Source organism: Ylistrum balloti, unplaced genomic scaffold, assembly GCF_031769215.1.
Source record: "Ylistrum balloti isolate Yb309-2 unplaced genomic scaffold, AGI_CSIRO_Ybal_v1 Utg369850, whole genome shotgun sequence".
In the NCBI taxonomy this organism is placed as follows: Eukaryota; Metazoa; Mollusca; class Bivalvia; order Pectinida; family Pectinidae; genus Ylistrum; species Ylistrum balloti.
Genome location: NW_026782003.1, coordinates 1,355,771 through 1,481,001, shown reverse-complemented (window position 1 = coordinate 1,481,001; position 125,231 = coordinate 1,355,771). Strand labels below are relative to the sequence as shown.

Sequence of the window (125,231 nt, the reverse complement as noted above, 5' to 3'; positions counted from 1 at the left end):
TACTCTCCATTTAACCTAATTTGTATAACATTCTTTCATATTTGTGCCACATTATGTATTTATGTGTTTGTTATTTAAACTACGAGTCGGATGGCTCACGGAAAAATAAAATGAAATGAAAGTACCGCTACCAGGTTTAAAACCAAACATGCGATATTACAATCACAAGTGACATTACAATATGACTTGTCAATACAATATCCCTGTGGTTATTTACATATTTTTTATCGCTATTCTAATGTAAACATATAAGGACCTCTTCCGACAAAGTTTTAGGAAGATAACCAACTTGTTATATAGGATGTAAAACATTTTTTGGTAAAACTTGTGCAAAAGCTTCCTTGTATTCATTTAATACCCAGCCGTCCAATGACTTACCCCTAGATGATAACAGCTTGTCGAGACTAACATCGTTACCTAACTTGGAGAAAATGCATTCGCTATCCATAACATGTTTCTTATTTCCAGAATTATAAACGGACATATTAAAAAATCATTTGACATATTCGTAAAACTGATGAAAAGCTAAATATCCAACGCCCAGAGTCTTACGTCTCGAAAAAGGTTGATAAAATTGTTTTAAATCGTTATTTCCTAAAATGTTTAACATAGCACCTTCCATCTGAAGTTTTTACGTCCAAACAGACGTGAGCTGGTTACTGCGGAGGATTTAGTTCATCGTCATATCAATATATGATCTACCTGTTTCATCACCTTGTCTGATATCTGGTGTGTCCTGGGGCATACTGTCAACTCCTATGCTGGCAGGTGGTTGGTTGGATGACATTTTTCGTCCGCTTTCACTGCTGTAATCAGTGTTCAACAGGTGCGAGGTGTGTACGTATAGGTTAGTGTATGGGTTTCGTGCACGAGATTGATTACACCTGAGCGTGTAGTAAGTCACAGATCTACTGCAAACTTCTTACATCGAAAAAAAAAATCATACGGAGTGAAAAAAAACTCTCAAAACCAGCCATATTCTAACTCGGTTTTATTTCCTGTATAATCTACCTGTACTTGTATGAGTTAATATTTCCAGAAACTTTTCGGCTCAATATTGATGTCAGTCTGTCATTATTCTTTATATTGGACGAAAGGATTATTTTCTAATTAAGGTGATTTCTGAATTGTTTTTTTGAAAATCAGTTAAATTTGAATATTATGGATATTTCAACAAAGAATTTTCTAGGAGAACGAGGAAATTTTGAAAGTTTATATATGAAGCTTGGATTTAAACTTGAATAACTCAAGCTCCGGTGTCAGAAAAGGGGAAAAATACAATATATTGGGCACAAGTGGGAAATCTGTTGCGTGCATTATTTATTTAGAGAAACATGGGGATAATTACAGTCTGAAGGAAATAGTTTAAGATGCAGAATAATAAACTCATTTTCTGTGTTATATTTTCACTCTCTGTCGGTAATTTGACTATCAATTTTTTCATATCTTTCAAGAAATTATATATTTTAATCTGTCATTTGTTGAATAAGGAAACAGCTTCTCGACATTACATACTTCTCCTCAAAAAAGAGGAAGTCTTATATTGTGTGACAAGGAAATATATGAAAAATTCAACTGTGCGAAAAATGTAGAAAAAATTAAGAAATCATAATGGCGTTGTTATGGATGTACATGTATATAGGGTGTAATTAAAATTTATCTTCTCATTCTGAATAAATTACTTAATTATTACTGAGTTATTATCTCCCCTTTTCTTACATGTGTGTTACCTTAGTCCACTAGTGCACACGACACCATTTCATTGTCATGTAATCATGATTACCTATGAAAGGGGATTTGGTGTGCAGTGGGTTGTAGTAACAAATGGTTTATTATCTACGCTTTTCCATTGTGTGTAAAGTATGGTTACATTGCCAGGCCTTTAAGTTCACCGAGTTCTACTGAATGGTGATAGAAAGTTTCAACTAAACGTGATTACAATTAAACAGTAAATTTCTAATGAAGTCGGTTACGATTGGAAATTGGAAAGTCGTGAATTACTGATAATTAAAAAATTGTAATTGATTACTATCGATTACGATGACACGACTACAATGACCACGTGCCTGACTTGGTGTTAAAGAACTTCGACAAATGAAAATTGATTGTTTTTATACAAAGCTTGGAGTATTTTGTTAAACATATCAGACAAGGTTTTGACTCATTCAGATGGGTTAATTTTGGAGGGAATTTTTCCGGGACGACGATACAAGTTGGCAGGGTTAAGTTTTAGCTGTTAAGTGGAGCTGGACATACAATAATTCGTTGAATTGTAATGTCAGCACAAATTCCTGAACGGAACGGAAACAAATATCTATAGAGATACCGGATAAAGTCATTGACGAGTCGGTTAAAGTATAGACCACAGTTATAAAATGTACAAGTAGAAGCGATCAATATCCAGCCATGATTATTTGACTTCAGAGACACGAAAAATTTTAAAAATCACTCATAGTCGATTGATATATTTTAAAATTAATCAATTTTCACACTAGGACTAAGGACAATACATATTATTGTGCCGGGTTATTAAAGCGGTGAAACGTGTTTCGTCATATATATATATACAGTGTACTATATATATACATACAGTGTACTGTAATTATCAATTACCGTTTTATTTTTCTATTCATACACTTGGTCAAAGAAGTTAAACTGTCATATCAGAGTTTATTACTGTGAATATCAAAAGTAGAAAAGTCCTTGGTCACTTACAATTGTGTAACATACAATTGCTGATCAATTATTTTTAATCAATTTTTACTCTGGGGCTAATAGGTGAAATATCATAAATGTAGCCATGATATTTAAAAAAATTTCCCCGATCATGATTAATCCTGATGTATAACTTGGTCACCATTCGCAATCTCAAAAACATTTACCTGTACTAGTTTGGGGTGAGATTACTAATTACAACATGTACTAGTACGGGGTAAGATTACTAATTACAACATGTACTAGTACGGGGTAAGATTGCTAATTACAACATGTACTAGTACGGGGTGAGATTACTAATTACAACATGTACTAGTACGGGGTAAGATTACTAATTACAACATGTACTATTACGGGGTGAGATTACTATTACAACATGGACTATTACGGGGTGAGATTACTATTACAACATGGACTATTACGGGGTGAGATTACTAATTACATCATGGACAATTACGGGGTAAGATTACTAATAACAACATGTACTAGTACGGGGTAAGATTACTAATTACATGTACTAGTTGCTTCATAGGAACGATACTTATCAACTAAATGCATAATAGTAACCTCGCTAGAATGATTTATCACTGTTAAACATGTCACCATCTCGTTATAACTATTACTAATTACTACGTGTACCAGTGACCTCGCTATAACTAATTACTAATTACTACGTGTACCAGTGACCTCGCTATAACTATTACTAATTACTACGTGTACCAGTGACTTCGCTATAACTAATTACTAATTACCAAGTGTACCAGTGACCTCGCTATAACTATTACTACGTGTACCAGTGACCTCGCTATAACTATTACTACGTGTACCAGTGACCTCGCTATAACTATTACTAAGTGTACCAGTGACCTCGCTATAACTATTACTAATTACTACGTGTATCAGTGACCTCGCTATAACTATTACTAATTACTACGTGTATCAGTGACCTCGCTATAACTATTACTAAGTACTATGTCTACCAGTGACCTCGATATAACTAATTACTAATTACTACGTGTACCAGTGACTTCGCTATAACTAATTACTAATTACTAAGTGTACAAGTGACCTCGCTATAACTATTACTAATTTCTACGTGTATCAGTGACCTCGCTATAACTATTACTAATTACTACAAGTACTAGTGACCTCGCTATAACTATTACTAATTACTACGTGTACCAGTGACCTTGCTATAACTAATTACTACATGTACCAGTGACCTCGCTATAACTATTACTAATTACTACGTGTACCACTGACCTCACTATAACTATTACTAATTACTACGTGTACCAGTGACCTCGCTATAACGTGTACCAGTGACCTCGCTATAACTAATTACTAATTACTACGTGTACCAGCGACCTCGCTATAACTATTACTAATTACTACGTGTACCACTGACCTCACTATAACTATTACTATTTACTACGTGTACCACTGACCTCACTATAACTATTACTAATTACTACGTGTACTAATGACCTCGCTATAACTATTACTAATCAATACGTGTACTTGTGACCGCCTTTCAATTCTTCCCGCCATTGTGTAGTCTGTACTCCATCCATGGAAAAATACCCGCTCACCACGTGGTTCGCGCCGGCGATCGATCAGTTCCACTCTCAGTGAATGTGTTACCGAAGTAGGACGTACATGATGAGTAAGTCCGTGGTTCCAGTTGAGAACGAAGTCGTGATGACAAAATTTCTCACAGAAAAGGAGGTAAGCTGATACTAGTTCTCACACATCATCATAAGATGTAATTGACAAACAGTTAACATTTCTGAGTCATGTTATATCGCTCCTTTGGATCAAAGAACTTTAGATGATCAGACTATTTGTATCTAATTCACTAATTTTGTATTATTCTAAACAGCAATACTTTATAAACCCAATCATGTATTACTGTTGAAATAGGATTTGTAATGAACCAGTAATTGGGACGGTAGGCGCTGCTAATGCCTCATATCATTAATGTGAATTTATGTTGATTTATGAAACATAAATTAAGTTTTAATTAAAAAAAAAAAGAAACGGAAATAAAGTTACATTATTTCCAAAAGGGGATTCCTCATACTTCTTGATCATATGTAGTGTGTACATATGTATATTTGATTCTGTGACAATTAACAAATGTATTAGCGTTCAGGTCTTTTCAGTTCTAACCAAATCTGCTGGATCTAGACATTATCTGACGAACAACATATTGTTTACCAAAGCATGTATACAACTCCAGATCTTCTGTCAAAGGAAAATGATGTTTTAATTTTTTTTTTTCAAAATGTGTGTAAATTTCTGGTCTGAAGAAGATGATGATTAAAAAATTGAATTGTCTATTTCAATATGTACTCATTCTATGTTGGCCTCTTCTACATTCTTCTACCTAAAACCATCTTTGTAAATAGACTTTTTTACTACATTCACAGTGTTGAATAGTTCTAGAGATAATTGAATTCAACTTTCTGCTGAAAAGGAAATATTTGTAAACACAGGTTTTGAGGTAGAAAAATCTAGCACAGCTAGTAACTACGATAACATCTGTTACATGCCTGCCAATTATTATCGGCCTCTTGACTGCCAGATCGAATTTGTATTCAAATCAATACCTTAACAGCTGCTGTTGAAATGAAACATCTTTGAATGTAAATTTACATTAGGGAGATCCTGAGGGGGCACCTTGACCCATACCCCTTCCACTCCTCCCCCCCCCCCATCCACTACCTCCAAAGCCACTGTCTAGTCTTACAAGGTAGATATAATCTTGAGTTATTTATCCGAGAACTGACATGTGTGTACACCAACTATGAATTTCCCCAATCCCTTTAATCCCTGTGGAGTTGAGTGGCATCTTCTATGCATACTCTCAGCAGGTTTTGTGATCAGTGTGTGTAATTACAAGATCAGGAAGGCTGGGGTTGAGTTTGTTTAATCTGAGACATAGACTATATTTATTTAGCAATAAGCCCATGACTGATAATAAATCCACCTATTGCTAAATGTTAAAATGTTATTTCATTGTCCAGAAGACTTAAGCAGTGTAAATGCGACATTATGAAGGTAGCACTATTCATAAAGAGTTCTATTTTTCACTGCTTTGAAGGATGATATTGTAATAAAGAAAACGTAGAAAATTTATTCAGCGACATAATTTCTGCAAAAATATTCATCTTGATTACTTCAAACATTTAGTTAAATCGTAAAAATTGTTAGTCTATCAGCTTTTATATCCGTTTCTGATAATTTTTTTGTCCTGCAATACATTTAGACTAGAGAAACCAATAAAAAAAAAATTAAAAAAAGCAATCAGGCGATTGTTTATAAAACATGCATGTACGTCATACAGGGAAGCATGTTGGTTTTATCATAACATGTACGTCATACAGGGAAGCCTGTTGGTTTTATCCTCAAGTGTACATTATATAAGGAAGCCTGTTGGTTTTATCCTCAAGTGTACATTATATAAGGAAGCCTGTTGGTTTTATCCTCAAGTGTACATTATATAAGGAAGCCTGTTGGTTTTATCCTCAAGTGTACATTATATAAGGAAGCCTGTTGGTTTTATCCTTATGTGTACATTATATAAGGAAGCCTGTTGGTTTTATCCTTACTGTACATTATATAAGGAAGCCTGTTGGTTTTATCCTTACTGTACATTATATAAGGAAGCCTGTTGGTTTTATCCTTACTGTACATTATATAAGGAAGCCTGTTGGTTTTATCCTTTTGTGTACATTATATAAGGAAGCCTGTTGGTTTTATCCTTACTGTACATTATATAAGGAAGCCTGTTGGTTTTATCCTTACTGTACATTATATAAGGAAGCCTGTTGGTTTTATCCTTTTGTGTACATTATATAAGGAAGCCTGTTGGTTGTATCCTTTTGTGTACATTATATAAGGAAGCCTGTTGGTTTTATCCTTACTGTACATTATATAAGGAAGCCTGTTGGTTTTGACCTTGTAATACAAACATGTACATCATACAGGGAAGCCTGCAATCCCAGAAATCTCAAACAGTTATAACTTTCATGATTTAATTGCTTAATGACAATTTTGGAGAAAAAAAAGAAAAGGTGAAACTTAATGCAATGAGTAGAAAACTGAGTACTATATATACATGTACATAATGCTTATAGGAATAATTCATTTGTAGGGACATCTAGCTTGTGTAGGATCATCAACAGATAGCTTGTTGTAGGGTCATCAACAGATAGCTTGTTGTAGGGTCATCAACAGATAGCTTGTTGTAGGATCATCAACAGACAGCTTGTTGTAGGGACATCAACAGATAGCTTGTTGTAGGGTCATCAACAGATAGCTTGTTGTAGGGTCATCAACAGATAGCTTGTTGTAGGGACATCAACAGATAGCTTGTTGTATAGTCATCAACAGATATCTTGTTGTAGGGTCATCAACAGATAGCTTGTTGTAGGGACATCAACAGATAGCTTGTTGTAGGGTCATCAACAGATATCTTGTGGTAGTGTCATCAACAGATAGCTTGCTGCAGTGTCATCAACAGATAGCTTGTTGTAGGGACATCAACAGATAGCTGTAGTGTCATCAATAGATAGCTTGTTGTAGGGTCATCAACAGATAGCTTGTTGTAGGGACATCAACAGATAGCTTGTTGTAGGGTCATCAACAGATAGCTTGTTGTAGGGACATCAACAGATAGCTTGTTGTAGGGACATCAACAGATAGCTTGTTGTAGGGTCATCAACAGATAGCTTGTTGTAGGGACATCAACAGATAGCTTGTTGTAGAATTACATAAGTTAGAAACTTGATTTAGTACAGAGTCTGATCATGAGGAATTGTACTCTCTATATGATGGCATACTGCTAGACATTTTCATCAATGATTAAATGTCAGAAATAAATCATACATATATTAATTGAAATACATGTATGTGCGTCATCACGGTGTAGGATTGATGTCGTCTACAAAACATTAAGTATTAATACAACAAAGGATTAGACTTCATACGTAACAGGAGGAGTGTAACTAAAATAGTTTACATATATTTTTTATACTTATTACTAGTGAAAAAATTATCTGGCAGCCTGAAGATGCATTACAAGTAAATGAGATGACAGTCATTCATCTCAATACATAGGGGAAAGGCATGTTCTGTTTACAAGGATGAAATAGTCACTTAAAACTGTCAGGTAAAAGTGGTCTGGGGGACGGACCCTGCAGTTTAATATAGTTTGTTTCTGGTCTCAATATAAGACGGTAAATAATTTATTTAAAGAAGTACTTGATCATGTCTTTGAAGGACATTATGATGTCACAATTGAAATATTTATAAAAAATATTAGTATTTTAAAGATCAATATCACGAGATGTATATAAAATGTCTTATTGACTAGAAATACTTTAAATACATATTGCATCCTAAAAATACCTTGTTATACTGTTTTAACTTTTTTTTTGTATATAAAACTGCAATATGAATTAGCTGTTTGAAATTTATCTACAATAAACTACAAATACAATTTAGAAATTATCATCTATTTATTAATAGTATCTGTCTAGTTATGTTTTCTACATGTGCTAATTTGATGAGACCCATAATTGTTATTTTTTAATAAAATGTAAATGTTAAAATATGAAAATAAAATTTAAAGTAAGTAAGAAATACTTTATGTTACCCAAGGAAAGGTGATACACTTTTATTGATACTGTACCGAATACAATCATAGGAAAGTGCGTTAACAGAAAAATAGCCATTGAAATAATAATGCAGTTATGAAATGAGGGTTGTTCTACAGAAATACGACACTATAATTCTCTATCAGTAGTGAGGGTTGTTCTACAGCAATACAACACCATTACTTTCTATCAGTAGTGAGGGTTGTTCTACAGAAATACAACACTATAACTCTATCGGTAGTGAGGGTTGTTCTACAGAAATACAACACCATTACTTTCTATCAGTAGTGAGGGTTGTTCTACAGAAATACAACACTATAACTCTATCGGTAGTGAGGGTTGTTCTACAGAAATACAACACTATAACTCTCTATCAGTAGTGAGGGTTGTTCTACAGAAATACAACACTATAACTCTCTATCAGTAGTGAGGGTTGTTCTACAGAAATACAACACTATAATTCTCTATCAGTAGTGAGGGTTGTTCTACAGAAATACAACACTATAACTCTATCGGTAGTGAGGGTTGTTCTACAGAAATACAACACCATTACTTTCTATCAGTAGTGAGGGTTGTTCTACAGAAATACAACACTATAATTCTCTATCAGTAGTGAGGGTTGTTCTACAGAAATACAACACCATTACTTTCTATCAGTAGTGAGGGTTGTTCTACAGAAATACAACACTATAATTCTCTATCAGTAGTGAGGTAGTGAGGGTTGTTCTACAGAAATACAACACCATTACTTTCTATCAGTAGTGAGGGTTGTTCTACAGAAATACAACACCATTACTCTCTATCAGCAGTGAGGGTTGTTCTACAGAAATACGACACTATTACTCTCTGTCAGTAGTGAGGGTTGTTCTACAGAAATACAACACTATAATTCTCTATCAGTAGTGAGGGTTGTTCTACAGAAATACAACACCATTACTTTCTATCAGTAGTGAGGGTTGTTCTACAGAAATACAACACCATTACTCTCTGTCAGTAGTGAGGGTTGTTCTACAGAAATACAACACTATAACTCTCTTTCAGTAGCGAGGGTTGTTCTACAGAAATACAACACCATTATTCTCTATCAGTAGTGAGGGTTGTTCTACAGAAATACAACACTATAACTCTCTATCAGCAGTGAGGGTTGTTCTACAGAAATACAACACTATTACTTTCTATCAGTAGTGAGGGTTGTTCTACAGAAATACAACACTATAACTCTCTATCAGTAGTGAGGGTTGTTCTACAGAAATACAACACCATTACTTTCTATCAGTAGTGAGGGTTGTTCTACAGAAATACAACACTATAACTCTCTATCAGTAGTGAGGGTTGTTCTACAGAAATACAACACTATAACTCTCTATCAGTAGTGAGGGTTGTTCTACAGAAGTACAACACCATTACTCTCTATCAGCAGTGAGGGTTGTTCTACAGAAATACAACACTATAACTCTCTATCAGTAGTGAGGGTTGTTCTACAGAAATACAACACCATTACTTTCTATCAGTAGTGAGGGTTGTTCTACAGAAATACAACACTATAACTCTATCGGTAGTGAGGGTTGTTCTACAGAAATACAACACCATTACTTTCTATCAGTAGTGAGGGTTGTTCTACAGAAATACGACACTATTACTCTCTATCAGTAGTGAGGGTTGTTCTACAGAAATACGACACTATAACTCTCTATCAGTAGTGAGGGTTGTTCTACAGAAATACAACACTATAACTCTCTATCAGTAGTGAGGGTTGTTCTACAGAAATACAACACTATAACTCTCTATCAGTAGTGAGGGTTGTTCTACAGAAATACAACACTATAATTCTCTATCAGCAGTGAGGGTTGTTCTACAGAAATACAACACTATAACTCTCTATCAGTAGTGAGGGTTGTTCTACAGAAATACAACACCATTACTCTCTATCAGCAGTGAGGATTGTTCTACAGAAATACAACACTATAACTCTCTATCAGTAGTGAGGGTTGTTCTACAGAAATACAACACTATAATTCTCTATCAGTAGTGAGGGTTGTTCTACAGAAATACAACACTATAACTCTCTATCAGTAGTGAGGATTGTTCTACAGAAATACAACACTATAACTCTCTATCAGCAGCGAGGGTTGTTCTACAGAAATACAACACTATAACTCTCTATCAGCAGCGAGGGTTGTTCTACAGAAATACAACACTATAATTCTCTATCAGCAGTGAGGGTTGTTCTACAGAAATACAACACTATAACTCTCTATCAGTAGTGAGGATTGTTCTACAGAAATACAACACTATAACTCTCTATCAGCAGCGAGGGTTGTTCTACAGAAATACAACACTATAATTCTCTATCAGCAGTGAGGGTTGTTCTACAGAAATACAACACTATAACTCTCTATCAGTAGTGAGGGTTGTTCTACAGAAATACAACACCATTACTCTCTATCAGCAGTGAGGATTGTTCTACAGAAATACAACACTATAACTCTCTATCAGTAGTGAGGGTTGTTCTACAGAAATACAACACTATAACTCTCTATCAGTAGTGAGGGTTGTTCTACAGAAATACAACACCATTACTCTCTGTCAGTAGTGAGGGTTGTTCTACAGAAATACAACACTATAATTCTCTATCAGTAGTGAGGGTTGTTCTACAGAAATACGACACTATAATTCTCTATCAGCAGCGAGGGTTGTTCTACAGAAATACAACACTATAACTCTTTATCAGTAGTGAGGGTTGTTCTACAGAAATACAACACTATAATTCTCTATCAGCAGCGAGGGTTGTTCTACAGAAACACAACACTATAACTCTCTATCAGTAGTGAGGGTTGTTCTACAGAAATACAACACTATAATTCTCTATCAGCAGCGAGGGTTGTTCTACAGAAACACAACACTATAACTCTCTATCAGCAGTGAGGGTTGTTCTACAGAAATACACCACTATAACTCTCTATCGGTAGTGAGGGTTGTTCTACAGAAATACAACACTATAACTCTCTATCAGTAGTGAGGGTTGTTCTACAGAAATACAACACCATTACTCTCTATCAGTAGTGAGGGTTGTTCTACAGAAATACAACACTATAACTCTCTATCAGTAGTGAGGGTTGTTCTACAGAAATACGACACCATTACTTTCTATCAGTAGTGAGGGTTGTTCTACAGAAATACGACACTATTACTCTCTATCAGTAGTGAGGGTTGTTCTACAGAAATACGACACTATAACTCTCTATCAGTAGTGAGGGTTGTTCTACAGAAATACAACACTATAACTCTCTATCAGTAGTGAGGGTTGTTCTACAGAAATACAACACTATAACTCTATCAGTAGTGAGGGTTGTTCTACAGAAATACAACACCATTACTTTCTATCAGTAGTGAGGGTTGTTCTACAGAAATACGACACTATTACTCTCTGTCAGTAGTGAGGGTTGTTCTACAGAAATACAACACTATAACTCTCTATCAGTAGTGAGGGTTGTTCTACAGAAGTACAACACCATTACTTTCTATCAGTAGTGAGGGTTGTTCTACAGAAATACAACACCATTACTTTCTATCAGTAGTGAGGGTTGTTCTACAGAAATACAACACTATAACTCTCTATCAGTAGTGAGGATTGTTTTACAGAAATACAACACCATCACTGAGGATATTTATAACTAGAGATGTTCTCATAAAATGACTACCAGGTAATTGTGCTATTTCTATACTGTAGTATGTCTGGAAACTAGTACCTTGAATTTGAGATACATTTTAATCAATGACGATGTCGTCGGTCTTTATTTTTCAGAGGAGCGTATAATCACTGCCTTGTTTGTCGATGTCCTGAACGTAACTTTGCTTTCATTTAAGCTAGGATAATGAAAATTGATGTATACATTGGTCATACTAAGTGGATGAACAACATACTAACTGCTGTGCCTAAAACCATTTAATTAGAGAGTTATGGCCCTTTGTTAAAATTTTATGTTCAGAGCACAACTTTAAATTGCTTGGATTTAAACTAGGGTAATGAAACTTGATGGAAACATTAATCATACCAAGACAATATACAGTGTACCAATGTTAGGGCATGCACCAGCTCAATTATAGAGGTATTTCCCTGTGATAAAAAGATTCGTGTCTGGAAGATATCTTTGTTTGCATTGAAACTAGGATAATGAAACTGGGTGTACACATTGGTCATTCTAAGATGATATGCAGTGTACCAAATTCAAGGTCTGCAACCCCTTTGTGGTACAGTTATTGCCTTTTGTTTGAATTTTATGTCTGTAGCATAGCTTCGCCTTCATTAAGACTAGGATAATAAATTGTGGTGTTACATTGGTCATAATAACAGAATGTTCATTGTACAGAGTTATTGCCCTTTTTAAAATTTTGTGTCAAATAAAGTTGTTTTTGAGAATTTGTCAATTTCACTGATAATCTTGTTAACTTGGATTTTATTTTATTAAGCACTTTATATCTGTGATCTTTCAGAAAGCATTGGAAACACCCATCAACTCCTCTGTGGTTAGTAGCAGTTCTTCTGTATATAGTGGAGATGAGACATCTCGTGGTAACTGGTCCGGACGGATGGATTTCTTGCTGTCCTGTATTGGCTATGCTGTGGGACTGGGCAATATTTGGAGATTTCCTTATCTGTGCTACAAAAGTGGAGGAGGTTAGCCGAAATTTATTCCTTTTTTTCATGAACAAATATTTACTGTAAATGTTTTTTCAGGAGGATGTATTTTTTCAATATTTTTGGAGATGAAATAAAATCATAAACCGTTAAATTTAAAAATGAGTACAGAAAAGGGTCTGTTTCATCATTTCTGAAAAACACATCCTATAGGTAAAACTGAAAATTTGAACCACTGAAAAAAATATCACTTACAATACTTTGATTATCGAGTTAGAAAGGAGGTACATCAAAAGTTAATCACAAGCAAGAAAATGAATGTTTATTTTTGCTTTTTATCTTTAGTGTTCATTAGATGTGAGACCATGAATTGATTTATTATTTGCCTCTAAAAAGTCTACCCATCAATTTTCATGGTGTAGATATGAATTTACCCACAGAAAAAGAGAGAAAGAAATGTTGTGAAAGGTCAACATTTATGATTTTGGAGACAGTATATATTTTTTCTGTACAGATGTTTTTCTTAAGGTATTATGGGTGTAATTATGAACTTCCGAAGGGGCAGGATATTTGCTAAATTACAACAACAGACCATGTTATTCGTTCCGTTTAATTGAAAATTCAGCCTTCCAACATAGAAACAATAAAAAACTTTGTAAGTATGGATATATCAGTTCTGTTGTCTGCCCCAATGCTGGGACTGATGGACAGGTTTTGAAACTGTTCAACGACCTGAAGACGTCAGGCGACAACCTGAAGACCTCATGTGACGTTTAAGCCCTATGAGCCTGTTGTTTTAGTAAAAAATCAAGGATATGCAGGAACAGCCATTCATATATCTATATTTTTTCAATCCTGAGAACAGAAATTCTTAAAACTGTGAAAAGGTGCCTCAAAGTTAAAGAATCTCAAATATTCCTGTTTTGTTTATGTTTATGTTTCTTCCCATTAAATCCCTAATATGTTAGTCATGTAACATGTTTCTGATTGCTGCAGGTGCTTTCCTGATACCATATGTGATATTTTTGGCACTGTGTGGGATTCCTCTGTTCTTCCTCGAGGTGTCTTATGGACAATTTGCCAGTCTCAGCCCCATCACAATATGGAGAATGTGTCCTTTGTTTAAAGGTAGGTGAGATATGGAAAATGTGTCCCTTGTTGAAAGGTAGGTGAGATATGGAGAATGTGTCCCTTGTTTAAAGGAAGGCAAGATATGGTGCCTGTTCCCTGACTCAAAAAGAGTCAGATTTATTAGAACTACTTTTTCTTTGGAATTTAAGAAATAAATATCACGACAAATGGAGGGGCTGATCTCCATGGAAGCTGAGGGGTGGGGCCCAACAATTTCTTAAAATCCTTTTTCTGTGGGAATGACGCGATTTTTGGATTTGGATGAAGGGGACCCAATTTTGTTTAAACAGAGGGCCAAGAGGCTGCATCCAATATTGCAAATAGAGGATTTGCATTAAAATGCTTTCATTGGGATGAAAAGGTATTTTGACCAGATTAGGTTTGGAGAGTTTGGTTGAAGAGGTACCAATTTTGTAAAAAGAAATGCTAGGCCTGAGAGGTTTGGTCTAATTCTATGTAAATCACAGATCTGCAGAAGCATGCTCCATTATGGCAAATAGTGGTAAGAATTTAAAAACATTTTTTTTTCAAAATCTTGTTTAAAATATTAAAATTTTAATAATATGATTAAGAACAAAAATGTTTTAAAATAACCAGGTTAGTGGTTTAGGTTCCATAGGCCTCTTGTTAGAAGTCAGTACAGTATCTATGAGTGATAGCAATACTGTAAATGTCACTTATGGCTTTGGTAATTTTCCACAACAGTGTATGACTGTGTTCTGTACATGTCTATATATGGCTGGACTAATCCTGGACACTGTTGCAGAAAAATCAATACGACTGTTTTTCATTGTCTTGACAGAACATTATCATGTTGAGCCTTGACCAGTGGGCAGAGGGTGACCAAACCGAGATAAATCATCACCACTAGACTGGTCAACTTCCTCTAATTGGGAGTTAGCTAATTAAACAATTGGTTCGCTGCATGTTTTCACAGATCTTGACATGATGAATTCATGTGCATGTTCTTTCTCTGTAAAGATACAATGTAAATGAAAAAAAGGTGTGAATTGGGGAGGACTATCTTTTCAGGTAAAGGAAGATGGTATATCTGTTATAATTTACCTACGTTAAGGGAGATGTTGTGTCTGTTATAATTTACCTAGGTTAAGGGAGATGTTGTGTCTGTTATAATTTACCTAGGTTAAGGGAGATGTATCTGTTATAATTTACCTAGGTTAAGGGAGATGTTGTATCTGTTATAATTTACCTAGGTTAAGGGAGATGTTGTATCTGTTTTAATTTACCTAGGTTAAGGGAGATGTTGTATCTGTTATAATTTACCTAGGTTAAGGGAGATGTTGTGTCTGTTTTAATTTACCTAGGTTTAAGGAAATGTTGTATCTGTTATAATTTACCTTGGTTAAGGGAGATGTTGTGTCTGTTATAATTTACCTAGGTTAAGGGAGATGTTGTGTCTGTTATAATTTACCTAGGTTAAGGGAGATGTTGTATCTGTTATAATTTACCTAGGTTAAGGGAGATGTTGTGTCTGTTATAATTTAACTAGGTTAAGGGAGATGTTTATCTGTTATAATTTACCTAGGTAGAGAAGGATGGAATATCTGTTATAACTGACACAGATTTAACAAACAAATGTTTCAATCAGTATTGGGTGGATGTTATAGTATCTGTGCTGCCAGCATTAAAGTGATGTGCTACCATTTGAAAATTATTGTGGTTGGAAATACTTAAAACACAACATTATTCATAACTTTACTTGAAACACAACATTATTCATAACTTTACTTGAAGCACAACATTATTCATAACTTTACTTGAAGCACAACATTATTCATAACTTTACTTGAAACACAACATTATTCATAGCTTTACTTGAAACACAACATTATTCATAACTTTACTTGAAACACAACGTTATTCATAGCTTTACTTGAAACACAACATTATTCATAACTTTACTTGAAACACAACATTATTCATAACTTTACTTGAAACACAACATTATTCATAACTTTACTTGAAACACAACATTATTCATAACTTTACTTGAAACACAACATTATTCATAACTTTACTTGAAGCACAACATTATTCATAACTTTTACATGTGAACATACATGCTAATCTTTTAAAGTTGAAATCAATGACATCAGTGGTATGTTTGTATATCAGTAATGTACATATTGTAGGTGTGGGTTACGGGATGGTGATTATCTCTGGTATTGTATGTATATACTACAATATCATCATCACCTGGACAATTTACTACCTGTACTACTCGTTCCGTGCCGTCCTACCTTGGAGTACATGTAATAATTGGTGGAACACTGAGAAATGTTTTTTGAGAACGAAAGATTCCCTTAACAGCACTTTCACGGTGACACCGAACCAAACCATCAATTCCAGTGTTTTCTACAATGTTTCCATGACAACAGTATCACCTGCAGGCAATGATTCAGACCTGAAAACAGCTAGTGAGGAATTCTGGCAGTAAGTTGGTTTCCTTAATAACCCTGCATGTATTCAACATAACCATATGTGCATGATGCATTTAAGCTTTTTTTAATAACTTACCCAGCACGAACTTAAGTTCTGTGTTGAAACCTTTCCTGTCTGTCAATCAGCTTTATTACATTTCACTTCTTTCTGACAATCATGATGCTTATTTTTGATTAAATTTTTTTTTTATATCAGTTAAGTGTTTCCAATACTTATGAATGACATTTTACTTTTTTTTTGATGCTAAGTGCCTTGATGAAAAAAAATCTTCATTTGAAAAGGTGTAATAGAATAGTAATAGTAATCATATCTAGTTATTCTTGGTTGGATGAAGAATATCAGGTTTGTAAAAATGAATGACTGAAATTCAAGTACAGGTGCACTAAAACTACAAGTAAAGCATAGTTCAAAAGACATTACAAAGGTTTTGTTCTCTCATGCGTTTCAACAATTTCTTGTTTTCACCAATTAAATGTATCTTTAAGTGTTTAGTCAGTAAATATAAAGATATATATCAAATGTAAATTCTTCACCATATGTTTAGTATTTGTACCAGTTGACTCCTATAAATGATATTACTTTTTTTATTTTTCCTTGTACAGACGTGGAGTTTTACAGCTGTCTGACGGTATAGAGGATATGGGGGCTCTCCGCTGGGAGCTCCTCATCTGTCTCTTTGTTGCCTGGGTTGTGGTGTTCTTGTGTCTGTTTAAAGGTGTCAAGTCATCTGGAAAGGTAAGCAAGTGCAAATACGTAAATCAAAACTTAAGCAGAAAACAGGCAAATCAATTGTAAATTTATACTACTGTACACAATAGAGAATGGATTGGATTTCCGGCATCTAGAAAATTTCATAATGTAGGTGTGGAGAATAAAATATTTGCACTTTCAAAGTTTTACAGAAGGTGTCATTATTATCAAGGAAGACATTTATATAAAAACTGGAGTCTCCATATTAAAAAAAGTCTTTTTCATACAATGTCAGAATCAACTAATATCCTATATACATAGTAAGAGAGGCAAAATTATGTCCAAAAAGTCATTTATAAATAACATGGAAGTGAATTTGTTAAGGTCAGTTAATCAGAGAGAGATTCACGGACTGACCAATAGAAAAGAAATCTAGTCAAATGTAGAACTATAACTGTCCAATTGGTTTGGATACAGCTGGTCTCTAATCCAGGATTATGTACTGGATATGTCAGCAAACCTTTAATGTGAAAAATAAAAATGCAGCTTTTGAGGCAGCTAAAAAAACAGGCATGCTTTCTACAAGATACTAAGATATCTAAACAGGTGTGAAAGATGAGTGTTTTGGATGAAGTGGAAGGATATAGGCACATGCCATCTGATGAAGAGCATGTCAGACTGTTGGGTTCAAAGATGAAACCACAGACATCACTTTAAAAACTCTCAGGTTTAACTCTATGGAGAGTCTGTCCCAATTTGAGCTTGACAATATCCCACTTTCCAGACATCATGCCTACTTTTTTTATTCTGCAGAAAATCTTAACCTTTTTCTACTTCTCTAACTCATCATCCTGCACTTGGGCATTTACGGTACTAGACTGTCTGTAAGTTTTACCCCTGATGGTGCGGTCGTTTCTGTCAACTGAAAGAAGACCATATTATATCAAGGGCATAGTCTAAATATTTCTTTACTTGCATCACGGGGTCGCCCCTCTGCCTAGAACAGACACTGCTCTTGTCACCCCCCTCTGTACTCTAGTGTCAGAACAATTGTAACAAAACTATTACCATTTCTTAGGCTGGTATATGTGATTGCTATTTTACTATTTATGTGATTTAGTTAGTGAACATAATTGCTATTTTACTATTTATGTGTTTTAGGTAGTGAACATAATTGCTATTTTACTATTTATGTGATTTAGTTAGTGAACATAATTGCTATTTTACTATTTATGTGTTTTAGGTAGTGAACATAATTGCTATTTTACTATTTATGTGTTTTAGGTAGTGAACATAATTGCTATTTTACTATTTATGTGATTTAGTTAGTGAACATAATTGCTATTTTACTATTTATGTGTTTTAGGTAGTGAACATAATTGCTATTTTACTATTTATGTGTTTTTGTTAGTGAACATAATTGCTATTTTACTATTTATGTGATTTAGTTAGTGAACATAATTGCTATTTTACTATTTATGTGTTTTAGGTAGTGAACATAATTGCTATTTTACTTTTGATGTGTTTCAGGTAGTGAACATAATTGCTATTTTACTTTTGATGTGTTTTAGGTAGTGAACATAATTGCTATTTTACTTTTGATGTGTTTCAGGTAGTGAACATAATTGCTATTTTACTTTTGATGTGTTTCAGGTAGTGAACATAATTGCTATTTTACTTTTGATGTGTTTCAGGTAGTGAACATAATTGCTATTTTACTTTTGATGTGTTTCAGGTAGTGAACATAATTGCTATTTTACTTTTGATGTGTTTCAGGTTGTGTATGTGACTGCAACGTTTCCATATCTCGTGCTGCTGATTTTATTTATTCGTGGAGTTACCTTACCAGGAGCAGGAGCTGGTATTGCTTTCTATCTGGTACCAGACTGGAACAAACTGGCTACATTTGAGGTACAGTAAACGTTATAGGTTTGGGCAGATGTGACCACAGATGTGATATTGTATCTCTGTGTTGTAGGTTTGGGGAGATGTGACCACAGTTAGATGTGATATTGTGTCTCTGTGTTGTAGGTTTGGGGAGATGTGACCACAGATGTGATATTGTGTCTCTGTGTTGTAGGTTTGGGGAGATGTGACCACAGTTAGATGTGATATTGTATCTCTGTGTTGTAGGTTTGGGGAGATGTGACCACAGTTAGATGTGGTGTTGTAGGTTTGGGGAGATGTGACCACAGTTAGATGTGATATTGTATCTCTGTATTGAAGGTTTGGGGAGATGTGACCACAGTTAGATGTGATATTGTATCTCTGTGTTGTAGGTTTGGGGAGATGTGACCACAGTTAGATGTGATATTGTGTCTCTGTGTTGTAGGTTTGGGGAGATGTGACCACAGTTAGATGTGATATTGTATCTCTGTGTTGTAGGTTTGGGGAGATGTGACCACAGTTAGATGTGATATTGTGTCTCTTTGTTGTAGGTTTGGGGAGATGTGACCACAGTTAGATGTGATATGTGATGTTGTATTGTGTCTTAGATGTGTGTTGTAGGTTTGGGGAGATGTGACCACAGTTAAATGGGATATTGTATGTCTGTGTTGTAGGTTTGGGGAGATGTGACCACAGTTAGATGTGATATTGTGTCTCTTTGTTGTAGGTTTGGGGAGATGTGACCACAGATGTGATATTGTGTCTCTGTGTTGTAGGTTTGGGGAGATGTGACCACAGTTAGATGTGGTGTTGTAGGTTTGGGGAGATGTGACCACAGTTAGATGTGATATTGTGTCTCTGTGTTGTAGGTTTGGGGAGATGTGACCACAGTTAGATGTGATATTGTATCTCTGTGTTGTAGGTTTGGGGAGATGTGACCACAGTTAGATGTGATATTGTGTCTCTGTGTTGTAGGTTTGGGGAGACGCGGCTGTACAGATATTTTATTCAGTAGGTATGGCGTGGGGAGGTCTCATCACCATGGCGAGTTACAACAAGTTCCATAACAACGTGTACAGGTATTTATGTACTTCACACAATCATATATAGATCTATAAATTCCAGGGCATGAAGTCTCAGTTCAAAATGAGGTATTGATTTTGTTTCACCTTACTCACAAAATATATTACAGGGGAAATGCCATGGTTTTATTTAGAGACATCTCTTACAGTTAACTGGAACTGTATTTTGACACATTACAGTTGGTGAGGACCACATTTAGACATATAACAGCTGTCAGGGAGCACATTTAGACATGTTACAGCTGGTGGGGACCACATTTAGACACCTTACAGCTGGTGGGGAGCACATTTAGACATATTACAGCTGGTGGGGACCACATTTAGACACCTTACAGCAGATTGGGACCACGTTTAGACATCTTACAGCTGGTTGGGACCACATTTAGACATCTTACAGCTGGTTGGGACCACATTTAGACATCTTACAGCTGGTGGGGACCACATTTAGACACCTTACAGCTGGTGGGGACCACATTTAGACATTATAAAACTGATGGGGAACAAAGAAAGATACTTACAGCTGGTGGAGAACACAGACAGATACTTCAGCTGGTGGGGAACACATATAGATACTTACAGCTGGTAGGGAACACATAGATACTTACAGCTCTCAGGGAACACATATATACTTACAGTTGTCGGGGAACACATATAGATACTTACAGCTGGTGGGGAACACATATAGATACTTACAGCCAGTGGGGAACACATATATACTTACAGCTTTTGGGGAACACATATATACTTATAGCTGGTGGGGAACACATATATACTTACAGCTGGTGGGAAACACAGATATACTTACAGCTGGTCGGGAACACATATATACTTACAGCTGGTGGGGAACACATATATACTTACAGCTGGTAGGGAACACATATATACTTACAGCTGTCGAGGAACACATATAGATACTTACAGCTGGTGGGGAACACATATATACTTACAGCTGTCAGGGAACACATATATACTTACAGCTGGTGGGGAACACATATAGATACTTACAGCTGGTGGGGAACGCATATATAGTTACAGCTGGTGGGAAACACACATATACATACAGATGATGGGAAGTACATAAATACTTACAGCTGGTGGGAAACAGATATATACTTACAGCTGATGGGAAGTACATATATACTTACAGCTGGTGGGAAACACATATAAACTTATAGCTGGTGAGGAACACATATTTACTTAGAGCTGGTTGGGAACACATATATACTTACAGCTGTCAGGGAACACATATATACTTACAGCTTTTGGGGAACACATATATACTTGCAGCTGGTGGGGAACACATGGATACTTATAGCTGTTGGAGTCCATGCATTTATAGTGTGTTTGGTTACTTTGATACAATTGAATGGAGAAATTGATTGTATTGATTTGCAGAGGAAGTTTACATACAACTCGAAGTTTAGAAAAAGAAAATTTATTTGATCAGTTGGCTGGGTATGAAAAAATGTATAATACACTTGTCTAGTTTGTACTACCCATTACTTTTCAATGATCTAGAGATTGAGCACTAGTAAAAAAACAGGATGTAAGGTCACTACACTATGGTAAACATTATTCATGTCGATAGTTTGCCAACAATTCTCTTTGTTTGCTTTAACACTGCTATATCATGATCTGGTAACATTGTGTTCCCATCCCCTCATTCTCAAGTGTCTGTTTACCTCCTGGCTGAGGTAGATAAGAGTTCTGACGTTACAACCATACACAATGACGTAGCTTAACATTTAATTGACATTTTGTTACAATTGAATAGGGGATGTAGAAGTTTATCAGCATTTTAACAACTTCAGTTTCAGCTGAATGGCCATACTGTGCCTTTTGTTTTACTTGTCTCCACTTTCTGGTGGAAAGTTAACCACACAGTTACATCATGGGATGATGAAAAAAGGGTCAAATAGTATACTGCACTTATAAACTTTCATGATAAACTGTTTCATTTTAGTATAAAGTGTCATATTTTACAGTATTTAATCTTTTAAATCACAATAATGGATAATGTTTTACTAGGGCAAGAGATGTTCCTAGAGGATTCACAAACAGGATTTGTACCAATACTTTTGTAAGAGGCTATTTAACAAGTGTTTTAGGAAAGGAAAAATTGTAATTGTTAAAGACGATGTATAATAATCCTGGTAATTATCAATTTTGTTTTTGGCATCCAAATAAGCTTTACTTCCTTCACAGGTACATAAAACAATAGCAGTGTAGATGTTTTAATATACAATAAATGCTGTGAAATTCTTAATTTTTGTGGGTCATTTATTTTTGGTGATTTAAAGGTCCTCTTAATTCAAGAATTCATATGTCAGCAAACTTTTAGAATTAATATAAGTAGATTGATTGAGTGATATTTATCACGTGTTAAAGAAATAGTTATTATTTGATAAAAAAACCAACAGGAAAATTAAGCCCCCATGAAAATGTGTTTTTACAGTATTTGATGAATAGAGATTCTTAACAGTAAACTTCGCATAATCCTTTATTAAAACAGCCTAGGATTTACATAAAAGGAAGTTTTATAATTATCTCTGCTAATAGGGTAAATGTGTTCACACTTATCTCAGTGGAAGAAATGTTCACTGTGATCCTAGTGTAAGGAATGCCCCAGTCAAGTAGTCTCCTTTATCCTGTTGAGGTTAGAATCCCCATTTAAGTGTGCTGACTGGCGAAATGAAATTAAAACCAATGTATGTTTATTTTATACAGAGACGCCATGGTTGTGCCCCTTATAAACTGTGGTACAAGTGTGTTTGCTGGTCTGGTCATTTTCTCAGTGTTGGGATTTATGGCTCATGAAACTGGAGTTGACATCGAAAAAGTTGTAACACAAGGTTTGTATTAAAATTCTCTGAAATTCAGGATTAGGATCATTTATCATTGATTTATGGATGTAACATAATGAGATTTCATCATGGTTTAACCAAAAATGACTTGAAAATCAACCTGTCTAGTATGACTGTATTGAGTGCCCAATAATTATAGGTCTTGTAAGACAACATGGAGTGTCAAATAATGACCTGTCTATTAAGACCACATTTGATGTCTAATAGTAATCTTGTCTATTAATACTTCATTGGATGGCTAATGATTACCTTTCAAGTAAGATTATGTTTGATTGTAATGATTACCTGTCAATTAAGACCACATTGAGTGTCTAATGATTTCCTGTCTATGAAGACCACATTGATTGTCTAATAGTTACTTGTTTATTTAGACCAAATTTATCATCTATTAAAGACCTGTCTATTAAGACCACATTGGATTGCTAATGATAACCTGTCAATTAAGACCACATTGAGTATCTAATGATTTCCTGTCTATTAAGACCACATTGAGTGTCTAATGATTTCCTGTCTATTAAGACCACATTGAGTATCTAATGATTACCTGTCTATAAAGACCACATTGAGTATCTAATAATTACCTGTCTATTAAGACCACATTGAGTATCTAATGATTACCTGTCTATAAAGACCACATTGAGTATCTAATAATTACCTGTCTATTAAGACCACATTGAGTATCTAATGATTACCTGTCTATAAAGACCACATTGAGTATCTAATGATTACCTGTCTATTAAGACCACATTGAGTGTCTAATTATTTCCTGTCTATTAAGACCACATTGAGTATCTAATGATTACCTGTCTATTAAGACCACATTGAGTATCTAATGATTACCTGTCTATTAAGACCACATTGAGTATCTAATGATTACTTGTCTATTAAGGCATTCTCTCTTTCAGACCAACACACCTTTATGTGCAGATACATCTGTATCATTACGTTTTATCATGTTGCCATTTTGGTATTAAAAATGAAGTTCTCTGGTAAAAAATAACAACAAAGATTCTTTAAAAAATTGAATTTATTATATTGAATATTTCAGTATAATGAATCATTTAAAATACTGGAAAAGTCTCCTGGAGATTGATATCACATGTATATGTGATTACCAAGGTCAATAAATCATGGTATTTGCAATCAAGTTTTATCTGTTAATAGCAGCAGAAACAGTAGAATAAATATGAGAAAATTTTGACATTATAAGAGCAATAATTATTAAAATTTGACAGGACCAGGACTAACATTTGTGGCTTACCCAGAGGCCGTGGCTAAGTTACCAATCTCTCCACTGTGGGCGGTGCTGTTTTTCCTGATGCTGTTTACAATTGGTTTGGATAGTCAGGTAATATATTCTACCTTTGCTTACAGATTTTGCACTGATTTTTCCTCTTGTTCTGTGAACACTGTTATATAGTCTCATTGTGGTAATCTAGAACAGCCCTCATTAGCTCATCGTCTGATTGGTGGGTTGATTATCAAATTGTTTTTCATCATATGATCTGCCGGTCTAGTCAAGGTCATCAGGTCAAAGGCAAAGGTTAAATGTTGTATTTGTTTTTTGTTACAAAATAAAGCCGAGCTAAGTTAGCAGAAAATCATCAAAGAGTCAGCTGACATAAAGTGAACTTTTCAGGAATATAGTGCACTAAATCAGCTCAAGCTCACTGTCAGTGTCAGACAAGGGCCTGGAAAGTCCATTTTTGACCCATGTCAGTATTCTAATAATGATTCTGGTATATCACAGATTCTGGCTTGACTGATTGTGATTACTGTGGGGTTAATCAGGGTTGCTGTGTTATGGAGGCCCATGAGACTATACCACAGTATATGTTTGTATGAGGATGCCCTCTCTCTAATGATAGCCCTGGATGCTCCATATACTGTACAAAGAATCTAGGTAAACTTAGTGCAGATTGTATACACTAGAAGAGATTATGAAATATTATCACATAATCCTGGTGATGACATTGCATTTAAAGTTCAGGTGATAAATGGGGATTGGATTCCGTAACACTGGTACAACTCCTATTACCAGCCTTTGATACTCAAATACATGTGAAAATTCATTTAGGCTGGGTCTTACACGGGATTCATGTACTACCTAGTTTCTTTGTATGCAAATGATTAATCATCAGTTCTTATTTAATATCTGCAGCGACAACACAAATGACAAATCATATTTTGTAAATATCAAGTGAAAAATTATAACAATAAAAAAAAGCAGTGTCTTACGTAATATGATATTATTTGACAGAAATATAACAATGGTATGAAAAATATAAAGAAATGAATTTTTATTAAACCACAATCAATTTTAAAGCTGTATATTTCTGAAGAAAAATGAAAATCATGCACTTTTTTAACAATTGTCATGTAGCATCCATGGTACAGTAATCCTATGTGAAATGATTACCCCTTGTTCATTGTTATACTGACCTGTCGCTCCAAATTGTTGTAAAATTCATAAATGGATTCAGTTAATGCTATGTAAACTATAGCATGGAGATCATTTTTCTGATGATGATAAAAATATAAATGTATGTACATTAAGTTATTTTGGTTCTACAATTTTCATGTTTCAAATATGGTTATCTAAAAATTCTTGCTCAGTATATCAAACAATTTGTCAGAGTCTGCATGACCGAGAATTTAAATGTGTGAAATTCTCACTGTTTTTACTGACAATCAAACACCTGCAGCATTATGTGTTATTAATCCAAACCTTGGTAACAGCTTACCATAGAAAATATTGGTGAGAGGATGTTACAAAGGATTAAATGATTTTCTGGGAGGATTTTTGACACATTTTTTTTAATGCTGAGATTAAAACTAATGTCATTTTAATATGGAATGTTATTTTTTTTTCTGTAAATACAGCATCTCTCCTTTAAATGGAGGCCATACACAGGTAAAATGGAAATATGTTTAATATGTGTGTATTACATTGTATAATATTCCTACACATGTATGATAGATGTTTAATAACAAAAAAATTCACTAGTAATTGATGCTAAGATATAGAAAACATTTCCGTGCTCTAGTTTTTTCAATTTTTAGTAATATACTTATATGTGGAAATGCTAACCTCAGTTGACTAGTCATCATCTAGAAATCTCAATGTGAAGTTTTAGAAGATAATGTTCTGTCTAGCAGTTCTAAAAAAATACATATGTATTTACCGGGATCTGTTTGAGTTGAAGACCATTCATAGAAAATTTAGACCTGGCCCCACTTGTATAAAACATCTCAACTTGAGATTTCCTTAAGCCCAGATTTTCCTCAGCTAATATCTCCTTGAAAATATCTTGTATGAAAATTCCTCAAGGAATTTCAGGACATCCTAGCTGATGACTTCCTCCTGTTCCTTGAGAAAATTTTATACAAGCCGTTTTTGAGGAGATGTCAGCTGAGGAAAATCTCGACTTAAGGAAATCTCAAGTTGAGATGTTTTATACAAGTGGGGCCTGTTTATGTTAAAAGGAAAAAGTATTTATATACATCTTGGTAGATTGGGTTGAGGTTAGGGTCGAGGATGGGTGTAGGGATAAAGAAGAGGGTTAGAGGGCTTGGAATTGGGATAAGGATGAGGTTAGTGGGGGTACAGGAAACACAAAATTTTTTTAATTTGATGAAAGTTTGTTGTTGTGATTTTCATCTGCAATCAGTGATAACATAGGTAACTTTGTTGTTTTTTTGACTTTTGTTTCTCTCAAGGCCCTTGATCACTGTGTCCAGCGGGGAAGGTCCACCAGTCCCAGTGTGACTTCGCCAGGTTGACCTACACAGTATGCCTCACAAACATCATAAGTCTAAGACATACATATTAAAAGAGTCCCCTAGCTGGCACCATGTGATCCCTAAAGGAGCTTTACATGTTTCTTTGATGGGTACCACATGGTCCAGCTATGGGCAGTGCACGGTCAATTGACCACACTACACGGTCTATTGACCCCAACTTTTCTCCACATACCCTGTTGGTTTACACTTTGTATTGTATACTTCCAATGACAGATATGGATAAGGAAGGCTGAAGTCTTCAGTATATGGGAGTTTTATCAATGGTAGGAACATCCAGAAATTGAATATCAGCCCAACTCTTGACTGTCATGCTTCAGTTATACTGAGCGAATACAATAAAGGGCAATAACTCTAGTTGACCTGAATATCATAAACTGCACCATCAAGTTTATCATACTACAAACCACTGAAAGGATATATTGATAGCTTTTGTATTTTTGGAGAATTGGGAAGCTCAATGATGAACTCTTCAATAGAATGCAACTTTTAGATAAATCATGATCTGTGTAGTAAATGTACATATATAACATGATATCATGATAATAAGATATGGCTCCATACCCGTTCTTAAGGGTTATCTTTTGAAGGGTAAGGCCCCTTAATTGGCTTACTGGAGGATAAATAGGACAAATTTGGTGTAATTGTTCTGTTACCACAGGGGTTAGGTACATGGTAATTGAAATGATAATGTTTATGGAATGTGTATATAGACAATATTTTTGGATCAGAATGTGTAACATTTTATTGAGTACCAGTATGCCTGGCCCCTGTGGCAAGAATATTTTTCAGAACCAAAATTGGACAACACTTTCTTATCCATATTTGGTAATTGAAGTAATTACAATGTTATCCTTATTTGGTCATTAGAATAATTACAATGCAAGCCATATTTGGTCATGGATTAAATTTGAAATTTGAAGAAATGTGTTCAACCATGACTGAATTTAGAAGTATTTTTGTCAATACTTCTGCTTTGCAAATGTGTTATTGTTACTCTTTAAGAACAATTAATAAACAATATTGGTATTTGGAGAAAATGTGAAATTTCTTAACTTTTTTCAGAGCATTAATTTTTATTTGGTTTTTCATATACAGGAAAAATAATCACGTTCACAAGTTCTGTTATATTGCTTCCTGCTTTTGAATTCTCAGAAATTTTTATTATCAATAAACAGTAACTATAAAAAAAGTCATGTTAAATTATTTTATTATTACATTTCATTTAAGAAAAGAAAATTTATTTGTATCCATGTTTTTCAATATATTTTTGAACTTGTGAACAAAGTCACTTTGATTTGATTTAAGCTTGCAATAATATGGAAAACATTTTATATATACATGTGTTCAGGCATATTTAGGAGCTGATAGAAAATTTCAGAAACATACAAACAAGCATTATTACTTTATCTATTGAATCAGTGTGAAATGAAATTTAAGCTATTGTCAATTTCAAATGTTTAAAATTATTGCAAGTGAAGATTTTGGAATAACAGGAAATGAAATGGTTGGCACTGGATGGGTACATATTGATTTTAGAAATATTTTTTCCTAAAATTTGACAAAAAATTATTGTGTAGATTTATGCATTTATAACAGAAACTAGAAGTCTGGATTCCATCATTGAGCTTGAAATATAAAAATGGATTTTAGATCCATTTAATAAAGAAATATTTTTTAATAAAAAATTCTGTTTAAAAAAAATTGTGTGAAATACTCAAAACCTTGAGTAGAATTACAGAAAACAATTTTCATTTAGTGTAAACTGTATGTTGTACCTTTGTGAAATTAAAATCTTGAAATGTTTCAGAAGAGCAGACTTCGTTACTATATATAGGGTTATCTGTTGAGACCTTAATTTCCTGTCATTTCTTTGTTTATTTCTTTCAATCTGTCTTTTCTGACACAGCATTACCCTGTACCAGCAGCTATTTCAACATCTCTCTTTCTTTCTTTTAGTTTGGAATGTTTGAAACAATGACAAGTGCTTTCGTAGATGAGTTTCCCGATCTACTGAAAAACAGGAAGGAAATGTTCACTGCATTCATGTGTTTCCTGGAGTTCTTATTAGGGATCCCCTGTGTCATGCAGGTCAGTGTTATCACCAATTCAAAATTCCTGTAAAAATGAAATTGTAGGAAATAGTTTTCTAGATAACATTGATATTGCATGTGTATAACCTCTATATAACCTTGACATAATAGGGAGGTGTATGACCTCTATTTTACCTTGACATTATAGGGAGGTATATGAATTCTATCTAACCTTGACATTATAGGGAGGTGTATGACCTCTATCTAACCTTGACATTATAGGGAGGTGTATGACTTATATTTTACCTTAACATTGTAAGGAGGTATATGACCTCTATCTAACCTTGGCATCATAGGGAGGTGTATGACCTCTATTTTACCTTGACATTATAGGGAGGTGTATAACCCCTATCTAACCTTGATATTATAGGGAGGTGTATGACCTCTATTTTACCTTGACATTATAGGGAGGTGTATAACCCCTATCTAACCTTGACATTATAGGGAGGTGTATGACCTCTATTTTACCTTGACATTATAGGGAGATGTATGACCTATATTTAGCCTTGACATTGTAGGGAGTTGTATTACCTCTATATAAGCTTGACATGATAGGGAGGTGTACAGTCTCTATCTAACCTTGACATTGTAGGGAGGTGTATGACCTATATTTAGCCTTAACATAATAGGGAGGTGAACAGTCTCTATCTAACCTTGACATTGTAGGGAGGCGTATGACCTCTATCTAACCTTGACATTGTAGGGAGGTGTATGACCTTTATCTAACCTTGACATTGTAGGAAGGTGTATGACCTCTATCTAAACTTGACATTGTAGGGAGGTGTGTACGTGCTACAGATCATGGATTGGTATTGCTCCACCTTTTCATTGATGATCCTCTCTCTCACCGAGTGTATTGTCATCGGCTGGATCTATGGTAAGTTAAAACGTTACTTATCTGTTATCTGCTCAATATTTTATTAATGTATTTGTGTTTATTTCTATCGCAAATCTTCAACATTTTCAGATTAGTGGATGTTTTAATTGGTTCAGATACTTTTATGAAATTTTGTTATTGCTGTATCACAACATGGCTTGTGAAATGTCTGACATCTTGACTGTACTAGACAAACTTTTATTAGGTCATCTGACCCGAAGGGTCCGATGACCTATAGTCATCATGCTTCGTCCGTCGTCATCCGCCGTGCGCCGTGCGCCGTCCGTAAACTTTTCATTCAAACGACTTCTTCTCAAATACTAGAAGGTCTAGGGGGCTAATACTTGGCACAGAGGATACTGGCATGGAGCTCTACCAAGTTTGTTCAAATGAATGACCTTGACCCACTTTAAAGGTCACAGGGGTCAAATATGTTAAAATCTTTAAACAACTTCTTCTCATTAACCAAAAGGCTCAGATTGCTGATATTGTGCCTGTGGCATGCTGGGATGAAGGGCTATCAAGTTTGTTTAAATGAAGGTCAATCTTGTAAAATCTTTAAATAACTTCTTCTCAAATACTAGAAGGCCTAGGGGGCATAGCATGCTGGCAAGGTTTGTTCCCTTGGCCCACTTTCAAGGTCACACGGGTAAAATATACAAAGGACCTTGAACAACTTTCAAGGTCACAGGGGTCAAATATGTCAAAATCTTTAAATAACTTCTTCTCAAATACTAGAAGGCCTAGGGGGCTAATACTTGGCCCATAGCATGCTGGCATGGAGCCCTACAAAGTTTGTTCAAATGAATGACCTTGGCCCACTTTCAAGGTCACAGGGGTCAAATATGTTAAAATATACAAAGGACTTCATCTCAATAAGCAAAAGTCTATGAGTGCCGATATTGGGTCTGTAGCATGCTGGGAGGAAAGGCTACCAAGTTTATTTAAATGAATGACCTTGAACAACTTTCAAGGTCGCAGGGGTCAAATATGTCAAAATCTTTAAATAACTTCTTCTCAAATACTAGAAGGCCTAGGGGGCTAATACTTGGCCCATAGCATGCTGGCATGGAGCCCTACAAAGTTTGTTCAAATGAATGACCTTGGCCCACTTTCAAGGTCACAGGGGTCAAATATGTTAAAATATACAAAGGACTTCATCTCAATAAGCAAAAGTCTATGAGTGCCGATATTGGGTCTGTAGCATGCTGGGAGGAAAGGCTACCAAGTTTATTCAAATGAATGACCTCAACCCACTTTAAAGGTCACAGGGGTCAAATATGTTAAAATATACAAACGACTTCTTCTCAACAAGCAAAAGTCCATGAGTGCTGATATTGGGCCTGTAAGATGCTTGGAGGAGAGGCTACCAAGTTTGTTCAAATGAATGACCTCAACCCACTTTCTAGGTTTGGTTTGCTTTTTGTCAGATGACCGTTAAGGCCCATGGGCCTCTTGTTTACCTAGGTAGGTAGATAAAAGGGAGGTGGTAGTAATTTGATAAAAATGTTGAAGTACTGTATTCATTAGTAACATTAAATGTGAAATTTAATCCATTACTTCAAAACAATCAAACACTTTAAATTTATAGAAGATGAATTTTTAAAAATTTGTTTAATTTCCATTGGAAACTTTTCAAACTTGGTTAAATTATGAACCAATGATGATGGTTTGATGGTATGCCCATGTTGTTCCTATCTGACCCCTGATGGGTGGATCAATAGAGGTCAAATTGATGGCTTAGAATAAATGTCAGTGATCTCATAATAATTTGCATTCCCACACACTGTTCTGTTGTCATCTTGTGAAACAAAGAGGAATGAACAATTGAAATGAAATTTTAAAATGGCATTGTTCAGCAAGTATTCAAGGTGCTCACTGTTTCAACCAGGACACCGAGTTGACAATTAATATGTGCCTTTGTACTCCAGGTGCTGACCGTTTCTACCGAGACATAGAGCTGATGATTGGCTACCAGCCTTGTGCCTGGTGGAAGATCTGCTGGTGTTTTATCACTCCAGTCCTCATACTGGTGAGTTTAGAAATCACTGTGTGAACAGAAGGGGACTTCCTGTACCTCTTTATGTGGACATGTAAACATTTATTCAACTCTCATCTTCCATGTTAACATATTTGAAGGAATATTTGGATAATAGATTCTTTTATACATGCAGAAAAGATATTTCATTTTCAGTGAAGATTGAGTCTGAGCACTCTTGTATCTCCATTACAGAAGAGTTCAGATTGCTGTTGCCTTTTTAAATTTGGCGGTGTGTGCCAATTAACAATTAATAGAGAGTTATTTGTACAAGAGTAACATAAAGCTTCATATCAATTGTCATTATTTCATATATTTTCCATTTGATATTATTTAACATTTTCTCACATCATTACTAAGAAAAACTTAAAAAATATTTACATTCCTTAACATAGCAATCTTTATTTGTTTTTATATGTAACAGATGCCTTTCAAGTTAGTCTGAAATTTTGTTAGTCCTAACTACTTTGGTCTATGACAAACATATGTTTAGTCCATGGAACATACTAAATTGAAGATTACTGAAGTATTTTTACATGTAAAATATGATTTCAGGTTACTCTTTATAGACATCTTGTGACAATTGTTATGTTTTAAACACATGTGACAGGGTGATAACAGAATTTTGACTGGATTAACCTCTGATATGATGGAATATGTGGTAATGGTCAGTTGCACAGACTGGAAATGCCTAGATCAATACCTTATATGGACAAATATATAGATCAATACCTTATATGGACAAATATATAGATCAATACCTTATATGGACAAATATATAGATCAATACCTTATATGGACAAATATATAGATCAATACCTTATATGGACAAATATATAGATCAATACCTTATATGGACAAATATATAGATGATTTTATCTGAGAATCCATTTTATACGTGATTGATATAAGGAGGTTAAGAAATTTCACTTGACCAAGTCTGTGGCGAGGTGAAATAAAAAATTGTGACGAGTTCATAAATCTCATATAAAATGAAAACTCATATAAGATTCTGTTTATCACATAGTTGAGGTACTTTTGCAAGCATTTGTAAATACTACATTTTATTATACTGATGCAAAATTTAATTGTTATATTCCCACTGTATACATGTTTTATATCTCTCTTTGGTGATGTCACAATGCATATGATGTCATGAAATTATGACGTCAGAATGGAAACAACAGCCGCCCACTAATGTGTAAAAACAAACATTAATTGTTGTGGCCCTGTACTAACATTGGTTTGTTGTCCACAGTTCATATGGCTGTTCAGTGTGACCCAGCTGAGTCCTGTGACCTATGGAGACTATCACTACCCACAGTGGGCCATTAACCTAGGCTGGTTCCTCGGACTTATCTCCCTTGTACCAGTTCCTGTCTGTGCTGGTATAGCTATATTTAAGGAGACTGGACCTGTTGTGTCGGTAAGAATATAAATTTATGATATAATGCCTTCACAGTTAACTGATTAACAAACTGCAATGATGTTTTTTGACAATTAATTGACACACTTAACATGCAGACATATATAGATTTATTTAGAATTTACAGTCATCAATCACGGTTTCTAAATGTGATTGATGTATAAAACAAGTAATATTTAACAGTACATGAAATGCTGATCACTATACCTTTTGTTCCTGAAAATGATAGTTTATCAGTTTAAGGTATAAACAGGCATAGAACAAGAAAATTTATGTCATCCAATGAATTTTCAGAGAGTGAAGAAACTATTAAAGCCAGCAGAGGATTTTGGACCTGCAGCTCCAAAATATAGACAAGAATATATAGAGACCATGCAAGAAAGAAAGTCATACTTTCCAACCATTGACCTTAGATGGCGACACACTGGTACAGCAGGAATCAATCAGACACGAGAGGCACAAAGTTTTTTAAGTTGATGACGGATAACACTTACTATACCAACAAGTCAACAGCCTTATATTACTTAATATGCCAGTAGAAATCTGCACTTTAATAGTTAATTTCATCAAATTTAAAAAAAGATATTTAGTTAGATGTTATAGAGATTTTTTAATAGTAATTTATAGTACATGTATATTTGCTTTAAGATTCCTATCCATTTACATCGCAAATTTTTTAAAATTTGAATTGAATTATTCGATAAAATTTCAACCATTTTATTTTATGATAGATTTTTTAATGTTTGCCATATTTGGTTCACTTAGACAATCTTGATACTTCAGTATTAAATGTATCGATGCTGAATGACTAGCTTATGTTTTTGTTAAAATTTGCTTTAATGTTCAACTTATTTACCAAATATACCACATTTTAGATTTAAAAGTACATTTATTTCAACAAAAATACTTTCATTTTGCTTTGTTTCATTGAATACTTCTCACGAAGAAAAAGCAATTTGCAAGGGATCTATTGCTTTTGGAAATGTTATTTAAATTGTCAACAAGACGCGAGAGCGTTCATATACATGTACTGTGATTTTAGACTTGGAACATTGTCTGTTAATAGATTTGTAAGTATTATGATATAAAATTCTTGACACTGGATCACTCTGTTTCGTTAGTTTAAGTGATTACCGCGGGTTCGTACATCTTTAAATTGATTAACAAGGTTACAATTAAATCTCATATTTCTTGTTCTCTTTTTGAAATCCAAAATTTCACCATCTTGACGTTGAAGATATTTTTTTCATTCATTGTGATATCAAAAATTTTAAAAGTCTTTGTCATTTCTTTTTATCATTTCATGACATCAAAACAGTTTATGTCCTTTATATACTGAAGGACGTGGTCAACATGTGATATCACATTATCCTCTATTGGTGATATGTGTGGTATTTCACAAGAAAAATATTTTTAGTTTTTTCTGTTTTCATGTGTTTTTACATTCAAGCACTTCCAGAGTTTTGAATGAGAATATTGATAGACATTTCAATCTCTTGTCCTTGATTATCTTTTTAAAGATCGAGATACAAATGAAGTAGATATTTAAAAAAGAAAAATTGATTTATAAATCTACATGTGTAAATGTAGTAGTTAGGCCACAAAAGTTATAAGTTTTTGTGTAGTGTATTAGATTACAAGTATATGTGTAGTGGTACTGCCACCCAGATCTTGAGTATATGTGTAGTAGTACTGCCACCCAGATCTTGAGTATATGTGTAGTAGTACTGCCAACCAGATCTTGAGTATATGTGTTCAGTTTATGTGTAGTAGTACTGCCATACAGATCTGAGTATATGTGTAGTAGTACTGCCATACAGATCTGAGTATATGTGTAGTAGTACTGCCAACCAGATCTTGAGTATATGTGTTCAGTATATGTGTAGTAGTACTGCCATACAGATCTGAGTATATGTGTTCAGTATATGTGTAGTAGTACTACCACCCAGATCTTGAGTATATGTGTTCAGTATATGTGTAGTAGTACTGCCACCCAGATCTTGAGTATATGTGTAGTAGTACTGCCACCCAGATCTTGAGTATATGTGTTCAGTATATGTGTAGTAGTACTGCCACCCAGATCTTGAGTATGTGTGTTCAGTATATGTGTAGTGGTACTGCCACCCAGATCTTGAGTATATGTGTTCAGTTTATGTGTAGTAGTACTGCCACCCAGATATCGAGTATATGTGTAGTAGTACTGCCACCCAGATCTTGAGTATATGTGTAGTAGTACTGCCACCCAGATCTTGAGTATATGTGTTCAGTATATGTGTAGTAGTACTGCCACCCAGATCTGATTATATGTGTTCAGTATATGTGTAGTAGTACTACCACCCAGATCTTGAGTATATGTGTTCAGTATATGTGTAGTAGTACTGCCACCCAGATCTTGAGTATGTGTGTTCAGTATATGTGTAGTAGTACTGCCACCCAGATCTTGAGTATATGTGTTCAGTATATGTGTAGTAGTACTGCCACCCAGATCTTGAGTATATGTGTTCAGTATATGTGTAGTAGTACTGCCACCCAGATCTTGAGTATATGTGTTCAGTATATGTGTAGTAGTACTGCCACCCATATCTTGAGTATGTGTGTTCAGTATATGTGTAGTAGTACTGCCACCCAGATCTTGAGTATGTGTGTTCAGTATATGTGTAGTAGTACTGCCACCCAGATCTTGAGTATGTGTGTTCAGTATATGTGTAGTAGTACTGCCACCCAGATCTTGAGTATGTGTGTTCAGTATATGTATAGTAGTACTGCCACCATGATCTGAGTATATGTGTAGTAGTACTGCCACCCAGATCTTGAGTATATGTGTAGTAGTACAGTATATGTACAGATCTTGAGTATGTGTGTTCAGTATATGTGTAGTAGTACTGCCACCCAGATCTTGAGTATGTGTGTTCAGTATATGTGTAGTAGTACTGCCACCCAGATCTTGAGTATGTGTGTTCAGTATATGTGTAGTAGTACTGCCACCCAGATCTGAGTATATGTGTAGTAGTACTGCCACCCAGATCTTGAGTATGTGTGTTCAGTATATGTGTAGTAGTACTGCCACCCAGATCTTGAGTATGTGTGTTCAGTATATGTGTAGTAGTACTGCCACCCAGATCTGAGTATATGTGTAGTAGTACTGCCACCCAGATCTTGAGTATGTGTGTTCAGTATATGTATATATGAGAAGAAAAGCCAGAGACATTGATAGTCATCTACTAAATCATAAATTCCACATGCTTGCTTCATTTGATCATATTGTTGTTTCATCAGCTTTTTACACTTAATGCTGAAAACCAAAGATAAGCTACTTCTATAGACAAAGAATATTACAAAAGTTGTATATCTAAAATAAATTTGCATGTAACATATCAGCAACACTTTTTTAGTTGATAATACTTTTAACAAATTAATTGACCAGGTTTGTTTTATTTTCATGTTCAATAAATGATTTTAATGAAGTTATCTGCTTTCATTTTTATATTACTTTATAGACAAAACCTGGGCACTTCATATATGAAACATGGGCACTTTATAGATGTAACAACATACTTCCACCTTTCTATATCTACTTCCCGGGAATGTAGCTTCCATATGTTTATAGCTATCACATGTCAATATCTACTTCCTGTCTACAGCTACAATCTTTCTAGGTCTATTTCCTATCTATAGCTTCCATTTGTATGTATCTACCACCTTCTATAGCTACTTCCTGTCTTCACCTTCCACCTGTCTACACCTACCACCTGTCTATATCTCCTACTTGTCTAAAGCTACTTCCTGTCTATACCTACCACCTGTCTACAGCTTCCACCTAACTATATCTACTACCTGTCTATATCTCCTACTTGTCTAAAGCTACTTCCTGTCTATACCTACCACCTGTTCACAGCTACCTCATGTCTATAATTTTTATACCTACCACCTGTCTACAGCTACCACCTGGCTATATCTACTTCCTGTCTATATCTACCCCCTGTCTACAGCTACTTGCTGTCTACTCCCTGTTCACAGCTACTTCACGTCTATAATTTCTATAGCTACCACCTGTCTACAGCTACTTCCTGGCTATATCTACCACCTGTCTATATCTACTTCCTATCTACTGCCCATCTACAGCTACCATCTTTTCATAGCTACCTCCAGTCTACCTGTTTAAAGCCACCACTTGTCTGTTGCTACTACCAGTTTACAACTACCACTTATCTACCAGCTGTCTTTATCTACCATCTGTCTATATCTACAACCTGTCTATATCTACAACCTGTATATATCTACATTCTGTATATAGTTTACACCTATTTCAAGCATCAAAGGATTATGGATCCAAGCCAAAAGGTTATCATTTAAATTTCAGCATATTTGACCCCTTTGACTTAAAGAATAGCTGTCTCCTTCACTTTATCATTATTTATATTTACTGTTCAAGGATACCTTGAATAAATTAGTGTTTCAGGTTTCTAATAATATTACGTATAAGTTAAGGAAATGATACTTGGAGTAGGTATATAATTCTAGCATATCTATAAATGCCCCTGCTACTACTGTGAACTAGAATCTAATTGAGTATAAATCTTGATATTATTACTATGGGGTCAAAGCTACCTAACCTGTTGAGTGATTCTCAAAGGATTATGGATATGACGTTAATATGAAACAAGATGAGGCATAAATAATGAACAATAACACTGTAACACTATTCATGAACGACAACACAAGCTGTTTACAAGTGAATTTTATTTCAAATGAAAGATAAACAACATAAATCGAACAAAATCATTTACAGTTCTGGACAAAACATAAAATTAAAGACTGACTATACGTACCAACATGCTGCCATGGATGAAATGATCTTATGATAATAAGATATTTGTAAATATTCATGATTAATTGTATAACAATCATAAATGCATGTGAACCAGGCAATTTACCCGATTAGATTTACATGTAATCAAAAAAAGACAAGAAATGTTTAATATCGATTTAAGTAATAAGGACAATTATTCTGTCCATAATTTGACAATTACTATAAGGTCACATCAGAATCGTAGCCGTGATTTTACATCAAATTGGCACATTAGAATTGTCTTAGTTTATTATGATCCAATCGATTAGTATATTTGATGACAGCCACCCATATTGGTATTTATTTGGAAGCAAAACTATGAAAAGAATGTTTGAATGTGAAAATTTTCATATTCTGCATTTAAACAATTTGCTTAATGTAGGTATTTAATACTTTAACACACCATATTCATCTTCAGATTAGCTTCCTCCCCTAGTGTAAAAGTTTAGTTTTAATGTTAGGGAGGGCTTATTTGTGAAACACCTTAAGCTTACTACCTTAAAACTGGCGACTCTACAGAAATGATGATGGTTGCTTATTTGTGGATAAATATGTTGTTATGTCCACTGCAATTAATAAAAATATTCATAAAATCCTTGTCAAAATATCAAATTCATATGGAAAGTGCATTGTCCTCATGGAAAGTACATTGCTCTTAAGGAAAGTACATTGCTCATATGGAAAGTACATTGCTTTTAAGGAAAGTACATTGCAAATTGCTCATATGGAAAGTACATTGCCCACATGGAAAGTACATTGCTCTTAAGGAAAGTACATTGCTCATATGGAAAGTACATTGCTCATATGGAAAGTACATTGCAAATAGCTCATATGGAAAGTACATTGCCCACATGGAAAGTACATTGCTCTTAAGGAAAGTACACTGTTCATATGGAAAGTACATTGCTCTTAAGGAAAGTACATTGCTCATATGGGAAGTACATTGCCCACATGGAAAGTACATTGCTCTTAAGGAAAGTACACTGTTCATATGGAAAGTACATTGCCCACATGGAAAGTACATTGCCCACATGGAAAGTACACTGTTCATATGGAAAGTACATTGATCATATGGGAAGTACATTGCTCTTAAGGAAAGTGCATTGCTCATATGGAAAGTACATTGCTCTTAAGGAAAGTACATTGCTCATATGGAAAGTACATTGCTCATATGGAAAGTACATTGGTCATGATATTGTATTATAAAGAAGGAAACCTCTATAAACTGATATCATGGTGACAGATCACTGGGGCAGTGCTATACAAATAATTATACCTTGTAATGTCAGTTTACGAGTATATATATGTCTCCTTCTTGAGAAACAAAATTTTATATCTACGGCAATGACCAGGGAGATGGTATTGTACCCATGTATTTAAATACTGATAGCTTATATACAGATTTGGCAAGCATATATGCATCAGGGTTTCTCGTACTTCAGTTCTGTAGACATAGAGAGCTCAACATGACAGTATATTACGTAACAATGTACTTAAAGCATTTCTCATACAATACAAAAGCATTTGCTCAAAAAAGGACGAAAAAGAATACCACAGATGACAAATTCAAGGAATCTACCATTTGCTAGAAGAGAAATATTAACTGACTTTATATACATACACAAATGTCCTAAATTATCACACTTTTCTACACCGTTTTTAACAACTCTGAAATCTGCACACTCAACAGTAAACAAATCAACCTCATAAGTACTATATATATAAAAAAATGACAGTACATTGCATGGATTTACACAAAAATCTCCGGACAATATCCGAAATATATCAAACACAAAGCTTTTGAAGGCTTCTTGTTTGAAATACAGTTGAGATATTCTGGATTTACAGCAAATGTATAGATAAACTATTATTTAACAAATACGAAACAAGATGCAAAATAAGGATCTATTATAACTACCTTTGATTCATTGATATTATGCAAATCTTTTGAACAACTATTTCAGAAAACAAAATGTTTAACTGTCCCCAGCACATTGTACATTCAATCCACTATTGTGAAATCTATTGTGGTGCATGTCATAATTATCTAACATGAATGGGGCTGATGAAGCTGATGGAGATGGAAGGTATATTGGTATCAAGAGTGGTCAGGTCCCTCGTTTTACACCTCCATAGAGTCCCTTTGGGCCAAGGCTCATTATAAAACAATGGACAAATTAAATATTGGAAATGATTCGCTATAATGTTCATTTACTGTAATATCAATATCTAGGGAAAGTCAAAATATGAAATATAGACACAGAACAAAATGACAGAACAGACTAGAGCAGACAAAACATATCAGCCATGATCATTCTCGCCCCTAAAGCAGGTCAACAACTTCCTCAGGAAGTCAAGATTTCTCAATTTTGCGATATCAGTTTAAGGCTGAATGTGATATAAAAAGGATTAAAGTCAGTATATTTTACTTTTGGAATTTCACAGTTTTTATTGTGTTCACAATCAGTATTTTTGAAAAGCTATATAAAAACCCTAAAAAGTGTCATGTTCTAATAAATATTGTTGATTTTAAACAAAACCATTATGAAAATCAATAAAGTATACCGGAATCCAACAGTTTTACATGCTATAAAGGACCCCCTCAAATGTAAAATTTAAAACTGTCTTACAAAAAAGTATACAGTCTCTGCTTTTTGCAGGTGTTCCCCAACTGTTTATGGCTGAATGGCCTGAAGATACAAAGATGTTCATCTTTTGTGGCTTAAATTCCGATATACATCCGGACTCTTCAGCATAAAATATTGATATATTTCGTTGTTTAATTGAGAGAATACATTTAATGTACTTTATATAATGAGTACAATATATATACACTGTATACAAGCATTAAATATGGACAATGTCATGAAATGCATAAAAAGATAGAGAAAGCAAAAGAAAAATCAGAAACCTACTGGAACAGTTTACCTGGAGTAGAATGGTAATTGGTTGGATACCGGGATTGGTTATTATAGTTACGTTTCCTGTCGTTATCTTATTTCAATTACTACAATGAGGTCAAAGTGGCATGAGATCATTGCAGATGGCTGCAGGGTTTTTGCCAACCATTTGTAGACATCCTATGGGCTAAGTAAAATTCAACATATGTCCTTATAAGTTAAGCAGGTATACAAGTAACAATAGCTAGTCAAGAGAGTGTTCTTAGGCACTTTTCCATGTTACAATGTATGTTACATTTTGTGTGAATAGGTCTTTCAAGAAACTCCACTGATCATTACAGCTGTAGAAATAAATTCAGTCATAACAGAAAAATAACCTTAATAGTCATGTCAGACCTTTACCTCGGTCATATCAAATCTTTACCTTGGTCATAACAGATCTTTACCTCAGTCATAACAGAACATCAGTCATATCAAACCTTTACCTCAGTCATATCAAATCTTTACCTCAGTCATAACAGATCTTCAGTCATAACAGATCTTTTCCTCGGTCATAAAAGATCTTTACCTTGGTCTTATCAAAACCTTACCTCAATCATATCAGATCTTTGCTCAGTCATATAAAATCTTTACCTCAGTCATAACAGATCTTGACCTCGGTCATATCAAATCTTTACCTCAATCATATCAAACCTTTACTTCAGTCATAACAGATTTTTACCTCATTTATATCAAACCTTTACCTCGGTCATATCAAATCTTTACCTTAGTCATAACAGATCTTTACCTCAATCATATCAGACATTTACCTCAGTCATATCACACATTTACCTCAGTCATATCAAATCTTTACCTCTGTCATAACACACAGATCTTTACCTCAGTCATATCAAACCTTTACCTTATTCATATCAGACATTTACCTCAGTCATATCAGACATTTACCTCAGTCATATCAAATCTTTACCTCCGTCATAACACACAGATCTTTACCTCAGTCATATCATACCTTTACCTTATTCATATCAGACATTTACCTCAGTCATATCAAATCTTTACCTCCGTCATAACACACAGATCTTTACCTCAGTCATATCAAACCTTTACCTCAGTCATATCAGACATTTACCTCAGTCATATCACACATTTACCTCCGTCATAACACACAGATCTTTACCTCAGTCATATCAAACCTTTACCTCAGTCATATCAGACATTTACCTCAGTCATATCAAACCTTTACCTCAGTCATAAGAGATCTTTACCTCAGTCATATCAAACCTTTACCTCAGTCATATCAGACATTTACCTCAGTCATATCAAACCTTTACCTCAGTCATAACAGATCTTTACCTCGGTCATATCAAATCTTTACCTTAGTCATATCAAATCTTTACCTCAGTCATAACAGATCTTTACCTCAATCATATCAAATCTTTACCTCCGTCATAACACACAAATCTTTACCTCAGTTATATCAAACCTTTACCTCAGTCATATCAGACATTTACCTCAGTCATATCAAACCTTTACCTCAGTCATATCAAATCTTTACCTCAATCATATCAAACCTTTACCTTGGTCATATCAAACCTTTACCTCAGTCATATCAAACCTTTACCTCAGTCATATCAAATCTTTACCTCAGTCATATCAAATCTTTACCTCAGTCATATCAAATCTTTACCTCAGTCATATCAAACCTTTACCTCAGTCATATCAAATCTTTACCTCAATCGTATCAGACATTTACCTCAGTCATAACAGATCTTCACCTCAGTCATATCAAATCTTTACCTCACTCATAACAAATCTTTACCTCAGTCATATCAAATCTTTTCCTTAATCATATCAAACTTTTACCTCAGTCATATCAAACCTTTACCTCAGTCATATCAAACCTTTACCTCAGTCATAACAGATCTTTACCTCAGTCATATCAAACCTTTACCTCAGTCATATCAGACATTTACCTCAGTCATATCAAACCTTTACCTCAGTCATAACAGATCTTTACCTCGGTCATATCAAATCTTTACCTTAGTCATATCAAATCTTTACCTCAGTCATAACAGATCTTTACCTCAATCATATCAAATCTTTACCTCCGTCATAACACACAAATCTTTACCTCAGTCATATCAAACCTTTACCTCAGTCATATCAGACATTTACCTCAGTCATATCAAACCTTTACCTCAGTCATATCAAACTTCCAACTCAGTAATATCAAACCTTCATCTCAGTCATATCAAATCTTTACCTCAGTCATAACAGATCTTCACTTCAGTCATAACAGATCTTTTCCTCATTCATAACAGAATTTCACCTTAATCATATCAAACTTCACAGTTACATTTCAAAATATCCGTTATATAGAGTAAATGATCGGTAATAAGAAATAGATTACCAAGAGTAACACTATATGTCCCTTGAACATATACATTCAAGGTTTAAACACTTTACAGAATAGCAGACAACAGTTTCTTATATACAATCCTGACATAGATTAATGATATACTACAGCATTACAGCAAACTTAATATAGGTAGCATGCATGCTTGAAATAGCACGTCAACGTAGCTAAAGTCACATGGTCAAACTGGGTGTACATATTAGCCATGTGTAAATTTATTAATGTGTCTTGATATAAACTATAGTTTTCTTTATCAAACTGGTCCCAGAAAAATGAAAATGCTAGCTCCAAATTTTAAATTCAAATGTAATCAAAATTTTAGTTCCATATCAGAAGAAATTACATAAATATGGATATTTATCGATGATCAGACAAAATAGACTATTTACCCACGATCAGACAAAATAGATTATTTACCCACGATCAGACAAAATAGACTATTTACCCACGATCAGACAAAATAGACTATTTACCAATGATCAGATAAAATAGAATATTTACCGATGATCAGAAAAAAAAAAAATTTACTGATGATCAGACAAAATAGAATATTTACCCACGATCAGACAAAATAGACTATTTACCCACGATCAGACAAAATAGAATATTTACCCACGATCAGACAAAATAGACTATTTACCCACGATCAGACAAAATAGACTATTTACCAATGATCAGACAAAATTGAATATTTATCAATAATCAGACAAAATAGAATATTTACCAATGATTTCAGAAGGTTTTTTTTCTTCTGTTGAAATTTCTATTTAGACTATTTTATTCATGGACGATTTTAGGCCTTGTTCTATTGCAGACTATTTATTGAATAAGATGTAGGTCACAGACACAACTGTAGATGTAGGTCACAGACAGCTGTTATCAGGAAAATTATTCTTTCTTTTACCATGAATCGTTATCAAAAATAAATCTGAGATATTTTTCGTTTTCTTACATTTTTGGCATTATGAAGCTAATACATATTGAATCAATAGTGAGAATGGATCACAAATACAATAGCTTATATCAATATATGTATATGATATATATAAACTTGTTCCATTTACCCAAAATTCAGATAAATGTTATATTTGATCATCTGTACATCAGCATATATATCATGTCTTATTAACTGTAGGTCAGCATATATATGTGTCTTATACTCTGTATGTCAGCATACAAATGTGCCTTATAATCTTTAGGTAAGAATATTACACATGTGTCTTATTATCTGTATGTCAGCATACAAATGTGTCTTTTACTCTGTAGGTCAGAATATTACACATGTGTCTTATTATCTGTATGTCAGCATACATCTGTGTCTTATAATCTTTAGGTAAGAATATTACATCATGTATCTTATTATCTGTATGTCAGCATACTAATATGTCTTATTATCTGTAGGTCAGAATATTACATCATGTGTCTTATTACCTGTAGGTAAAAATATTATATATATGTCAGTATACATATGTGTCTTATTATCTGTATGTCAGAATATTACATCATGTGTCTTATTATCTGTAGGTCAGAATATTACATCATGTGTCTTATTACCTGTATGTCAGAATATTACATCATGTGTCTTATCATCTGTCTGTCAGAATATTACATCATGTGTCTTATTACCTGTAGGTAAAAATATTATATATATGTCAGTATACATATGTGTCTTATTATCTGTAGATCAGAATATTACATCATGTGTCTTATTATCTGTAGATCAGAATATTACATCATGTGTCTTATTATCTGAATGTCAGAATATTACATCATGTGTCTTATTATCTGTATGTCAGACTATTGCATCATGTGTCTTATTATATGTATGTCAGACTATTGCATCATGTGTCTTATTATATGTATGTCAGAATATTACATCATGTGTCTTTATTCTGTATGTCAGAATATGATATCATGTGTCTTATAATCTGTATGTCAGAATATTATATCATGTGTCTTATTATCTGTATGTCAGAATATTACATTGTGTGTGTTATATGCTGTATGTTAGCATATCATATCATGTGTCTGTTTATCTGCATGATGTGTGTTATATAATAAAAAATCAGCTAAAACTGTAGATTAGGTATTATACTGCATACTGTAATGATAACATCCCTTACTGTGTAATAAAATTAAGGAATGCAGCTATTTTTCCCAAACATCTTGGACTTGTATGGTTAAAAATTATCCATAACATATACTGCAAAAATACATCAGAAAGTCTATCTAGATCAAAGGACACAATCAAATTTTGGGTATATTTCAATTCCAAAATCATATAGGATACAAATCAATATATTTGAAAGTTGATTCTTATTTGTCGGTTTCAAGAAAAACATTCTAGAATATCTGAGTACAAATGTATTAGATCTCCAGACAGTAATATTTACTCTGAAGGGAATGTACATTATGTAAATGTCAACTAGCTGTGAAAAAATGGAGAGTATGATTTGTAACATAAAGAGTTGTATGTTTTTATATACAGCCACCTTACCTACAAATTGTGCCAATAAAAATACAACCAAAACTATTGACATTTGATGGGAACAATATAACAAACCATTTGTTTGTGACAGCTAGAGATCTTCTTGTTCTGAAACACAAAATTTTTTATTTGTTCCGAAGTTTAAATGTTTGACTTTTAACTGTTACCATAGTTACAGCTATATTAACTAAAAAAACATTGGAATGCATATAAAGAAGAAGCTGTTATCATTTAATAGTGTACACTAGTCACCAATTTGTCAAAAAGATTAACTTAATAAAATACAGTGAGGTCTTATCCTATTTCCATTTCCCAATTGAATTCTAAAATACCACCAAGAAAATAAAATTAAAAAAAAAAACTACAGTTACGACCTTGAAAATAAATTCTAATTAAATATGACCTTGCTTTATACAATTATTTGGTTCCTTAAATGGACATATTGATGTATAAATCTTCTGTGGCTCTATTAATTCAATATCACCTTTTTCTCGGTGTAAACCTTAAAAGTAAAAGACTGATGGAGTTATTCCCCTTGGATGCAATAATAATTATGTAAAGCAGTAGAGTCAATTTTGACCCATTAATCTTGGATTACAAATATAACTGGATGGTAATACTAACATTAGACACTAAAGTGCTGATTTTTGTCTGCATTGAAATCCTATATTTTAAAATACAGTAAGAAAAACCGATTGAAGAAGAAGTCCTTCATAGACCTGTGCATATCGTTGTCTACCTCTGATTATGTAGCTAATATTAACTGTATTCCTTCATTCTGATAAAATCAATTCATTTTCTTTCAAAAATATCATTTTAATTTATCTTTTCTACAACAAATGTGAAATTAACTGTTTATGACAATTGATTTGTCTGACATTTGCCTGGTATGAAATAAATGAAACACTTATGCTACATATCTATCACAAAATTCCAGCTTGTTGATTTCAATTACAGTTCAATGGTTCTGAAGACAACTCAATTCCCCTCGTCTTCTTCGCCATGAATCGACACCTCACATCTATGGTCGGTAAAATGGACTCCCTCTTCTCGATGGATTCCAAATATTTCTCTTGATATTTCAGCATGGCAGGTCCATAGTTGTCAGCTGGTTTCATCAGTTTCTTCACCCTCTGAAAAGAAAAAATCAATCAAACAAAGCTATAACAATATACTTATGTACAGTGTAATATCTGAAGATACCTTGTTATTTTAACCAACAAAAAGTCTTAATTGACTGATTTTCAAAATCTGATGTTTTTTCCACAGGGTTTATCTCATTGCAGTCAGGTTCATTTGGAGGTAAGGTTTCCTCGTAGTAGCTGATATCTACCTCACTAATAATTTCATAGATAATCCTCAGCATTTACAACATACAGGTACAAACGAGTTGATGATGTAGTCTTTACCAAGTTGACAAAACAAAATAAAAATCTTACCATTATGAAAGGCCCCTTCCCCTGTAAAACTGCTATGACTGCACAAACAGGAATCGGAATAAGAGACGTCAATCCAAGCAACCACCCAAGAACAATGGCCCACTGCGGGTAGTGGTAGTCTCCGTAAGTCACAGGGCTAAGCTTCGTCACACTGAACAGCCATATAAACTGAAAAGAATTAACACAAGAATTCCATACATATGCATATACACATCCCAAGTATGAAGTTCTGGTGATTAGTACTGTTGGACAAACATTTTCTTTAATGTAGGTCAAAATGCAAGTCACAATGGCCACGGTGAACCGATATTCCAAGTATGAAGTTCCCTTGATCAGAAGTGTAGGAGATAGGGCCAAGGCAAACTTTTTCTTTGATATAGGGCAAAGATTAAAATGTAGGTCAAAGTTACCTACTTTTGATATAAAAACACTGTCTCACCAGAGTGAAACCATATCCAAGGTATAAATTACCTGTCATTATCGGTGTAGGAGATAGGAGGACCCTGACAAACTTTTTCTTTGATGTAGATCAAAGGTCAAAATGTAGGTCAAAGCAACCTACTTTTGATATCCAACACACCATCTTACCAAGAAGAATTCACCTCTCAAGTATTGAGTTCCCATGATTAGTTGTGTAGAGGATAAGGCCTAAACATGATAGTGGAAGGACTGGCAGACAAACAAACCGAATGACAGTGAAAATGTGAAACTGCAATCACCAAATATGTATCACTATTCACAGAACTTTACCAGAATCAGTGTGGGAGTGATAAAACACCAGCAGATCTTCCACCAGGCACATGGCTGGTAGCCAATCATCATTTCCAAGTCTTTATAGAAACGATCAGCACCTGAAAGTAACAACCATTAATTATCACTATACAGAAGTTTTGGTGTTGATATTTACTTTCTGTAGGCTGAGTGATATTTTAACATGGATTACACTACCAATATTAATAGGGAGGAATATTTTCACATATCTGCCATCATCTATAGGAGAAATTTATTTTACATACCATAAATGAGAATTGATTGAAGAAAATACAAATCTATTTAAATTCTTTAAATCTTGCTCTGGGAACAGGAACATGCACCAAAATGTACTATTTCTATATTTCTATACTTTTTATGCAATGCACCATTGATGTCAACTAGAAAATTCTTGAAATAAGAAATTTGAAACAATTGATTATACCCCAATATATAGCTGCAATATCTCACATGACAATTTGGCTCTGTGAGTTTAAGGAAACAACTATCTGTACAGTGATTGACTGATATCAAGACTTCGAAAAATAAAATCTATAAATATTTTGGACATTTTCCAGAAAAGGTTCAGTTTTGATGGATTGAAGTTTGACAGTACACTTCAGCAAAATCTGTTTGTATACCTCCCCTTCTACTTCATTGCAGCAAAACATTGTTACATTACCATAGATCCAGCCGATGACAATACACTCGGTAAGAGACAGGATCATCAATGAAAAGGTGGAGCAATACCAATCCATTATCTGTAGCACGTACACACCTCCCTACAATGTCAAGGTTAGATAGAGGTCATACACCTCCCTACAATGTCAAGGTTAGATAGAGGTCATACACCTCCCTATAATGTCAAGGCATAATATAGGTTATACATCATCCTACAATGTTAAGGTTAGATAGAGGTCATACACCTCCCTACAATGTCAAGGTTAGATAGAGGTCATACACCTCCCTACAATGTCAAGGTTAGATAGAGGTCATACACCTCCCTACAATGTCAAGGTTAGATAGAGGTCATACACCTCCCTACAATGTCAAGGTTAGATAAAGGTCGTACACCTCCCAATAATGTCAAGGCATAATATAGGTCATACACCTCCATACAATGTCAAGGTTAGATACAGGTCATACACCTTTCTACGATGTCAAGGTTAAATATAGGTCATACACCTCCATACAATGTCAAGGTTAGATACAGGTCATACACCTTTCTACGATGTCAAGGTTAAATATAGGTCATACACCTCCCTACAATGTCAAGGCAATATAGGCTATACATCATCCTACAATGTCAAGGTTAGATAGAAGTCATACACCTCCCAATAATGTCAAGGCTAAATATAGGTCATACACCTCCCTACAATGCCAAGGTTAGATAGAGGTCATACACCTCCCTATAATGTCAAGGCATAATATAGGTTATACATCATCCTACAATGTCAAGGTTAGATAGAGGTCAAACACCTCCCTATAATGTCAAGGTTACTTAGAGGTCAAACACCTGCCTATAATATCAAGGTTAGATAGAGGTCATACACCTCCGTACAATGCCAAGGTTATACAGAGGTAACAACCTCACAACAATGTTATTCAGAAGTCATATACATGTGGATACACTTTTTACAATGTAAAGATTTTGTAACATTTTCTTAGTTTAAATGTCACAACATCAATAACAAGTTGTTGAACACCTGTACTTACCTGCATGACACAGGGGATCCCTAATATGAACTCCAGGAAACACATGAATGCAGTAAAGAGAGTCTTCTTCTTTTTCAAAAGATCTGGAAACTCGTCTATGAAAGCACTGCTCATGGTTTCAAACATTCCAAACTAAAATATTACAAAAGTAAATTTGTAAAACCTTTCATCTAGACACATATGCTGTTAATGGGAAAACACTGTATTAAGTTATGAAATGCCAATAAAACAAGAGAATTTCTTTTAAGCTCACAAAGTATTTTTTGATCGCCTAAAGACACATAATCTGTAGTTTTTGTTAAAGGAAGAAATATTTTTCAATGTTTGTCTTCCCAATATCATCATCTTGTTGGTGCTATGCAGATTTTGCATGATAAGAATTAGTTTGTTATACTGAATGATTTATCAAGTACTTGTACTCAACTTTAAAAGCTTAAATGAAAGGGAGATAACCAGTTGAGGACAAATTATCTCCAGTCTACAAGATATCTTAAAAGTTAAGTATTGACATGAGTGTAACAAATTAAGTTTTTCTGCTGATCTGTGATAGCCCAACATGATAAGTATTAAATATCAACTCACTCATTATATTACAATTGTTACAGAATATGTTTCTTAGCAATCAAAATTGGATTTATTTTCCACTGCATTTTATATCTTCACTGTTTGACTTGCATTTTATTCACATAATATCATGTCCTTGCTATTTCAATCCAACTTGCAATAATTTTTTGGATTTCTGTACAGCAGTAAAGAAATACAATAATGATGATTTGATAAATTTTGTCATTGCTTGATATCATACATCTGTGTGTTTCTAATCTATAATATGAAAATTGAATGCAATTAACACTGACAAAAAAAATCAAATGATTTTACATTATTGCAAGTTAATTTTGATATTTGTTCACAAGTTTAAAGATTGTTTATCTGTTTTCAAACAAGATCATTATCCTCGTGGAATTACATTAATAAAAGATATTTTTACCTGAAAATTATGATTTATGAAAGACAGATCTTCCTGATAATTAAGTTAAGTGGATATACAAGATTAAGCATTTTTGGTTATATTTACAACAATATAAGAATGAAACTTGTGAACATTGATGTATTTCCTGTAGATGAAAACATGAAAAAAAATTAATTTTCAAAACAAATACATTCTACTTGAGTGGAATATGTTATACAATAAATAGCACCCTCATTTACAAAAATTCACCTTACATTTTTAAATACCTGCATCACCAATATACATAGAAGCTCATGCAGATCTTATAGATATCCAAGTAGTCAGATTCAGGAGGTTTCAAAGGGCTGGAGACATGAAGGGGCTGGTCCAAAACGGCTGGAGATGTGTGGGAGGGGCCAGTATCAAATGGGCTGGAGACATGGGAGGGGCTGGGGCTGAAAGGACTGGAGACATGGGAGCAGGGACTGAGTCCAAAAGCAGTGGAGGCACAGGAGGGACCAGGTCCAAAAGGGCTGGATCACACAGGAGGGGCCAAGTCCAAGCAATTTAATCAATCAAGTTTAACAGAAAGCTTTGTCACATACCAATGTAACCTTACCAATTACCTCAGTAATCCGAGAAGTTTACAGTATGAAAATGTTATATATACTTTAACTATTTACAGTGTAATTGCCTACTTGTGATAAAATATGATTTCTCAATTTTTCATCACATTTGTGTTTGTATGTATTAGTTCTCATACATATTTTATCTCTTCTTTCCACTTGCAATGTATCACAAGAACTCTTTATCAAATAAAAAATAAAATAGAATTTCTTGTCATGAAATACAACATTTTTATCTTAATTGTTATCTTTTTAATTACCTGGGGTGATTTTAATATGGAAACCCCCTGGATCAGTCTCTGGATCTAACTTACAATTTTTTCCCTTAATTTCTCCCAAGCTGTTTAATAATACCCATATAGTGTTTTTAGAAATGGTGTAAATGAACTGACATACCAGGGAAGCTAGGCAGATGTTATTGAACCTATTTGTGTTTCCTAGGTAACAAGAATTATAGATCTATTTATGGCTGACTGTGAAACCAAATATAACACAGTCGAGGATTCACAGGCGGCCCTGGGTAGGGTGGACTCATCTCTCCAGTAATCACAGGCCTTGAGGAAAAAAATGTAAAATAAGACACATTATCTTGGTGTTTTACTAGGAGTACCATGATATTGTAAATATAACAGATCAAAGCTGAAAATATACTGAATGACTTGTGATTTTCTCACTTAAAATGTTATTGAATTCATCAAATTTTATATCTCAAATGTTTAACAGCCAACTATATAGTTCTAGCAATGTTGATGTATGTACCTACATCTACACATATAGCTAGGTTTTTGGAATTACTGTTTTTAAATCAAGACAATTTGATTATTTTTTGAAAAGAGAAACCTAAATGTGCACAATAGAATCTGAATTTAAATTTTACATTTGTTCATAAAAAAGCATAACATATCTATGAATTAAGGTCACCAAATCTGTACAGATGATTTATTTTCATAGTGAGACTCCTAAAACAGGTCACAAATTATGATTTCTTTTTAATACCATATTCCCCTCTGCATTGATAAGGAAAACTTGTGCCAAAACATAATTGTTTAATTAACTAATGACAATTTCCAACAAATTCTTAGAATGTAAATGCATTCTTTGTCAAACAAAACATAACAAAGCCAGTTGGAGTAAGTAATGTGTGTAGAAAGTACAATGCTAAAATTGTTACATACAATATATTACAAACTAAATTTGCATGTATGTTAAAAAATAAAGTTTCCTCCAAAATTATCGATGTTTCTTCCATAACTTAATTATCAATTTTTAAACTTTATTTATTCAAACACACAAGTTTAAATTTATTCTAATAAGTGTGATTTGAATTCCCATTATGGAAGAAACCAAATTTTAAATGTTTGGTAATATCTTATGATATAAATCCATAAAGAAATTCTAATAACACAGTTACTTTGAAAAGGAAAGTAACTGAATACCATGGACAATTATCATAACATATTACCATTCATTGGAGAGAACAAATTCAATCAATTTAAATAAAATATTGAACTGCTCATGTCAGCACTAAAAAGTAAACAATGGGTTTTAAGAGTAGACATTTTTGCAATAAAGTAATTATTCTCACAAACTTACACACCCTTTCAAATACATTTTACCTGCGACCAGCTGCCATATACCCAGGTTCACACAGCTGTATTTCAGAAGAGAAAACATAACAGTCCACGTTAACAAACTTTATACAGGAACATTTGCATCCAATTTCATACACATTAAATGTCAAAAGTTTATGTCATAAATACAGGTGTAGTTATGTTTAATTATAAGCAAAATATGGTGAGTTAATAAAAGCATTAAATTTGGAGCTTAATTTTCTGCATAAAAGGCTCGACACATACATTTTTTTTTACATGAATGACAGAATTTACATCTTTTTAGGTACTCTGTTTAATCATATATCTAAAATACATGTTAAGTCTGGAAATTGCTACATTTCTGCTTATATTTATCTTTACACACCACATCAATATTTTTTCCAATTCTATAAGGAAAACCATTTTCTGACAGTCAGGACTTTTGACAGGAAATATCATACAAAGTAAATGCACTTGCTATTTTTATCATCAGAAAAATGTCATCTGTAGTGTTTACAGTGGTAGATAGGGGGTGAACAGCAACATGGCATCTCTATTCTGTATAATAATTCAGTATTAAAACAGAGCATCCTATATTTTTCAATAATGGAAAACAAAAACGATTGGAAATCCTTCATCATATATTTTTCATTTAATATTCACATTTAAAATTTTGTTTCAGTTCCATTGAATACTGGTAGGGGGTGACATATTAGTTGGTAAAGGGGTGGGCCATTGAGATACAGAACAGATGGTATCCACAATATCATGTAAACATGATCACAATTTTCTGATGAGTATACAGGTTGTAATTTAGAGGTAAGATTATCATATATATTATGGATGCATTGCTTAAACTGTTGGCTATTTTCTTTATCACAGTGACAACTCTCTCTCATCATTTTCAGTGTTTCCACTCTAATAAAGAATACTATGAACATATATAATATGTCCACTTTCTGTCAGAAACCTTTATAAACCAGGACCTGTATAATCTGTCCACTTTCTGTCAGAAACCTTTATAAACCAGGACCTGTATAATCTGTCCACTTTCTGTCAGTGACCTGTATAATCTGTCCACTTTCTGTCAGAAACCTTTATAAACCAGGACCTATATAATCTGTCCACTTTCTGTCAGAAACCTTTATAAACCAGGACCTGTATAATCTGTCCACTTTCTGTCAGAAACCTTTATAAACCAGGACCTGTATAATATGTCCACTTTCTGTCAGAAACCTTTATAAACCAGGACCTGTATAATCTGTCCACTTTCTGTCAGAAACCTTTATAAACCAGGACCTATATAATCTGTCCACTTTCTGTCAGAAACCTTTATAAACCAGGACCTGTATAATCTGTCCACTTTCTGTCAGAAACCTTCATAAACCAGGACCTATATAATCTGTCCACTTTCTGTCAGAAACCTTTATAAACCAGGACCTGTATAATCTGTCCACTTTCTGTCAGAAACCTTTATAAACCAGGACCTGTATAATCTGTCCACTTTCTGTCAGAAACCTTTATAAACCAGGATCTGTATAATCTGTCCACAATCTGTCAGTAACCTGTATAAACCAGGACCTGTATAATCTGTCCACTTTCTGTCAGAAACCTTTATAAACCAGGACCTGTATAATCTGTCCACTTTCTGTCAGAAACCTTTATAAACCAGGATCTGTATAATCTGTCCACAATCTGTCAGTAACCTGTATAAACCAGGACCTGTATAATCTGTCCACTTTCTGTCAGAAACCTTTATAAACCAGGACCTGTATAATCTGTCCACTTTCTGTCAGAAACCTTTATAAACCAGGACATGTATAATCTGTCCACTTTCTGTCAGAAACCTTTATAAACCAGGACCTGTATAATCTGTCCACTTTCTGTCAGAAACCTTTATAAACCAGGACCTGTATAATCTGTCCACAATCTGTCAGTGACCTTTATAAACCAGGACCTGTATAATCTGTCCACAATCTGTCAGTGACCTGTATAATATGTCCACAATCTGACAGTGACCTTTATAAACCAGGACCTGTATAATATGTCCACTTTCTGTCAGTGACCTTTATAAACCAGGACCTGTATAATATGTCCACAATCTGACAGTGACCTTTATAAACCAGGACCTGTATAATCTGTCCACAATCTATCAGAAACCTTTATAAACCAGGACCTGTATAATATGTCCACAATCTGACAGTGACCTTTATAAACCAGGACCTGTATAATCTGTCCACTTTCTGTCAGTGACCTTTATAAACCAGGACCTGTATAATATGTCCACAATCTGTCAGTAACCTGTATAATATGTCCACAATCTGTCAGTGACCTTTATAAACCAGGACCTGTATAATCTGTCCACTTTCTGTCAGAAACCTTTATAAACCAAGACCTGTATAATCAGTCCACAATCTGTCAGTGACCTTTATAAACCAGGACCTGTATAATATGTCCACAATCTGACAGTGACCTTTATAAACCAGGACCTGTATAATCTGTCCACTTTCTGTCAGAAACCTTTATAAACCAGGACCTGTATAATCTGTCCACAATCTGTCAGTGACCTGTATAATCTGTCCACAATCTGTCAGTGACCTTTATAAACCAGGACCTGTATAATCTGTCCACTTTCTGTCAGTGACCTTTATAAACCAGGACCTGTATAATCTGTCCACAATCTGTCAGTAACCTGTATAAACCAGGACCTGTATAATCTGTCCACTTTCTGTCAGTGACCTTTATAAACCAGGACCTGTATAATCTGTCCACAATCTGTCAGTGACCTGTATAATCTGTCCACAATCTGTCAGTGACCTTTATAAACCAGGACCTGTTTAATCTGTCCACTTTCTGTCAGTGACCTTTATAAACCAGGACCTGTATAATCTGTCCACAATCTGTCAGTAACCTGTATAAACCAGGACCTGTATAATATGTCCACTTTCTGTCAGTGACCTTTATAAACCAGGACCTGTATAATCTGTCCACAATCTGTCAGTGACCTGTATAATCTGTCCACAATCTGTCAGTGACCTTTATAAACCAGGACCTGTATAATCTGTCCACAATCTGTCAGTGACCTGTATAATCTGTCCACAATCTGTCAGTGACCTTTATAAACCAGGACCTGTATAATCTGTCCACAATCTGTCAGTGACCTTTATAAACCAGGACCTGTATAATCTGTCCACAATCTGTCAGTGACCTGTATAATCTGTCCACAATCTGTCAGTGACCTTTATAAACCAGGACCTGTATAATCTGTCCACAATCTGTCAGTGACCTTTATAAACCAGGACCTGTATAATCTGTCCACAATCTGTCAGTGACCTTTATAAACCAGGACCTGTATAATCTGTCCACAATCTGTCAGTGACCTTTATAAACCAGGACCTGTATAATCTGTCCACAATCTGTCAGTGACCTGTATAATCTGTCCACAATCTGTCAGTGACCTTTATAAACCAGGACCTGTATAATCTGTCCACAATCTGTCAGTGACCTTTATAAACCAGGACCTGTATAATCTGTCCACAATCTGTCAGTGACCTTTATAAACCAGGACCTGTATAATCTGTCCACTTTTTTCAGAGATTCCTATAATCCCTCTGCTATTAGACAGTGGTAATATGTTGGCTTTATTTATTTTATGTGACAATCTTTTGTTTCCACCATTTTGAAAAAAAAAAGATAATTGACCGGAATTTGTAATAATTAATCAAGAATCAGGAAACCAGATCAACACTAAAATGAAAAATAAATTGACAGTAATGTTTTGTTAAATACGTAATTATTGTATGTGTCTAGTTAGTTTTAACACCAAACTGAAACAAATACAAATTGTTCAGGATTTCAGCATTTTTCTAACTCCCTCTGTATATTACACAAAGTCACAATGTTAATACTTCCATAGATAGCTAGAGAATATAACAGGTTTTTCTGTGCTGATGTGATTTCCAGTATCAGAAAGTATGAAAACTGAAGTTTAAATAAGTCCTATTTTTGCATCCATAATTTTATGATTTTGTACCCCTTTATAAATACAGTATACTGTAACCTTCTCAACTATAAATTTTCATTACATACAACAAAGCAATAGAATTTTTGTTTTGATTGTTGCGATACTTTACTTTCATTGATTTAATTCGTATTCTTGTAAAGACAAAAGCTGATAAAAATAAATACAAATTCCATGAAAATGTATGTTATTTCTTTCATCTATAATCTTATTCCATATAATAAATATTATCCTTTAAATGATATTGTTCAAATGTGTAAAAACTTTTCTGATAAGTTTTTCATATTTTGTCGGACACACCAAATAATTACATCAAGGCTACAGTACAGTGTATTTAGAACTTGAATAGACAAATTTTTACAAACATATGATCCTGAGGTTGACTTTTACCTGGGTATCTAATCCTACACTGAACAGCATAAGGAAAAACAGAACTGCCCACAGCGGAGAAATCGGCAACTTGGCTATTGCCTCTGGATAGGCAACGAATGCCAGTCCAGGTCCTGTGAAATAATATCAAATCATTATTGAAGTATTAAACAAATTAATTTGTTTGAAACAAAGTGTCAACATCTGAAATCAGGAAAAAAAGAGAAAATAACCTAAACACAGATATAGAGGTTAAAGCTAACGTGAACAGACTCAAAATACTAAAATAATCCCTCGAAATAGAAGTTACAAGCAATTTGCAGCTGTTGTGATTTTCAGATATCTTAAAATGAGCTAAATTACAACAATTTAACTTGACCAGTGTAACAACAGCAGCTTTGTATCAATATCATTGATGTAAAAGTAAGTTATCTGAATGTTCATCTTAATAACAGCAGAACTGGTTTGATTTTTCAAATGATCATTACCTAATATGGAACATGGTGAAGATGTTATATTGGAAAAGTACCATATCTATCTAGCAATCAGCCATTGCCTGGCAGGAAGCCCACCAACTAATACTTATTAGTGTAAACAAATCTATAAACTAATGCTATTTCATTATGTTGGCCTGTATAAAAAAATCCCACTCTCTGAGTTTGAATTATAAGAAACAATATATTAATCTCCTGGACAGGATAAAAAATATCTAATCTTAGCATGATATAGATTAGTGCCCTTTACAAAATGTTGCATGTTATAAGGAGTCCAGCACATTCGACTGGAAAAAAGTCATACTTGTAGGACCCCATCAGTTACGTAAATTACCATTAAGTATTAGAGAATTACATATCTTAATATTTTTCTCTCCCATGGTTTCCATTTCACATTGTGTCCAAACCTTTAATTTGATCATCTCTAAAACTGATCTTTCATTTGATGTATATATCGCATGAAATTTGATGATCTCTGCATTCTTGCTAACCCAGTATATGGATTCCTATTTCAGAATACACAGTACCCATTTTTTGTTATTTGTAATTTCAAAAAATCCTTTCATCCAACATACAATAGTCTAAGAGTTGAATATTATAAAATATTTTGAGGTATTAGCTTGTTGGAAGTCTACAATTGTAATTTTCTAGAGGTTGAAATTTTGAAAAATTATGCACATTCCACAGAAATTTAGAAAAATTAGCAACTACAAATCTGACCTTTGACAATCGACAATGTACCAATGTCCAAGCTATTAAGCATAAATCACAAAAGGTCTTCAGAAATGGTGGAGACAAACTTCACAAGTCTTTTTTTGAACATCCAAGTTCAAAAACAAGACTTTGACCATGTTTCAAAATGAAAACTTTTTGAAATTTCCTCAGTACATGAAATTCCACAAAGCAAAACGGCTGTTCTTTTTATATTCTAAATTCAGTTAATATCTTATCTGCACTAGTACCATTTGGGAAAAGAAGACTTAATGACGACCCAAAATACATCATGGCATATCTTCACATGACCATTTTGACTTGGTGAAACAAATACGTACCCTGATTAACAACATTTTTGATGTCGACTCCAGTTTCATGTGCCATAAATCCCAACACTGAGAAAATGACCAGACCAGCAAACACACTTGTACCACAGTTGATAAGGGGCACAACCATGGCATCTCTGAAACCAAAATAAAAAAGATGTCATGCTCCTGACTAAAGACATATAGAATATATTCACTTTTAACAATACCTTCATGTACAGAAATTTCATAGACTGAACAAATTTAGACATTTTTTAAATCATTAAAGAATATAAGTAGGATAAATATCGTGATTGCTGTTCTCTGTGGAAACTGGAGATGGGCATGATTTCATTGATGTATTGAAGCAAAAATTCTTGCATAAATTTTTGCTTATCAATCAAATTTTAATGGATGTGCTTTAATTGGTTAATGGTACAATTTTATACTGAAAATTAAAAAAAAAAAATGTTATGATACTGTAGTGTTGACTTCAGATGTATTCTGTATTGTGTGAGAGGGTTGGTAGTACCCTTCCTAGTAATATATATGGGAGTTTCAACAATTCCTTACCCAAGTAACATATGGGAGAATCAGTAGTACCCTACCCCAGTAACATATGGGAGAATCAGTAGTACCCTACCCTAGTAACATATGGGAGAATCAGTAGTACCCTACCCTAGTAACATATGGGAGAATCAGTAGTACCCTACCCTAGTAACATATGGGAGAATCAGTAGTACCCTACAGTAGTACCCTACCCTAGTAACATATGGGAGAATCAGTAGTACCCTACCCTAGTAACATATGGGAGAATTAACATTATGCAATCTGTGAATTATTCAATAGTATGATAATTTTAGCTTGTAAGCAGCTTGTTACTGTATTTTAGATGTATATAAATGTTTGATTCAATAATCTTGGCAATTAAATACACACTATTAAATAGCAGGTGAGGCACTTAATATTTAGATTCATCTATTGTGTGTGATTTTAACACAGAGATCTACTCATTGTTAAGAGAAAAAGTTTTGGCTTCACAATAGCTTCATACTCTTTGTACATATATGGATATTGATTTTCAACAATCAAATTCTAACTTTTCAAAAAGCTTTCTGTCAGTTAATCTGAAAAAAGAAAAAAAATCTATAGCTGAATGCATGCTACAGACACTGTGGATAGAACCACTCGATATAACATGACCTTATTGTGTTAAAATGTTGTGAAGGTCAAAACACTAATTGTGTCTTTGTCATCATTTAACAATGGATGCTAATCAATAGCTAACAACATGTGCCTTGCCATACAAATCACTATGTTATTGAAATAAAATTTTGTTAATAGCATAATCAATTAACTGAATAGAAATATTCGGCACCATGTAATTGTTTGTATGGGGATTACCTGTACACATTGTTATGGAACTTGTTGTAACTCGCCATGGTGATGAGACCTCCCCACGCCATACCTACTGAATAAAATATCTGTACAGCCGCGTCTCCCCAAACCTACAACACAGAGATACAATATCACATCTAACTGTGGTCACATATCCCCAAACCTACAACACAGAGACACAATATCACATCTAACTGTGGTCACATATCCTTAAACCTACAACACAGAGATACAATATCACATCTAACTGTGGTCACATCTCCCCAAACCTACAACACAGAGATACAATATCACATCTAACTGTGGTCACATATCCTTAAACCTACAACTCAGAGATACAATATCACATCTAACTGTGGTCACATCTCCCCAAACCTACAACACAGAGATACAATATCACATCAAACTGTGGTCACATCTCCCCAAACCTACAACACAGAGATACAATATCACATCTAACTGTGGTCACATCTCCTCAAACCTACAACACAGAGACACAACATCACATCTAACTGTGGTCACATCTCCCCAAACCTACAACACAGAGACACAATATCACATCATATTACTTTTTATGAAAAACCCTTTTAATAAATTTTAGAGATAAAAACATAGAACAAAGAGATCTCAGAGAAATCATAGCATCTGTTAAAATATGAACTTTATTAAAATTTTATCGGTGGAACTAATTCCTCTTTCCAATTCTTTCCAAATGGTCCCAAAACCAAATATGCACAACCAAGGACCCAAGATATCCTACACAAGAAATCTGAATCTGAAAATTATCCATGTAGAACTTCTCAAGAAATAGTGATCATAAACTTAAACTTTCAAAATCCAAGATGGCCATCTGTCAGCCATCTTGTTTTCCAATCAGTCACAAAATCAATGATGCAAACTTATGAACTAAGATTAAACTATATGTGAAATGATCCTGTCATCATTTCTCAAAACACAGTAATGAAAAAAATAAAGGAGCCGGATGAGTGAATGGACCTGGGACAATCAAATATTGATTTTTTTTAATCAATAAAATATGTTTGAACCAACAGAAGATGTTTGTTTAAAATAAACTATTCTAATTTTGATGATAACCAAAAGCTAATTTGAACATCCCACTAGTGATAACAGTAACCTATAGATATCAATGAGCTTTTAACGTCCAATCAAAGTAGAGTATTTTAGCTTTTAACGTCCAATCAAAGTAGAGTATTTTAGCTTTTAACGTCCAATCAAAGTAGAGTATTTTAGCTTTTAACGTCCAATCAAAGTAGAGTATTTTAGCTTTTAACGTCCAATCAAAGTAGAGTATTTTAGCTTTTAACGTCCAATCAAAGTAGAGTATTTTAGCTTTTAACGTCCAATCAAAGTAGAGTATTTTAGCTTTTAACGTCCAATCAAAGTAGAGTATTTTAGCTTTTAACGTCCAATCAAAGTAGAGTATTTTAGCTTTTAACGTCCAATCAAAGTAGAGTATTTTAGCTTTTAACGTCCAATCAAAGTAGAGCATTTTGATTCATTGCTTTATGACTTCAAATTGTACACACCTTAATCATCTACACTTGAACAATATCTCTAAATCATTTCCTTCCTCTTACTTCTTATCCAATGTAATGTATTCCATAACTACCTCAAATGTTGTAAGTTTGTTCCAGTCTGGTACGAGATAGAAAGCGATGCCAGCTCCTGCTCCAGGCAATGTCACTCCGCGCACCAGTAAAATCAGGAGCACCAGATACGGAAAGGTTGCCGTCACATACACTACCTACAACACGGAAATAGAAAAATAACCACCACATACTGTACATTCAACACATGTACACAGAAAAAGTAAAATGGCCATCACATACACTACCTGAAAACACATAAACACAACAACAGCAATCACATACAATTCATATCAATTGACATTTTAATATTCTCCAAACTCAAGCAAAAAAACAGTTCGTTCAGGATTTTAAAGTTAGTATTCATTTTGGTACCCTGGTTGAGTTTGGTACTAACTTATTTTTTTTTATTTCCCATCATGCAGTGCAAGTGATACTATTTCCTGTACAAACAAGCATGATTAGCTGATGACAGTTAACACACCTGGCTCAACAGCATCAACTGAGTAGGAGCCCTCCTCCTGTGCGTCCATGTTTAATATCTATGATATCATTTTTTTTTTGGCAAATGTAAACATTTTTGATGATATTACAACCTATATCGGCGCCAGTTATTGCAGGATGAGCTAGATTAGCTGGCTAAATGCATGTGACGTTAACATCAAAGACAATAACAGACACATCTGGAAACACAACTGACAAAACAATAATTTTTTCTCTCCTTATGCATTTTTTTTACAACTGTAAATTATTCATGTTTTAAGAACAAGTGCAGACCTTGATCTTTTCCCAATGACCCAGAAAATCATATCTGTTAGTGTTTTTAAACTGTAAATTTTTATGAAAATCATTCAAGGAGTGAAGCTACTAGAGTGCTTGCAATAATTTTCTAAAAAAAAGGAAATGACCTTGACCTTCACCTTGAATTATAACATGACATTTGTAAGTGTGTGAGGTTTGATTAAAATCCCCTAAGGAATGAAGCTGCTAAGTGATCTTGGCCCAATACTCCTAAAACTCTAACTGAATTAAGATGTTCAAGGTATTTTGATAAATTGTGAGTAAATTTTGATGACAATTCCTCAAAGAGTGATGCTGCTACAACGCTGATAAACTTTGTCACAGATGGACATTTAAAAATTTAGTCCCCCGTAGTTTCTCCCACAGGGGACAAATAATTACATTAGTGATGTGAAGTGTGATTTATATACAAGTACTGTGACAGTTTCAATTCAGTACTGAGGAGTGTCAACAACTCACAATACACTGATAAAAATCCTTTATCTTAGGGCAAAATCAATAAAAATTATGTCTTTCCTTTATTGGCTGAAGTTTCAAGGAAATGATTTTAAAAAGATGAAATTTCAATCATAAACTATATTTTGTTGCATAAAAATACACAAAATATCTATACACCACAGACATGTAGGTAGTATATATCTTAAATTTTTCATTATGCAATTGTAATTAGCTAGAGTTGCCAGTGCAATTATTGGCTCGAGCAAATTGTTCAACGAAAAAACCTTTTAATTCTATAAAGCCAAGATGGTAATTGAATTTTGTCAAATTGAAATGGGTAATTTTCTGATAAGAACTCCAATACAGGACAATTTGGTTGTCACATTCACTTTAATACCAGTAGATACAGACGTTTACACAATATACAACCCTAGTTATCCTGTAATAATTAGGGCATTAGCTGGCCAACACATTGCTTCTTTCTAAGAGATACCAGAAACTGACCTTCACACAAGTAACAGAACTGAAGTTTTTATATGGAAACTGAAGAATTATTGTAATGTCATTTTAAGTAAGAGATCATGTGACCTTTAAATAATGATCCTGCAAAGCAATCATATGTATCCCCAATGCACAAGCAACTTTTATACCAAACATTATTGTTTCATGAAAACAGAATCTAAAATACGGAAATGAAAATTTAACAGTTATTATATTCTCAGTAATGAATCATTTGACCTCTGACCTACAAATTGAAAAGAAATCTATTAGCTGCATCCTGTCCACTTACCTAACCTATGTAACCACCATGGTCATGATCAGAACATAATTAAATGTAAACTGAAGTGGTATTTTTAGTAACAGCTAGATCTTGTGACCTTTGACCTAAGCTGTCCCATGCCTCCACTCAACACCAGAAATATATTGAGTGTATCAAATGTGCATGGGCATGATCTGTCCGTTGACTCAGTTTTCAACAAATATTTCCTTGTTTATTTTGTTTGTGAGTGAAAAAATGTCATGACATTTAGTGTGTACATTTAATTTAAACATCTAAATTGAAATAATTTTCATGTGCTGTTTGTAAACAGAAGACAGTCCCACATAACATCAATTAACTTTCTGGACTTTTTAAAATTATTGCTGAGACTAACTTATAAATAGTTACTGCATTTATTGTGCAACAAGCCTAACAGAAAGTCAAGGGTGGGCTTATTTCAGGACAACAGTATCAGCATTGGTTGGTAATTCTTCTAAACAGAAACAGATATAGGTGGGCTTATTACAAGGCAAGGGCATCATGCTGAATATATGGATATATTAACATTCAATATAACACACGTACTGTTCATTGTATGTGTAAGATCACTTTTTTAACAACAAACAACGTACTGTAATGATAATAGATCAATGGATATATGACAGGGTTTATTAAGGGATCTTTACGGTAGCTCTCAACAGACCATGTGTACGTATGAAAACAAGGCTTTGTTGATTATGTAACTTAGTGATAACACATTTTAGATCAAGCACATTTCCTGATCCCTACATTAAGACTTCCCATATATCAACTTGCTGAAAGCTAGCGCAAAATTGTTCTGCAATTTTCATTTTGTATATATATTTTTATCTGACATTTCCTTTTAAAAAATTTTCGCCTTTCGTCTCATAATGTTTTACTGAATATTGACGGTTTTTTTTTCCATAAGAGAGACTGCTTGAGTTTGATAATAAATAAAAGGAAACATTTAACAGATTATGTATATAAGGGACATAATTTAGTAACATTTGTAAACCAGTGATATTTCATTTTAAAACATCACAACAAACCAGAACTACATGATTTCATTACATGTTTTCTCATGTATGTACACCTGGAAACAAATATGGCTAAATGGGATATATTTCCTTTATGAGGTCACAAGGTCAAAGGTCAAATGTAAGTATATTCCCTGCTTTCATTAAGGTGAGCATTGTGTTGATTGCTGTATCATTAGCAAATATAATTATGGCCCAACATGCATAATACTTTCACAGATGTTACTTTTATGGCTAATAAATGATTTAAACACAACTTGTTAAGATGTATATGCTGACCTTTATAAACAGAGCACCTACAGTGAACAGGAAATTATTAATTATGAAAAGCTTGTTTAATCCCACTATTAGTACTATTGTGTGTGTTCATACTTCCTGTTGAGAATGACTGTATACATTTGTATCAATGTGTTTGTGTTCCTGGTAGAGAATCACTGTATATCCCCTGTGTGTTTGTGTTCCTGGTAGAGAATCACTGTATATCTCCTGTGTGTTTGTGTTCCTGGTAGAGAATCACTGTATATCTCCTGTGTGTTTGTGTTCCTGGTAGAGAATCACTGTATATCTCCCGTGTGTTTGTGTTCCTGGTAGAGAATCACTGTATATCTCCTGTGTGTTTGTGTTCCTGGTAGAGAATCACTGTATATCTCCTGTGTGTTTGTGTTCCTGGTAGAGAATCACTTTATATCTCCTGTGTGTTTGTGTTCCTGGTAGAGAATCACTGTATATCTCCTGTGTGTTTGTGTTCCTGGTAGAGAATCACTGTATATCTCCAGTGTGTTTGTGTTCCTGGTAGAGAATCACTGTATATCTCCCGTGTGTTTGTGTTCCTGGTAGAGAATCACTGTATCTCCCGTGTGTTTGTGTTCCTGGTAGAGAATCACTGTATATCTCCTGTGTGTTTGTGTTCCTGGTAGAGAATCACTGTATATCTCCTGTGTGTTTGTGTTCCTGGTAGAGAATCACAGTATATCTCCAGTGTTTGTGTTCCTGGTAGAGAATCACTGTATATATCCTGTGTGTTTGTGTTCCTGTTTGAGAATTACAGTGTATCTCCTGTGTGTATGTCTTCCTTATAGAGAATCATTGTATAATTCGCCCCCTTGTTGTCGAGACAGGGTGGTCTCAACCCTGGGGAAAAGATGTTTAAACTCTGCCAGCCTTGCGTTTGGCTAATATTTAATCATTTAATCATCTTTCCCCTCAGGAAGGCATTGGGGATGGGGGTTGTTGGAGGAGGCGTTCAGGGTTGAGAGGATATTATTCTGTCAAAGATAAAGGAAATTGACCCTGATATTTGATGTGATGGCACTGGTCATTGTCTTTTGACTTCTTCAACACTACATATGCCATTTTCTGTCTGACAGTTCATATCAAAATTCAATGATCTCTTTGATATGAAGCAGAATTCTCAAAAAAATTAATATTTCTAGCCATTAAATCAGCATCATCACTTGTGTACGTTCATTGGATGCCTACCTTGTCAATCTTTAAATGATAAAGTAAGTTCACTCTTAATTTTAAGTCTAGTTTATTTCATTAAATTAACTGAGTAACTTATCAAAATGATGGTCGGTGTCTCGCCATGTCTCCAGGAAATAGAGACTGAGAAATGTAAGGAAGTGTTGTAGGCTTGACAAGAAAGACAGGGCATTACCAAGGCTGATACATGATAAACAATGAAGATCTTCAGCACATATTAACACTTAATGTGCTGTCAGTGTGATTTATGAATGTGCGTATGTTGACATAGACTGTCAGACAGATGCAGCATAAATATCTAAATTACTTCACATAACAAACAAAGCCGATATATAACTAGATATGAAGCTAAAATATTGTAATCCATCATGCTGTTAAGATCATATACACATGTAGTATAGTAGCGATTACATAACATTACATAACAGTTTGGAGTATAATAATTTCTTTTTGCACATTACTTAGACCACAAGTAATGACAACAGTGTGTCACATTGGAAAATTACCAAACAACATTGAATTTCAGCCGATCAGCATTACTTATCTTCTCCCTATAAAAATTATAATTTTCTTGATGTGTTTAAACCATTGTAAATCGATCACTGATTAATTAAGGGTAAAGCATGCTCAATTACACCAACTCCCAACACTAATTACAAATATTTTGAGTTTCCGATGTGTTAATAACTTAAAATGTACCTACTTTACCAGATGTCTTGATTCCTTTACATAAACACAGGAAGACCACAACCCAGGCAACAAAGAGACAGATGAGGAGATCCCAGCGGAGATCCCCCATATCCTCTATACCATCAGACAGCTGTAAAACTCCACGTCTGTACAAAATCAATAAACAAAAAAAATCAAATTTCTGATTTTTATGCAGGATAGGTAAAACTATTTTCTTTGATGACTCAAATTGTTGCAATTTTACCAAAGGCTAGAATCAACAAGGATGTGTATAACATGGAATAGTGTTTTTTTCTTCTATATCAATTCAATTTTCCAAGGATCTATTTTTTGGCAATTTTGTTAAGTAGCAAAACAGAGAAACCTTCTCTAATATAAAGCCAGAGACATGGAGTGTATAGAGGGTGTGAAATGAAAATTGAAGTAGCAGATGATAGTAAATACCAAAATATACAGGCTCATTACAGGACAACAATATGGCATTTGATGGTATTTCTACAGAAACTGACATTCATTAAGATGAGAATATGACTCTGCACAGTGACTATTGCTGAATGATATTGGCTAACAGATAAAAAGGAAAATATTCTGCAAAAACAAATTCCAATTTTCTCAGAAGTGATAAGATATCACCAGACAAATAATTTGTAGTCATAGTTTAAATACAGATTGATATGTTAGATAACTTACTGCCAAAATTCTTCGCTTGCAGTTTTTTTGGACACATTTTCTGATGTTTTTAAGGCAACCGTTGCTGCAGTAGTTACGTTGTAAGTTAAGTTGTTTAGAAGTTCTGTTGCTGTAGACAAATTAGCAGTGGATGAACCAGTCGTATTGGCATTCGTTCGTAGATAACAATGTTCAGTGTTCCACCAATTGTGACACTGACTCCAGGGCAGCACTAAACGTAGGGAGTGGTACAGGTAATAGAGAGTCCAGGTGATGATGATGTTGTAATACACACAGACAATACCGGACACAATAACCATTCCGTACCCCACACCTACAACAAAGTAACGATCTTATAAAGAGTCCAGGTGATGATGATGTTGTAATACACACAGACAATACTGGGCACCTACAACAAAATAACGATCTTATAAAGAGTCCAGGTGATGATGATGTTGTAATTCACACAGACAATACCGGACACCTACAACAAAATAACATTCTTATAAAGAGTCCAGGTGATGATGATGTTGTAATACACACAGACAATACCGGACACAATAACCATTCCGTACCCCACACCTACAACAAAGTAACGATCTTATAAAGAGTCCAGGTGATGATGATGCTGTAATACACACAGACAATACCAGACACAATAACCATTCCATACCCCACACCTACAACAAAGTAACAATCTTATACAGCGTCCAGGTGCTGATGATGTTGACCATCCAGTATCCCACACATACAACAAAACAAAAACCTTAATACAGAGTCCAGGTGATGACATCAACAAGTTCTAAATACAATAACTGATTTTGAACAGGAATATATAATGAAGATCACTGATGAAAAGGGATTTAAATTTGTTCCATTTCATATCTGATTTTATAAGACTCATTTCAATTACATATAATGCAAATGCAGAAAAAGGCATGCCTTCACAAAGAATATCATATCTGATTAGGGTCATGCTCCTTTAAGTGGAAGCTGTAAAAACAAATGCCCTATTAAATATCTTGTATACTAATTAAGAAATGAAGTGCAATTGATTTCAGCAACCTAAGGATTTAGGAAGAGCTTTAAGAAAATTTTCTCTCTTTTACCCTGTGACTAACTGTGGTTAACTCAGCATCATAATGTAACTATCACTAAATTGTCATCCTATATTTATAACTTTAACCAAGTTTAAAACATTTTAGAATTTCAATGGAAATTAAACTAAACACACTTGTTTTGATTTTCCTACTTTGATAATAACAAATTTTAATCCCTCTCCTCGAAATTTACCATTTTTTTCAAGCATCTGAAGACTCATCCATCTATGGAAAGTATTTGATTACACCATATCTGGGTCCTGAGAAGTAGATTATTGAATACCCTATGACAGAATATCGGACAGGACATGACTAGCCTGTTATTACTTTTGCCATCTATATGTTGTTTAAAATCATGTGAAAGGAACACACAAACTGTGACAGTGTGTTACAGCTTACCTTTGAATAGAGGACAAATTCTCCATATGGTGACCGGACTCAGACTGGCAAATTGCCCAAATGAGACTTCCAAGAAAACCATTGGAATTCCACAAAGAAACAGGAATATCACATATGGTATCATAAAGGCACCTGTAAAACATCAAAATCACAAAAAAATCAATGTGATAATTAATGAATTTAATTGATTATTAATTTAGGAATGACATCTGTGTAAGAATTGCCCATCATGCCTTAAGGGATCAACATCGATCTTGTCTGTAGGATGTTATAACATTCATACACAGACATGTATAACAAGAGAATCTGCAGTAACATAACAGTAAAGGTCAGCATCTGACTATATGAACAAGCTAATTTTGTTATATGCATATTTTGCAGCATCTGGTGTCAAAACCTGGATGTCTTGATTTGTCTGTGTCATATTTTCATTTTAAAAGTGCCGGTCCTGAAAGCATGTAACTTTTTCTCAATTATAGTTTGTCAGCTACAGTTAAGGTTAAATCCTGCTTGATCACACCAACTCCCAACACTAGTAAAGTTACAGTTAAAAATGGGATATTTAGGTGCCAGTGAAAACAAATGTACTGATTAAAACTTCTTTGATTGTACGAAAAACACACAAAGTAATAGCACCTTTTGAGAGAGTTCTTACAACAAGCTGCTAATGTATACGTATATTGAAATATATACATAAGGAAGCATTAAATGCCTACCTAACTCAGAAAGTTTTTTTGGGAGAGGAAATAGCATTATATAAAAGGAAGTTAAGATAAAAAAAAATCTATATACTTTTATCTCATGAGATATATACTATAAGAACAATAGGTACCCAACTTTCCGCAGAACTAATTTTTAACGATTTTTCCGATTTGATCCACATATAAGCCGCACTGGAATATAAGCCTTTCTTATGAAGTGGAAACCATTATACTGACCAAAGTTCGTTGATATAGCATACTGGCAATTTCTATAAGCCGCATTGGTATATAAGCCGCATACTTGACCGCAGAGGAAAAAAGCTGCATCTTATAGTCGGAAATTACGGTATCTCTCTAATTGCACTACCATGATTGGTGGGCTTCATTTCATCTCAAATGTATGTTGTACAGATGAAATACTGAACACATAAATCGTGACCCAACATACTTGGTCTTACAAAGCACCGTCATTCTGTTGCTCCTCAACATGAACCATATTTATCTTAATGCGTCACTTCAACTTTGTTTTTTTTCGCAAATTTACATAAGGTTCCTCTTGTTTTTTGTTTTTGTTTTCCTTTTCTGTTTCCAAAAAACAGTGTTTAAATGATACAGTACTTCTCGTTAATTATTGCACCATAAATCAACCACCATACAAACATCACTGTGCTGCTGAAGAAAGACGTGATTCCAATGAAACTTCTGTGTAAACAATGTTTCTTCGATTGGCCTTTCAAATTGCTTTCTTCAACAGTTTGTTGTCTGAGTCTAATTTAGTCCATTCATTCATTATCTTGATTTTACAATTTCTTACAAAATGCTTGACAGATCTTTCTTAATTTTTTACTTTTCAGTGGGTGATACATTATGTGTTTACATGACAGCTTTTGCACACACACCTTCATTATGTTGACTTTACATCAGATTAATCTGACTGTTGGAAAAAGTTGTTATCAGTTTGGAGGTTGTTTTTGCTTATCAAGATATTAAATTAATTGAGACTGCCAAGACACATGGGCAACCTTTCCTAGCTTAAAATATGAATATTTCCTTGTAATCATTTTACTACAATCACGAAACAAGCTATCAACTTATATGAATCACTCTTGTTGGCCTGGATGTAAGCATGTGAGGGGTCTTACAGTGTAAGGATACTGGAGTACCTGTGGAAAACCCACTTGGTCGGGCAGGTGACCCAATACCTTTTAACCTCCATTCTGGGATTTAAACTGCAGAAGACGAGGTGAAAGGCAACTGCATTACCATTGTGCCACACGACAACCCTAACTTAGAATCAGTGTCTACGATTTATAGATAAGAGCATGTTAGTCATCTGTTGGCCTTTTTTTCTGATAATCACAACATTAGTCAGGCAGTGAAAGAGAAACATGGCAAAGGTACTTCGTTTGATCTGAATAGAGCAGAAACAAGGATAAATATCCTACAGTTATGGAACAAAACTTCATATCAAAAGTATTGTGATTCGATGTTCTCGTGATCCATCATAAGCTTTAGAATAAATTGTATAATAGTGAGTTGTTCACTACAAGTGCCTCCACACCTACACACCTGTAGCAACTTAAATTATAGGGCATGTAACGTATAATCTTTACACATTGGCCTATGTCACTGGGACTTTTAACACCTGTACTTGTCTTAATGTACAACTTTTTATCAGAGTTTGCTCCTCAATTTCATAAATATAAATTAAAATTGTTCCTTACATATTCATTTCAATATACATATGTTTACATGTTAATTAGCTGATTCTTATACAAACTTAGATTCAGTAGAACTAAATGTATTAAACAGCACCATACTACTGTTTTATCATTATACGACTTGTCAGTGATGTTAGGGGCTTTGAAAACTATTAGGTGACCGAGGAAAATCAAAATTGACTGAAAGAACTCAATTAGTCAAAGCTATATTTTATCATTTGAAACAAATCTGACAGGGAAAGGTGATATTACTGTGATAATGTTATACATTTTTATACCTTGAGAAAGTAAATTTTGGTTTTTTAATGGTTAAAACCTACAAGTGTAGTGTTATCACACAAACCTCCACCACTTTTGTAGCATAGGTAGGGAAACCTCCATATATTTCCTAGTCCAACAGCATATCCCACACAGGATAGGAAGAAATCCAGTCGCCCAGACCAGTTTCCACGGGATGTCTCATCACCGCTTTCCATGGAATCAGAACAACTGCTGTTGTCATTGGATGATGAAGCTTCCAGTGCTTTCTGGAAAACAAAAAAAAAAAAATGTCATGAGTGATGCTAGAGGTCAGGAACAGCCTGAACGTTAGACAAAAATGGGCATAGGTCTAAAGACAGACACATGTCTGACAGCTAGGTCAACCAAAGGTCCATGGAGAGAAACGTATCATAAAGGCCTACAAAGGTCCATGTACAGAAACACATCCTATAGGTCAACACAGGTCAAAGGACAGAAACACATCTTATAGGCCATCCAAAGTCCACGGGAGAAACACATTCCATAGGCAAACCTAAGATCCATGACCAGAAAAAAACATCCTATAGGCTATCCAAAGGTCCCAATACAGAAACACATCCTATAGGCTATCCAAAGGTCCCAATACAGAAACACATCCTATAGGCTATCCAAAGGTCCCAATACAGAAACACATCCTATAGGCTATCCAAAGGTCCCAATACAGAAACACATCCTATAGGCTATCCAAAGGTCCCAATACAGAAACACATCCTATAGGCTATCCAAAGGTCCCAATACAGAAACACATCCTATAGGCTATCCAAAGGTCCCAATACAGAAACACATCCTATAGGCTATTCAAAGGTCCCAATACAGAAACACATCCTATAGGCTATCCAAAGGTCCCAATACAGAAACACATCCTATAGGCTATCCAAAGGTCCCAATACAGAAACACATCCTATAGGCTATTCAAAGGTCCCAATACAGAAACACATCCTATAGGCTATCCAAAGGTCCCAATACAGAAACACATCCTATAGGCCAACAAAGGTCCAAGAACAGAAACACATCCTATAGGCTATCCAAAGATCCAAGAACAGAAACACATCCTATAGGCCAACAAAGGTCCAAGAACAGAAACACATCCTATAGGCTATCCAAAGGTCCAATACAGTACAGAAAGAACAGAAACACATCCTATAGGCTATCCAAAGGTCCCAATACAGAAACACATCCTATAGGCTATCCAAAGGTCCCAATACAGAAACACATCCTATAGGCTATCCAAAGGTCCCAATACAGAAACACATCCTATAGGCTATCCAAAGGTCCCAATACAGAAACACATCCTATAGGCTATCCAAAGGTCCCAATACAGAAACACATCCTATAGGCTATTCAAAGGTCCCAATACAGAAACACATCCTATAGGCTATCCAAAGGTCCCAATACAGAAACACATCCTATAGGCTATCCAAAGGTCCCAATACAGAAACACATCCTATAGGCTATCCAAAGGTCCCAATACAGAAACACATCCTATAGGCTATCCAAAGGTCCCAATACAGAAACACATCCTATAGGCTATCCAAAGGTCCCAATACAGAAACACATCCTATAGGCCAACAAAGGTCCAAGAACAGAAACACATCCTATAGGCTATCCAAAGATCCAAGAACAGAAACACATCCTATAGGCCAACAAAGGTCCAAGAAAAGAAACACATCCTATAGGCTATCCAAAGGTCCCAATACAGAAACACATCCTATAGGCCAACAAAGATCCAAGAACAGAAACACATCCTATAGGCTATCCAAAGGTCCCAATACAGAAACACATCCTATAGGCTATCCAAAGGTCCCAATACAGAAACACATCCTATAGGCTATCCAAAGGTCCCAATACAGAAACACATCCTATAGGCTATCCAAAGGTCCCAATACAGAAACACATCCTATAGGCTATCCAAAGGTCCCAATACAGAAACACATCCTATAGGCCAACAAATGTCCAAGAACAGAAACACATCCTATAGGCTATCCAAAGATCCAAGAACAGAAACACATCCTATAGGCCAACAAAGGTCCAAGAACAGAAACACATCCTATAGGCTATCCAAAGGTCCCAATACAGAAACACATCCTATAGGCCAACAAAGGTCCAAGAACAGAAACACATCCTATAGGCTATCCAAAGGTCCCAATACAGAAACACATCCTATAGGCCAACAAAGGTCCAAGAACAGAAACACATCCTATAGGCCAACAAAGGTCCAAGAACAGAAACACATCCTATAGGCCATCAAAGGTCCCAATACAGAAGCACATCCTATAGGCTATCCAAAGGTCCCAATACAGAAACACATCCTATAGGCCAACAAAGGTCCAAGTATAGAAACACATGTGTGATGATAATTTTTAAAGCAATAGTTATGGATAACAAGTCTAACTGTAGGTACTACATAGCATCAGTTATTTGATTAAGGCCCATACTTATTAGCTAATTCTTAAATATGTACCGTCTAGCTGTTGTTTTATGTTGATTTGTAGTGGCAGCTCACGTAGAGGCCTTAGGCAAAAATGTTTACAATTTAAAAATTCAGCTAGTATTTATTTTGTGGTTGTTATCCTATTTAGTATTGGTTTAAGTGAATTACAGCCAACTTATATATTGAAGTGTTTTTCTTGTTGTTTTAATTAACTGTTTACTGTTCTCAGATCATATTAAATCATACACACTTATTATAAGAGGGTTATCAAAGTGCATACAAGTGCCCAGAAAACATTTGCACCACATGTAACTATCATTGAACATTACAACTAGGGAGATAAGTAGATTTGATCGTCCATTACAAGAAATTTTGATGTATCGTTAATGCATACACACAAACATGATGAGCTTGTCCATACGAGGCTATTGACAGTATGCTTCATGAAATTTACCTTTGTCCCATTGGCATTCATATTGCATATGAATGCCAACTGAAATCAATTCAATGCTGATATAAGTTCCTATGTAATGGTTATTATATCAAATGTTTTTGCTAACATATGGCGTTGTATAAAGCTACATGTCTCTGTATCAATAAACCATGGTGTACCACTTCATATATCTCCAATATCATGGTCTAATAAATTCATAGATTTATGCATGTCATGGTCTAAAGAAGACTTAGTTGAAATTTTATCAATTTTACCCATATTTTGTCCTAGAACCACAAGCCTTTCATACTATCAAACTTTCAAGTTATAATCTCCTCAATAAATAACTTCCCACTAAGACAAGAGTATCAGTGAAACTGATGATTGCTCTCTAAAAAACGATCAAAAGGCTTGAGTGCTGATATATAGAGTGATATCATCACACAACAAATTAATAAAAAATAAAGTAATTGAACAATTCACCAATTTAATTTTATCAACATTATCGATTATAAACAAAACATAGTGACATTTTCTATATTCTAATTAAAAAATATACTTTAATCACTATCATACTACATCACCCTATCACCCTTACTCTATTTTTGGCTGAGGTGGTGATACAAAGTTAATCTTTCCTGAAATGTTAGCCCTGAAAGGAAGGAATCTGATGCTAATGTTGTTCTTAAAGTATACGGGGTCTAGTTTTTGTTTTTTGTATTGTGTTTCCATTCTTCATATTTTCTACAAACATAGTCATTACTTTCTCATCAATGTCTTTAAATCTTTCTTCCTCTTCGATTTTATTTCTCTAGCTATATTGACAGCAAGCAAATTCAAAACTCTTTCTACTTTTCACTGATATCTGATCATTGTCAGTTATTATCTGACGCTGTCTTCTGTGCAGTAAACAGAAGAGTATGATGATACCATAATTAATCCAGGTGATTTGATCATCAACCATGGCTTATCAAGTCGTCAGCTGGGTTTGGCAAAAACATGTTTATCAGCCCAGATTATGATAAGACCATGCAAACAACAGCTGTACCACAATTGTAAAAAGTGTCAGAGATATAAGTGTGATAAATACAAACTATTCAAAGGGAGATAATTTAATATCTTCTATGTCATATGACATAAATATAAACTATTCAAAGGGAGATAATTTAATATCTTCTATGTCATATGACATAAATATAAACTATTCAAAGGGAGATAATTTAATATCTTCTATGTCATATGACAAACATATACAATTAGTACAGGTGTAGTAAATGATATCGCAATTTCGAGACAAGCAAAAAGGGTTCCTAATATCCGAGTTGAAATTTTACTTAAGTATAGGGAAATTTTTCACCCCAGAATATAAGTAATATCTATATACAAGTATATCATATCAGATATTTCTCAAACTGTAGGACATACACAAAGGCTTACCAGGAAATAAACATACATTACTCTCTTAGGTCTAACTGTTCCAGGTCATGGTCAATCTAAACTAACAGTTTAGTGTCTAACTGAGTGAGACATATACACTACGTTTACTCTGTCAGGATGTCGGACATTTAATGTTACAGTGTAAATAATATTTAGAACAACAAGAGTACTACAGGGTTGAACAATATACCATTATTGTAGGAAAATAAAAAAAAATGGAAATGTAACAATAATTCTGTTAACAAAAAAAGCACAAATTTTTGTCATTTTTAACAAACAAAATTTGGAAGAAATTTTTTTAAATCTGAGGGAGAGGATCTCCAAACAGGAAAAAAAACACAAAAGGAACAAAGGAAAGTAACACTATTAAAGCCAGTGTTAAGGAGAAAAGCAAACAAAATCCGTCCTATACTGAGAGATGATGTCCCCGGACAAGACTGAAATCCTGCAAAAACAAATGGCATTATATAACTCTACTGAATACTGTTGAATCAAAATGCCATTCAGTAAAATAAAACTTCACAATCACAGTCATAAAGCCTACAAAGTTTTATAGGGCAAAAACTCTGAAAATTCTTGAATCAAATAGTAAATATGAAACTGATTTCCCGTACTAGTTATAAATCCCTCCAACTTTCAAAGAAAATGGTGAAAAATTGAGGAAGAAGATCTTCAGGTAACACTGAAATGCTGAGAGAAACAAAGGGCAATAACCAGATCTACTGACAAACTAATTTCAATTTTTACTTTGCTGAGGCAAGCATTTATACAAATTCATATCATATTAAAGATATTTTTAAATGACAGCATGCTACCTTACAAATTACATATTTTGTGTGCTTATAGAATGGATGCCTACACATGCTCTATTGGTTTGGAAGATGTAGCCTTAACACTGTAAACACTGTATAAATAGGCAAATTTTCTATAAAAAGTTCATTTGATGCAATCAGGGAAATAATATATGAAAGCTTATCTATTTAGAAAGCAGATTTTATTTCTATGAAGAACCTTTAATCCAATTATATATATAACAAATTCTAATTCACTTTGCAGATACGTAGTCAAGTAGGCACTTTCTCATGTTGACTGTAAGTGTTTTATCTCAGAGTTGAGAATGCTAAATGATACAATAGCAGCTTTTCTTCACAGTTTGAATGGCTTCAACAGATGTGTTTTAAATTAAAAAAAAAAACTGGCATATGGACATAAATACCAAACGTTTTGGATAATGGGCATTTTGAACAACAATTTTTCGTTAAACTTTATTTGTCAACAAGATGTTTTGTTTGTTGTGTCACCAGTTGATGGCCCTAATGACCTTTATATGTTGACCTGCTATTAAGAATGTAATCATAATAGTAATTGTTTGTAATGAAAGTGTAAGTTAGGTAAGAGACATTCTTGTTCTGTCAATATGAAGTTATTCAAATATTTGTTTGCCTTATTTTGCTGATTTACATATCAAGGGTGACATACATACAGCTGATTACTGAGTTTATAGTTTTCATCCTGTTCCTACCTTCATTTTTTTCCTTCTGGACCCGAATTAATGTGTACATTACATAATGGAATTAGCTTGTATATTACATAATGGAATAAATGTGTATATTGCATAATGGAATTAATTTGTATATTATATAATAGAAGATAATACAGATACATGTACAATATATACATCAACAAGGACTTGTAAATTTGCATTAAACCAATGAAAAATGATGGGATAAATTACATTGCAAAAAATACTTCTTAAGGCATGAGAACTGTTTTACTTCAACTTTGTTTAAAAAATGTAATTATCTCCATGGTAGCTCTGTAAGTATTTTGTAAGAAATACATCTTAAGAGTTCACAGAAGCTTGTGAAAACAGAACTAGATCGTCAAAAGTTAGCAGGATTTGGTTCACTTACACGGCACCTAACATAATTCATTATGGCTACAACTACATTTTTTAATTAAATTAAATCACATATACTGTAGAATGTTTTTGTTTAGTTGTAGATCTCCTGGTCTGTGTTTTGTTCATTTAACTTTGATATTATCCTTCAATTTTGAATAAAATTTCTCCCAGTGAATTAAAAAAAAAAAGAATCATATCATAATAAGAACAAGGGTAGTTAATCTTCTAAAAACAGTCAAATCAACTTTTTGTTCAAGAAAACACAACTTTGTGTCAATATGATTATTAGCCTACCAATGAAAAAGGAGATTGATTAAAGAAAAAGAAAATCTTCAGACAAATAAAAGTTTACAGAGGATGGATAGACAAACACCATATCATAGTGTATATTTTTTGATAAGTGTATAAAAAAGAAATTTTTTTTTTTTTGTTAAAGGTAATCCCTAGAATAGTTTTACATAAAGTTGGCAATGACTTATTGGGTTGATGTATAAATCTGACTTCTGTATTAACAACATGAACAATACTAGATCAGACAAAGAATATGGAATAATGAATTATTCTTTCTTATTTGTATATATACATAACATATAACCTCTGAGAGATAGTCACCATGGCGTTAACCTCATATACTAGCTGTACCTCGTAAAACATCACAGAATTGGATGTGTTGCCTGGTACAGTTTGGTCAGTGTTAGTGTGATTCTGTAACTGACCGAAAACCTATTTTCTATTTCTGTCCACAGACCTTGACCTTCAATTTCCAAACCTGATAAACATCTCATACAAACAAACACTTCTAGTAGGGGAAACCCTATATTGGTTTCAGATTCATATTGGCAATGCAATTAACAAGGACCAAAGATTCAACCGTGATCCCTGTAAAAGACATTATATGCCACCCACGCTAGACCTCTCAAAACAACACCAGCAAACACAGCACATTGACCTGGAGCTCATAGAAACAGCCAATCCAGATGATCTTCCCAACACACTGTCCAGATCTGGTGTAATTCAATACTCTAGAGGTCTCTACTGCCAGTACCAATTTGTTCCGAGTTACAGATTGACCCAACAGGGGGCTCTTCTTATAAACATCAACAAGTAACAAGTGTGAGAAAATCTTAAGACAAAATTCTACAATGGAGGCTGGTCAGATGCTTTTCCAAATAACATTTACGCTGTAGTTGAATAAATATGTACAAATATTTAGTATATTTCTTATCATGCAAAATACAACACAATGAAATTTGGCAAGGTAAGTCAGATCAGATGTTAGAAATCTTTTGGTAGGATTTCTGGGTTCCAGGTTCTCTTTCACTTAATTGCTACAATGGTCTTTTAATTGATCAAATTATAGTGAGGTTATGGCTAAGATTCCAAAAGTGTCTTTGTTAATTTAGAAATACCAAAGAACATTCATTTTTAACACCAGTTGTCACCAGTACTGGGTTGATAAAGAAAACCTTCACTTTATTAACAACACAACACTGTTAGGGGTGACTCAGACGAGATTTTGCTAGTACATAGAAGGTTTTAAGTATCTTGAGTCAATCAATGTACCTTTGTCAATATTTGGGTTTTAATCTCTGTCCTTTTTCCTAACAACTAATTTCCCTAGGCCTTTCCTGACAATGCTTCCACTTCTGGCCTTCATATTGATATTTTTACTCAATAAAAGTTGTGGGTTATGTCTGCAGACTGTGACAAGGCGAAGTACAAATCTATTTGAATCATGCTGTCCTTTGATTCACACTCACGTCAGCAATGTTAGAGACTGATTAGTATAATTATGTGACTCATGATCACCAAGAGTCATTTCTCCAAGCCATTTTTATGATGTTTCACTTTGGGTTATTAAGTGGCCCTTGATCAGTTCCATAGCTTACTGACACCATCTGTAGATGACCCTTGCTTTGGTGATCATGAAAACACAACATCCCAAACAAACAAATGTATACCATCTCACACAGAAATTTTCACACACTCATAATCTCACCTTATACATAGACACCAGACACAGTCTTTTTTAATACACACATATAATCTCTGACACAAAGAGACACTATTTCACACAGACTTTTCCACACACACCTAATCTCACACAAAGGAACACCATCTCACACAGTGTTTTTCACACACTTAATCTCTCGCAAAAAGTGACACCATCTCACACAGCCTTTTTCACACACACACAATCTCACCTTATAGAGACACCATCTCACACACACATAATCTCACCTTATAGAGACACCATCTCACACAGCCTTTTTCACACACACATAATCTCACCTTATAGAGACATCATCTCACACAGCCTTTTTCACACACACATAGTCTCATACATAGTTACACCATCTCACACAGCCTTTTTCACACACACATAGTCTCAAAGTAACACCATCTCACACAGCCTTTTTCACATACATAATCTCTCGCACACACAGCAACACCATATTTCATACACATAGTGACACCATCTCACACACCCTAACTCATTTCTGTAGTAATTATGTAATACTGTGTTTAAAGCCTCCCACTGTAAAACTGTAAAATGTTCTGTAGAAATTTTGTGTATTAAATTGTACATTTTATGGAACTAAAAAATATTTGAAATTTTTCTTTTATACAAAAGATGTATTTCAATGTAAGGATTTAATTGCATCTCATATGAAATCTATGAAATATAGATATTCCTGTGAATGGTTTTGATAGTCTGCATGTATCCATAAAATATGTAATTACCCTAACTCATTGAAATTACCCTTACAGCTGTGCGTCACATCCTTTAATGCTTTCTCACATAACATAATCTGTGATAAAATATATATATATATAGATATTATCATTGATTAGAGATGAATGGGGAACCATTATTAAAAAAATTCCATCGCGAATTAAAGTATGTATGGATAGTTTTACCTGATCTGTAAACTTCAGTAATCACATTGTAAGTGACCAGACAACAACATGAACTATCAAAACAAGTTTCTTATGTGACTTTTATGTCATAATATTTACATATTTACATTCCAATTCAACGATTCTTGTTAAATTGATTACTTCATTTTCCAATGAAGGAAGTAGGTAGCATGTTTTTGTTCTGTATAAAAAGATACCGATGTGCATTGTTTAGTAACAATGGCGTACATATTCACGGAATATCGCAATACGTAGGTGTTCAACCATAACGCTGCTGTTTTATGTGCTGAGAAAAATTACCTGCATAATGTATATACAGTCGTCTAAAAACACATGGTCTGACAAAACATTGACAACATCAACTGAACCATTATCCTACTGGATGATTTCCTTAAAAGTAACAGACTTCCAGTGAAAGAAAATCTTCTCTGTCACTTGGATTTCCACATTATGACATCAAATTGTGTTTGTGAATGCGAAGATAAAAAATATGACATCTCTTCAAATCTACGCATTATTATTTGATAATCAAAATGTTAGTCATTAGCAAGATATTATCCACTGCTGAGCCTGGCCTGAAGGCTGCGTGACCCTACATTTAAGAATGTACCATGATTTTGAAACCCTTGTTGTGCTTTGACTGGATTGGCATCACATGACTAACACTTTAAGCTTTCAATAGTCAACCTTCTCATCTTCTTCTTTAAACCAGTAGTCTTAAATAAGACAGCACTTCTATCAATGTGTTTTCAATTTAAGAACAGTACCTTATGACAATCTAATGTGACTCGCTTGAGATGTGACCAAAATACACACTTAAAATATTGTTACTACTGTCTGATACTATCTATATCTTAAAGTCATTATAAAAATCTCATTTTTTATTAATTGAAAAAAAAAATTAATGCATGACAGGCATCAGCATATTATATTATAATGATTAAAACAACTTTTTGTCACTACATGATTTTTGTATAGAATTTGGTATTTTAATCTCCAGATCCTACATCACAAATGAATCTCCCCTAATGCTGACACATACAAACCAGCAGTACTAAATGAAGTTCCATTAACCACAACTGACATGCACCTCTGATCAATGCAAACTACTGATCATTTCCCAATTTAAAAAACACCTTTTGACTGTGTAAACTTCTGTGAAAAGAAGCATTATTGGGACCAATAAACCTTTCACATTCAGCTTCTGTGGAGTACAGGTAATACTGAGTTTTATGTAGTCTTGACAACAGAGTTTAATAATTGGTTCTATTTTTAGATATTACCACTTCACTTTCTGTTGTGCACTGCTGCAACACATGCACTGATAACTGCTGAACGGCTAAATCACTGCTCTATAAAATATAACATGTCTGCTGTGTCTGTGTGAACACTCTACTTGATGTATACTGTTATAAATGCAAGGTGTCCAACACCAATTAAATAACCGATCCCACCTTTGTCTCATGACTGAATAAGCCAGTGGAGTGTATATGTGTTGATAGGAGATTCTGTGGAGGTAATTGGAGTTGAAGGTCATAGGGTTTCACAGGCTGAAAATTTATATATATATCAACCATTTGAGTGTCCATTTTTAAGAAATAGTATGCTGTTAGTTCTCTAAGACTGTTCAAAAACAAGACATTCAAAACCAAATATATATATATATATATATGTATACACACACATATGTACAATATGCCATATCAAAGTTATAGTAAGTACATGTATTTAATCATACAATGTTATATCCAAGATTTATCAAATATATATAATTTTTTACGATGTCACTCTAGAGATATCCTTAGTGTCATCCAGTGTCATAGCAGAATTATAATGTCATAAAAAGTTGTATTTAGTACATACATGTACATGCAGTCATACAATGTCATAAAAGAATTGTATTTAGTACATACATGTACATGTAGTCATACAATGTCATACAATGTCATAAAAGTATTGTATTTAGTACATACATGTACATGTAGTCATACAATGTCATACAATGTCATAAAATTATTGTATTTAATACATACATGTACATGTAGTCATACAATGCCTTACCAGACATGTATTTAATTATATACATGTACATGCAGTCATACAATGTCATAAAAGAATTGTACTTAGTACATGCATGTCCATGCTGTCATACAATGTCTTACCAGACATGTATTTAATTATATACATGTAGTCATACAATGTCATTTATATGTCATACCAGGAGTTATAATGAAAACCAGAAATGTGTTTATTACAATGTTATACAAAACGTTCATATAGTCAGACCCTAAACTATGTATTCATATAATGTATAGCCGAAAATAAAGTTAAATGGATGTTGTAATTACAAACCTATTAGAAAACAGCCGCTACGTATAGGTTTACTTGAATATTTAAATTTCAGTCCTGCTTGCAATCAGAACAATGGTGTTGGTGGGTTCGTTATATTACTGATTTACAAGTATGTACAATAACTGAAATGGTGACAGTACATCTTTTCCCTTCCCCCGCGTCCAATTGTAGCTCTATCCTTCCTTCCTATACACGTGTGAAATTGTACGCATCTAAATGATAAATTTTGAAAGGATGTTTTTCTAACACGTTAACGTATGATTTTTTGGTTTATAATATATCTTAATAGGCATTGTTACATATTTTCTGATACGTGTTGAGTAATCAAGCCCAGAAAGCCTGTTATCAGACAAAGACTTCGTTGGAGGTCTTGATAGAAACATATATTATTTAGTTGGATCAACGTACCTCTTTTTCCGACAAGAACGTTGATGTCTCCATGTTTCTGTCATGTTCACACGTTGACGCACTCATCCTCCTGAAAATTGATTGAAATACTTCCTCTGAACAATGTCTGCGTCTTTTTATATAGAAAGTCTCCGATTTAATTTATATCGATTTTTACTATACGATCGTCTGTGCTCACTGTAATGTAAAGGCTCCGCTGCAAAGGATACCACGCATGCGCAGGCTACAGCGTGATTAAGTATACGTAGTTGTGGGCATCCGCGATCACCGCCTAACATGTTACACGCTGCTAATTGACAAGAACGATGGTGTTGACAAACATAGAAAACAGAAAAACAGAAACAATAGTCTTGGAAGGGTTTTTCTTAATCAGCAGGCTGTATAACGTTAACCCAACAATACATGGGGATAAGAAGCTGTTTGTATCCTTTCAACGCTACAGCGAAGATGTTCAAAACCATTTTTCTCCAAAAGTACATAATTAATCTTTTCAAGATAAAAAAAAAGCAAAGAGTCTGTTAATTTTCAAATTGACCGTGCATATTTCATGTAATAAATCATTTCTTTTAACTTTTGATATTTATAAAACAAAATGTATGAGATATTTACCACTGAAATACCACCCTACTTTGTATAGCACTTTCAAACAAAACTATCGTCTTCTTTGTTCGAATACCATTTAAAAACTTGAGTAATGTTCCATTCGGCTCATGTCAGTTTTTTTATAAGGCACTGTAATCAATAGATGCTATTTTTGTTACGAAAATAAGATTCGCTTCTCACTGGCCAAGGAATGGGACTAAGGTAGATGGCTGGGTTCATATGTCAACAAAAAGAAAAGGGAATTTCACGACTCGGCGCACAAACAGAAAAGCTAACGGGAGAGAGGTCACCAATGGACCCAGTTTTTATGTCCCTCCATATTATACCAGGGACGTACGTTCCTGTTTAAACTAGTGATATGTAACTGTTGTATTTTGATTTGAACATTACAATTCAACTATGCTGAATATAATCACAGCTTGATTTTTTTAATTTCAAATGAGACTGAGGATTGAGAAAGCCATCCAAAGAGGTTGATATAACGGTTCGGACATAAAGAGAGATGAGGAAGGTGGGTGGGGCAGCGCTGATGAATGGAGATAACTGAATAGAAAGATAGAAATCGCAAAGAGTCAGAAATGCTAATTTCAGAAGTGGGGTGGGGGTTGTTCTAATATATGGGGGTCAGGTGCTTTGTAATGATGGCGTTTTTTGTGATGGATTTCATATAGTAGGGCCATCCCCCTGTGTCTTATCTGCGATCATCTTACATGTTACCAACGCTAGTTGGAGGTCTTACGATAGAAATTATATCTCTACTTTATTGATATAAATTTGTTTACGGATTAAAAACGGGAAAACAATCCACGAGGAAGCCTTGGGTGGGATTGGCTATTTGAGTGATGTCGTTATACGGTAATACCTCTTTAATTCAGAGATGATTGTGACACTTAAGATATGTGGCCTCTGTCAAGTCACATGCACCAACTCGTGTTCATAGAGCATATGGGAATGGCAAATGGGTTGTCTATTCTTAGTAACTGAGGGAGTATGTGTTTTCCATGATGGAAAGCTACTTTCCATTCTGTCCCCATGAGGACTAGGCGATCAAGATCTCTATGTAGTGAGAAGATATCTCTCTCTGTGATGTTACTGTCAGATATATGCTAGTAAGAGGATGAGATATTATTAGTGATATTAATTGTATAGAAAAAGACTCGTTTTGCATTTTTATCCCTCCTTATTAATTGGACTAGTATGCATTGCTCAAGGACACAGCCACAATAGCGTTGGATAGGTCGTAATTAAGACCTACAATTCCCGAGCATGAATCGAACCTCACACCGTGGATCAAGGTGCAGGGTTCGATTCCTCTCAAAATTCATGAATTTCGACATATAACATTAGATATTGTACATGTAGGACTGAGGTTCCCTCCGCTGGACAATCTAGAAACTGTTGTTACATGATATCATAAATAGCAGCAACAGTACATTAAACTAAACTCAAAGGATTGTGATGGATTCAAAAGGGAAGCAGTACGGAAGGAGAAACGTTAGAATGGCACGAAAGTCTATTATCTAAGGGCAAATTTATGACGAAAGAAAAAAATGATGATAATTACGACAAAACAATATGAAATTCTCAGTCGTAGATAGACAAAGTTAGAACGTGTATATAGACAAAGTTAGAACGTGTATATAGACAAAGTTAGAACGTGTATATAGACAAAGTTAGAACGTGTATATAGACAAGGTTAGGACGTGTATATAGACAAAGTTAGAACGTGTAGATAGACAAAGTTCAAACGTGCACATAGGAAAAGTTAGACCTGTGCATACACAAAGTTAGAAATTGTACATAGACAAAGTTAGAACATGTATATAGACAAAGTAAGAGACTGTGTATAGACTAAATGAAAACGTGTAGATGAACAAAGTTAGAACGTGTAGATAGACGAAGTTAGAACATTTATATAGATCACATTAATATTGTAACGTGTACATCAACAAAGTTAGAACATGTATTTAGACAAAGTAAGAGATTGTGTATAGACTAAATGAAAACGTGTAGATAGACGAAATTAGAACATTTATATAGATCACGTTAATATTGTAACGTGTACATCAACAGAGATAGAACGTGAATATAGACAAAGTATGGAAGTCAGGAAGTGTACATCAACAAAGACAGAACGTGAATACAGACAAAGTATGGAAGTCAGGAATTGTACATCAACAAAGACAGAACGTGAATATAAACAAAGTATGGAAGTCAGGAAGTGTACATCAACAAAGACAGAACGTGAATATAGACAAAGTATGGAAGTCTGGAAGTGTACATCAACAAAGACAGAACGTGAATACAGACAAAGTATGGAAGTCAGGAAGTGTACATCAACAAAGACAGAACGTGAATATAGACAAAGTATGGAAGTCAGGAAGTGTACATCAACAAAGACAGAACGTGAATAAAGACAAAGTATGGAAGTCAGGAAGTGTACATCAACAAAGACAGAACGTGAATATAGACAAAGTATGGAAGTCAGGAAGTGTACATCAACAAAGACAGAACGTGAATATAGACGAAGTAAGGAAGTCAGAAAGTGTACATCAACAAAGACAGAACGTGAATATAGACAAAGTATGGAAGTCAGGAAGTGTACATCAACAAAGACAGAACGTGAATATAGACGAAGTAAGGAAGTATGGATGTGAACATCAACAAAGATAGAACGTGAATATAGACAAAGTATGGAAGTCAGGAAGTGTAGATCACCAAGATAAAACGTGAATATAGACAAAGTAAGGAAGTATTGAAGTGTACATCAACAAAGACAGAACGTGAATATAGACAAAGTATGGAAGTCAGGAAGTGTACCTCAACAAAGACAGAACGTGAATATAGACAAAGTAAGGAAGTTTTGATGTGTACATCAACAAAGATAGAACGTGAATATAGACAAAGTAAGGAAGTCAGGAAGTGTAGATCACCAAGATAGAACGTGTAGATAGACAAAGTTAAAATGTATAGGTGGACAAAGAGGGAACGTGTAAAAGGTGTATATATAGACAAAAGTAGAATGTGTATGTAGGCAAGATGAGTACGTATACGTAAACATCATCAGGACGTATAGTTAGACAAAGTTACAACGTATAGTTAGACAAAGTTACAACGTATAGTTAGACAAAGTTACAACAGGTATATAGAAAAAGTTCTAAGTATATATAGACAAAGTGAGAACTTGTACATAAACAAGTTACAACGTACACAAAGTTAGAACGTGTAGATAGACAAAGCGAGGATTTGTAAATAGACAAATTTAGAACGTGCACCTAGGCAATGTGCGATCGTATATAGACAAAGTTAGAACATGTAGATACACAAAATTAGAATATGTAGACAGAAAAAGTAACGCGTAGATAGACAGACTTAGAATTTGTATATAGACAAAGTTAGAACGTGAAGATAGAGAAAGGTAGAACTCGATATAAACGAAGATAGAACGTGTACATAAACAACGTTAAAACGTGTACATAGACAAAGTAACAACGCGTATATAGGCAGACTTGGAACTTGTATATAGGCAAAGTAGAACGAGTAGATAGACATTGTGAAAATGTGTACATAAACAAAGTTAGACCGTGTAGACAGAGTTAGAACGCGTATAAAGACAAAGTGAGAATGTGTTAAAGGACCAATTTAAAATGAACATAGAGACCAAATAAGGATGTGTATCTGATTTGAGTTGAAACGTGCTCATAAAAAAGTTAGAACATCGACGAACCATCAAGATAAAGAAGTACTTAGTGAAATACCAAAGTTCTCGGTGTCTCTGGTGTTAACTGGAATCGAGTTTCTTCTTGAAAACACAGAGCCAATTAAATATCAATGCATTGCATGCATATATCTTTAAGTGATATGGACTCCTACCGTACAAGTAGATCTGTCTCTTGGGTGCTGCAATTACACTTCAAATGATTTTGTTTAATCAACATAAGTGATTAAAATTTATAAACATTTTCTCTGTCACTTCTATTCAGCATTTGAGAAATATAAGAAAAAGAAATACCTATAGTGGAATGATTTGGATGCTTTAGGTCCAACAAATTTGCAAGCGTTTCTGTCTTTGACCTTAACACCTTAGAGCTTACGCTGAAACTGAAAGTTGACTGTACACGCACAATTATCACAAACTACACACACTCATCGTAAAATGAAGGATGATATTTCTCTGTGGTGATTTAAGACTGATAAGATAAACTATGATTGGCCTAGTGCAATATACTTCTCGTTTGTTGTATTCGGGCCGGTACCCTTGTATTACTTATATTAAGAAAATGTTTGAGGTTAGTGTCCCCCGCTATCTACCGCTATCATTTGACATTTCGAAGTTGAAACACCATGGACTGCAAGTTTCAAGTTTGAAAAAAACTTTCCATTTTTTCCCATTTCCACTTTTCATATAGCGCACTGACCCCTCTGATTTAATGATATTATTTCACGTCTGTACCTTTGGCGGAATACTGTATTGTTATTTCAAACACTTCGAAAGTTTCGCTCTTTGGCGTAAATTCTAACAATTCAGTTTTGAAATGCGTATTTTTTTGGTAGCAAATTCCATTTAGAAACACTATTTTGATGTTGGGATTACAGACGACTTTTTTTTTTATTTCAAATATCCGTTGAAATCAATTGACTGTAGAATTTAGGAATTATGTTCGACATTTCATGTGGAAACCTGGGTCTCGACGGCTTTGGGCGCAGGGAACTCTAAATCTATATTTGTAGACCGCCATAGATTTCGGTATTGTATACTGCTTAAAAGTAAATGAAGTCGCCAAGCTTGCATAATTTACGGTTCCGTGGTTCCTTTCCTGTTAATTGTATTGTAAGTATATATCGAAGTAAGCATCCACATTGCATTCACGCGCAGCTTGGTCAATAAACTTGATAAATGATCACATAAAGATGTGGCTGAAACTGGAACCAAGAAATCTGTGCTCTTGGATAACCAGAGCGTTGTTGGTACCGATTTGTGTACTGCTGAATATGTTTCAATTTTCACATCGACCAGCACAAGCTGGCCAGTTTAGAGAATGGAGACTGTAAGTATTCCCACAATAGATAACTCAAACGAATGTTTTATAAACGCAGTGATAGAGATATGATAATTTGGCAAACACATACTACGATAAATCTATACATGTATATCTGAAGCTGGAACAATTAATAATAATAATAAAAAAAAAAAAAAAAAAAAAAAAAACTGAAACATTGCGAATTTTTTTATCCTTTTCATCAAGCTTATCAAATTCTGGGTCGGTAACAGTAAGTTGTTTATCATGGGTTACGTCCATTTATGACTTCTCGCTATGAATTTCTGTAAAGTAAAACTAGCTATAAGGTTGTTATGACATGAACTCCAACAATTTGTGGTTTTGCCGTGATAATCTATCTCGACAAATTGTCATTTTAACACAATTTCTCATGATAATATCCTGTTAAACGATTGTTCGATAAGATTTCTGCCGGCTAACATGTTTTTTACTTTATCAGACTTATTTCATATTGATTATATAATTTACACAAATATCTAATTCTGTTCGGCTTATATGTACGAAAACCTGTTATGACGTTATCAGGGCCACGCGAACGTTTGTATATGGATTTTGCAAGATCTATAAAGAATTTCCGAAATTATTTATCATATGTTTGTCTAAATGGTAAATTGGGAGGATTTACGATTTCCATAAGAACATAAGTAGATGATTTTGTACATTTTTATTCGAAAGCATCCTGCGAAATCCTAACTTGTGCGGAATATTTCTTTAAGACGTCTTATTAAGTCGACTAGTAAAAATAATGATAGCAATGAATTGTCTTTACATTGTGCTAAATATCATGACATTGTTCGGATCTGACATGGGTTAAAACTTTACTTTCTGTTAACATAGCTTTAATCCGAAAAAATGAAGGTACATAATCATTAGGAAGGGTAATTGACAAAACAGAGCATTCTTCAAGTCTATCTATGTCATCAACTCAGTGAAACGCTGAGAGAGGTGCTGAGAGAGGTGGTACGACGACATCCTGTCCAACAAGAAGAGCCAGAGAAAGATCACTCTGCCACCCTGCCACCCAAAATGCGGGGAAATAGTTTAGATATCCTAACAATCTTTGTGACTTACTTCACTTTTATTTTAAAATCTCAAATTTCATCCTCAGTCAATTCCTCATTTGGGATGTGTATTAACCTCTAAACATCCACAAGCCAAATAAGTCTTCCTTTTTCTTGTACAGTAATAAACACGAGTCTTAAGAGAGACGAGCGGATTATGTCCAGTAGGTAATATAATATAACATTAAGTTTAACAATCTACTTAAATCTGATCCAAGACATTATAGATATTAAATGCTTTAGTTTAAAAACATCATATATGATAGGCAAAACGTATCGATTATTTGCAATCAAGTCTTCCAGTCGATACACCGTCAGGATGTTCCTCCTGATTGTCTGTCATTCATTGTCAGAATCTGCCCCCGAACCTTCTGTCGATTTGTCATCTAGATCCTTTTCCGATTCTGTCTTTTTTTAAAAAATCCTTTCGGGGAAAACTGTTTCGTCCATCAAGTGTTTACGAGGCAAGCTTCACGGCTTGTTTTAGTGCTTAACCTGTGTCCATATCGTGTGACGAAGTCATCCTGTTGACAGGGTCGTGATCCAGCTTGTCTACATTTACAAAAAAGTGACATATCTTTTTCGAAAATCTTTCCGAATTTTCGGTAAGTGCACTTTTCGACATCATTTTTGACAATAGATAAAACAACAAACTATTTTGGTTTGGCTGGAGCGGTGAATGACTCTACATATTATTATGATATCGCTGGTGATCCTCTGAAATCAATCTCCATAAATAGACTTTATCTACTTCTTCAATTAATAGACTTTATATCTAGGCTATGTTGGGATATTCATCCAAAGCCGGGGCCAAATATTCATATTGATTTTATGTCATGTTGATATATGCTCTATAGGAAACAAAACACATCTTCTTGATGCTGAATTTTGTGATTATGATGTTTTATGTGTTTCAGAAACCCACCTGAATTATTCTATCACTGATTAATGATTTATCACTTGAAAAAAAAAACGGGAATATTTTCAGGAAGAATAGGACTAATTGTGGTGTTGGCATGCTGATCTTTATAATGATAACCTTACTATTAATCGAAGACTTAATCTTGAGTCTGATTACCTCGAACTTCTATGGGTCGAGATAACCACACTTTCTACAGGCCTCCAAACTCACTGGTTGATTATTGAGCCAAACTTGAAAGTAACCTTGATGCTATTATTGATTTACGAAGGGAAGTGATTTTGGTGGGGATGTAAATCAAGACATATGAATAATTAGGCCCAATTCTTGTTTTCACAGGCTTTATATTAAAATATGGAATACAAAATACTAACTGACCAACAAAGATTACTCCGCAATCCTCAATATCACTTGATATTCTGGTTACTAATAATGTTAACTTTGTTAAGAATGTCTCTATTCTACCTCCTTCCTGTAGTGACCACTGCCCTATTAGTACTTCAATGTCAAAACCCTCAAAAACATGCTATTAAGAAAACACTTTTCTATTTCCAAAATACCTACTTTGATCGTACCAATGATTTTCTTAGTTCAGCTGACTGGAATATTCATTGACAAGGTGATATTGACAATATTAATTCTCTTCTTACTAACATACTATGAACTGCTGTCGATCACTTTGTCCCTGATAAAACAGTAACAACTAGACCTCATAATGACATTTAGATGACAAATGAAATTAGACTAGAAATAAGGCAATGGAATTGTCAGCATTCTAAGGCAAATCTTAGTAACTCCAAGCCTCTTGAAACAAATTTAGAACAATTCGAAAGCAAGAAATTATCTTAAACCGTGGAGCCAAACCAAAATACTTATCTAAATTACAATCTCCTCTTATTGATTCCTCCTGGATAATGATGGCGAGTTGCAAAATCAGTAATGAATCTTCAAAGGACATGTGAAACTGACTCTCCATTGGTAATAAATGGTGTTCTAATAATACATCCCATTGATAAAGCTGAATCATTGAATCTTTCAATGATTACTTCACATTTTTATCTGTAATTGAAAAGAATGCTGACGATTTACCACCAGAGTGTCCTCTACCTAGGCATAATTTCTCATCAATCGATATAGCTGAACAGGACGTTATTGATCAACTGAGTCTTCTAACAAACCTGCCAGTCCCGACACCATTCCTCCTTAATTCATTAAAAAGGTTGCTCGATCTCTTATGACACCAATATTTCACATCTTTAACATATCTTTCTCTACAGTAAAATTCCCTACTTTATGAAAAATGCTCATGTAAAACCTGCATTCAAAAGGAAGGGTGATAAAGGGGATCCATTCAACTATAGACCTATCTCAGTTATTTTTAGCTAGAGTTTTGAAAAAAAGGTTTTTAAACATTTGTTTAACTATCTCTCGAAATATGATATGTTTTCTAAAAAGCAATCAATTATTAATCATTTATGACGAAATTTTTATACATTTGGACCGAGGTAAAGAAGCAAGAACAGTATTCTATGATGTTAGTAAGCTTTTGATAGGGATTGGCACGATGGTCTAATTGATAGATTGAAAAAAATATGACATTAGTTACAACGTGTTCAAGTGATTTTAATCTTACCTAATTGATGGGAGACAGGGACTAGTCATACATGGATTCAAATCTAACTGGGAAAACTTTACAGGCAGGGTTGCCTAAGGATCAGCTTTAGGCCTGCACTTGTTTTTATTATATATCAATGATATTGGTGACGACACGTCCCTTTATGGTCTGATTGAGAGAAACAGACAAGAAGCCACTAATACCCTAAACATTGACCTGAAAAAATATGTATTGGCCAAAAAATGGGAATCATTTTCAATCCTGACATGTCCCTTCTTTTCTCAAGACGGATTGACTCCGAGATTTTACATTCTGCGATAAACTTCAACAACATGGTTACAAAAAGGGTGCGTAGTCGTATTTTTTCAACAGCCGTGCTAACTGGTCAAATCATGTAAAACATATTTATGAGAAAGCTTACAAAAGAGGAAGTATCCGAAGAATGCTAACATACAAAATTGACAGAATTTCGCTTTATATTACATTCATTTGTCCAATTTTAGAATTTGTAGATACAGTGTGGGCAAATTCTACCGAATGAGAGTAACATGTTAGAGTCAATCGAATGTGAGGCATATTCGCAATATTCGTAAGTATTGGCTTGGAAGACGGCGGACAAATCATCATATCTTCTACAGACAAACTGCTTTACTTCCACTTGTAAAACGTTTTTACCTGCATCAAAATTGACAATATCAATTCTCTTCTTACTAACATACTATGAACTGCTGTCGATCACTTTGCCCCTGATAAAACAGTAACAACTAGACCTTATGATGACATTTAGATGACAAATGAAATTAGACTAGAAATAAGGCAATGGAATTGTCAGCATTCTAAGGCAAATCTTAGTAACTCCAAGCCCTTGAAACAAATTTAGAACAATTTGAAAGCCAGGAAGCAAAATATTTTATTTTTCAAGATTTTCAGCAATATGTGCCCTGCTCAAGTTTATGATTCAACTCAACCTTACATCAATAATAATACTGATCAGTGTCCTCTTCGTCACAATGGACTTCAATGTTCCACTAGTAAGAACTCAAATATATATTACCAGCTCTTTCCCAAAAAATATGTCTCAACGGAACAACCAATTTTGTCTGTTTCAATCAATGTCGTCCATTTTTGTAATAAAAAGAAGTCTTATTTTAACCTGTTGCAGATGCCAAACACCAGTGGACTTCGTTTTTTCAAAATGTTATTGACAGGAAAATTGATATATTTTTACGTCAATTAAGAAATTCAATTAGTAACTTGAACGTTGATTTATTGAATTCCCCCTTAATAAAAAGCCCTGTCTGTACCTGCAGTCATCCAGTTGAAGATTGTTCTCACTTCTTTCTTCACTGTCCTCTTTTCACTAACCAAAGTCAACTCCTTATTACTTCTCTCTCTGACCTAAACGATCGTTTCCCTCCAAACATTAAAACATTTCTAAATGTTTGTCATGAGCTAAATGCAGTTACGAATAATTCCATTCTTGAGTTGATCCAGAGATTCATTGCTGATACCAGACTTCTTTGTTACGTAAATATTCCGGTCATACCATGTTGTGTCAGGTTTTCGTCTGCTTGTTATCTGTATGAACTCACCAATGGAGGTTGAGTATGTATGGACAATTTGCCTTTGCTGCCTTCCATGCAAGTTGATTTTCGGACTGATTCTTGTCCCAGTCATTGTGTGATATCATTACAACTAAAAAATGTAAATACAGTTGTAATTGGCATTTATCACTACTTGGAAGCGTCAATTTTGCTATGACATGCTCCAAGGGTGCAGAGAGCGAAAATGATCGTAACCCTCTTGAGTATCGAGGATGGTTTTAAGTATGTCACCGTAAACAACGCGAATGAATGGAACCTTTTGTTTTGCTTCTCGTATACAATTTCTAATAAACTAAGTCCTATGTGTAGGTTTACCGACCCTTCTCTCCAAAGTTCGGTGTTACATGTACCAAAACGTTCATTAAACGACTTACTTTGACATGTATTCATCGGTCTACATTTTGTGCCTTATGACAAACTGTTTTTGCACTTTCACGCGAACCGTCAGCACAGAGGCACAAGGTCCATATCCGTTATATGTGAAGACTGTGCATTGGCATTGAACGCTTCTTTGAAATAACGAAAGATACGCCTGATAATGAAAGTATTCGACGTAAATTTATATATTTGATGAAGAAAGTTATTTCGTGCAAGGTTGATGCATATCCTTCGGATCATAAGATCTTGGATTAAGTTGGAACTGCAACTCTAGTGAAATATTGACAAATACAGACACTTGAATTTCAATATTTGTAGTTAAAAACAAAAAACAAGGCCACGATCACAAAGATGTAAGTAAAATAATTAAAATATACGAGATTAACGTTTTCCGCGAGAGATCTCGTTTCAATTTCAGAAACTACTATATGACGTGGTGTTAGAACAATTAGCATACGTAGTTTTCACTCACGTCGAAAAAGTAACATTGTGGCACAGTTATTGTATTCTTCTTGTACTATTTTGTACTGTAGATGAATCTATTTCAAAGTACTGTTCGTCTTGCTTAAAACGTAATTGTATATATGGGAAGTTACGTCCATGTCCCGGGGTATATGTTTTTGTGTTGACAGTAAACTATCAAAATATTAATAGTATAAATTTAAATTAATCTAGAGAACACAGAAGAAACGATCTTTAATTCACAATTTTTGAAGGGGATATTACAGATAAGTGATTCCACGCTCCACCATGTTCTCACCTCGACGATGGTAGAGAGTGAGGTCGCGGTGTAACGTGGAGTTACACTCCACCGTTGACAGCAGGTGATCAAATGGACGTGGAATAAACGCTGATTAAAAGATTAAGTGTCATTGGAGGGTGGAGATCGTATTTCTCCACGTGAGCTGTACATCTGCCGACCAACCGTCATTACCTGTTGTCTGTCAACAGAGCTGTTAAACAAGACCAAATATTGACAGTTTCGCCCTGTGTTAGATCTTTGTTTTTTAAGAAAGTTGGCTGATTTCGATGTTAATAAATTTCTGTAATTACTATCTTCAGTTAACAATTCATTGACACGAGAGTCAACGCTATATGTAAAAATAGAATAATCTATGTCGGGATACATTAGCTGTAAAAGGATGCTGAGATATGATATCCCTGCTTCTGTGGTTCAGTAATGTTTGACATACATGTATTGAATCTAAATCCCTTCTGTTGCTTCTGCTGTTACTGCTGCAGTGTGTTGCTCTTCTCCTTTGGGACATTTTATGCTATATCTACAAGCATCTAAAGTTGTATTTTTTTTCACAACAGAATTGAAATTTGATGACAGTAAAGATAGACACTTTGTAATTTGACTCTTGTTTATATCATCAATAATTAACATAGGTGCCTTTTGATGTTGAACTTTTGAGTCAGATTATCTCTAATAATTTGAATGAATTTCATGTGCGAATGAGATTGATCAACTGCCGTTTACACAGATATACATCACAAAGGTGATATATATAATTACTGATGAAAGCAATTGTAACACATTGTTCGTGTTATCTTCTGCTCATGGTTTTGGTTTTGCTATGGTGACATATTCGAATTTACTGCATGAAACACTCGCAAGCCCAAGGCATAGCGGAATCGTATGGCCTCCACATCCAAGTATCGCTGAGGAGATGACGAATGAGAGGCATTCTGTGAGTTATAGTCAGTGGCTAACATGGTATATATCTATATTACCTGATTGATGTTAATCTCTTGTGTCCCACCCATGTTTACCTCGTCATCAAAGCATTGCAATGATTACATATTCTTCACTTGTGAATAGTGGGTATAGTTTCCCAACAGCAAATGTTGTAATATTAAAGAGATATCCTAACCTTTAAATCGGTTTTGTGGTGTTGTTTATACGATACAGACAGAAGGATACGCTGAATGATACCCTTTCAGCCTCAAGCTTAAGCTCACAGAGTGCCTCTGATCACTCATATCCTCAGGGTTACTGGTAGAAATGCGCCATTTTGTATTGAATAAATATACCGTCTTCAATATCTAAACGACGTTCTTACTGAATTAGAACACCGTCGACACTAACTAACACTAACTAACAGCACGTTCTTATTGAATTAGAACACCGTCGACACTAACAGCACGTTCTTATTGAATTAGAACACTGTCGACACTAACTAACAGCACGTTCTTATTGAAGTAGAACACCGTCGACACTAACAGCACGTTCTTATTGAATTAGAACACTGTCGACACTAACTAACACTAACTAACAGCACGTTCTTATTGAATTAGAACACCGTCGACACTAACAGCACGTTCTTATTGAATTAGAACACCGTCGACACTAACAGCACGTTCTTATTGAATTAGAACACCGTCGACACTAACTAACACTAACTAACAGCACGTTCTTATTGAATTAGAACACCGTCGACACTAACAGCACGTTCTTATTGAATTAGAACACTGTCGACACTAACTAACAGCACGTTCTTATTGAATTAGAACACCGTCGACACTAACAGCACGTTCTTATTGAATTAGAACACTGTCGACACTAACTAACAGCACGTTCTTATTGAATTAGAACACCGTCGACACTAACAGCACGTTCTTATTGAATTAGAACACCGTCGACACTAACTGACACTAACTAACAGAACGTTATTATTGAATTAGAACACTGTCGACACTAACTGACACTAACTAACAGCACGTTCTTATTGAATTACAACACCGTCGACACTAACAGCACGTTCTTATTGAATTAGAACACCGTCGACACTAGCTGACACTAACGGCAGTTTTGTTTGTTTGTTGTGTTCGTTTTGATTTAGGACAGCGTCGAAACCAAATAACATATGTTTTTTTTTTTATTGAATTAGAATACTGTCGACACTAAATAACATAAGTTTTATGGGAAATTAGAACATTGTCGACACTGAATAACATCAGTTTTCATAGGAAATTAGAACATTGTCGACAGTATCTTATTAAATGATTTGACAGATAATTACTAAATTGGTGTTGTAATTGGAACATTTCAGCGTAAGCTTTGGTCCAAGTGATATTATATCCTATTGACCTTGCTATCCTACTACTACATCATGCTGATATACAGCCATGCTAGGGTGGAAGGACAGCAAATTGCTATGTAAACTGTTATACGATACGGTAAAATCCTGCTAATTTTCACGGTCATCCTTATAAAATGGATGGGTTAATCTGTTGAAAAGTCGCATTAGGTTTACTAAACGACACAATAGTCCCTATTACTGTCTCAAGCGCTCCTATAACTGAAAGTAACAGATGTATGTTACCATACACTCTGCAATACTATACCATAATTTCTAAAATTCCTCATTTAAATATTTTGTTGGTCTTAAATCTAGATTTCCAAATGCAGACCATTTTTTAAAATGAACAGGAGCAAAATAATATAATGTTGATTTTCTAGAGCTTTGTTAGAACCATTACTCTGGCAAAATAGACAAGACACGTAGCTTATATAAAATCTAGACTAAGACTAGTCTACATCAGAATACAGGTATCGTACAGTCGATTTGTTCTAAAGCTAGTAAACTACTGTATATCGAAAACATTTTAAGCGCTGGTGTGCGCTGGAAATTTTTAGATTTATTCAAATGAGCTGAAAATTACGAAGAGATAAACGTTTAAAGAGACTACTCTATTTTAAGTTTTAGTGTCGAAAGATCAGAAAAAAAGTTAAATCCCCAGTTACCGTTCTGGATGAAATTTCAGTTAAATTGAACAATTTTTTCCGGTAATAAATGTTGTTGGAAAGATTTGAATAAAAAGTAATCTTGTGTTGCTAAAAAAGCATTCGTAATCTTTCAACAAGTCAAATGAGAGATATTGTCAATACATTGAATGGGTACTCAGTTTGCTGTACTTTTCATCTATATTTGTAATGGACGGTTTTATCCACACAATGACGCTTTGTATAGTATGATTCTAGTAATAAGAAACACGATCCATATTAAACAGCTCAATTCCATACAGATGATAATTATATGGCAAGTGCTCAGTTTGAATTACAATGAATCCTTTCTGCCAACCATTGAGACAATCTCGTATGATATTTTCCTTAATAAACAGTCGAAAACATATCTACTATCTTTACAATCACCTAAATGTAATCTGTAGGAATATCTTAATTGACACAATCTGAGATATAAAGTACTGGAATCGAATTTCGTCGTTTAAAGACAAAGTCGTGTGCTCTACTTGTGTTCGATTATAGCTCTATAGAATTTATAATTCCTTGAGATAGTATATCGAGGATAACATTTTACCATTGATTGACTACATATGACAACATTCACTGATCAAAGATTCGAAGGTATAAACGACTTTGTTGAAATAACTGTACGTAACTGATTTGTCAGTTTAAGAAGTTTTTAGCCCAACATCATCAGATACTGACTGGACTGTTCAAACTGCCCTACGTCCGTAGTTCGTTAACAATTTTTGTTATCGCTATTTCTTGAGAAGTATTGCTGGATCTTTCTTAAACTTTATATGAATATTTCCGTTGGTCCTTGATCGTGCCCGTTTGATTTTGGGTCTGATCAGAAACACAATATGGCCAACAGGCGGTCATCTTGGATATTTACAATGAAGATTGTTATCGCTACTTCTTGAGTATTCGCTGGATCTTTCTCAAATTTTATATGTAGGTTTCCCTTTGTCCCTAGTTGAAATTTTAATTTCGGTATTTCTTGTGAAGTACTCCCCTTTGTCCCTAGTTATGCCCATTAAAATTTTGAGACTGATCAGAAAAACAAAATGGCTGACATGCGGCCATTTTCAGATAATGACTTTGGTTCCCCTTGGTCCTTAGTTGTGCCTGTTTGATTTTGGGACTGATCAGAGAAACAAAATGGCCGACAGGAGACCATCTTGGATATAGCAGTTAAAGATTAGCATTGCTATATCTACAATGATCTCTTGCTAATTGCTAGAGATATGTTGCAACCGATCTTAAACATGAATACGGTTTTATACAATAGACTTCGGTTAGAAACAGCTTGTCTATTCCATTATATCGGTATAAGCATGTGTTTTAATACAATAGTTTATCAATGGCAGTCTACATTGATGATATTCCAAATATAGTCTAAAATTCGAAGGGAAGCCGGCCTCAATATCCACCAATCCTGAAAATAGCAGTGTCTTATATAATCAAATATGCACTTGCTTCCTATTAAAGAAAATAAGTATGTTGCTTCTTACATAACTAGACCCTACAATTGCTAACTTTTAAAGAAAATAAGCCTGTTGGTCCTTACAAAAATAAACCTACGTTCGCTTACTATTGAATAAAATATTATTTATCATACCTTATTATCGTTTTAGGTTATTCTTATTAGCGATTAATTACTATTTGGTGGTCGGGTGGCGCAGTGGTAACGCACTCGCCTTTCACTAAGATGACCGAGGTTCGATTCCCCGAACAGATGTGTAAGGTAATTCCTACCACGTGGTTTTTCCTCAGGTATCCGATCAATTTAACACTTAAACATGTCTTAATAATGCGATACACGTGTAGGTATGGAAAGAACATGAATCCAGGTTGTAACAACTCAACAGTAGGTGTGATCACAGATAAATAGTATGAAATCTAAGATAGAAAGGCTCGTATATAAAGACAAAAGAGATTAAACTAGGAATTTATAAGCACAATGCGCAAGATTTAGGCAGAGCAGTTAGTAAAACTGTTTTAGATTAAGCCTACTTTATTAAAAGAAAATTTCAAATGTAATTGGACACACTCGTTCTTGGTAACATCCGGCTGTTCAGAATGATGAATATGCTCTTAAAATTTAAAAAGGAGTCAAAATTCAAAAGTAAAAAAGAGCATTTAGAAATGTTTCCTTGTTAGTTAAAAAAAAAAAAAAAAAAAAAACCGAAAATTTGCCTGGACTGGCCTGCTTTTGGTTCGATTTATACCACATAAATACATTAAGTGTCATATACATTCGTTTCCATAATGTTGACTATCAACCATTTTCAATGTTGGGGCTATAAATAGTTCAGATCTAATTAAAATATTGTACTTTACCAATGCTTAACATGTTAGTACATAAACATAATAATCAGAAGTGATGAATAAAGGATATCAATCAATGAACAAAGGCGTAGATCGTACAACTGTATACGTCAGACTGAGGCAGATTGTATCTCTAACCATAGTTCGAATGACTATCCATCCGCGATTTTATTTTTGTCTCCTGTAGACATCGACCAAGGAAAAATAATGATCGCGGAGCCGTTCGGACTATTCTAACTAGTTCTATCGTAAAAAAAAGATTTTCTGCGGAAATGTCAATTCTGTGTCGATAAATTTGCACTTAATTTGCACGTCTGATTGATCAAGCAATTCCATCAATATTGCGACGTAGTTTTATTACTGTGTGACTAGAAGTGATGATGAAGACTTCAGATTATTCTTACAACTTGATCATGTTAAAGGTAAATTGGGATTTGCTGTACTTAAGAAGACGTTATTCGAGTGAAAGGATGAAGGACGAGAAACGGTGATTAGCATATTACTATCACAGTATTGTTTTCTAACGTCGAGAAATCACTATCTTAAACAGTGAGGATAGACCGACCAAGACTTGTTTATTTATCACACGTGGAGTTCATTCTTCCCATCAACATTACTCGATAAGCCGCGTCATGTAGCAGGCACGCACATATAATAGCAGAACGATGTGGAATCCAACACCCATCATCCTGATGTAAATAAAATATATTTCACAACAACACATAAAAATAAGTAGCGGACCTAAGGTGTGGCATTCATGTGCCATATGTTACACCAACACGACAACTTCAAGTGTATAGGTCGTTACAACACCAAATATTCCATGTGTTTATTAAAGAATTGCACATATGTGGTTGGTATTAAAAATAAACCACGTGGAACACAGTATACAAATGTGTGACCGGGAGTTTATGGTGTCTGTACGTTGACTAGTATGCCGATGATTGTTTAAGCTCCATCCTCCTGTACTTGTTTTTAAAAATATGAAAACACTGAAAATCGCAAAGTGAAAGATGGTTAACCGGATTGGGTTCACATAACATTATGGCATTTCTCTGTCATATGCATTAAATAGTTCCCATTTCCATATCTAAATCTGCCTACGTCCTAAACATGTTTAACGTCTGTTTTATTTCACGTTTTCCCTTTATAATAACTAGAAACTATCTAATCATCGAACCATGCTAATTCATACACCTGATGACCATCCAAACACACCTGCCAACAATAACATTTCACAGCTGCCACCACGAATGCCGAACTATTTGCAATAGACGAGAAACAGCTTTAAAAATATTAGCTAATTAAATTGATAATGTTTTCATCAAAGTTTCAAATATATTTTGATTGACATTCTATCTCCCGCTATGCAGAACTGAAAATGATGCTTTATCCGGTTCTATTTTTTTTATTTGAAAGTGATATCCGTTTGTGTCTTGTAGTTGAATTACATGTGTTGGACACTGCTGGTATTAGGTTCTCGAAGTATACCATAATCTGTATGCCATTTTTTTTTTATCATGGTACAGCTTTTTTTAAAGCATTCGATTTAGAACATTTTGGTGGATTCTGGAATAACTGTTCCAACTGAATAACTGACCAATCTTAATTTTCTACATTGTCCTTCAAACATGTTTTAGCAGTTTGAGCCTAGAGGGACGAAATGACTGTAGATTGGTGTTACCTTATGTGATTAGAAATTTGTATAGCGATGTGTTATCCTACTCGCATACTTTCCATAGTTTTTTAAAAAGCTAAATCTGTTTTGAAATCTTATCAAAATTGAAAATGATGGCACTATGACAGAAACTAACACTAACTTGGCGCTATCCAATTCGATACCGTACCCGAATTGATACCTTTCACGGAAAATACCAGTCAAGCGTTGCAAATAAAAAAATATGCAGGCATTCGCACTGATTATGTTAAAATAACAACATCGAACTGTTTATTCAACACTGATTTATTGTGCAAAGCATCTAAGTTTATCTACATTTCGAAATATGTAAACATGTCATAAATGTTCCTATTACGAATCACACTGTCGTGCGACGGGTATTTTTCTAGTCCTTCTGGGCATTTTTGAATATAACCAAGAACCTGTTGTTACATGATAAACATGGTTCAAAACAATCACTTTCGTCTAGAAAATATCTAAGTGGTTCGATTTCAGGTGACTGAAAGAAAAGTATTCTTTGTGACATGAGACCTTCTACTGCCAAGCTATAAAACATTGATCGTCTGTATGAATGAACAATGATGCATTGTTTTTCTTTTATACGAATTGACAATGACAACAAGTTTGTCATGCCAATATCCAGTAGATTCTAATGTACGTTATGTGGAAAGTATGATCTCTTCTGCTGAAATCTCTATAATATACCAATAAAAATCACTTGTTGAATAAATATATTTGTGTGTGTGTGTGGTAAATTTGATCTTGTCTCATCTGTTAAGTAATAACACAATTTAAATAGAAAACTAATCTTTCAAATGTATACAGGGACGTACATCTAGCCAAGTCTCTAGTCTCATGCTCTTTTTTTAAATTACAGTAGAGATGAGAAGATTTAAAGGAAAAAAGAATTTTATGCTTTGTTGTATATAAAGAACATGACTCATAAGTCCTGACGAGCTATTAGATATTAAAGTGAAGTTATTAACTACAGTGAAAGCATGCACTATCAAATACCAGGTAAACAAGTATGCCGACTAATAAAATCTTGGCACGATAGTATTAAACGTAACTTTATATTCTTTTATGTTGAATATTTGTTTATTTTGATGTGAAGTTTTTTTTTTACTTTTTGAAGTTGATATATTACTTGAATAATTTATTTAAGAGACACCAATATTGCCTACTTTTAGAGTAACAAGATTTAACTAAGGTTCCAATTTCTGATTTACATTGGAATGTGTCATTCTGATCTACCCAGTAAAAGAAAACTCAAAACGAAAATATGTCCTTGACTCAGACAAGTATAAGTCATTCAACTCAATCCAAACTGCAGTTTGCAGTAAAGAATGCTGTCAAATGACAAACTAAACAATAAAAAATAGTGTCAAGGATAATTAACTGAGCCATATGATCGTTGAATGTTGTTTGAAAGTCAATTAAGTCACATTGTAACCAGCTGAGGATGAGTTCCATACTTAGATACAGTGTCACAGTCAGGAGACATACTTGCTATCATGGTGGCCACCAAAATCAGAAGTAATTCTCAAAGGAGGAAGAATCATTTCCATTGGTGAAAACCAGCCATCCTATAAATTATTCTTAAATGTTATGATGCCATCAAAGATTGATAAAGAGAAAATCACAACACTTGTTTGTATGTCCAATGACACACACTTTTCTTTCCGTATATGGGTCTCCTAGACCTTCATATCTCAAATCGTTAGACATTGCTCATCACCAGGATCTGGGGCTCGCTCTCGCACTTTTTAAGACCACGCCTAGAGCAAGCCTCTACTGGAGAACACTCGGAAGATGACTTACCTAAAGAATAAAATTGACAATTCAAATATTTACAAAAACCAATTTATCATTACCAAAGTAACCTACACATCTATCTAATCTTATAAGTTCATTCTCTGATTATTTTCGGTCAATTTTGATTTGTCTTTATTCATTTTTATTAGCTTCAAAATATTTCTGAAATCTGCACACATCTTTTTCATTCGATAAATAGCAAAAAATGTTGTCAAAAAAACCCCAGTAGTTTTTGGTACAAACTATGCTTAGTTCTAGGAGGTGGGCACATTTATATCTATGTACCTTTATATCAAAATAAAATTGTAAAATAATTATCTTTTTTAAGATATCCATCAAATTATAGAATCCATATACAAGAAACTATGGTGTAGAGTTACAGTTTCTGGTTACTCAGCCTATATATCTGAGACCATGAGATCGATGTTTACAACAAATTGTAATGTTTTTACAATATCACATTTTTTCAAAAGAGGTCGTGATGGTCTGCTCAATAACAGGAGAAACAATTATCTCAAATTAATTGTATATTATCATTAATGACATGAAACTGACTAAAATAATCCTTCACTAGGATTAAGTTATGTTATGTATTTAGCTGGTGTGACATGTTAGTAACATTACAAATGTCCCTAAAACGGCCCTTTCAGGGCCCCCATACCTTAAACGGTGTCCTAATTATACTCGAAAATACGTTTTTATTTAGATTTTGGTGGTAAGGGGATTACGGGGCAGTTCTAAAATGATTTCCTGTCGTAGTTCATTCTATACATTAGATTAGGGTTGGTGTTATGTGTTGGTTCTATGTCAATGTCAGTGTCATTAGTTACTATGATGTTTGTTGTCTTATTTGTCCTGTGAATGCGCGGGTGGGGGATAGAGTAGTGTTTTGGTGAGTGTGTTTTGTTTTTGATTTGTATATTTGTTTATTGGGTTATGGTTAGTCATATTGCCCTTCGTCCAGCGTTGAATAAATTGCTCTGTATAAAGTCTGATCGAGAGCCATTTATCCCCGTTGTTCTACATATCTGGGTTCCAGAAGCTACCAGCCAGTGCACAAAACCCGAATCCAACTGATCATCAGTCCATGACCGTTGTATCCTGAGGTTCTCGTTCATGTATAACCTATACTGGACGTTGGGCATTGTAATTGTGTAGTTGGTACATGATGGCTATTTGCGATGCTTGTTTTTTAAATGTGGTCTATTGTAGTTGGTTTGTGTTAGGTATTTCAGTATCTATTTATGAATTTTATGTCCTACTGGGCTAGGTTGTAGTATTGCATGATTGTTGTTTGTGGATACATTTAATTTCCCCATCTCTTGTAGAAATGTTTGGCGTGCTGTTGTATGTTTGTTACACCGGAAAAAGATATGGTCTATGGTTTCTAAATGGTTGTAGTGACGACATTTTGGCGAGACGTCTTTCCGCATTTGGTTGACGTTTACTTTTAATTTAGTATGACCTAATCATTAGCCTTGTTACAATTCTATCATCTTTTTGTGTTTGTCCGAAAAGTTGGGGTTTTTTGTGGGTTTATTGGCCTCTCAGGTAGCATGCCAGCTGGTTTACACACCACTGGAGCGTGTCAAAACACAAGCTTACTCATGCATGACAACACACATAGACAGGTGCTCTATACACCTGAGTACGCATACACAGGCAACACTAGGTGTTCAGTATCTTTACCACTTAAGACAGGCAAGGTGATATATTTACAAATTACATGTATCACGTTACAATCATAGATATACAATTACAAATGATTAAATCCATATATGTCATTAATCAAAGTTCATCACAATATCTATGATTTGCTAATAAGCGAGTTAACGTTCGATGATCGGATATATAGAAACTGCTGATAAATGCTTTTAAGTTGCTTTCAATTTTATTTTGATGGATTTCACAATAAAGGTGTAAGAACCTACTCTATATTTCAGATAATTAGAAAACACAATGATGCCTTGCTGTACTTGTATGTACGTTAAATCATTAACGCTTATATGCTTTGACAATATGTGACGTAATGTCGATCAGTGTACCACCATTACTGTGGACGGCAGCGCCTATCTTCATTTCCATATTTACAATAAAATTATGAGGTAATCAATATGATGTGATGATAGTGACTTTCGTAAGAATAAGCTGTTGGATGTCTGTTTTATCCCATTTTCTTGCAGGGTATCAATTTGGAAACAAGCACCTTGTTTGATACCGGAAGTGACGACATAGAATATTTACCGTGCTCTTAAATCCAACGAACACATGGAGAGGAAGTTCTTCACCACTCTTTGTAAAAACATAGCAAACATTTGAGAAATTTGGCAAACGGAATATTAAAGTTGTCACAGTACCATCATTTATATTTATAAACACAAATACCCAGTAGATAATGTCATGGTAACGACTTACATCTATCTTATTTTATAATTCCGATGTTTTTGTTATCTATGTATTGTATTGCCATTCTTGTGATAATTTATTGTAAATACTATTGTTGTTTTAGCGTGTTTATGTTGAAATGGGGTACACCAGCGCAAAATAAAGTTTGCGGTAAGTCTTATAATATCCCAAAAGTCCCTAAGTTATATGCCCAAAATTTGTTGTGTATTGCGCTTGTAGCGTATTAATATACATAAATATAAAGTGCGTATCAACGATTACAATCCATACCAGAGAATATAATACACGTTTTGCTTAATCTTGGCTATGTAATTAGTGCATTTTGTTTTTAGAAGTAGTTATTATCATAACGGATAATATATTCAAGCACTGTCGATTGGTAGTAAAAGAAATAGTGTTTGGTTATGATAACGGCTAATATATACAAGCACTGTCGATTAGTTGTAAAAATACTAGTGATTATTTATGATATGCAAAATGCTGGATAAATGAATAGTAACTCTGTAATTTAGCCATTTGTATATATGTATATATATATATGTTATATAACAAGACACCATAGTTAGAAATAGTCATATCTGTGCCGTTCTAGCTCTAACCCATGATGACTTGAGGACAGTGGTATAATAGATATACCATAGATGTAGTCTTGTGTGGACAATAAAACTAAATACATATATATAGTTCCTTTTTTGGACAAGGCGGCCATTTATACAGTCCTGTGTGGGCGAAGTAGTTATTGAACGCAGATCTGTGTGGGCAGTTGTACTACTGTATGTGGTCCTGTCTGAACAGCTGGAAGGTTCATAATCTGCTGGACAACCATGTAATTCCAAAAGTGTGGACAGATGGTCTGTTGAATGTCCTAAGTGATGATAGATGTGGTGAATGTCAAGCAGTTACATAGCTGACCCTATTGGTAAATGTTTACTGTCTGTGTTTGAGCAGATCACAATATTTCTTTATGGTGGAGTATTGTGACTGGGGCAGCCATCGTCACTGGGAAGGATTTAGAACATCCGCGGACATTTCTGTGTCGGACGTTGTTTAAATGACTTCTGAGTGACTTGGTCGTTGACGACTATGTTCAAAACAATATTAGAATTCTAGATATTAAATATTTTTTGATGTATAAACATGATAATTTCAAATGATATCGGCCTGGTCGCTTCAAACAAATATATTTGGTGCATGGTTCCACCCCCACCCCCATCCCCCTCAAGCTAAGTACATGTATGTAGATAGTAAATGAAGAATACGTGACTTAACATAATAAAAGTAAGATTAAATTTTCTGCATCACAAGAAAATTCATATCACTGGTACTCATCAATATGATAGATTTATATCATATTTACAGGTGATAAGTTTTAAATAGCAACATATTCCTACTTGTCTAAATATTTCAGCTCCAGTATCTAAACTACTAAACGGCTATTATCATAATGTAAAACACAAAATGCCTAGCTATTAACAGCATTTTCTGTAGATCATCAAGGTTGATGACCAATGCGTTTATACACGACTGACTTTATAGTATAATTTGTCCTTTATGAATTATATATGGTTGATAACTATACATCGGACACTTATTATTTATTTTTTTTTTTTTAAATAACATATATTTGAAAATAAAATACGAAATCAGTGGTAATAAAAGTGGAGTTGTCTCCCCTCCACCATTAAACCTGAAATAGAACCATCTAGGATGTGACGGTTGTGAGTTAACCTTTTAACACAAAAGTCGGCTACACCAAAATAGATCGCAAAATTAACGTGAAACTGCACTGATCGTTCATCTTTAATCAGTTTGTCAGAAGTGCATGGTGTTATATTCACTGAAAAAGCGTTTTGTCTATAGCACATTTTGAATTGCTGAAAAAATATAACATTGAATTTTTGAAAATGAAAATATTGTTTCATACATTTATTAAATCATGTCGATCTCCTGATATCAAATATACGCCAGAAAATAAGGCATACTTTCGATCTTTCTGATATGAGGAATTCGAATTTGTGATGTCATATTTCGATATACATATAGGACATTTATCGATAACACAGAAACTAGGTAATTATGCTTACTCCTTCATAACACCAAGTCTGAGTTTTAGTCCGAAATAATATTTGATTAACATCTTGGTGTTTAATTTTCATGTTGATCAGACATCGAAAGGAATCTGATTTGTTAATGCCCTATAAACAGGTAATGGACGGCCTCCCGATCTACGTACCTGAATGCATATTTTGCGTGCGTGTGGTTTTTGGAAGCTACATTATGTACGCGTATGCTTCCTTGCAGAACTAAAGTCGAGTACCACACACCGAAGTATGCCGTCGCAGACCCTCAATAGGACAAAGGTCAAACCAGTCGTTACATTACCACAATGCTAAAGTTTAAGGAGGAAGTAATCATTACCATTTATAAAAGACATTGGTAAGTCAGAACCCAAACCTGCTCAACTAAAGGCCAAATGTGAGGCAGTGTCATGGGAGACATTAGAAAGGAGAAACATCTTTAGAACAATGAAAAAATATAAAGACCCCAAGTTAAGCCACCACTTACGATCATGCAATGGGGACAGTAGGTACAATCCTTCAAACGGATATTCGCTAAATCTAATTAAATCATCGTTACATTTTCTTTCGACAGTCTGTGGAAATTGTTTGTTTGTGTGTTTTTTTTTTGTCTTTTATTCCGTAGGGTCGTTTGATTTACAGCCTGAAGTTGGTAATCAGTAAAGTGCGTAAAAAGAAAATGGCGACAAGCTGGAAATGTATTTTACAACAACATTACGGTTGAGAAAATGATTAAAAAGGGCTTTAAAAATTCTACACCACCAAATCCGAATGCCGCTAACATAATAGGGGTCTAACGTGCGTTTCCTCGTGATCAGAGCAAAGAATAGACTATCATACAATCCGTAAGACTATTATGGTTGTCAACATATTGGTATAAATAAACAAACAGACGCAATTTGCTTACTTATATTTAACTTTCCGCCATTGGTTTTACTGTAGTCGTCATGTTGCAAAAAATACCAGCAGTCAGCTGATGCTGACAAACTAACAATTACAAGTGTGGCCCGTAAGTTTTCATACCAGCATTCAAATGATACTGTTCAGGAATACAGGATAATTAAATTTCACTTTTATCAAAGTTTATTCAATTCCAAAACGATCCAGCTGAAAACTTCATGTCACTCGCTTGAGGTGTTACCAAATTACTATTAGAAAGATTCATTACTGGTGCGGGGTACAACCCGTACAAAAGATCACGTTCGAAAGTTGATCATAATAAATGTTTTAAGTGCAATATTTCAGAAAATTTAAACTATTATAATTTTTTCAATCGCGTTTTGAACTATGATGTATATTTTTGTTGCCTGGTGACGAATAAAACTAGATATCAGCCGTTTCGTATGTGTGCACACGTGTGCGACAACTGAAATATTGTTACAAAGTGATACTACATTGAACTCTATGGTAAATTAAAAATATAAGGATTGTTTGCCTTTTTTGTTGTTGTATGGTGGCTGGTTTTGACCATTTCTAATTGTCACGTTGACGGGTGCGCCAACGCGAAAATGCGACAAAAGTTACGCGCAAAGGTGACAATGCAACAAAAGTTATATGCCAAGGTGTCAACGCGTTGGCGGGGTACTTTTGTCGCGTTTGCAGTATATGATTTAAGAGTGATAACAAAAGTGATAGCCTTCATCAGCCAGCGTGAAACGTATTGGCGATAAAGTATGGAGTGTGCGAAATGGTATGGAGTTTACTTGACGTTTTTAGATTTACTATAACCCTGTATATAATAAGGTAGAAAATTATATGACAAGATCGAGAAATATTTTAGAAGAAACGTACACATAAATGTAACAATATACTGACGTTGATTCCAATACGTTTTGTCCCTGGTAACTACTGGTCTGTTGCGGCGTATCCAAATGGCTTCCTTGCCCATCCACATGAAAATATTGTTTTCCCTATCGACTTATGATCATTGCACATTATACCTCTATATTTAAAAAAGATATACTCTGCAGTACATCAGATATCAAAATCAAGAAACAGCATCTTGTAATATAGTGAATGGTAATACCAAAGTATTACAAAGATAATGATGTAGCTGTCTACTGTGAAGAATTTCAGTTATAAATACCATGTGACTAGCCATATCTACGAAAGCTAATTTTTGTGATTCTTTTGTCGTTTCACCCTGGACAACTTCGGACGTTACAACCTCAAATGAAAACCCTAGGGTCGTAGTTCGATCTGTACTGGTCCATCTGTGTTTCTCAGGGAAATAAGAAAGGGTGTCATTTAGCATTTCTGAATTATTGTTTTTCGTACCCTTGACCCGAATTGACAAGTATAAAACGTCTTTTTTAAGGTCGGAAGAACGAGGAATTTAACAAAATGACACCATTGACATTATCATCCTTTTGCGTAGCAGTTGTCTTTTTTCACAAAAGGATGATATTAAAGAGATCATGAAATAAAATATATCGTCCTTGAACAAGAAAGTGAATTAAGAAATCATGGTGAGCGTACGGACGAAAGAATGAAACAAGAAAATGCCACAAAACTATCACTGTACCAGGGAAAACATATCGTCCCTTGCCAACAAGGTGTAGTCTACAAAACTGATTTTCGGTAGCATACATTAAGTATATACAACGTAGAAAGCTTCTTATATATCTGCATATATTTGCTATGGTTTATTCATTGTTGTTAAAAGAAATTATATCAATTCTTCTCGTGTAGCGTGTAGTACTTCATACCATACGGTTTATCAATCAAAGTGGGTTAATGACCATATGTTTTATTCAATAAATGTTCGATGGTAGCCAGTTTTTCTTTCTTTCCCTTTTTTGCTCAATTTTCCATTGCAGAGACGTACATCCTTAGATTGCTTAAATCATGTGTCCCAACTAATTCCGTGCCTAACATAGAAAATGAAATTGTAAATTAAGTTGTCCAATTGTCACGATGCATTTTCGTTAGCTGACCTGACACTTTCGTTTAATAGCACATCAGTGAATGTCGTAAAGATGAAGACATTTCCACTGTTTTCTTCATAAAAGTCAACAGACATTTCGAAGCTCGCAAATGTAGTGTCCATTTACAGCTTTTCTCTCCGATCATAATACATATATTTTTCTTTACTATGATTCTTGCTATTGAGTGATATACAAATCCATTATGACATTTTTAACAAACAATTTATAATGGACAAACACTGACTAGCCCGTTTACATGAACGTATTTCGAATTTGTCTTCCTGATATATCATGTAAATACACGATCTATTTTTGACATACGCCAAATTGCTATCCAAAACCAAATATAAGACCGAAATTGGTACATAATGTTTCATATAATCAATGACGTTATTGTTTATGCAATATGCAAATAACATTATAAAATAAGAAGAAAAGACAGTATAGATGCACAGGAAACCAGTAGAAATATGAAAAAGACGAAAAGAAAGGAAAACAGAGATACTGTTGAGTTACTGTGGCACCTTATATGGCACCAATCGTAATGTCATACTAATAATGCCTTTAGCAATACCAAAATTAAATATCCATTAAAAATCGTTAAGACAAAAAGAAAACATTCACAGATAGTATCTTAATAAAAGCATACCCCTTGCAAGAAAATGTCGGACTTTGTAATGTTTGTTTCGAAGGAATGCGAAAATCAAAATGCCTGATATATTGTAATACTTTTACGAAGACAGTTTGCATCTAATAAAAGTATTTAAGATACTAATAACGGTTGATCACTTCAAAGGTATCTGGGGACACAGCTATCTTGAATGATACAGTTGATACATTATCGTCTTACTTGGTACGTATATGATGCATTAGTATGATACAAACCAAATACGTAGAATACCTGATAATTGGCAAACTCGAATTTAGTTTTGTGTCTATTTCAGACCTGTAGGCATAACAAAATGTAGAACAAGACAGTCATTTGATGAACAAAAAAAAAAAAAAAAAAAACCCACACAAACCACAAAACAATAAACGGATACAGCATCAATCATTCTTTAATATACAACACTCTGACAAGATGACGTAAAATAAAGACAATAGATTACAATACCATTCATGTAATTTCGCAATTTCATGTACATACGTGGTAGAAAACATTTGTTTCCCAGTATTATTATGAAAGATGATGATAATTAAAATAAGCAAATGAACGAAAAGAGTCTCGTTAAAACGTTCTGAAAGTTGATTATCTTTCATACGATACTGCTAGTTATACTCGTAACTCCATAAAGCCGAATTAATCACGTAAATTTGGATTGACTCCAAGATGTTGCAGTCTCATTCTGTAACAGTTTGTCCATATTCTATCAGCATATCATAAAAGAGGACGAATGGATGTAGTATATATTAACTGAATTTTTATATATTCTAATTCTGAATATATGTTTATCTCTACTTTTTTGTGCTTTGTCTTGGATATAGTTATTATATATTAGATATATTGTTAGACCAATAACCGTGACTGTTAAAGATTCAAGCAATTACAAAGTTGTTAATGTACAAGTCAGGATCTCGGAATCAAGCCACATAAGAAAAGAGTAGTGATTCAGTCACTATGGGTCGGGTCAGACATTAGAGTCAATATTTAAACCTATTTATCATCAGGATTATGCATGATTATTGATGCCCTGTCATGATATAAATGGTTATGGAGTGCGGATCGCAGTAATTATGTCATTATGGGCTAGGAAAGACCCTTGTGACTATTTCAACATCCTGAATATGCTCATCTAAGGATGCCCGAAAATACTATATCAGATGATGTGGTTGGAATTTCAACTGTTTCAAAGATATAATTCAGAAAGGCGTTAAGCGTGGAGAAAGACATCCGGGACAATTCTTTCATCGCGATTCTATTAATCTCTTGATGGCAAGCAATGTCTTACATGATTATAGAACGGGGATCTGAATTGCTTCAAAGATATAGTAAATCACATCATATACAATATTGACCCAGCACTACCAGTTGACAAAAAGGCCATTCTTCAATTCAAAAGAGGATTAGTTGAGGTTTAAAGAGTAGGTGATTTTTAATGATGACGTAATTTTTAACCTGTCTAGACCTGTTCCTCGGGCCCTTAGTGGTGCAGTCCTGCAACAGTATTTTCGTCAGAATTTACTAACAGGGAAATATCGGACGATATCGTTTACTCTAATCTTACTGAGAAAGCTTATACTAATGCAACATATCCTTGGGTTGAAAAAACAAAAGGAAGTAGTACAAACTTTCACTCAACACGAATAATCAATACAATGTATGGTAATTCACACTATCTTTTGACATATCTTGTTATCCTTAAACGATTTGCCAAATATGCTAAAGTAGTAATATTCTTTAAGAGTGTTTTATACACAATGCCAACAAAACCAACTATCACCTCTATTATACAGGTTGTGTATTATATTTATAGTCTTAACTATTGTGTCATCATTCAAAAGTTCTTTATATTGCCTTTAGAATGCCTTTACTGTTTACTCATGTATCTCAGTCTGATGAATAGCACTAGTATTGTTAAATAAATTTTAGAATATAAAATTCCAAATTGTTTGTAATAGTAGAGACAAACTATCAACCCTACTAATATGTAAATATAGTTGATTGAATCGACCACCTACGACAAACACAATCACAACAGTTCCCGAATGATATAAAGGACAAGCGTTAGTCATCATCATTTCATATCGGACAAATTCATGTCGTGCATTTATATCCATGAAGTGTAGATTACAGGACGGGTTCGGAGCTCAGCTAGTCACCAGTAAAGATTTGATTGCGGTAGAAACCGGACGAAGTGACCAGACATAACCATGGCGGCAAGCTACTGAGTCTTCTATCCATATACTCCTTACGGAACCTGTCTGAATAATATAATATTAAATTGTGTAACTTGAAAAGATGAATCGGTATTCAAACAACGTGTCGACTAAATTTGTCATATTCTTTACAATGAAATGTGTTACAAAAAAAAATTAGGGGAAATTTATGAAAACGAATGCTGAAAGTTGTTATTACATAATCATATTGACATTTACAACTTGGAATTTCTTTTGTAGTTTTGAAAAATGCAATTTCGTTAAAAGCTTTATCGCATTTGTATTTTGAGTATGAAATTAATTTGATTCAAATTAGAATTTTACACATGAAATAGTAAAAAGACCTAAAATGATATTTTGCCTCACCATTTTCCTGTTTTGGACCTCCTATAAGTAAAATGAATAGGTTTGATGAGTAAAATTTATTATTCAATATTATGGTATACGACACGGAATTAATGAAATGACAAAGAAGGAGGGCTGAATAATGGTTCTGACAGTACATATTCTTTTGAATCAGGCACACATTAAGAATCAGGAAGAACATTTTAAACAACATTGTTCTGGAGAATATATAACTTTGACTGACAAAAAGGGTCATTCCAAAGAAGTATTGATTGTACAAAAACAATTTCCTGAATTTACCATAAAAGGAGAGAAGATTGATTTCTTTCTTTTAACTTCCCCAACCAATCACAACATCGCGTCACTAAGCAGTTTGGAATACAGATATCGACTATAGACATTCTTCTTGACATTTAATTAAAAGTCGATTTAAAAACTGGATGTGTGATAGAATGGCATAATTTCAATTTACCTGCAATAGGAAAACATGCCTGTAGTTTCAGTGAATCCAGGTAAGATTTAAAATATGTCACTGAATCAGTGGAATGGAACGTCGATAGGACGGTATCACCAGAGCTGTCAACTGAAAAGGCATTAAAACAAATACATGTGACACAATTCAACCAAAACGTCGAAAGATGTAACTTATCAAGATATTAGTGACTTATTTGTAAAAAGCCTTATGCTGATCAAATTGCTCGGATTTTACTTAACTTTCTGTTCAAAGAATTCATGTTTCCTATAACATAAATGAAGTTTTTCTATAGCGAAAAGGAATTATGATGCACCTGATCCCTGCCTTCAGGCTCAAGTCGATCTGAACTTAGCGGTTCTCTCGGTAACGTTAACTGTAAGAATTTTGTCCTACATCTGACTTTCATATAAGAAAAAACAGTTTTCCGTCATTCGAATATTTTTGTTTCATTAGTTGAATTAAATCTACCAAAACAGAAATTCCGTTCAAAACATTGTTTGCTGAGCCTATCCTGTAACATGAAATATACATTACATTCCAAAGAATGGGAGTGATTCTTCAAGCTCTCCGTGGAACTGTTGCCAGGAGAGGAAGCGGAGTCGTTAAAAACACTGTTAACTTCTGTGGCTACAATAAAAATGTGTATTTTTGACATAAAAATACCATCAGCAATCAGACATGAATCTCAATATTACGATGTCCAGTTAGATATGAGATGATAATTGTTCTAGTTCATACATTCTACTTAAGTTTAGCAATTCAAGGAAAAATTCAAGGAAAATGCAAGATAGTATTAGAATGTTTCTTTCTTAATTGTCTTCTTAGATCGGATTTTATAGACAACAATATTTGATAGAAGAGAATTAATTGTTACATAATTCACAGATACGCCAATATCTACCGAACTGAAACACAAAACATGACAGCATAGAGACTTGATTTGATAAAGGGAAGGTATTGTGTTAGGGAAAGATCGTAAAAGGATAAATGATCTATTTTACACAAGGAACATTTCAATAACATTATAATTACTGATAAAACGCTTTTTGTTTACATTTAAGACGGGACTTTTTCTGTTTATGGTGGCTATCGACAGCTTTGCCTCTGGAAATAAAAAAATAATGTTAATAACATACTAACAGTTTTATTCAAGTTCATGAAAGAATTTCAAATTATGACGATTTCTTTTTTTAAAAACGTTGATCTTTTGCATAGTAGAACAGAGCTGTCGTTTAAATGTTATTCGTTAATCACTAATGTCATATTTCCTCGTGGTAGTGACCGGCACGTGTGTAATGTAAGACCAATTTAAAAGTAAATTTTCAAAACGGCGCATTGATTAAATCAGTTTGTATCGAACATTGTACCTATGGGATGTAATACGGTATGGAATTAAGATAGGAATGGTTTATTTATTTAAATCAGCATAGTCATAAATGATGATCAACACGTATTACAAATACAAAACTTACCTCTCGTATCAAACGTGGTAAAAATTAAAATGAAATAAAAAATAAAAGGAGTAAACGATGAATCGAGGAAAAAAACCAACTCATAATTCCAACGCACTTTGGGCTCAACTTTACATAACGTTCTCACATTCGGATAATGTACAGAGCTGTTTAAGTTCACAACACTTACAGTATTTACGGGTGGTAAGATTTCCTCCTTGAATTAAGTTTAGCTCGAGGCTTAAAAAAGTTATCCTATGGTTAACCGACATTGTCAATAACGGTTTCTAGAGGTATTATTACAATGTCTTTCAAAACGTTGAAATATTCCATAGTCATTTTTGTTTGACTATTTCTATTTGCTTGACAATAGGATTGGACACAATGCAAACAATAACATGTCTGAGCAGAACAAGAAAAATGCAACAAGAAAAAGAGAAAATAAAATTAAACGTTTAAACAGAAACACAAATGAAATACAGGTTGATCGGGTAATGCAGAAGTAACGCAATCACCTAGTCATCTGGACTGAATCTGATAACAAGATCGCAACGCAGAGGGGAGAAAAGATACGTTTGTACTAGAAAGTTCTCATTGAAATATTGCCATACAATCAATATTTCTTAAGTGATTTCTGCATTCATCGCCTAATATGTTTGGTAATAAATGGTTAAGGATACACCGAAGTAAACTGTTCAAGAATTACTGCACTTATATTTTTGTCAAACAAGTGTTTTTCATCTAGATGCCATGTAGTAACTCAGCTTAACGTTGGCATTTTCCAGTTCACAACAATATTCGGAATTCGGTAAAATAGAGCATTTTTCATTTATGTTTGAATTTAAAACTGCTAAGAACGCATGACTTCCGTTGTAAAATTACACCTTACAAATACTATCAAACGCCTTATATATCTGACAGATTGTTTAACATTAAGATTTCCCCGGATATAATGATGTAACAAATCCTGATGAGTTGGTGTGTTATTGCCGGATTCGCCATAAAAAAACTGGTACTTATAGAACAGAGTTTTTTCTTTTTTTTTTTTAAAAGAGATAATGATAAATAAGCTTGTAGACAACTCGCCAAAACTATTCCAAATATTTCATAAAACAAAGAATTCAGTCGCTATCACACTTTTTAAACAATGTCATTTCGTTTGTGCAAGTTATCATTTTTGGGGACATACGCCAAAGAGAAAAGAAAAACCATATATTTAATAGCTAACAACATAAAAGATCATACAGTGATGTAGCTTTAATCATAGTTGTTAATATTTGGGGTTCACAGCTTATGATACTGAAAATATTTTGTAAGTATACATAGCATTATTATGTGACCAAAACAACAAGAATTATCAACACGTGATCAAAATCCAAACTAAAACTTAGCAAAACTAAGACACATTACAGACAAATTATTCACACAAAAACGCCTGAACAGTACAGGAGGAATAAGAAAAAGTAGTAATGTTACGTTCTTAGATGAGAACAAGGTACACAACGACAGAACTAATGGAACACTCAAGAGCATCTAACATGTTCAGCTTCATCTCGCACTGAACTTTGAAGATTTTGTAATGGGATCACTATCAGTTGAAATGCAGTAAGCAGGACAATCACAACGAACTGTGACTGCCTATTCTTTGTACGGGTGAGTCCAAGGTTTTTGTGAACTTTCATGTGTTTGGTGTGAGATGGGCGAGAGGTAAGGAGAGTGGGGTAAGACTTTTGCGGATGCTGTCGGCTCTGAGTTTGTACTGGTGTTCTCGACCACACTGAGCTAGACTATTGAATGACTATATTCAAGGAGAAACTATCCAGCGTATGGAATGGTCTAGTCTTTCATCAGACCTTAATCTGATCGAGAATGTGTGGTTCATCTTAAAGTAATGCATTACCGATCGTCTACCGATTTCTGTCAATTGGGAGGAGCTTGCTGATGCACTTCGTCATAGATGTCCACGAATACCACAAATGGTTATACGGCATCTGATTATGAGCATGCGCAGCTGATGTCGTGCCGTTATTCGAGCCAATAGAGAACACTCTCTCTTCTTATAGTGTTGCTGAACCCACTGCAGTATTTTAAATTATCAGCACCATTGGGACAAACTTTGTTTTAGAGGGTTATGAACTTTATATGTAATCATGCACGCAACGCTTGAATGAAATATATTCAATGTGATTCTCTTATTGTCTGACTTAACTCGTCTATTTCATATTCCAAAAGTTTTTGCCTTTTGATAAAATAAATTCAAATAGTGATCACTAACTTTTAGTGCCCAGTATTTAAGTGTTAGTAAGGTGAAGTCTTACAAAATTTATTTGAATAGTATTGTGTTTCATCAATATCCTTCATATCATTAATAATTTTGTACATACAGGAATTTCTTGTTCTTGAACGCTCTCGCAAACGGATTATGCGAGATTTTGAGGTCAATGATTTTTTCGTTGAGGTATGCAGTAAGAGCGATGAACTCCGTACCAGGGAGGGTGAAGTGGTACGATTGGTCCATCGTGTCGTGATGTATCACATCGATCTGTACCATATACTTATGCATTGACTGGAGGCAAATCTACAAAATGTACAACAGAATAAGCATATGATGAAAACATGTATTGCTATTATACTATACATATCTTTTGGCTATTGGAATTTTAGTGACCTTTCACTGTATCCAATAATCATATCCTAATGGTATTTCTCAGAAACTCGTACCTTTTATTTTTTTTTTATATTTCCTTAGATGGAACAAATATTTCTAATATAATATATATCATTATATCATTTTTAACATCTGCTTTTCTTCACTGTTAATACAACAAAGAAACTATAATATGATATCATTAACATTTTCTTTCTTTAAATATGTATCCATAAACTAGAACACCCTGTTTATAGGACCTCACTTAATATCCTTAGAGCACAATCTATTGTCATCCCTGATAATATAACAGGTAAAACTGGTTTCTGAAGAATGTCCTTTGTATCTGAGGTAAGGTATGTATACTATAGTTTCATTTCCTTCTCTAGTACTAATTTGCAAGTCTGATAACCTCATTAACGTTTTTATTTGATTAAATCAGGTTGTGTTCTAGAGAAGTCGTGAAAGTGTTAAACAGTTCAATAGCAATACCTTTTCCTATTAACGATTGGAAACTAGCTTACACATTGGACTCGAATTTCCAGTAAGCATGCCCAAGGCAAAGTCGCAAAACCGTTATATTTCCTTTTTTGTGATTCTTTCTTAAAATAAAGGTTATACAAAAGTTGTGGAAAGCATTATACAGCTGTTTAATCCTTGTAAGACTTGGCAGTGATGCTACGAACCGTAAAGATTAAAACCTAGGAGGTAGCTGACAAAAATGTCATTTATGCGATTACGTGCCAAACGTGCAGTGAATTTAACATGGGCAAAACAAGGAACCAACCAACTTAGAACATGTGTTAGGGGCATAAGCAGCACATCATGTTATAATTGAACAGAAGAATTTCCATCTATTTCCTTTCTACAAAATGCAAATAGAGACAAGTTGCGAATAAAAGGAAATGTGCTCCATCAAAGCCCACGCACATGTAGGGGCTATTTGATTCTTAGTCATGCATTTTTATGATCGGAATAGTTCAATTACTCTCGAATTTGATTTTTTGTTTTTTGTTTTGTTTCCATGAGCCCCTCATTGTAGAGGTTAAGTTTCGGGACTGTCGGAAGAAAACAAATGGCTGAAAAAGGAAAATAAAAGAAAGATAAAAGAATGGAACTCGTATGGTATTTAAAGGGTCACACACTGATTGGTGGCAATATCTTTATGGGATCATATGTAATGTTCCTTTGAATGTTACTTATAAGATAGAATCTAGAAATATTATATCGAAAATGTAAAGGAAAGGCAGAATAATCAAATATTGGAAACTACTACAATTGACACCTGGTTAAAAGCAATTGTGAACACCTGATGTTGTCGCTTGTTTTTATGACACAAAACCTTGTAAGCAGTTTTGTATAGTTATCTCAAAGTCATTCAACTGTTTTCGGGGAAATTCTCAAAGTCCTGGTATGTAGAGTGAAAACATCAATTATTGCTGCGTCATCTGCGTTTGGCTAAATAAGGACAAAAAATCCCCGCCCAAGATTTAATACGTCATTTTGATTGGATTTTAACCACATCAATGCTATCAAATTTCTATTTTTGTAACTTTTGATATTTATTAATAAATAACGCATTCTAGACTTTTGTAAAACTTTTCAGAAATACCTTTAGATACAAATATTTATTAGCGGTAGAAACATTTCTACTTTCTGAACTTCGATGATGGTGCTGACCACTACTTTAGATTTCCTATAAGAGATACCTCATTGCGAACATGATATTTTTACTTTCTGTTCAATGCAATACCTTGCCAGGACCTCCATGATTAGATAGTTTCACTTGTCCAAAGGACAGCATGTGTTTCATCCAATTAGATCCCATTGCAGGTGAGCTAGGGTGTTTATAAGAAGTGATCGGATGATGCACGTCGGACTTGCCAACTGCTAACCACATGTTGTCCTTGTACCTGTAGTACTTGTCATCCACAGAAATCACGACCATCTCGACGCTGTACATACTGCCTGAATTAAGGCCTTCCACGGTTACCTCCACGCGAGGATACATGAGCCTGGAAGAAATTTGCCGAGAAAGACAAATATTTTACAGCATGTGAAAAAGGCACAGGAGACAGACTTGTACTTGGGATGAAATGATATTTGCAGATAGATATCAAGCTATCTGATGCTTTGTCTACAGGCACAATCACATGTAACACAGTGTTAAGTATGGTACTGACATCAGGATCAATGAACACGGACGCGTGTTTAGTTTTCATTCTAGTTATTAAGTTGCTACTTCTTTCAATAATTACAAAACGAATGGATTTAATTTCCTATTAAAGAAAAGCAAACCTTCCAGATCTGTTAATGACCATCTCTGTTCCCTCCTTTCTGAAGATATTCCACAGTTTCTCGTTGTAAAGTTTGACGTTTATTCCTGTCCTGCTAGAGTCCATACTTAGCTCAGAAGACGCCATTCGGGCGTTCGATGAAGAGGTTGCCTTGGGATAAGGATCGTACTCTGTCGAAATCTTCCTTTTTCGTGGCATGTGCTGAAGCCAACTCTGTACCATTTTCTCATTATCATCCATCACATATCCCGGTGTCGTAATGACACTCAACGAATGTTCGGTAGATTTGATATCTTTATCAACTCTCAACGGACACTTAATATAATTTGTAACTCTCTGTTGACCAGTGTTTTTATTACCGCTCTCTTTGCTGTTTCGCAAACAAAGGTTAAGTGGCTGAAAGACAAATGAAGAGGTATTATGATGTTAACCTACAGAATACAGTACATAGTACCAATTTGAAATTTAAAGGGACTAAATGGTTAGATATTCATTTCATACCTGATAAAAACATAACATTTAAATATCTGTTCGAGATTGTGTACTTTCTGTTAATTATAAGAGTTTAAAGTTTGCATAACTGTTTTATTAACGACATCAAAATATTAAAATAAGATAGGACCAACCCAACATTAATTCATATCATTATCGTTCGGAGAGTGTAAACAATGTATTTGCACATGCAATTTAATATCCAGATTAATTCAAATTCATTTATTTCGCTCTGTCACGCGTATAGCGTGAAAGAAGAGATCATTGTACAAAATAAGAATTGAAACATGGCTGGCAAATTAACTTTGGGCTAATAACATAATTATACGTAGGAAGACATATCAAAACGGCGGGTTAAAACGAGGCTGCGAAAGGTCACGTGATAAACTCGGCTCCGATCAAAACAGCGATAGGTTGTAGACACAACAGCTAGCGCCGACTAGTGTTAGTTAGAAGCTAGTAATCGTTATCATTTCTCCCAGACAGTCTTATAATTTTATGTCTGATTTAATGTATTACAATGCTTGCCCGAAGTCAAACGTATGGGAAAAAACAACGAAATCTAACCATTTTGTCCTGTTAAACAAAAGGGTTGTTAACATATTGCTTTTACGAATTCGTCTTTGTTAGAACTTGTCTGCTTGATAAAACAGTGTTTTAAATATATTGAACATCATCACTGAAATTTACATAAATACTCAACAACAACAAAAAAGGAACACTCAATAAAATTAGGCAATCAATAGCCTACGATTTTTTGGGAAATTTGAACAAAATGTTATATCAAAGTGAAGGGTCATTCTAATCTTTACAATACTGTAGAAGGAAAGTATGTGTGACGTCAATCTTGTCAGTAGTTACTGAAAATGGGATACCCGCGAAAAAAACCCACTTCCTGATGTTTCCTAAGACGCCTGTCAATCTCAACACACAGGTGTTCAATGAGACATGTTGGGGCTATATGGGGCCATTCCAGAGTCTGAACGATGTTTGCCTTGAGAAAAACACGACAGACTCTGACAACATGCGGTCTTGCTGGAAAATTAGGTTATGACGTATGAGAAGTGAAAGGACATGTAGTTGGAGGATCTAGTCTCTGTGTCGAACGGCATTGAAGTTTGGATCCAAGACCACTAAGGGGGATTTTACTCTATGGGCGAGACTTCCCCCAAAACATTACAGAAGCCCCGCCCAATAGTTCGCGTTCAATCCCTCATGCGTCGGCGGAACGCTCACTGCGTCTGAGGTAAAACCACATTTCTTTCGTCTGAGGGATACAGACAGAATCTAGACTCGTCGTTGAACAACACACGCCTCAATCGACGCATCCCAAACCTATTCGAGCCATGTTTCTGCATCCAGTCAAGACGCACTTGACGCCACCATGGTGTCAGAGGTGGCACAACATAAGGTCGGCGCGCTTTGATTCTCTCGGCACGCAAGTGGTTCCTGGCAGTTTGAACACTAATGGGTCTGCCATGAGTACCATCCATCAACATCGCTATTGCACTAGCTCTTTAAATTTGCATTAAGCGTGGCATCTCAGTCAATGACGAAATCAAAATGTCCTTTTTTCCTAGACTAACGAACGCCAGGGTTCTGGAGCTCTTAAGGATTATAGAGGCATTTGAGACATTAGGGGGTAGTAAAATTTTAAACAAGATGGAGCATTATAAAAGCAATAGAAATGGATAATTGTCGTTTCTGACGAGTATCAACTAATGATTGCCACACAAACGCTCTGCAAATACATCCTTTTAAATTGGTTATCCAGCTACTTTTAAACTGATTCATACTAAATGTTCTCTAGATTATTTTAATGTGTTGCGGTGAAATTGTCCCATACTTCGCAGATCATATCCACAGAGTAATCTCTTAAATTAAGGGTGTATGTCAGTTTTCTAAACGTTGCGATGTACGTAATTCTTTGGGTTATTACGTCTTCAGTGTGATAGTGCCATGTAATATTACTGTTAATAGCAATTCCTAGATTTTTAAGCCTTTAAACGATATGAATACTTGTTCTATCGCCTGCAAACTGTTGGAAAAGTATGTTCATACGGTGTCATCAGCAAAAAGTCTATTAATGAATTTGATTTTTATTTACACAAGGAACAGAGAATGTGAGGAGGTACTATAACTGAACCTTGAGTAAATCCAGCTTTCATAGATACTTTTAAAGATGTTTTAAGCAAGACAGACTGGCGCCTGTTCAGTAGGTTTTCATTCATTCTAAACGTTTGCCTCCAATCCAATATTTTTTAGTTTAATTAACTTAGGTTCGTTTAAGACTCGGTGAAACGCTTTGGGAAAAATCACGAGAAAACAAGAGCAGTAAGTCCACAATTTTATATGACTATTAGTTACGATGACAGAGTTCGAAGAATTGGCGAGTTTTGAAGTGATTTGGCAAG

The 125,231-nt window shown here is 34.4% G+C and overlaps 3 protein-coding genes across 3 annotated transcripts; 1 reads left to right on the top strand and 2 right to left on the bottom strand.

The window, feature by feature from the left end:
* Nucleotides 1–4,374: 4,374 nt before the first annotated feature.
* On the top strand, nucleotides 4,375–35,120 carry LOC132545555 (sodium- and chloride-dependent glycine transporter 1-like). Its single transcript, XM_060209242.1, has 14 exons — nucleotides 4,375–4,443; nucleotides 12,873–13,056; nucleotides 14,014–14,145; nucleotides 16,302–16,602; nucleotides 17,214–17,346; nucleotides 19,078–19,212; nucleotides 20,164–20,267; nucleotides 22,998–23,122; nucleotides 24,370–24,482; nucleotides 28,895–29,026; nucleotides 29,806–29,905; nucleotides 31,837–31,937; nucleotides 33,202–33,369; nucleotides 33,664–35,120. The coding sequence occupies exons 1-14, from the start codon at nucleotides 4,375–4,377 to the stop codon at nucleotides 33,844–33,846; spliced, it is 1,980 nt and encodes a 659-aa protein (XP_060065225.1). The 3' UTR covers nucleotides 33,847–35,120.
* A 2,972-nt stretch (nucleotides 35,121–38,092) lies between these two features.
* LOC132545628 (sodium- and chloride-dependent glycine transporter 1-like) lies at nucleotides 38,093–84,067 on the bottom strand. The gene is made up of 14 exons (XM_060209326.1): nucleotides 84,008–84,067; nucleotides 72,165–72,348; nucleotides 69,400–69,531; nucleotides 67,922–68,234; nucleotides 67,245–67,377; nucleotides 62,026–62,160; nucleotides 60,402–60,505; nucleotides 59,031–59,155; nucleotides 57,506–57,618; nucleotides 49,928–50,059; nucleotides 48,894–48,993; nucleotides 48,212–48,312; nucleotides 47,462–47,629; nucleotides 38,093–47,155 (listed from the first exon to the last, which is right to left on the bottom strand). The coding sequence occupies exons 1-14, from the start codon at nucleotides 84,038–84,040 to the stop codon at nucleotides 46,970–46,972; spliced, it is 1,959 nt and encodes a 652-aa protein (XP_060065309.1). The 5' UTR covers nucleotides 84,041–84,067; the 3' UTR covers nucleotides 38,093–46,969.
* A 20,660-nt stretch (nucleotides 84,068–104,727) lies between these two features.
* On the bottom strand, nucleotides 104,728–124,316 carry LOC132545504 (T-box transcription factor TBX5-like). Its single transcript, XM_060209186.1, has 9 exons — nucleotides 124,071–124,316; nucleotides 122,327–122,721; nucleotides 121,782–122,043; nucleotides 119,766–119,959; nucleotides 116,985–117,034; nucleotides 116,465–116,557; nucleotides 115,928–116,038; nucleotides 115,477–115,497; nucleotides 104,728–104,828 (listed from the first exon to the last, which is right to left on the bottom strand). Exons 1-9 carry the CDS (start codon nucleotides 124,314–124,316, stop codon nucleotides 104,728–104,730), a joined length of 1,473 nt encoding a protein of 490 aa, XP_060065169.1.
* Between the last annotated feature and the right edge of the window lie 915 nt (nucleotides 124,317–125,231).

What these genes read in the sequence shown, in the direction of transcription:
- LOC132545504 (XM_060209186.1), bottom strand. Translation starts at nt 124,316, where the DNA reads ATGTTGATGGATGGTACTCATGGCAGACCCATTAGTGTTCAAACTGCC. An exon ending in CCTCAGACGAAAGAAATGTG is followed by an intron (nt 122,722 to 124,070) that starts GTTTTACCTCAG and finishes TTTGTCTTTCAG; the next exon opens with CCACTTAACCTTTGTTTGCG. An exon ending in AGGTCCAAAACAGGAAAATG is followed by an intron (nt 104,829 to 115,476) that starts GTGAGGCAAAAT and finishes TTTATTCTTTAG; the next exon opens with GTAAGTCATCTTCCGAGTGT.
- LOC132545555 (XM_060209242.1), top strand. Translation starts at nt 4,375, where the DNA reads ATGATGAGTAAGTCCGTGGTTCCAGTTGAGAACGAAGTCGTGATGACA. An exon ending in ACAAACTGGCTACATTTGAG is followed by an intron (nt 19,213 to 20,163) that starts GTACAGTAAACG and finishes TCTGTGTTGTAG; the next exon opens with GTTTGGGGAGACGCGGCTGT. An exon ending in AGACTGGACCTGTTGTGTCG is followed by an intron (nt 33,370 to 33,663) that starts GTAAGAATATAA and finishes ATGAATTTTCAG; the next exon opens with AGAGTGAAGAAACTATTAAA.
- LOC132545628 (XM_060209326.1), bottom strand. Translation starts at nt 84,040, where the DNA reads ATGGAGACATCAACGTTCTTGTCGGAAAAAGAG. An exon ending in GAATCAAGACATCTGGTAAA is followed by an intron (nt 62,161 to 67,244) that starts GTAGGTACATTT and finishes TCCGTGTTGTAG; the next exon opens with GTAGTGTATGTGACGGCAAC. An exon ending in GGAAGGGGCCTTTCATAATG is followed by an intron (nt 47,156 to 47,461) that starts GTAAGATTTTTA and finishes TTTTCTTTTCAG; the next exon opens with AGGGTGAAGAAACTGATGAA.